The sequence below is a fragment of the Chlorocebus sabaeus genome, chromosome 19 (assembly GCF_047675955.1).
Source record: "Chlorocebus sabaeus isolate Y175 chromosome 19, mChlSab1.0.hap1, whole genome shotgun sequence".
Classification (NCBI taxonomy): domain Eukaryota; kingdom Metazoa; phylum Chordata; class Mammalia; order Primates; family Cercopithecidae; genus Chlorocebus; species Chlorocebus sabaeus.
Window position 1 is genome coordinate 29,418,104 of NC_132922.1, and position 141,241 is coordinate 29,559,344.

At 49.9% G+C, this 141,241-nt stretch overlaps 3 protein-coding genes across 7 annotated transcripts; all 3 read left to right on the top strand.

Annotated features, from left to right (window-relative positions):
- Positions 1-31,523: 31,523 nt before the first annotated feature.
- On the top strand, positions 31,524-35,466 carry LOC103222936 (leucine-rich repeat-containing protein 14-like). Its single transcript, XM_037994796.2, is given in 3 exon segments — positions 31,524-32,241; positions 34,924-35,429; positions 35,432-35,466. Coding segments are annotated over 3 exon segments (1,149 nt in total). The 5' UTR covers positions 31,524-31,633.
- Positions 35,467-44,322: 8,856 nt separating this feature from the next.
- TOP3B (DNA topoisomerase III beta) lies at positions 44,323-70,378 on the top strand. Of its 4 annotated transcripts, XM_007974907.3 has the most exons (19): positions 44,356-44,409; positions 50,517-50,691; positions 50,880-51,047; positions 52,218-52,349; positions 53,995-54,101; positions 55,078-55,152; positions 56,580-56,776; positions 58,194-58,350; positions 59,251-59,364; positions 61,892-61,982; positions 63,180-63,334; positions 63,467-63,572; positions 64,604-64,750; positions 64,897-65,070; positions 67,040-67,168; positions 67,735-67,884; positions 68,183-68,283; positions 68,723-68,924; positions 69,810-70,378. In XM_007974907.3, the coding sequence occupies exons 3-19, from the start codon at positions 50,978-50,980 to the stop codon at positions 70,289-70,291; spliced, it is 2,589 nt and encodes an 862-aa protein (XP_007973098.2). In that variant the 5' UTR covers positions 44,356-44,409; positions 50,517-50,691; positions 50,880-50,977; the 3' UTR covers positions 70,292-70,378. The 4 variants fall into 4 exon arrangements, 3 of the variants coding, with proteins under 3 accessions (XP_007973097.2, XP_007973098.2, XP_072863069.1); XR_493635.3 differs by lacking the exon at positions 50,517-50,691 and having other exon boundaries at positions 44,323-44,409; positions 68,723-69,447; positions 69,810-69,918; XM_007974906.3 differs by lacking the exon at positions 50,517-50,691 and having other exon boundaries at positions 44,323-44,409.
- A 4,082-nt stretch (positions 70,379-74,460) lies between these two features.
- Positions 74,461-107,316, top strand: PPM1F (protein phosphatase, Mg2+/Mn2+ dependent 1F). Of its 2 annotated transcripts, XM_007974910.3 has the most exons (8): positions 74,461-74,548; positions 81,179-81,444; positions 87,700-87,851; positions 92,753-92,955; positions 93,395-93,583; positions 95,879-96,022; positions 100,782-100,875; positions 103,230-107,316. In XM_007974910.3, exons 2-8 carry the CDS (start codon positions 81,239-81,241, stop codon positions 103,607-103,609), a joined length of 1,368 nt encoding a protein of 455 aa, XP_007973101.2. In that variant the 5' UTR covers positions 74,461-74,548; positions 81,179-81,238; the 3' UTR covers positions 103,610-107,316. The 2 variants fall into 2 exon arrangements, with proteins under 2 accessions (XP_007973101.2, XP_072863070.1); XM_073006969.1 differs by lacking the exons at positions 74,461-74,548; positions 87,700-87,851 and having other exon boundaries at positions 81,349-81,444.
- Positions 107,317-141,241: the final 33,925 nt, after the last annotated feature.

Below are 141,241 nucleotides of genomic sequence, written 5' to 3' on the forward strand. Positions count from 1 at the left end.
ACTTGATGGAGCAACCACCCCTGAGGCTCAGATGAGCCCCCTGCTCGGTGTCAAGCAGCTTCACATCCACTCTGTGCCTGGTGAGGTGCAGACTGCACCAGTTTCAGCCAGCTGGGCCGACTCTGGGAGCCCCACCCTTCTTCCCACTGCCTCTCTGGCCAACAGCTCCACTGCCCAGGTAAGGGCTGGGGCGGGCCTCTGCGGACACAGGATGTCTTGACCACTCTGTCCAGTCACAGCTGCAACCACATCTATGACTTATTGCCCCTCCCTCCTCTGTACAGGCTGGTGTGCAGTGGGGAACTAACAGGTGAATGCTAATTTCTGGAGGGGAGAAAGGAAGCTTTGTTCACTCATTCATTCGTTTCTTCCCTCATCCAGTAGCTCCTGCATGTGTCATGCATGTATTTGTGAAAGAGAAATACGCCTCCCAGACCCGTCCCAGAGCACCAGTCCTTGGGAATCAGGGCAGGAGAAAGTCGTACCTGTGCACCAGCACTACTGCAGCCCCCGAGCCAGCCCTACCACTGACACTGTCAGAGCTTTTTGATCCTTTTAAGATCGAAGATAGGTGTTTCTACTTGCACTTACAGTTATATTTAGAGAGAAAATAAGCCCAGCCCTCAACAGTAGAGACACTCTGGTCCCAACTTTGTTTCACAGGCTTCACGGCCCCAGGACCCTGGCACCACTCACAGGGAAGGATTGTATCCAGTGGTGACTGTGTGTGCTGGGGAATGGTTGGACCTTCCAGACCCTGCTGGAGATGGTCTCAGACCCCCGGAGCATATAGAGTTAGATGTAAGTCACACACTCTAAACTCTGCCTTCTCCTGGCCCTGGGCAGCTGTTCCCGTCTCTGTCCCCTCAGCCTTGTCCTCAGTGCACCGACACCTGGGCTCAAGGATCATCTGCAGGGCACAGCAGTTTGGTGGGGTTGAAGAACACCGTGTATTCGGTCCTCTCCGGCTACACTCAACTATTTATAGATAATTCTAGACCAAGAGAAGGTTGGTGAACTCTGTGACAGACCTCAAGGTCTACAAGGGTCTCAGGGGAGACAGGAGGCATTCAGTGCTCCTGCCTGGTTGGTAGACTTTTTTTTTTTTTTTTTTTTTTTTTTTTAGAGACAAGGTTTCACTCTGTTGCCCAGGCTGGAGTGCAGTGGTGCAATCACAGCTCACTGCAGCCTCCAATTCCTGGGCTCAAACAATTCTCCTGTCCCAGCCTCCCAAGTAGCTGGGACTACAGGCATGTGCCACCATGCCCAGCTAATTCTTTCTTTATTTTTTGTGGAGACAGGGTCTTGCCATGTTGCCAAGACTGGTCTCAAATTCCTCGTTCAAGGGATCCTCCTGTCTCAGCTTCCTAAAATGCTGGGGTTACAGGTGTGAGCTACTCACTGCACGCCCGGCCTAATAGAGATTTTAGACTCTGTTTCAGTGATCCACTGCTTCATGGCAAACTACCCATAATGTAGTCGTTTAAAACAAGACTTGATTCGTTCCCCAGTTCTGTGGGTTGCCTGGTTGGTTCTTCCAGTTCCACCTGCAATCATGCATGTGGTTATGGTCATTGATGGCTGGACCAGCTGCGCTGGGAGGTCTGTCCAAGACTGCAGCTCATTCTCCTGCACATGGCTCTGATCTTAGCAAGCCCCCGCCCTCGGTGGTTCAGTGGTCCCTCTGGTCACCCATTCTCCCTATCTCCTTTCCTCCTCCTTCATGTCAGGGTCCCCCAGTCCCCATCTCCCTCATTTCTCATCTGAAGGCATGCTTACCTAGTGCCTTTCCACCCCTCTGCTCTCACATGGTGCTAAGCCAGGCTGGCACCAGGCTCCTTGTCACCACAGGACCTTTGCCCATGGTCCCAATGCCAGGATGAATCCCAATCCCTCAGAACTAACCTCCTTCCTCCAGGTGCTCTTTTTTTTTTTGGAGACGGAGTCTTGCTCTGTCACCCAGACTGGAGTACAGTGGCACAATCTCAGCTCACGGCAAGCTCTGCCTCCCGGGTTCACGCCATTCTCCTGCTTCAGCCTCCCGAGTAGCTGGGACTACAGGCGCCCGCCACCACGCCCGGCTAATTTTTTTTTGTATTTTTAGTAGAGACGGGGTTTCACTGTGTTAGCCAGGATGGTCTTCATCTCCTGACCTCGTGATCCACCCACCTCGGCCTCCCAAAGTGCTGGGATTACAGGTGTGAGCCACCGTGCCCAGCCTTTTTTTTTTTCTTTTTCTTTTTCTTTTTCTTTTTTTTTTTTTTTTAGCAGAGTCTCTGCCGCCCAGGTAGGAGTGCAGTAGTGTAATCATAGCTCACTGCAGCCTTGAACCCCCTGGCCTCAAGCAATCCTCCTGCCTCGGCCTCCCAAAGTGTTGGGATTACAGACGTAAGCCATCACGCCTGGCCTAATGCTTGTTTTTGCCAGGGCGTTTATCACGGGTTTTAACTGCACCTGTGCTTGTTTCTTCTGTCCACAATCTCTATGAGATTGTTTCTGTTAAATTCATCACTGAAAGTTCAACCTTTAGCTAATCTTTTTGGTTTGTTTGTTTTTTTGAGACAGTCTCACTCTGTAACCCAGGCTGGAGTGAAGTGGCACCATTTCAGCTCACTACAACCTCTGCCTTCCAGGTTCAAGTGATTCTTGTGCCTCAGCCTCCCAAGTAGTTGGGATTACAGGCACATGCCACCATGCCCAGCTTTTTGTATTTTTAGTAGAGACAGGATTTCACCATATTGACTAGACTGGTCTCGAACTCCTGGCCTCAAGCGATCCTCCCACCTCAACCTCCCACGGTGCTGGGATTACAGGTGTGAGCCACCATTCCCAGCCCAACCTTTAACTTACCTAGTGTCCCCTGTATACCACTAACCCTCAACAACAAGAATTTGAACTTCCCGGGTCCACTTATACACAGATTTTCTTATGCCTCTTTCACCCCGAGACTGTAAAATCAACCCCCTCCTCTTCCTCCTCCTCCAGTTGGATAATCCATCCGTTTCTACCTAATGAATAGTAAATAGATTTTATCTTCCTTAAGATTATCTTAATAACATTTTCTTTTCCCTAGCTTACTTTATTATAAGAATACAGTACAGGCAGGGCACAGTGGCTCACACCTGTAATTCCAGCACTTTGGGAGGCCGAGACAGGCTGATCACTTGAGGTCAGGAGTTCGAGACTAGCCTGGCCAACATGGTGAAACCCCATCTCTACTAAAAATACAAAAATTAGCTGGACGTGGTGGCGCACGCCTGTAATCCTAGCTACTTGGGAGGCTGAGGCAGGAGAATCACTTAAACCTGGGAGGTTGCAGTGAGCAGAGATGGTGCCACTGCACTCCAGCCTGGGCCACAGAGTGAGACTCCATCTCAAAGTAAAAACAAAATGCATACAGTACATAATATGTTTAACATTCAAAATATGTGTTAATTGTTGGTATCATCAGTGAGGCTTCAAATCAACAGCAGGCTATTAGTAGTTAAGTTTTGGGGGAGTCAAAAGTTATATACAGCCAGGCAGATTGTCCACCGAACAGGGGACTGGCTCCCCTAAACCCCGTATTACTCAAGAGTTTACTATTCACTATAGTATAACGGCATGAATGAATGAATGAGTGAATGGTGCCTCTCGTGTGGAGTGAAATGCTCACCCAGCACCTGGGCACACATACAGGTTGGGGTAGTCAATATTGCCCAAGAGCTGTAGCAGTGGCTACACTAGCATTGCTCCCCACTCTTCAGCTTCTTACTCTGCGGGGCCAGCTGGAAATTCTTACACGAGTCAGTTGGGTTCATGAGCCTCAGCTAATATGCGTATTACCTGTGTTGAGGCCCCAGCCCACTGACGGGACGAGGCACATGAGGCCATGGTGGAGATTAAGAATATGGATGTGGCTGACCGTGGTAGTGCATGCCTGTAACCCCAGAGCTTTGGGAGGCTGACTCAGCAGGATCACTTGAGACCAGAGTTCGAGACACTGTCCCTTAAAAAATAAAAAAAGAAAATTGTGGATGACAACACTATCCTGTTATGAACTAGATGTTGGTGTCCTCCTGAAATTCATAAGCTGAAATCCTAACCGCCAGTGTGATGGTGCTTAGACATGGGGTCTTTAGGAGGTGGTTACGTCATGAGGGCAGAACCCCATGAATGGGATTAGTGCCTTTATAAAAGAGGCCGTGCTGGGTGCAGTGGCTCATACCTGTAATCCCAGCACTTTGGGAGGCCAAGGCGGGTGCATGACTTCAGGCCAAGAGTTCAAGACCAGCCTGGCCAACATGTTGAAATCCCATCTCTACTAAAAATACAAAAATTTAGCTGGGCGTGGTGGTGGGCACCTGTAATCCCAGCTACTTGGGAGGCTGAGGCAGGAGACTTGCTTGAACATGGGAGGTGGAGGTTGCAGTGAGCCGAGATCACACCACTGCACTCCAGTCCGGGCGGCAGTGTGAGACTCCATCTAAAAAAAAAAAAAAAAAAAAAAAAAAAAATTAAGATGAAGTCATTAAGATAGGCCCTAATTCATTATGACTGGGGGAAATTTGGACATAGAGATACACACTCACAGAGGGAAATGTTTGACTGGGAAAAGTCACAGGTAGAAACAAGGAACACCTGAGGCTACCAGGAGCTAGGAGAGAGACCTGGACCAGATCCTTTCTTTCCTAATGCCTGCAGAGAGCACCTGGCCCTGCTGAAACCTTCATCTCAGACTTCTGGACAGCAAAACTGTGAAACAATACATTTGTATTGTTTCAAGTGAACCACTTAGCGGTACTTTTTTTTTGGCAGCCCTGGGAAACTAATACAATGGCCTTCTGTGGCTGACTTCACTTAGCATAATGTTTTCAACACTCATCCATGTTGCAGATGTATCCAAACCTCATTCCCTTCTAGGTATGTAAGTACCATATCTTGTTTATCCATTCATCTGTTGATGGGAACTTGGATTGTTTCCACTGTTTGGCTCTGGGGAGTACAGTGGTGAACATCAGCATACAAGTATCTATCTGTCTGAGTCCCTATTTCAAATTCTTTGTCATATACATAGGAGCAAAATTGCTGGGTTATATGGTAATTCTGTTTAACCTTTTGAGAAACCACCAAACTGTTTACCACAGGGTCTGCACCATTTAACAATCCCACCAGCAATGTACAAGTGTTATCCTTTCTCTACATCCTCATCAGTACTTCTTATTTCCATTTTGTTTTGACTATAGTCTGGTAGGTGTGAATTGCTATCTCCCGTGGTTTTAATTTACATTTTCCTAGTGACTAATGATGTTGAGCATCTTTTCATGTGTTCATTTACCATTTGTATCTTTTCTTCGGAGAAATGTCTATTCAGATCCTTTGCCCATATTATAATTGGGTGTTTCTCTTTTTGTTGTTGAGTCATAGGAATTCTTTTATATATTCTGGATGTTAAGCCCTTATCAGGTTTATGATTTGCAAACATTTTCCTATTCTGTGGGTTGTCTTTTCACATTCTAGATATTGTCTGCTAATGCATAAAAGTTTTAAATGTTGATGAAATCCAACTTATTTATCTTTTCTTGTGTTGCAGTGCCTTGGGTATCAGTTTAAAAAAACATTGCCAGACCAGGCACAGTGGTTCATGCCTGTAATCCTAGCACTTTGGGAGGCCGAGACTAGAGGATTGCTTGATCCCAGGAGTTCAAGACCAGCTCAGGTAACATACCGAGACATGTCTCTATTTTTTTTAATAAAATTAAAAAATTTTTTTAAAAATTGCCAAATTCAAAGTCATGAAGATTTGTCTGTATGTTTTCTTCTAAAAGTTTTGTACTTTTCACCTTTATATTTAGGTCTTCAATCCATTTTTAGTTAATTTTTATATATGATAGAAAGAGTCCAACTTCATTTTTTTATGTGTATATCCTGTTTTCCCAACAGTTTCTTTGTTGAAGAGACTGTTCTTTCCCCCATTGAATGGGCTTGGCACCCTTCTTGAAAATCAAATGACCATAGATGCGAGAGTTTATTTCTGGGCTCTCCATTCTATTCCATTAGTCTATGTGTTTACCTTAACCAGTACTGTACTTTTATGATTACTACAGCTTCATAGTAAGTTTTTTAATTTTGGGGGGACAGGGTCTTGCTCTGTCACCCAGGCTGGAGTACAGTGGCATGACTATGACTCACTGCAGCCTCCTCCTCCTGAGCTCAAGTGATCCTCCTGCCTCAGCCTCCCAATTGTTTTTTGTTTTGGTGGTGGGGGCGGGGGTTGGTAGAGACGGTCTCGTTTTATTGCCTAGGCGGTCTCAAGTGCTTGGACTCAAGCAGTCCTCCCACTTCGACTTCCCAAAGTGCTGGGATTACAGGCATGGGCCACTGTACCCAGTCTGCAGTAAGTTTTGAAATTGGGAAATTGGATTCCCCCAACTTTTGTTCTTTTTCAAGATTGTTCCAGCCATTTAGGATCCCTCGAAATTACATATGAATTGTAGGATGAGTTTTTCCATCTTTTGCCTAACACTATGGAGATATTTTTTTTTTTAATAAGATGAAGTCTCGCTCTGTTGCCCAGGCTGGAATGCCATGGCCCAATCTTGGCTCACTGTAGTCTCTGCCTCCAGGGTTCAAGCAATTCTCCTGCTTCAGCCTCCCAAGTAGTTGGGATTACAGGTGCACGCCACCACTGCCGGCTAATTTTTGCATTTTTGGTAGAGACTAGGTTTTGCCATGTTAGCCAGACCGGTCTCAAACTCCTGACCTAAGGTGATCGCCTCCCTCAGCCTCCCAAAATACTGGGATTATCGGTATGAGCCACCATGCCCAGCCACACTATGGGGATTTTAATAAGGATTGCATTGAATCTGTAAGTCACTTTGGGTAGTGTATTCATGTCCTAGTGATGCCATAGAGAAGTACCCAACTGGGTGGCTTAAAACCAAAATTTGTTCTCAAAGTCCTAGAGGCTAGAAGTGTGAAATTCAGTGTTAATAGAACCATACATCCTCTGAAATCTCTAGCAAAGGATCTTTCCTTGCCTATTACACCCTTTGGGTCTCTGCAGACATTCCTTAGCTTGTGGCAATGTAACTCCAACCTTTGCCTCCATCTTCACATGCTTCTCATCCCTCTGTCTTTGGGTCCAAATTTTTGTCCTCTTTTTTAGGGCTGAATAATATTCCATTGTATATATGTACCACATGTTCTTTATCCATTCGTCTGTCAATGAACACTTAGATTGTTTCCATTTCTTGGCTATTGTAAACAATACCGTGGTAAATTGCACTGCAGTGAACATGGGAGTGAAGATACCTCTTCTTCACAGTGATTTTATTCCTGTGGACATGTACCCAAAAATAGGATTGCTGGATCATATGGTAGTTCTACTTTTAATTTTTTGAGGAACCCTCATACTGCTTTTTCGTAAAAGCTGTACTAATTTATATTCCCAGTAATAATGTACAAGGGTTCCCTTTTCTGCATGTTCTCACCAACGCTTGTTTTCTTTTGACTTTTTTATAATAGCCATCCTAACAGGTATGAGGTGATACTTCATTGTGGCTTTAATTTGCATTTCTCTGATGATTAGTGATGTTGAGCATATTTTCATGTATCTGTGAACTATTTATATGTCTTCTTTTGAAAAATGTGTATTTAGGTCCTTTATACCTTTTTTTTTTTTTTTTTTTTTTTTTTTTTTGAGATGGAGTTTTGCTCTTATTGCCCCGGCTGCAGTGCAATGGCATGATCTCGGCTCACTGCAACCGCCGCCTCCCAGGTTCAAGCAATTCTCCTGCCTTAGCCTCCCGAGTAGTTGGAACTACAGGCACCCGCCACCATGCCCAGCTAATTTTCGTAGTTTTAGTAGGGACGGGGTTTCACCATGTTGACCAGGCTGGTCTCGAACTCCTGACCTCGTGATCCACCTGCCTCAGCCTCCCAAAGTGCTGGGATTACAGGTGTGAGCCACTGCTCCCAGCCTATCCATTTTTTAATTGTTTTGTTTTTGCTGTTGAGTTGTATGAATTCTTATATATTTTGGGGGTTTTGTTTGTTTTGTTTTGTTTTTTTGAGGCACAGTCAAACTCTGTTACCCAGGCTGCAGTGCAGTGGCACAATCTCAGTTCACTGCAACCTCTGTATCCTGAGTTCAAGCTATTCTCCTACCTCAGCCTCATGAGTAGCTGGGATTACAGGCACGCACCATCATGCCCGGCTAATTTTTTCTCTTTTTAGTAGAGAGGGGTTTCGCCATGTTAGCCAGGCTGATCTTGAACCCCTGGCCTCAGTGATCCACCCGCCTCGGCCTCCCAAGTGCTGGGATTTACAGATATGAACCACCGCATCCAGCCTGTAATTTTTTCTTGATAGCCCAACATGATGTACGGGATAAAAATAACGGCAATAAATAGGCTTTTAGTAATATGGTAAGGTGTGAGGGGAGGAAAGCAGTCAATATTTCCATGACTAGGTCTTGATCTTTTAGGGAGCTTGTGCCTCTGGACTGTGAACTTCGCAGGTGCTTCTCAGTTATTCCCCTCCCCCGTTAGGTGGGAAAGGATGGCTACAGCTGACTGGAGCTGAGGTTTTCTCTTCTTCCAGGTCATTAGGCTCTAATAAAACCCTAACAGGTTAGGTTCTGGTTAAATACAGTAAGTCCTCACTTAACATCAATAGGTTCTTGGAAACTATTGACTATGACTTTAAGCAAAACCAACTTTTTTTCCTCATCACCATTATAAGGAAATGACATTGAACACATGGCCATTATTCAAGGACATATGTATGTCATTTTGCTTAAAGTTGCAGTTTCCAAGAACCTAGTGATGACATTGAGGACTTACTGTAGTCTCTCCTGAATGAAGATCTTGTGAAGAACAGAATTGGCCAGGTGCAGTGGCTCATGCCTGTAATCCTAACACTTGGGGAGGCTGAGGCAGGAGGACTGCTTGAGATCAGGAATTCAAGACCAGCCCAGGAAACATGGCAAACCCCTGTCTCTACAAAATAATAATAATAATTCTGTTAAATGAAACCATTTAACAGAATTATCTGGAATGTTTCAAAATCATTCTTCCCCTCTCTACCAGAGCCTGAGATTTCTCTCTGATACTTACTGTGAGAACTGGTAGAGCTCCAGGAAATAAAAGAAAAGTGACGCCCACCCAATAGCTGGGTCCCCCTGGAGTTATCTCTCAGATATATCTACACCAAGCCTCCAGTAATTCATCAACTACAATTCAGGTTTCTCTGCCCAGCACTGATTCCCGTGGAGGTTCCTGCTCATGGATTTCTGCTCTGGTAAATTGTGATTCTCTGTATCTGCCCATCTGTATCTTCAGTTTGGGGAGAAGCAGTTTGTCCTGTGGCCTCACTTCTCTTGCGAATCTAAGAAGAGCTGATTTTTCAGTTTGTTCAGCTTACTACTTGTTAGAATGGAGTGATGACTTCCAAGCTTCTTACATTTCACACCAGAAACCAGAAGCCTCGCTTTTTCTTTGTAATCTGCAAAAGGTATCTCTATGATTTCTTCAAGTATTTCTTCTTCTCTCTTTCATTTTCCTGTCCTTCTGGGATCACAATTATCTGAATGTTTGCACTTCTTTTCCTCCATTGCTCTTAGTTTTGCTTTTATATTTTTTATGTCTATTCAAAAGTGACCAACTGTCCTGATTTGCCCGGGCCTCTCCTGGTTTTAGCATTGACAGTCCCATGTCTTCAAAACCCCGCAGTCTCAGGCAGACTGGGGACAGTTTGTCACCCTGGTTTCCAACTTGTTTATTCAACATCTTCTTCAAATGCCCTCATTTGTTCCTTGCTGTATCCATTTTCCCCACAGCAGTATTTTTTATTGATTCAGCTATTCTGTATGCATATTTCTGCTTAATTCTCTTATTTTCTAATTTTATTTTAAAGCACCCTTTACCCTTGTTAATATGCTTATGTACGCTAATTTTAAGTTGTGTGTTCCTCTTTTCTAATGTATTTGCTTCTGGTGGCATCTTTAATCCTGTATGCTCTTTTGCATTTGAAATGGCTAAGCTTATTTCCTCTACAGCAGGCTCTTATATAGGGCAAAGAAATGGATAAAGACCAGACATCAAACCCTGTCATCTCCAGCTGGCTGAGGGGATGTAGAGTGGATGAGCCTTTGGGTAGAAAGCACCAGAAAAAACAGTCATTGCCCACCCTGCTAAACACACAGGACCGGTCTTCAACTTCTGCCTCAGGAGAAGCAGTCTTGTGTCAGACTATCAGACCGTAACTGCTCAGTTCTGTGCTTCGGAGGTAAAAGGATGGGAAAGCAACTCCCTTGAGACCATTCTCCACTTTTTCTCAGCTCAGCACAAGCCAGGCCTTAAACTGCATCCCTGGTTTTATAGCTGAGTACATCCGATTCAGAACGCTGAGTTCTGGGGGCACTTTTTGTCTCAAGGCAGTGAAACTCTAGCAGTGCACCCACCTATTCTGTCCTCCAGTAGGCAACCTTATGACAAGGTTGAACTTGACCTGAGCCCTGTGCTCTCAGGACGCAGTGATGGTTAGGAAGTACCCCCATCCTTTTGTTTTCTAGACCACTCCCTGACCCCCTCAAAAAATCCTTTTGTGTTTCTGGAAAGAGTTTACCTCAAAGAACTACTCTTCCCCATATGACTTATATAAGACTCATTGTCTACTTTCTCACAACTTCCGGAGTCAAAGATGACTCCTTTGTTTACCCGTGGCAAAGCCAAACAGTCCCTTTTACCTGAACCTGCTCACAAGGTTAGACCCAGATGCTCCAACCTCCCATTCTTTGATTGATTAGCAGATTAGAAGGGTCTATCCCACTGAAACTAACCGCAGAGAAAACATTTGATGTTCAGATAACCCCCCACGTTCAGACTTCCCCCACTTGCAAAACAACCCCATCTGCAACTTGTTTACCCCTCGCTATAAAAGTCTAAGGTAGAACCACCGTGCCGAGACACTTCAGCCATTGGATCTGAGGTGCTGTCTCTACTGCAATAATCTGAATACTATCTTCTCCTTAATTGTCTAATGTATTGTGTCTGACACTAGTCTACTTCCTGCTCCAGGCCAAAACCTCCATCCCACACATCCTAGTAGCAAACAGCCCCCTCACCCCACAGACATGTTTTTCTCCATTTTCCTTTTCTAATCCTATCAGAGTTAATTTTGGAGGCTAGAATTTTGATTAGTATCATTGAAAACAAAAAATCTCATCATAAGACTTGCTATGCCTATCACTTTGAATAAATCCCTTCAGCTTAGAAAAGAACAATCATCATTAAAAATAAAGGTAACACCTCCCTCCCAAACTGTCTCAAGAAGAAAAAGTTCCAAGAGAAAAATCACTACGTTAGAAGAGAACATTGATAAAGCACATTCTGATTTTTGCCTCCTCCACAGTTTCCTTATAAAGCTGTTATGAAGCTTTTGTTATGATGAGCAGGTAGAGAGACAATACACCAGGCACACAAATATGTGATGTGACAGGTATTAACAAGTCATGTAAAAGAAAATGAAGAAGAAGAGATGGTATCTGCAGTCAGGTTAGGACTGAATCTAGCCGGGTGCGGTGGCTCACGCCTGTAATCCCAGCACTTTGGGAGACTGAGGTGGAAGGATCATGAAGTCAGAAGTTCGAGAACAGCCTGACCAACATGGTGAAGCTCCGTCTCTACTAAAACTACAAAAATTAGCCAGGTATGGTGGCACATGCCTGTAATCCCAGCTACTCAGGAGGCAGAAGCAGGAGAATAACTTGAACCCAGTAGGCAAAGGTTGCAGTGAGCCGAGTTTGCACCACTGCACTCCAGCCTGGGTGACAGAGCAAGACTCCGTCTCAAAAAAAAAAAGAATCTATACATATTAAAATGACAAAATCAATAAATTCAAAAATTATAAAGATACATCCAATCACAATGTGTTCCTCATTTTGATCCTGATCTAACAGACAATTTATGAGATGATTCAAAGTTTGAGCATGGATATTTTATGATACTAGAGAAGTACTAAAAAAATTTTTTTTTTTGAGACAGTCTCTCTCTCTGTCAGCCAGGCTGGAGTGCAGTGGCATGATCTCAGCTCACTGCAACCTCTGCTTCACAGGTTCAAGCAATTCTCCTGCCTCAGCCTCCCGAGTAGCTGGGATTACAGGGATGTGGCCCGCCCGGCTAATTTTTGTATTTTTATTAGAGATGAGGTTTCACCATGTTGGCCAGGCTGGTCTTGGACTCCTGACCTCAGGTAATCCACCCACCTCAGCCTCCCAAAGTGCTGGGATTACAGGCCTGAGCCACCGTGCCCAGCCAGAAGTATTAAAATTTTTTACATGTGATAAAATGATATATTTTATACTCCATCTGCTGAAATATTTGCAAATGGAGCTATATGGAGGAAGGAGGGTGTGGGTGTGGATACAAAGGAATCAGCAAAGAATAATTATTCAAGCTGAATTATGAGTACATGGGATCTGTTGTACTATTTTTTTTCCTACTTTTGTGTCTCCATTAAAAGAAACTTTAAAAAAGAATGCCTTCAAGAAATAAGTTAGAGAATTTAAATTAATGCCAGGAAAGTTTACCAAGTACAGCTTTCTGATTCTATAGTATTCACTCTAGCAAAATATAAAATTCTAGTGATCGTACGCTTTCAAAAATGTGAAACATTGGCTGGGCATGGTGGCTCATGCCTGTAATCCCAGCACTTTGGGAGGCCAAGGCGGGCAGATCACCTGAGGTCAGGAGTTCCAGACCAGCCTGGCTAACATGGTGAAACCCCCAACTCTACTAAAAATATAAAAATTAGCCAGGTGTGGTGGCCCTCGCCTGTAATCCCAGCTGTAATCTCAGGAGGCTGAGGCAGGAGAATCGCTTGAACCTGGGAGGTAGATGTTGCAGTGAGCCGAGATTGTACCACTACACTCCAACCTGGGCAACAAAGAAAGACTCTGTCTCAAAAACAAACAAAAAAAAGTGAAAGATTAAAAGATGCAAAATACTAATAATCATAATGAATAGGATATATTGAGATCTTACTATGCGCCAGGCATTAGGGTAGGACTAGCTGTGAAATATCTAACTCCTCTTAACGAGTTCATGATCAAGAGACTCCTGTTCCCATTTTATAAATTAGGAAATTAAGGGTCAAATAAATTAGGTAACTTACTCAAATAACTTGTTCGGGAGTAAAGTTACAAGCCCAAGCAGCTTGACCCCCATGAAAAAACCCCAGTCATAACCACTGTGTTTCTCTCATGTCCATGGGAAATCAGTGCTTTAGACATTGCTGCCAATACCTGGAGTAAGATGATGGAAAGTTTCTCTCAGGAAGCAAAATTGTATCTCCCATTCCCTCTCCTTTTCTCCAGTGCGACAGGTGGGATATACATCCTCAAAACAATTGCTGAATGAGGCTAAATTAGCAATTACAGCTACAAGCCAGATTTTTATCCAGATACCTCCAAGATCCTTTCTAAGGGGACTCCCGAAAGAGCCACAACCAACCACTTAAAGTAGGGCATTTCTTCATGCCACGTCATGTATAAAATGGAGATGTCACTTTACCTGGTATTCTATGGAAAGCTGGCCTCATTACTCTGTATGAAGTAGCTGTAATTTGCTAAGTGCATGTTGTCTATATTTTAAGATACATTTATTAATCTAATGCATACATTGCAACTACACGATCAGGAAGGATAATTTGAATGACAGCTCCTTAACATGACTTACAAGGCCATAGAAGATCTGGCCTGCTTCTCTCCAGACTTCTCTCCATTCCTTCATTAATAAATTAGTTCAAACAGGGCTAACTTCAGTTCTCCAAGCCTGCCATGCTCCAGCTTATCTCAGGGCCTTCTCACACATTCACTTGCCTGGAATGTTTATCCTCTCTTCTTGGGACTCATTCCTCCTCAGTTCCAGTGTTTCATTTTGATGCCTCTTCCTCTGGAAATCCTTTCGTGAACCTAAAGGCCCTAAACTATGGTGACAATCCACCTTACAATGTTATTTTGCACTTTGTAACACAATGAGAGACCAACTTATTTATACTCTCCTAAAATAAAGAGTTTTCAATCTGTGATGAATCTTTCTGTTTTGGTCTAGCTGGTTTGCCAAGAGGGTACCGTATGCCACTAGGACAAGATAAAGCAAAGTAGAAGAGTTTGCATCAATGCACATAATGTTAAAAGCATACGTGTCAACTGAGCACTTACTGGGCACAAGACTGTGCTCTGTGGTGTATGTATTTTGTCACAATAACTCTAAAACAAGTACAATTTCTTTCTGCATTTTAGATGTAAAAATAGGAGGTTTACAGAACTTGAGTAACTTACCAAAGTTACACATAGCCAGGATTTAAGCACAGATCTGTGTGACTTTATTTTTAGAGAGGGAGTCTTGCTCTGTTGCTTAGGCTGAAGTGCAATGGTGCGATCTCGGCTCACTGCAACCTCTGCCTCCCAGGTTCAAGAGATTCTCCTGCCTCAGCCCCTCAAGTAGCTGGGATTACAGGTACACACCACCACACCAGACTAATTTTTGTATTTTTTGTAGAGACGGAGTTTCGCCTTGTTGGCTAGGCTGGTCTCTAACTCCTGACCTCAGGTGATCCGCTGGCCTCAGCCTCCCAAAGTGCTGGGATTACAGGCTTGAGCCACCCAGTCTGTGACTTTAGATCGCAGCTTGTGTTGCTATATAACTCCTAAGCTGTAAGAAAACCTCCAGAGGAATGGCTGAGGCTGGGCGCAGTGATTCACGCCTGTAATACCAGCACTCTGGGAGGCCAAGACGGGTGGATGGCCTGACTGAGGAGTTCGCGGCCAACCTGGGCAACACGGTGAAACCCCATCTCCACAAAAAATACAAAAATTATCAAGGCATGGTGTCTCGCGCCTGTAGTTCCAGCTACTTGGGGGGCTAAGGTGGAAGAATTGCTTGAACCCGGGAGGCAGAGATTGCAGTGAGCCAAGATTGTGCCACTGTACTCCAGCCTGGGCAACAGAGTAAGATCCTGTCCCCCCAAAAAAAAATAAAACAGAGGAAAGGCTGAGACCAAGGCCACGGTGGAGATACCTATTCCCATAGATCCTTTAGGGCTTTCTTTAATCCCTTCCTTTAATTAAGACTCCAGTTGGTAAAGAGCTTTATACAAATTCACTGCGTCCAGTCCTAGGAGGAGGAAGGGGCACATCTCACCCTGCCACAACTTCATCATGTCTCTCCCTGGCTCCCCAAGCTTCCTGGGGCTTTCAGGGCCAACCGAGCCTAGGCTGCAGAGGTGGTTTATGAATATCTAGTACAGGGCTCCATGCCTGGGCCCTTAAGGGCCTCACCACACCCAATCTCTAGAAAATAAGCAACAACACCCAGCTCGCCGCCGGCAAAGCCCGGTCAGGAACGGACTTCCGGTTCAGCCGGATACACCGGGCCACGGCATGCAAACAGCCGCCAGCCATTTTGGGCTCATCCCTGCGAGCTCCCGGAGGGCGCCCCTGTGACCTTGCGTTCCCAGCTGTGACTGGAAGCTGATCCCACCGGCTCTGAAGTGAGGCTGTCCACAGAGGCTCCGAGAACTTCCTTGCCGATGTAATGTTCATTTAATTGTTTCAGGGCCCTTCTCCTATCCTTCCCTGGAATCCTAGGTCAGTTCAAACGATCACCCCAACGGGGACGCTCCCTTACCGTTGTGTTAGACCATGGTTTCTCCCTTCGAAGGATTCTTTATTCTTAATGATAACCTGTTGCCTCCTTAAATTATCTTTGGGGTTAACATCACGAGATAGGGTTACTTTATTGATTTGTAACAGAAAGGGAATCTCTGAGGCCAGAGGGTTGCGGGAAGATTGCCGAGTTAGACAATAGGAGTAGGCATCCTGAGGGCTTAGTAACAGGAGGGAAGTCTGTCTCCTGAACGCCCCCTGAAGGTAGATTCTGTTACTGCCCTCAGTTTACGAATGAGGAAGCTGAAACTTAGCTTAAAATGTCCACCGTCATGTAGCCAGTAAGTGTAGAGCCAAAATTCCAGTACAACTGTTCATCACTAAAGCCTCATCTATTTAACCAGAACCAAACTGCAGAATGTAAAATATCCCGGCAGGGCGCAGTGGCTCGCGTCTGTAATCCCAGCACTTTGGGAGGCCGAGGCGGGTGGATCACCTGAGGTCAGGAGTTCAAGACCAGCCTGGCCAAGATGGTGAAACCCCGTCTCTACTAAAAATACAAAAATTAGGCCGGGCGTGGTGGCTCACGTCTGTAATCCCAGCACTTTGGGAGGCCGAGGCGGGTGGATCACCTGAGGTCAGGAGTTCGAGAACAGCCTGGCCAACATGGTAAAATCCCGTCTGTACTTAAAATGCAAAAAAAGAAAAAGAAATTAGCTTGGCATGGTGGCAGGGGCTTGTAATCACAGCTACTGGGGAGGCTGAGGCAGGAGAATCACTTGAACTCGGGAGGTGGAGGTTGCAGTGAGCAGAGATTGCACCACTGCACTCCAGCCTGAGAAACAAGAGCAAGACTCTTATCTAAAAAATAAAAATAAAAACATCCAGGGTGATCTGCTGCCCTTCTTAAGGAAGGAGTAATGTTTTACATTTTAAAAATATAATATACTTTATTGGCTTTTTAATTTAAAATAAGGAATATTGGCCGGGTGCAGTGGCTCATCCCCATAATCCCAGCACTTCAAGGGGCTGAAGCAGGCGGATCACTTGAGCCCAGGAGTTGGAGACCAGCCTGGGTAACATGGCGGAACCCTGTCTCTACCAAAAAAAAAAAAATTAGGCATGGCCTGTAGTCACAGCTACTTACTTGAAAGGCTGAGATGGCGGGGGGGGGGGGGGGGGGGGGGGAAAGGTTCTCACTAGATGGAACTTTTTTTTGAGACAGAGTTTCACTCTTATCACCCAGGCTGGGGTGCAGTGGCGTAATCTGGCTCACTGCAACCTCCACCTCCTGGGTTCAAGAAGTTCTGCCTCAGCCTCCTGAGTAGCTGGGATTACAGGCGCGCATCACCACACCCGGCTAATTTTTGTATTTTTAGTAGAGACGGGGTTTCACCATGTTGGTCAGGCTGGTCTCAAACTCCTGACCTCGTGATCCACCCGCCTTGGCCTCCCAAAGTGCTGGGATTACAGGCGTGAGCCACTTCTTTTAGTTCTCCAGTAAGACCCAACTCTGTCTTGCTGCCGAGTATCCATGTCTGCTCTTTTGTCTGCTTCAAAAATTTGTTCCCCCTCCCCTTCAGGCTTATTTCCACACATCCTTCAGGTCTCAGCTTTTGTACTGCTTCCCCTGAAAAGCATTCCTGGACTTCCCAAGTCTGAATTAGATGCTCCCACCACCCCATATGTTCTAAACTGCTTTATCATTAAGGTAAGTTTGTTACAGTATAGAGATTTTTTTTTCTTTTGACACTGTGTGGAGCCATTTTCATTCAAGGGCATTTTCCTTTGGCTGGAAAAACTATTAAAATTTTGCTATTTTATTTTTTAATTACTGAGTAATTACTGAGTAATGAGGCAGCAGAGAGCTCTCTTTATCCTGCACCTAACAGGATACTAATATGTGATAAAAGGATAAGGAAATGAATGAGTTCCACATCCTACTCCACAGCTGACCTTCCTGTAGCTCATGCTTTCTTTTACTGAATGATTAATGTGGAGCCAAAAGTCAAATCAAGTTACTCTATAAGTCAGCTTAAGCCTACCAAATTGTATTTAAGAGGGGATTTCTGAGAGCACAAACTGACTCTCAGAAACAGGTAAAGAAAATCCAATCGTAAGAGAACTGTTACCTGTTGAGGGAAACGAGTTTGTATTGACTTCCATATAACTTGGATTTACAACCTCCAGATTACATTCACTTATTCAGTAAACATGTATTGAGTTCCTAGTATGTGTCAGGCTCTGTTCTAGAAGCTGGGGATATGGCAGTGAACAAACTTTCGAGAGCTTGACACTCTAGCGGAAGAAAACAGGCCATCAAGAAGGAAATAAGCTAAGTTCAGATAGTGATGAATGCTACGGAAAATAAAGCAGATCCAGGGAAGAAGTGCTGTGGTTAGGGAAATGATTTCCAGTGAGCAATGTGGGAGCAATAATGAGTTCTCGATGCCAGGGCAATAAGGGGATGGAATATTCCACCTTAAGGAAAGGCTTATCTCTATGTATACATACATAATTGACAATATGGTTTAAAGATTAGACTTTTGGTTACTTTGATTTATTTTAATAATTTCTAAGAGCCGAAATACTTATTTATATACTGATTAAATTTAATTTTTGGATTGCAAATGCTAAGAGCCATTCTCCAGAATGTGGTACCCATTCCGAAGTATTGCCACTCGTGAACTCACAACCAGAACATTGTTCCGCAACTAGGATGGTCCCATTTCCTCAGTTACTGTCTTACCACATCAACCTGACTTACAATTTCACCAACTTGTGATTTATAAATTTTCGACCGTGTTTCTGTTTTCTTGCCTTAATCCTTTATTGACTTATGGAATCATAGATTTGAAGCCATTCCCACTTTCACCTGTGCAACATACAATATTGTAATATACGGATTGAACAAAATGGTTGGGAAATCTCTACATGGGACCCCAGGCTATGCACAAGTAAATATTAATAATTTAAGAATAATGCTGTCATTTAATGACTAACTATAGGGCAGGCAACCGGATGCACATTTAATCTTTATTTTTATTTTTTTGTAGAGACAGGGTTTTGATATGTTCTTCAGGCTGGTCTCAAAACCCCTGGCCCCAAGCCATCTCCCTGCCTTGGCTTCCCAGAGCACTAAGAGTATAGGCATCAGCCACTGTGCATAACCTCACATTTAGTCTTTAGAACTGCCCTTTGAGTTGAGCATTTTGCAGAGGGGAGAGACCAGTGTGTGGTGTTAAGAGATTAGCTCCTTTTGGGAGGCCAAGGCGGGCGGATCACTTGAGATCAGGAGTTCAAAACCAGCCTGGCCAACATGGTGAAACCCCGTCTCTACTAAAAATACAAAACAATTAGCTGAGCATGGTGGCGTGCACCTGTAATCCTAGCTACTTGGGAGGCTGAGACAGGAGAACTGCTTGAACCTGGGAGGCGGAGGTTGCAGTGAGCTGAGATCAGGCCACTGCACTCCAGCCTGGGTGACAGAGCAAGACTGTCTCAAAAAAAAAACAGAAAAAAAAAAAAAAAAAACTTAGCTCCAGTTCTTTCCTGTGTTACTTACACAAAGTGTTTCTCAGTGGTAAAATGGGAATAAGGTGCTACGGACATTTTAAATTTTGTGTTGTGTGATGATTAAATAAAGTAGTGGTTGTAAACTGATATTAAACACTTGTTTAATGTTAACTGTTAGGAGTTACTATTGTAATCTTAAAATGTACCGTCCTGGGTAGTGATTCGATGGTCATTTAATTCCATTTTCTTTTTATTTTCCCATGTTGGTATCATTTAATCTGGCTGGAAGGTTTCAGACTTGAAGTAGGACTGCTTAGACTTTACCACAAAAGGAGTCTCAAGTACATTTCCCATAGTCTCCCTCCCCCAGCCCCTAGATAAATATAAACAAACCAGTTAAAAGGAATACCTGAGCACTGATAAGAATGTTTACAGCACTTTGTGAAGAGGAGAGTGAAAAACAGCCCCAATGACATCTTGCTGTTTTTACTTTAAGACTTGCTTGTAGCATGTAAATCTGTTGTGGTGGTGGTGGTGGTGGTACAAGGTCTCACTCTGGTTACCCAGGCTGGAGTGCAGTGGCGCAATCTCACTGCAGCCTTTACCTCCCAGGCTCAGGTGATCCACCTCAGGCTCCCAAATAGCTGGGACAACAGGTGCATGCCACTATGCCCGGCTACGTTTTTATATTTTTAGTAGAGATGGAGTTTCGCCACATTGCCCAGGCTGGTCTCAAACTCCTGGGCTCAGGCAATACACCTGCCTCAGCCTCCCAAAATGCTGTGATTACAGGCATGAGCCACTGCACCCAGCTGTATATCTTAATATAATCAAGCACACTGCACAGTAAATCTTTTTATGCTTTAAAAAAAATTAAAGCCGAACGCGGCGGCTCACATCTGTAATCCCAGCACTTTGGAAGGCCGAGGCGGGCGAATCACAAGGTAAAGAGATTGAGGCCATCCTGGCAATATGGTGAAACCCCGTCTCTACTTAAAAAAAAATACAAAAATTAGCTGGATGTGGTGGCACACGCCTATAGTTCCAGTTATTCAGGAGGCTGAGGCAGGAGAATCACTCGAACCCGGGAGGCAGAGATTGCAGTGAGCCGAGGTCGCACTACTGCACTCCAGCCTAGCGACAGAGCGAGACCCCGTCTCAAAATAAATAAATAAGTACATAATAGCCTGTCCAAATTATCTCATTCTACTTGAAGTACATTTATTACCATTTAACATAATTATTGATATTCCATCATATTGAATGTATTATGGTTCATTTAATAATCCCCTTACAATTATTTTCATTTCACTAAACTATAAACAAATTAGAAATGAATTATTTTGTTAAGACATCTTTTTCCAAATTTCAGATAATCAAGGATAATACAGTTAATAATCTTTGCTTTTTTAAATATAATATGTAATAATCTTTTTTTATATATATATATTTTTTTTTCTTTGAGACGGAGTCTTGCTCTGTTGCCCAGGCTGGAGTGCAGTGGCGCAATCTTGGCTCACTGCAAGCTCAGCCTCCCGGGTTCACGCCATTCTCCTGCCTCAGCCTCCGGAGTAGCTGGGACTACAGGCACCCGCCACCGTGCCTGGCTAATTTTTTGTATTTTTAGTAGAGACAGGATTTCACCGTGTTAGCCAGGATGGTCTCGATCTGCTGACCTCGTGATCCGCCCATCTTGGCCTCCCAAAGTACTAGAATTACAGGGGTGAGCCACTGCGCCTGGCCATTTGTTGTTTTTTTTGTTTTTTGGTTTTTGGTTTTTTTTGAGATGGAGTCTCACTCTGCCACCCAGGCTGGAGTGCAGTGGCGCGATCTCAGCTCACTACAACCTCCACCTCCCAGATTCACCTCCCAGCGATTCTCCTGCCTCAGCCTCCCGAATAGCTGGGACTATGGGCGCCTGCCACCATGCCCAGCTAATTTTTTGGATTTTTAGTAGAGATGGGGGTATCACCATGTTAGCCAGGGTAGTCTCGATCTCCTGACCTTGTGATCCGCCCTCCTCGGCCTCCCAAAGTGCTGGGATTACAGGCATGAGCCACCGTGCCTGGCCATATTTTTTTCTTTTGGGAAATTGTTTTGTGAAGTGTTTCTTTTTTCCCTCTTTTGTCTTATTAACTTGGTAAATTTTATTGTATATATGGTGACTTGATTTGCTCATATTGGACTCTCTTTGCATTATTAATATTTCTCATTTACTCATACTCCATTATTATTTTCATGTACTGCTGGATGCTGTTAAAAGATACATTTGGGCACGTTAAAATTTAAATGACTTTATTTGAGCATTCATTGATTAATGAATCAGGCAGCACCAGACCACAACGAGTTCAGTGCTCCACTGTGGATGGGTAGGAAAGGGGGCAACGGAGGAAATTTGATGAAATATTCACAGAAACAAGACAAAGAAAACATATTTGATTGGTTAAAGTGGGAAGTCCCTAGTGAGAGGTTAGTTGGCAGTTTCTGATTGGTTAAGCTTAAATTTCATTTTACTGTTTACACTGAGTTGGATTTTGGTTGGCTTAAGTAGGAACTCAAGGTGCTGGAGCCATCTCAGCCTCATGACTTCCCAATTAACTGTCTTTAACAGTACCATTGCATTGATATTCGTAAGTGAGATTGGTCAGTAGTTTAATTTTTAGAGGCATCAGTGTCAATTTATGTTTTAGAATTTGGTAATGAAATAGCCCTGTAAATTTTAGTCTGTCTCATACAACTCAAACTTGAATCTAGTATGACCTGGGATGAGTAAGCTGGCTGAATGATGGATTCTATCCTATCCTTGGTGGATAGGATAGGATAGTTTTCCCCTGAAGTGGATCATAACCCTTCCAGGTTGTCTCTAGTCTTTCATTGTTTTGAGCTACTTTAGAAGACTGGTGATAGCATTGTGACATAATTCTTGTCTCTAAACATGTACATTTTGTCCTATTCAATTGGCTTCTCTCCCTACTGGAAGCCAATTTTACCTCCATTTGCAGATTCATTTCAATATTCTAGATCTTATTTTGGATTCTCCCTAGAAATGGTTTTAACACCTTCTCAGTTTCCTCATTAACCAATTAAATAACATCTTTAAAATGTGTCTATTTATTGGTTTTGCCCAGGCTCTGGAGTGGAATGGTGCACTCTGAAGTAGAGTAGTACAATCTTGGCCCACTGCAACCCTCACCTCCCAGGCTCAAGCAATCCTCGCACCTCAGCCTCCCAAGTAGCTGGAACTACAGACACATGCCACCAAGCCCGGCTAATTTTTGTATTTTTTTATAGAGACAGGGTTTTTCCATGTTGCCCAGGCTGGTCTCAAACTCCTGACCTCAGATGATCCACCCACTTCGGCTTCCCAAAGTGCTGGGATTACAGCTATGAGCCAGTACACCCAGCCCCCTCAGGAAGAAATTTACAACAAAGAATGGTGGTCAGAGTTCAATCCTCAACTCTCTTATCAAGGGTCCATGAGCCAGCAGTTGCATTTGGTGAGGGTCCAGGCTTCTGAAAGACAACTCAGAGATATATGTTAAGATGTTATTTTTCATTTTTATAGGAAAATCGAACATCTTTGGATCTAATTTCCTTGGCAATTATTTTAGGCTACTATTCTCTTTTTTTTTAAATAAGACCCTGCAAAACATGATATATTTTATCAAGTTACTTATTTATTTATTTTTACATATTTGCTTTTTGAGACGGAGTTTTGCTTTGTCACCCAGGCTGGAGAGCAGTGGCACAATCTTGGCTCACTGCATCCTCCACCTCCTGGGTTCCAGCGATTGCCATGCCTCTGCCTCCCGAGTAGCTGGGACTACAGGCATGCACCACTTAGTAGAGACAGGATTTCACCATGTTGGCCAGGCTGGTCTCAAACTCCTGGCCTCAAGTGATCTGTCTGGCTCAGCCTCCCAAAGTGCTGGGTTTTCAGGCATGAGTCACCATACCCAACCCCAAGTTACTTATTTATTTTTTAGCACTAGCTAGATATCTAGAATTTCCCTTGGAGGAACTCAGGAGTTTTAAAATTTTTTCTTTGGGAGCTTCCAGGCCCCTAAGAGGGGGTCCGTGTCTTGTGTCATTTCTCCCACACCCAAGCTCCTGGAAACCTCTATTCTTACTGTCTTTATGAATTTGACTACTCTAGATATCTTATATAACTGTGCGGGAGGGAAAGCTTTTCCTCTGCCAGCTCAGGTCCAGTGGTGTGTGGGAGCTGCAAATGAGCAAATTAACAGATTAACGGGAAAAAGTAACCAAACAATAGGCAGATTAACAGGAGAAAAGACAAGATTTCTTTACATGTGTGTGGGGCAGCATTTAAATGAGAAGCTCCCTGAAGAACTAGAGATAGGGATTTGTACACCAACTTTATAGGGGAAAGGGTGAGGGGAGAAAGGGTTTCCATGGGAAAGATAAATGGCCTTTTAGGAGAATAAATGGAAAGTATGACACTTGATGATAATGTGTTCTTAATACATTTCTCATCCCATTACAAGTGGCCCTGTCTGGGAGTGAAGCTCTCCTAAAGAGAGGCATTATGACAACTTCATTCTTAGAAGACTCTGCCTTTAGCCAGATAAGGGAAGCTCTGAAATGGCTTCTTTCTGCATCTGCTGTGTCTCAAAATGTCTCCCATTTAAAATTATCTTCAATCTGGAAATACAAGTGGGATCCTACAGTATTTGTCCTTTTGTGACTGGCTTATTTCACTCAGCCTAATGTTCTCAAGGTCCATATGTGTTATAGCTTGTGTCAGAATTTTCCTCCTTTTTAAGGCTGAATTGTATTTATATATCACGTTTTGTTTATCCATTCATCTGCTGATGGACATTTGTGTTGCTTCCACATTTTGGCTGTTGTGAGTAATGCTGCTGTGAACATGGGTGTACAAATACATCTTCAAGACCTTGCTTTTAGTCCTTTTGGGTATATTCCTAGAATTGAAATTGCTGGGTCTAATTTTAGTTTTTTGGGGAACCACCGTACTGTTTTCCCAGGAGTTCCACCATTCTACATTCCCAGCGTTGTACAAGGGTTGCAATGTTGCTGTATCTTCACCAACACATTTTTTTCTGTTTTGTTTTTTTGATAGTAGCCATCCTAATGGATGTGAGGTAATATCTCATTGTACTTTTGATTTGTGTCTCCTAATTAGTAATATTGAATGTCTTTTTATATGTTTATTGGCCAAAAAATTATCTTCTCACTGTAACACTGTACTCTACCTTTTAGCACTATTCATTCACCAACCAAGGAGTCCCACTCATTGTTCATTATGGATGTGTCAGAGATTGAAATCTCAGAAAAATCAGTATGGGTCTTACCTTCATAAGTTTCAGTTTTATTGGCAGGAGTTTTTTTTCTTTTCTAGGTGGTGCATCTTACAAATCTATCCTTCTCAAAGCCATTTGACATTTGGCAAGAGAAGACAAAGACAGGGAACCATCCTGGAGGGTTTTTTGCTGCTGGTTGTGTGGCAGAGCTCTAAGGATAGGGAGCAGAGAGTAGACAGGGTCTCCTGCTGCCAAGGCCTTGACTTTGTTAGACAGCTTTCTTCAGTTAGGTAAGCTACAATGAAATCCTCTCCCAGAAAGCTCCTCTTTTTGCCTAAGCTATCTGTGGTCAGGCTCTGTGGATAATGAAAATCAGATCTTTCAATAATTCTATGAGCTCTTGGAAGAGCTTGCTCTGTGTGTTTTCATGGATTGATTTCTGTTCTCAGATCAACATAATATTGTTTTATGTAAACATATGGTAATATTAGTGTTAATGTTAAATAATGATATCGGAATACATGATTAAATATAGAGGTTTTTTGCACACAAAGCTTGAGTATAGCCACCCAGGAAACACTCACTCCAGATGAACAGGGTCAGCGTTCCAAAGCAGTGAAGTTAAGGTTTCACTTATATAGACAGAAATTTTAGCAGGATTACAGAGTTTTCCATACAAAACCAGTGCATTCCTTACAGTGATTTGGCTGATGATAGAATACTATATTCCAAGAAATATATTTGTTACTCCCTGAGAAGAGGTAGTGATCTGAAGGGACCTTATATCTGGTGCCATTTGGTCTTCCTAATTTTCTATAGTACAAGAATAAGGAAGAAAGTTGATCTATAATCAGAGAAGTAGAAGTTGCAGCTGCATATTACATGACTCAGGCCACATAGCCACATTTCTCTCAAGGCTCAGAATAATTTCAAGTTCCAATAACTTTTAAGTTGGAGTTTGTTTTTTTTTTTCTTTGAGACAGGGTCTCACTCTCTCGCCCAGACCGGAATGCAGTGACCTGATCTTGGCTCACTGCAACCTCCGCCTCCCGGGTTCAAGTGATTCTCCTGCCTCAGCCTCTCGAGTAGCTGGGATTACAGACGTGCACCACCACACCTGGCTAATTTTTTTTTTGTATATTTAGTAGAGATGGGGTTTCATCATGTTGGCCAGACTGGTCTCAAACTCCTGACCTCGGGTGATCCACCCACCTCAGCCTCCCAAAGTGGTGGGATTACAGGCGTGAGCCACCATGCCCAGCCAGTTTGAATTAATTTCACATTAGTATCTCTCCAATAGTCTTCTCTTAGTTTTTCTTTTGTTGTTTCTTCTAAAGTTCTAATCATACATTATTTAAAAGGTCCTAATTATCATATTTATGTATTTCCAATATTTGCTCTCTTCATCCATTTACATGTCTTTCCATTTATTATTTTTACTCCATTACATTAATTTTTTAATTCTTTTTTGTTTGTTTGTTTTGAGACGGAGTCTCACTTTGTCGCCCAGGCTGGAGTGCAGTGGCACAATCTCAGCTCACTGCAAGCTCTCCCTCCCAGGTTCACACCATTCTCCTGCCCCAGCCTCCCAAGTGGCTGGGACTATAGGCGCCCGACACCACGCCTGGCTAATTTTTTGTATTTTTAGTAGATGCGGGGTTTCAGGTTTCATCGTGTTAGCCAGGAGGGTCTCGATCTCCTGACCTTGTGATCTGCCCGCCTCGGCCTCCCAAAGTGCTGGGATTATAGGCATGAGCCACCGTGCCCAGCCAACTTTTTAATTCTTAATACTGTTTTCACATTTATTGTTATCCCTAGATGACAGAAAAAAAGTGAGTAAATGGTTTATTTCATATGTCTAAATTACTTCTGCTATTATACATTTACTTCTCAGTTCTTGCTGGAAATACCAGGCACTCTTGTGCAGTCATATCAGCAGAAATACTCCTATTAATTATATTAGCTGTTTCCTATTTTATCCTTTTTAGCTTTCAATGGTTAAAAGATAATTTTCAGAAAAGTAGAATTGTGACTTTATACAGATATAAAAATGAACATGTATTAAAGAATTTATTGGCCGGGCGCGGTGGCTCAAGCCTGTAATTCCAGCACTTTGGGAGGCCGAGACGGGCGGATCATGAGGTCAGGAGATGGAGACCATCCTGGCTAACATGGTGAAACCCCGTCTCTACTAAAAAATACAAAAAAAAACTAGCCGGGCGAGGTGGGGCTCGCCTGTAGTTCCAGCTACTCAGGTGGCTGAGGCAGGAGAATGGCGTAAACCCAGGAGGTGGAGCTTGCAGTGAGCTGAGATCCGGCCACTGCACTCCAGCCTGGGCGACAGAACGAGACTCCGTCTAAAAAAAAAAAAAAAAAAAAAAAAAAAGAATTTATTTTGCTCATATAATATGAAGTACCAGGCAGCTGTTAAAGAAGAGTTAAGCCAGCACACATCTCTATGACATGAAGGGATGTTGAGATGAATTTCAGATGGAGACAAAATTTTCCACAGGTAGAAGTTAGGGGAAAATCCTTACCAGGCCGGACAGAATTTCTATGTCTATCAGTTACCTATAACTTATAAAGTTAAAAAATAGCTCAAAGATAATGAACAGGGCTCAAATCTGATAACCCAGAAGGGTACGTTACAGAGGATCCATTGCTTTCCATTGTAGAGGAGAAAAAATCATAGCTTTTCCTCACCCATCTCAAGGGTCTTTGCTGATACCCCTATTTTTAAAAGGCAGATTAACAAGAGGACACCGTAACAAATTTATCAAAGTTTTACGTGAACAGGAACCTTCAGAAATGAAGACTCAAAGACCCAAGGAGAACTTTAGTTTTTAATTTAATTTTTTTTTTTAAGAGACTGGAGTCTTACTATATTGCCCAGACTGCCCTTGAATTCCTGGGCTCAAACAGTCCTTCTGCCTCAGCCTCCGAAGTAGCTGGGACTACAGGTGCATGCCACTGCACCTGACTATCTGTATATATCTGTGCTTAGGTTTGATGAAGGATGGACAGTCATGTACAAGTATGATTGGACAAAAAGCCTGTGGTCTAATGGTAATAAGCTGGGGAGAACTTAACAAGGCCTGTTCATTCAGATTCTTCTTGGCCCCTCTGTGTAGCATTTCTTTCCTCCTGGTATAGGACAGGACACCTGTCACACGGGGGTCCAACGACCTAGTTTCAGGAGAGGAAGGTCAGAGAATTCCTTTATGACTAGCTCTTACACAGAAAGGCAGAGAAAAGTCAGAGAGAGACCTTCTAAGTGCCATATTTCAGGGTGGCATTCTGAGCCACAAAACCACTTTTTTCCTACACTATGTACATAATTATTTGCCTCTTTTTATTGCCATAGACAGCCCCATTGTTATGTGTCTTATTGCACTGGCTACAACTTTCCCAGACAATGTTGATAGTGTGCATGCTTGTTTCTAATTCAAACATCAACAAAATTTCCCATGATACAGCTCCTCTCTCTCTCTGTCTCTTTCACACACACACACATTATATATATGTATATATGTATATTTGTATATAGAGAGAAAACCATTTTTTGATTAGTCATGGAGAAATATGATAAGACAAAAGGAGTATGAGAGTATGAGCCAAGTTTAATAAAGTGACGAAACAGTGTTCAGATCCCTCTTGGCAAGCCTTCGTCTTTGGAAATAAGGACATGCCTTTCCTTCTGGTATAAGGGGAGCACCTCTCACAGGAGGGTCTTATACCTACTACAAGGGAGGGTCAGAAAATCCTGCCTGCCCATGCCGTTTCTCAAATTCCTTCAGCTTAAAATATTCAGTATGCCAAGTTGCTGTACTTTGGGAAGGCACATCCTGAACTCCATCAAAGTCCTGCTAGAAGCAGATACCGAGATGCAAAAACATCCAAGGATTTTACTAGGGGAGCTCCCTATAAGGGGCATTGAGGAGTGAGCGGGGAAGGCGTGGAGACCCCACAGACCTGCATCGCTGTGTTTGGTGAAGCAGAGCTGGAGGGAAGGTTGGGTGGAAACTTGTACACTCAGGAAGATTTGGCAAAGCCATAAGGGAGTCCTCAAGCCAAAGGTGGTTGTCACAGGAGTGGTGTCTCCCAGGAACTAGTCTGTCACATTGTCTCCCAGGAACTGATCTGTCCTCAGTCATTGTTGGTGAACAGCATGTGGTGGTATGACTTGGGCCTTAAGGCTGCCAGGGATTCCTAAGGGCAGCAGGTGAGGCCCTTGCTCAGGTGCATTTCCTGAGTTGGAGGTGCAGGGCACACTCTCATGGTGGCCACACCATCTTCTTGTTTCTGACTTTTAAAGCAATGTTGGCTGGGCGCGGTGGCTCACGCCTATAATCCCAGCACTTTGGGAGGCCGAGGCAGGCAGATCACGAGGTCAGGAGATCAAGACCATCCTGGCTAATGCAGTGAAACCCCGTCTCTACTAAAAATACAAAAAAGTAGCTGGGCTTGGTGGCAGGCGCCTGTAGTCCTAGCTACTTGGGAGACTGAGGCAGGAGAATGGCATGAACCCAGAAGGCGGAGCTTGCAGTGAGCCAAGATTGTGCCACTGCACTCCAGCCTAGGTGACAGAGCAAGACTCTGTCTCAAAAAAAAAAAAAAAGCAATGTTTATAAAACACCACTACTAAGTATCAGGTTCAGAAGCTTCCCTTCTGTTTCTTCTTTGATTTTCCCAAATGCATTGACATTAATAATTAATAAACCTAACATTAACCATTCTTGCTCAATCGTACTTGATCACTATTTGTGAGAGATATTTATAGATTTAATGTGTCAGGCCTTTGATTTGATTTGCTAGTATTTAAGCCTTTGCTAGGTAGCTTCCAATGTATGATTGGCCAATAATTGTCCTTTCTTATACTGTCCTTTGTCCTCGCCCAGTTTATTACCAAGGCCATAGTGGCCTCATGCAAATGGATTTCATAGCTTATGAGACTGTAAATGAATGTCTCTTGTCTCTGACTAGCATAGATTCTAGAACTCTGCCGTCCAAAAGTGTAGCATCTAGCTACGTGAAGCTATTTAGATTGTAATTAATTAGAATTTAATTTAGTTTAAAATTCAGTCCTTTAGTCACGCTAGCCACCTTTCAAGTACTCGGTAACCACATGTGGCTTGGGGCTCCCGCATCAGACAGTGCAGGTCTAGAACTTCCCCTCCTTACACAAAGCCCTGCTCTGTGGTGGACTGTGGAAAGTGATGGGATGGGTCTACACTCGCATTTCACGAGAGTCTACACTCCCGCATTTCACGGAAAAAAGGAGGCATTTGGGCAGTTGAAAGAATCCATAACTCACCTGAACCTGATGCTCTGTGAGAGCATAGAAAAAAAAAATCCTCCATTCCATATTACCCTCAACTCTATCAGTGGGATTGTGGTAAGCGTCTATTGTGCAAACTTGCTCTTGAAATGCACTTAAAGTATATGCTGCTTGTCTGGTGTATGTCAGGAACTATGTTTATCACTCAGACTATAGCAGTAATGAAAGCAGACACAGCCCCTTTTTTCATGGAGCTTATAATTTAGCAGAGAGGAGACAGATAATATGCGAGTGTGTGCATTTATGTGTGTGCACGTGCATGTGTGTGTGTGTGTAAGAGAGACAGAAACAGAAAAGGGGTGATAGAAGAAGCGCTGTAAATCAGGTTAGGAAAGATAAAGCTGTAATTAAGGGATGGGAGTGCTATTCTACTTGGGTGGTCGGGGAAGACCTCTCAGGGTGAAATTTTAACAGAAACCTGAATGAAGTAAGGGGGCCAGCCATGAGGATATTTGGGAGAAGACACTTCTAGGCAGAGGAAACAGGAAGCGCAAAGGCCCTGAAACAGGGCGTTGCTGGTGTTTGAGGAGAGAAATGCAGTCCAGTGTAGGTTGCTGGTGCAGAGTGAATAGTGAGGGGAGTGACAGGGGGTGGACCCTGAGATACTCGGATGCTAGACTCTGAGGCGCAGCTGCAGGGTAGATTGTATTCACAGTGAAAATGAAGCCACTAGGGTTTTGAGCAAACGAGTGTCATGATCTGAGTTTGACACAAGGACAGAAGCAGAGAGACAAGTTAGAAGGCCACTGCAGTAATGGGGGCAAGAGATAATGGCTTGGTAAAACTGGAAGTGATGAGAACTGCTCAGAATCTACATACGCTTTGGGAGAATTAATGTGGAGTTTGGGGACAGTGTCCTTAGTTATGTGTTCATGATCTTAATGGTGAAGGCAGAAGAGGAAAGTGTGGGTCAATTGGTCAATTCAAAGCTTCTACAGCCTGGCAAGGAATAGATCTAAACCCCTGAGGTTCTGGATCCCGTGTCCCCAGGGCCTGAGGGCTTCAGGGTCTCAGGCTTACAAGACCTGAATGTTGGGGTTTTGGTCCTGAATGGAGGGAGGAGCCAGCATTTGGTTCTGTGACAGATGCGAAAGGCTTGCATCTCCCACGTTGGCCTGGGAGCGATGCTGAGCCATTAGTCTTCTGAGGATTTCTACCTTCTTCTGCTCCAGATCCATGGAGGTGAACCACCCAGCACCTCTCAGGCTCTTGGAACTTGCAGCCCACAGCCTGCTGAGCAATGAGGCTTCAGTTCTACTGGTGTTGGAACAGCTCACAGTGAACCTTTTCCCGCCACTACTCACTGCTGCATTTGCCAAGGGGCACAGAAAGGCTCTGAAGGCCTTGGTGCAGGCCTGGCCCTTCCCCTTTCTCCGTCTGGGCTCTCTGATAGTGCAGTGGCCCAACCAAGATAGCCTGCAAGCTGTGGTGGATGGGCTGGAGGCCTTTTCTGCCCACAGGGCTTGTCCCAGGTAAGGGGGATGCTGGGAGCAAGACCTCAGCTCAGAGCCAGAGGGAGGGTGAGCTGAGATCCAGGGGAGGGGAGCGTTAAATCGCCTCGGGGGACAAGTGGGGAAACTATGTTTGTGAGTTAAGTGGTTGATGGTACAGCTACAAGGCTTTAAGGAGAGGGCTTTTTACCTTCTAGGGGTGGTGGTATGAGCTGTCTGAGAAATAGGGGCTGGCAAGGAGCCTGGGTGAGGGAGGAAAAGTCCATTAGAGAGGAGAAGTGAGGCAGGCTGGTACTGGGGTCTGGGGAGTGGCCCAGGACCGCTGCCGCTCATCTTACCCGGGCTCCCCAGCATCTCATCACGCCCGTCTCCCCACAGGAAGTCAGAACTGAGGATGCTGGATTTCACCCTGGACTCTGAGCAAGTCCACAGTAAAGGGGCTTCTGAAGCCTTGGCTAAGTTCCCATTTTGGTTACCATCAACAGTCAAGGCAGAGATGCCCCAGGCCGCGGCCAGGCCCAAGCCAACAGAGAATATGAAAAAAGGACCAAAGCAGCCATGGGAAGCAGTGGAAATACACATTGATCTTTTCCTGCGAGGCCCCTTCAAGTTAGATAAGTTCCTCTCCAGCCTCCTGACGAAAGTGGAACAGAGCCACGGGGCCCTGCATCTCTGCTGTAGGAAGTTGCACATTGAGGAGATGCCCTTCCACAGTCTGCTGGGGATCCTGAAGACGCTCAAGCTGGATTTCATCCAGGAGCTGGAGGTGTTTGACTGGTTTGACTGGTTCTGGGCATTGTCAGATCCAAACCTATCTGCAACACAGCTGGGAAGGATCTTCAACCTGCGCAGCCTCAAACTCATCTACTACAACTGGGCCTTCTCCTCACGGGGCGAGCGGCCCTCCAGCTACTTCCTCTCGCAGCTCACCAGGCTGGGCCACCTCCAGAAGCTGCACCTGTCTTACTCCTACCTCTCGGGCAACCTACATTATGTACTCAGGTGAATGGGTGGACAGGGGCATCCAAAGAGTTACCTGAATACTCCTAAGTGAGGTCAGGACAGGGGAACAAGACAGGAAGTGGGGCCCATTCTTAGATGCTTATGGAATTGTGGGCACAGCCTGGGAACCCAGGGTTCAGATGCAGTTGATGGCTGGGATCTGCTTTGGAAACATATTTGATGGGGAAAGATGCATGTTGCTATAAAAATAAAATCCACTTTGGGAGGCTGAAGTGGGAAGCTTGCTTGAGGCCAGAGTTGGAAACCAGCCTGGGCAACAAAGTGAGACCACATTTCTACAAATAAATACACAAAAATTAAGGCCAAGCACGGTGGCTCATGCCTGTAATCCCAGCACTTTGGGAGACAGAGGCAGGTGGATCACTTGAGGTTAAGAGTTTGAGACCAGGCCGGGCGCGGTGGCTCACGCCTGTAATCCCAGCACTTTGGGAGACCGAGGTGGGCGGATCACAAGGTCAGGAGATCGAGACCATGGTGAAACCCCGTCTCTACTAAAAATAGAAAAAATTAGCCGGGCGCAGTGGCGGGCGCCTGTAGTCCCAGCTACTCGGGAGGCTGAGGCAGGAGAATGGTGTGAACCCGGGAGGCGGAGCTTGCAGTGAGCCGAGATTGCGCCACTGCACTCCAGCCTGGGCGACAGAGCGAGACTCCGTCTCAAAAAAAAAAAAAAAAAAAAGAGTTTGAGACCAGCCTGGCCAGCATGGAGAAACCCCATCTCTACTAAAAATACAAAAATCAGCCAGACATGATGGCATGTGCCTGTAATCCCAGCTGCTCGGGAGGCTGAGGCAGGAGAATCTCTTGAACCCAGGAGGTGGAGGTTATAGTGAGCCAAGATCGCGCCACTGTACTCCAGCTTGGGCAACAGAGCAAGACTCCATCTCAAAAACAAAACAAAAACAAAAACAAAAATTAGCTGGGCATGGTAGTGCACCTTTCGTCCCAGCTACTCAGGAGGCCAAGGCAGGAGGATTGCTTGAGCCCAGGAGTTTGAGGCTATAATGAGCCATGATTGCACCACTGCACTCCAGCTTGGGCAACAGAGCGAGACCCTGTCTCAAAAAAAATTACGACAAATTTAATTTAAATATCTAATTGGTTTTTTTTTCTCTTTAGAGACGGGGTCATTTTGTCACCCAGGCTAGAGTGCAGTGGCACAATTACGTCTCACGCAGCCTCAGACTCCTGTGCTCAAGCTACCCTCCCGTCTCAGCCTCCTAAGTGGCTAAGACTACAGATGCGCACCACTACACCTTGCAAATTTTTTAAAAACTTTTTTGTAGAGACAAGGTCTTGCTTTGCTGCCCAGGCTGGTCTTGAGCTCCTGGCCTCAAGCCATCCTCCCACCTCCCAAAGCACTGAGATTACAGGCATAAGCCTCCATGCCTGGCCTTCTAATTGGCTTAGGTTTGTGATTCACAAATTGGGACAGCCTCCCATTCTATAAAATAGAATAAGAGCTCTGATGAGCTGAGCGGAAGAGACTGGCTTTATAAGCAGAAAAGTGATGAAAAAAGCCAAAACAAAAAGCAGATTGGTCAGTTGATAGTTACTTTCCTTATAGGGTTAAAACAGAGGGCACTTCCTTATCATCCTGGGCCCCTTCTGATTGGTTGGTGTGAATCTCCTGTTTTTTGGAAAACTGACCAGTTTCAAAGTTCAGTTTGATTACCTGGCACTTAGCACAAGTGACTGCATTCTGGTTTGCTCTGGTCTTTTGAGGTCTAGTGCAGGAGCTTAGTCCAAAACAATGGGCTTCCATGTATTTCATTTAATTTTTTAATTTTTTTTTTTTGAGACAGAGTCTCCGTCACCCAGGCTGGAGTGCAGTGGCATGATCTCGGCTCACTGTAATCTTCACCTCCCTGGTTCAAGTGATTCTCCTGCCTCAGCCTCCCAAGTAGCTAGGATTACAGGCATGGGCCACCACACCTGGCTAATTTTTGCATTTTTAGTAGAGACGGGGTTTCACCATGTTGGCCAGACTGGTCTTGAACTCCAGACCTCAGGTGATCCACCCACTTCGGCTCCCCAAAGTGCTGGGATTACAGGTGTGAGCCATTGCGCCTGTCCTAATAATATATTTATTTACTCAGCAAACCTTTTCAGGCACTGCTGAATGTTACACTGGTTCCCAAGAAAAGATCCTGAGACAGCACAGGTTAGCCCTCTCCTTCTGAGCTCATACCACCCCAGACAGGTGGGTACAGAGCTCTGAAGGACAATCAGTATCCACTCTGTGCACGTCTCCTAGAAATTTTCAGATAGGGCATTCAGGACCCCCAGCCCTGGCTTAAACGGAAGCCTGAGCAGCAGCTTCCCCAAACCCAAACCTGAGGAATAATGGGCTCAGCCTATGGTTGCTTCTCATCAGATAAGCTCTTTCAAGTGGCTCCTCTCAGCAGTCATATTGGGTATGGATAATGTGAGTTTCCCTTTCACCAAAGAGAAACTTAGAGTTGGAGGGGTTCGTGGAGGACCTGGTAGGTCTGTTGAGAGAGAGCCAGGCCTTGGGACGCCAAAGGACATGCTTCTGACCCTGCTGGTAAATGGCTTCCCTGATGAGGGGGTGGCCATAGGACTGGCCTCCTCATGGACAAGTAGGTGTTCTGGGCGGGGGGCCTGGGCCCTACCCTCACACAGCCACCCTTCTCTCCTCAGCTGTCTGTGGGTTCCACTGCATTCCCTGGAGATCTGCTACTGCAGGCTTCTCGACACTGACATCACCTACTTGTCCCAGAGCCCTCATACCACTTGCCTGAAGAAGCTGGATCTGAGTGGCAACAACCTGTCCTACATGATCCCTAGGCCCTTGGGGACCCTGCTGAGGGAGGTCTCAGGGACGCTGCAGCAGTTAGACCTGAACCACTGCCGGCTGAAGGATGCCCACCTCAGTGCCCTCCTGCCCACCCTGTGCCGCTGCTCCCACCTCAGTTCCCTGAGCCTCTCCGACAACCCCATCTCCAGTGCCTGCCTCCTGAGCCTGCTGGAGCACACAACGGGGCTGACGGAGCTGAAGCAGGTACTCTATCCCATCCCAGTCGACTGCTGCATGTACCTGCATGGCCTCTCCTGGGGTCCCGTGAACAAGGACAAGCTGTGCCAGTTGCAGGCTGAGATACAGAAGCAGCTGCAGGCCATGCAGCGGGCTGACATGCAGTGGAGCCCCCCACTGCCCTTGCTTATGCAGCTGGTGCAGTTTGAATGAAGAGCAGGAGCCAGGCTCAGGGAACAGAAGTCAGAGAGGGCAGCTGGAATCAGAGCTGGGGCCGCATGTTGTTTGCAAGGAACATAAAATAAACTTCCATGGGAACTGTCTGGTGCTTTCTTCTTTCCCCTTGCTCCCCTTTCCCAGTGCAAAGCCTGGCCTATTTCACCTGTTCATTATCCAGCCACACGTTATCCAGGTGGCTCTACCGCCAGGTCACCAGAGACCCCAGAGGTCCAGCCCTCCCTGGCAAACACTCCCTCTTCTGGCCACTCATTCAGTTTCTCTTTGTCTTACGCTTCTGGATAGAATGAAGTGGGTCCTTAGCTGACTTCCCCACCTTTGGACATGAGCTGTAAGCTGGAGTCTGAACAGCTCTGGGGGCTGTTGGGAGACTGGAAGGAAGCACATGCCTGGCACCAAACCCAGAACATGCGGCCATCAGTCAGCTGATCACCATCGAGCACGTGCTGGGGCCAGGTGCTGCTGTCCTCAGACCAGGCATACATGGAGAGCATGGGTCACAACCATTTAGGAAGTCCCTACAACAGGGCAAAGTCAGAAGAATCAGGAGTGGCTGCTAAAGCAGGTCAGGGAAGGTACCTCAGAGAGGAGACCTTTGAGTCCAGTCCTGAATCTGTGGCAGAGATCTGGAGTCAGGCACCCTGGGAGGGGCCCAGCAACAACAGCGGCTGAGAACTGGGCCTGAGTCTGGCAGGAGAGGACGGGTCAGAGGTTCACAGGCCTAGGCCGCCAGCACCATGTAGGTGGAATACAGTCAAGGCTGATGTAGATGGAGACAGAAGACAGACACGGGAACTTATGAGTGAACAAGATATGTATAGGGGCTGCATAGAAAGGCCTGGACCAAACTGACACACAGGCCCAAAGAAAGCCAAAGAATTACTGCTGGGTGGGAGAGGTTTACAGAACAGCCTTCAGTCCATTCTGCTAGCCCGCTTGTCACTTTCTGTTTATTTCCTGTCCTTGCTGAAGCTCTGCTGTAGGCATCCTGGTTCCACCTATGTAACCCCTGGAACCAGAGATGGGTAAGAAAGCCTTACTTAGTGGAAGGGTCCTCAGTGCCTCGCTTGCTGAGTCCTCCTTCCATCCAGGCGAGGGAGCTTGCCTGCTCTCATGAGCCATCTCGCAGCAACCTCAGTGCCTCCCAAACTACCCAGACTCCAGGTTGTGATAGTACCCAGCAGATTCCTCATAGGATTCCTACAGAACAGCACGGTCCTTGTGCACCCACCTTCCTCTGTGTACCGCATCACGCTCAGAGGGCCAGCCCAGAAGCCATACAGTCATCTCCAGCAGTGTGGCCTGAGAATGGAGCATGGTGATTTTTCACATTGTCTATTTAGGTAACAAGTACTTGCTAAGTGCCTCCCAGGTGACAGGTACTTTTGCAAGGGCAGAGGATGCAGCAGAAATAACTCAAAGTCCCTACCCTAGTGGAGCATGGGCTCCATGCAGATAAGCAAGCTGGCAGGTAAATGGCACGTTTTCTGGTTGGGAAAGGGTGAGACAAAGGGAGTGGGGCCCACTGCTGAGGGGTGGAAAGGGAACTGTTTGCGATAAAGTACACACAAGGTCTGTTTTAGAGCAGAGACCTGAGTGGAGGCAAAACCTCCAGGCAGAGGAACAGAAAAGCACAGAGGAAGATCGAGATACAGAGAAATGCACTGGGGGCTCAATGCACTGTGCCGTTACTTACTCTGCTGAAAAAAATCAGATGCTTCCCCAAACCCTAACTGGCTAATAGCCTCTGATCCACACAATGCACCTTTCTACAATGCAGCCATGCAGGCATGAAACTGCAGCTGTTCCACATGTCACTATCAGAGTGTAAGATCAGATTGGATGAATGAAATCCCATTGCTTCCTGTAGGTACCTTCTGGTGACATGTCTTTCCAGCAGTGTCAGGGCACAGATGCTGCCATGACCTCAGACTTGCTTCCCTCCTTACTCTGCCCGCTCACTTTCTCCTTGCCTGACTCAGTATTGCTCTTTAGTCAGACATTGGAGGATGCTTGCTCCTGGAAGTATCTGTACCAAATTTCCCTAAGATCATAAGACCTTCCTCCTCCTGCACCCACTTGAGAGCTTGCTTGAAGGTTTCCTGCAGTCCAGGCTGAGGGATAAAACTCAGCCTCTGAGTCAGGGTTAGGAGAGCTGACTGTGATTTGCATCCACTATTTTGTGCCTCAGTTTCTTCGTCTATGAATTTAAGAATTTTGAATCACAAAGTTAATCATAGTCCTTACCTCACGCCATTACGTGTATGTTGAATAAGTTACTTGTTCAGAAAGGTTACATGCTGATAATAGTGCCTGGCATCTAGTAAATCCTCTTGGAAAAGAAGGGACTCTTCCGAGGTCCCATAGCAAAGTAGAGTGGTCAGAGGAACCTGGCTGAGAGGCTTGGTGGGAGGGTTCAGGGAAATGATCCCTGGAAAATCTTTAGAAGAGTGGTGGTCATGTGGGTCTTTTTCAGTAAGTCCTTCCCCATCTTGGTGTTGAGTGGACAGTCCTCTCCAGGGGATCCCTAGGAAGAAGCAGTAGATGCACAGTGCACCAGCAAGCCCCGCGCAGGCCTCAGTCAAGAGAGGAAATGCAGGAAAGAGAAGAGGAAGAGTGGAAAAAGAAGGGAGGGAGGGAGGGAGAAAGCCAAACATGTCAGTAGGATTAGAGGAAAAGAATGGGTTGTCCGCTATTGCCCTGTAGAAGCAGGACTGTTGTGTGTAGGGATCTCTGAGCCAGGGCCAGATGAACTGCTTTCCCAGATATCCCCTGCTTACAACTCATCCTCCTGCCTCGGCCTGCACCACAGCCACTTTCACACACAAAGGTAGCATGTGCCAGCTCCCTAGAAACAACCAAGGAAGCAGGTGGCACCTGCACCCCCAGAAACTACTCACACCATCACTATAGAGACACTGTGCACCCTGCAGCATTAGGGGTGTTGCTCATACTATTTGGCAAAGTCAGCTTGGAGCACATAGAAAGTTATCTGAGTAATGGATATGTGTATGGGTCTTTCAGTTAACCCCTGACTCTCGGTCATTGCAAACATGAAACCAACATGATTATCAAAATAGTGGTGGCCACTACTTTGTTGACTGTCATACACTGTGCCGTGTGTTTTATATGCATTTTCCGAGATAATTATCACAGATAACTAAAAAATAAGGCCCAAGAGAGCAGAATTTTTTTTCTGTTTCATTCACCCTGGTATCCACAATGCCTGGCAATCAGTAGGTACCCAAAAAATATTGGATGAGTATGAGAATAAAGGAAGATATGAGTGGATAGATGTTTTCCAGCATGGTTATTGTGGCGAGCTCTGAGATGTTCTCTCTCTCATTTCCATTTATCTCATGGGCCTTTCTTGGGCTCTTGTGGCTTTGTACTAGCTGGTAACATTTTTATCTCCCCATTCTCTCCTCATCCTCCTTGACTTTTTTTTTTTTTTTTTTTAAGGCAAGGTCTCACTCTGTCATCCAGGCTAGAGTGCAGTGGTGCAATCATAGCTCACTGCAGCCTCAACCTCCTGGGAACAAGCCACCTTCTCACTTCAGCCTCCTGAGTAGCATGTGCTGCCATGCCCAGCTAATTTTTTTTATTTTTATTTTTTGTAGACAGGGTCTCACTATGTTAGGCTGGTCTCAAACTCCTGACCTCAAGTGATCCCCTCACCTTGGCCTCCAAAAGTGCTGGGATTACAGGCATGAGCCATCGTGCCTGGCCCAATATTCTTGTTTGTTTATTCTTCCACATGAAAGGCACATTCATTTAGTCATATCCCAAAATTACCACTACAAGTACTTCTTCTGAAAATTAAGAAAATATTATAAAGAATTGAAATTAACACCACTCATCATTCCAACAGTAATCTGACTTGCCTTTTATTTCACTGGGCAAAATAAAATTTATTATGGATATTGGCTTTGTGTTTATCACTATGATATCCTTCAATATTTTAGGAGAGGCAGGGAGGTAGCTTCTGTGTAAATAATTCGCTTTTGCCACCATTTATTTATGTAGGTTTTTTGCTGATGTTCACAGAATATGCTGGCACCTTCTGGTGGTTCTTCAGTTGTTTCTTTTGTGAAGAAAGGAGTATAAAGACATGTTGATGTCAGGCGTGGTGGCTCACACCTGTAATCCCAGCACTTTGGAAAGCTGAGGTGGGCAGATCACGAGGTCAGGAGTTCAAGACCAGACTGGCCAAGATGGTGAAACCCCATGTCTACTAAAAATAAAAATAAATAACCAGGCGTGGTGGCGCACACCTGTAGTCCCAGCTACTCAGGAGGCTGAGGCAGGAGAATTGTTTGAACCCGGCAGGCAGAGGTTGCAGTGAGCCGAGATCGTGCCATTGCATTCCAGCCTGAGTGACAGAGCGAGACTCCGTCTCAAAGGGAAAAAAAAAAGACATGTTGAGTTCAGGTCATAGGAGAGGTTGCCAAGAGCTCTTTCTCCACATACCCTGCAAATCACTTAGGCTTCTGTGACTTTTTAAGCTCCACCCACCTCTGGGGACAGCACAGTGACAGAAGTCCCTCTCCCAGACAGGGGAGAAGGATGGCCTCAGCACACAGCCAGTCAATGTCCTGTTCCTCAGATTTCATTGCCCTTTTACTCAAACTTCAAAAAGTAATCTTGGCCAGGCGCGGTGGCTCATGCCTGTAATGCCAGCACTTTGGGAGGCCAAGGCAGGTGGATGACAAGGTCAAGAAATTGAGACAATCCTGGCCAACACGGTGAAACCCGTCTCTACTAAAAATACACACACACAAAAAGAAATAGCTGGGCATGGTGGTATGCACCTGTAGTCCCAACTACTCGGGAGGCTGAGGCAGGAGGATCAGGGAAGTTGGGGGTGGAGGTTGCAGTGAGCCAAGATCCCGTCCCTGCACTCCAGCCTGGCAACAGAGCAAGACTCCTCTCAAAAAAAAAAAAAAAAAAGTAATCTTTAAGGCTGTGCACGGTAGCTCATGCCTATAAATCCCAGCACTTTGGGCAACAGAGTGAGACCCTGTCAAAAAAAGTTTTTTAAAGTAACTTCTGGAACTAGGTTGCTCTGCCACTTCCATCTTTGTGTCCTGCTTCTTTCTTTCTTTCTTTTTTTTTTTTTTTTTTGAGATGGAGTTTTGCTCTTGTTGCCCAGGCTGGAGTGCAATGGCACGATCTCGGCTCACTGCAACCTCCGCCTGCTGGGTTCAAGCGATTCTCCTGCCTCAGCCTCCCGAGTAGCTGGGACTACTACAGATGTGCGCCACCATGCCCAGCTAATTTTTGTAGTTTTAGTAAAGACGGGGTTTCTCCATGTTGGTCAGGCCGGTCTCGAACTCCCAGCCTCAGGTGATCTGCCCGCCTCAGCCTCCCAAAGTGCTGGGATTAGAGGTGTGAGCCACCGCGCCTGGCCTATATGTCCTGCTTCTTTATGTGTAAAATAAGGATAATAATAATATCTAATTGCTAGTGTTGTAATGAGGATTAAATGTGCCTAGAACAGAGTAAGTAAGCACTTCAGGATGTTAACTATTAACAGTATTACCAAAATCATGGACCAGCCTATGCCGAACCAGAGAGAAGAGAGGCCCAGGAGCCCTCAGTTATCCCATCCACCATAACCAGGCACCTGCCCAGTAAGTGAGGAGGGTGAGGAAGAAGAGAAAAGTCGAGACCTTGGTGGAAACGCCCCAGGGCTCTGCTTCCTGAAGTTCCATGGCGGGGTCAGGGCGCCTGAGTTTCTCTTATGGCCTCTCCACACTCCTTAAAGAAGGCCTCTGCATGCAAGTCTGCCACTGCCCTTTAGGGGAGTCACAGTTTCTCCCCAGCCATGGGGAAAGAAGAAAGGCCCCTCCCGCTGAGTCCATCCTAGGCCACCACCTCCCTGGTCAGAGTGGAGCTGGGGTTGAGGGGAGTCCCACTAGGGAGACACCTTCAAGTCAAAGGGTTCCTCGAATCTGGGTCATTTGTCAACCTAAGAGTCCATGAGAAAGACGGACCCAAAGCTCTGGTGGGTTAGGCTTCTGTGACTTAGGCTTCTGTGACTTTTTAAACTCCACCCACCTCTGGGGACAGCACAGTGACAGAAGTCCCTCTCCCAGACAGGGGAGAAGGATGGCCTCAGCACACAGCCAGTCAATGTCCTGTTCCTCAGATTTCATTGCCCTTTTATTCAAACTTCATGGGGCTATGGGGCTCTCCGGGAAGAAAGCACAAGGCACCTGCAGTTTCTCTGCTCTGACCAAGAACGCTTCCTGACACCCAGGCCTTCAGAGCTGACCACTCAGCGCCTCCTGCTGGCCCAGGCCTCAGGTCCTTCCTCCGGCTCCACAGAATGAACCCTGGAACCGGACTGATGGAATGAGCTGAGGGCCTCTGGGCTTCTCTTTCAGCCAACTGGTAGCACCCAACAGAGCCAATCTTAGCCCTGGCTGGTATGTGGAGAACACACTGCAGGGCGGCAAGTTGGAGACCTGGAAGAAGAGGAGGAGCTCAGATCAGGGTGGTGGCAGGAGGCAGGGAGACTTGAGGGGATCTCCGACTTACAGACAGTCTTCAATTTAGGACAGTTTCCACCTACAGGATTTTTCAACTGCAAAAACAATATGTGTTCTGCACACTTCTTGACTCATGATGGGGCTACATCTGGGTAAGCCCATGGTAAGTTGAAAATACCAGAAGTCAAAAACATACTTTCAATTCACAATATTTTCAACTTGAGATGGGTTTATGCGGATGTAGTTCCATCCGAAGTTGAGGAGCATCTGTATTGTAAAGACAGCGATGGCAGGATTCGCAGGTGGTCCAGGATGCTCCCAGGTTCTGCGCCTGAGCAACCAGGAAGATGGACATGCCATTTTGGAGACGGAGAACCTACCAAGGTGTGGGTTTGGAATCAAGAGTTCTGCTTTGAAAGTTAAGTCTCGGCCAGGCGCGGTGGCTCATGCTTGTAATCCCAGCACTTTGGGAGGCCGAGGCGGGCGGATCACAAGGTCAGGAGATCGAGACCATCCTGGCGAACACGGTGAAACCCCATTTCTACTAAAAATACAAAAAATTAGCCGGGCGTGGTGGCGGGCGTCTGTAGTCCCAGTTACTCGGGAGGCTGAGGCAGGAGAACGGTGTGAACCCGGGAGGCAGAGGTTGTAGTGAGCCGAGATCATGCCACTGCACTCCAGCCTGGGCGACAGAGCCAGACTTTGTCTCAAAAAAAAAAAAAAAAAAAAAAAAAAAAAAAGTTAAGTCTCACCGTGACTCATAATTTATGACATTTCCAAACCTTAATTTTGCCTATAGAACTTTTCTTTTTCCAGAGCCTTTATCTGGGCTACTTATTATTTATCAAAATAAATAAATACATAACTTAATTTTAGAATTCATCTTCCAGATATATTTTACACAGAGCATTCCCATAAAGGCAGGTTGGGGCCCGGGACGATGGCTCACCCCTGTAATCCCAGCACTTTGGGAGGCCAAGGCAGGAGGATCATTTGAGGCCAGGAGTTTGAGACCAATCTGGGCAACATAGTGAGACCCTCCCCCTAGACCCCATCTCTACCAAAAAAAACCCTAATTAATTGGCTGGGGGGAGGCTGAGGTGGGAGCATTGCCTGACCCCAGGAGGTTGAGGCTGCAGCGAGCTGTGATCTCACTACTGCGCTCCAGCCTGGGCAACAGAGTGAGACCCTGTCTTAAAAAAAAAAAAAAAAAGGCAGGTTGGGAAAATCTACAGGGAGCAAGGGAAATGTGTGGAAATGTGTGTGTGTTATTTAAAATAAGATCATGAAAATTATTTTAAATCTTCCATAATCCTAATGCTCTAACAAATAAATTACTTGGCTGAGCGTGAAGGGTCACACCTGTAATCCCAGCATTTTGGGAGGCCGAGGCAGGCGGACCGTCTAAGGTCAGGAGTTCAAGACTAGCCTGGCTAACATGGTGAAACCCCGTCTCTACTAAAAATATAAAAATCTTTGGGAGGCCAAGGTGGGCAGATCACGAGGTCAGGAGATCAAGACCATCCTGGCTAACACGGTGAAGCCCCGTCTATACTAAAAAAAAATACAAAAAATTAGCTACACACCTGTAGTCCCAGCTACTCAGGAGGCTTAGGCGAGATCATCCCTTGAACCCATAAGGCAGAGGTTGCAGTGAGGCCACTGCACTCCAGCCTGGGCAACAGAGCGAGACTCCGCCTCAAAAAAAAAATATATATATATATATATACACACACACACACACATACACATACACACACACACACACATATATACACACACATATCAATTAGCAGGGCGTGGTGACGTGTGCCTGTAATCCCAGCTACTGAGGAGGCTGAGGCAGGCGAATTGCTTGAACCCCGGAGGCGGAGGTTGCAGTGAGCCGAGATCACACCACTGCACTCCAGCCTGGGCAACAAGAGTAAAACTCTGTCTCAAAATAAATAAATAAATAAATAAATAAATAAATAAATAACTTAATTTTAGAATTCGTCTTCCAGGTATGTTTTACACAGATCATTCATTCATTCCACAGATTTTTTTACAGCATCGAAAGAAGCTTGCTATACACACATCGGTACATTTTTATTATTTTAATTATTAACAGCATAGATGTTTTCATGCCAGTTTTCATAATCATTGTAATGATAATTGTCGTGATTGTCTCTCCGTCGGGGGGAAGAATCTGGGTGCAGGGCTTGGGGACCCCTGCGGTCCGCGGTGTGGAAGTGCCGCTTCCTGGGGTGCTCCCGGAATCCGTGAGCCACGGAACCTAAGAACGCCGACCCGCCGAAGCCGGAGGGCAGACGCTGGCACACCGGACGCGGGGACGCCAGAAGCGGCTGGACCCGGAAGTAGGGGTTGCCGGTGGCCGCCCCGGGAGCAAGGACCGGAGCAGGATGCGAGGTGTAGCTGCAGGTGAGCGGCAGGCTGTGGGCCCCTCGCTGGGCGGCTCAAAAAGGCGGGAAGCGCAGGCCTTTTTCTGGCTTGTTTCCTCAACGTTGGCCGGCGGAGGACCCGCGAGCTCGGGAGAGGGCCCGGGCCGGGCTCTGCATTCTTGTTGCCTCTTCCTTGGCGGGGGTGATCCTCTCCCGCGGGGCTTGCTGTAGGGGTTCAGGAAGGTGGAGATGGGCCCGCCCTGTGCCTGCAGGGAGCAGGCGCTGTGGTTAATACTTTTGTTTTCCGAACCCTCCCACAGCAATTTGAGGTGAGGTCTGCTGTCCCAGTCTCACAGGTAGGGAAACTGAGGCTCAGGGAGGCTTTGCAGCCGCCGGGGCCCAGATTGGTGCGGTACACGTCCAGGCAGCTTCCACTCGCCGCCCCCTAGGCCCTGGCTGGGTTTTGAGGACACCCAGGTTCTCTGACCTGTTGTCTGAAAATGAAGTGGGGTACTTTTGTGAACGAATTAGCTGGAATCCAGGGGAAATAATTTCTCGCAGAAGTGAAAGGTAAGATGTTCCTCGTCTTGCCTTTTTATCTTCTCAACTTTGGAAACAGGACCTGAGAGGCCAGCCTAACTTGGTCTTGATGGCTAGCCAGTCCTGGGATTCCTTTGCCAAGGTCACCTGACACTAGTGTGAATTGTTCTGAACCTCCATTTACTCACGGTTTTAAAAAATTACAACACCTGCCTTATGGGGTTGTTGGCAAGATTGAATAGTGTTTGTAACTATGGTGTGCCTAGTACAAAGGAGGAGCTTAAGAAATGGTTGTTGCCGGGCGCGGTGGCTCAAGCTTGTAATCCCAGCACTTTGGGAGGCCGAGACGGGCGGATCACGAGGTCAGGAGATCGAGACCATCCTGGCTAACACGGTGAAACCCCGTCTCTACTAAAATATACAAAAAATTAGCCAGGCGCGATGGTGGGCGCCTGTAGTCCCAGCTACTCGGGAGGCTGAGGCAGGAGAATGGCGTAAACCCGGGAGGCGGAGCTTGCAGTGAGCTGAGATCCCGCCACTGCACTCCAGCCTGGGCGACAGAGCGAGACTCCGTCTCTAAAATAAATAAATAAATAAATGGTTGTTTTCCTCTTTTCCTGATTCTAAAAGTATTTGTAAAGTTACTGAGGTGGTAAATCCTAGGAATTTTAATGCTATTCAGACCACTGCTAGGCCTACTCCCAAGCCACATCTGCTTGTTTCTTTTTTTGTGTTTGTTTTGTTTCAGACCGAGTCTCACTCCGTCGCCCAGGCTGGAGTGCAGTGGCGCCATCTCGGCTCACTGCAACCTCCGCCCCCTGGGTTCAAGTGATTCTCCTGCCTCAGCCACCTGGGTAGCTGGGATTATAGGCACGCGCCACCACCCCCAGCTAATTTTTGCATTTTTAGTAGAGACCAGGCTTCACCATGTTGGCCAGGCTGGTCTTGAACTGCTGACCTCAGGTGATCCACCTGCCTCAGCCTCCCAAAGTATTTGCTCACCGTCTGTTTACCATGAGAATGAAGAAAGCAAAACCCCTGTTCTCGTGCTGCTTACTTACATTTTAGAAGCTGTAAGACGAGCCAAATAAGTAGATGGAGGCTGTACCAGGTGTAGTGGTGAGTGCTACAGGGAAGCATAGCTGGGCTGCTGTTCCATCAGAATGCTCACAGAGGCAGGGCAGGATCAGGCTTGGGGCACGGGTTCTAGAACAACCAAGTCCAGCCACTGGAGATCTGGTCTCTCTGACCCCACAGTCCCTGCCTAGGATGCTGGCAGGACTGCCTGGTCCCTGGTGTGTCCTGGTTATGTCATACATAATTGCTGGCTACTCTGTGGCATAGACATGAGAAAATCTGAGGAAACATTTTAAGACAAAACTTCCTACTTTGGAAGAGATGGGAAACTCACACCCTCACAGAGCAATCCGCCTCTGCTGCGAGTTTTCCCTTTTGGCCTCTGGCTTCCCAGGGTGAGGGAAGGGGAGTACCTAGGTCTCTTTTAAACCTCACTTCTGGGCCTCTGATTTTGGTATAATCAAAACTTCCCCAGAACGGAGAGCAGAGGCCAGTCACAACCACCTTGGTTGTTCATTCATTCACTCAGCAGGCATTTAATGCATGCTGGGTGCCAGAAATATGGCAATGAACCTGACAATTGTGGGAGAGACAGACGGCTGATGCCAGATGCAGTCTTCAGGAGGGGGAGGGGCAGGGGTCAGAGCAAGTAGACTAAGGGGGAAAAGTGGCCTAGGCCGAAGCCTGCTGGCACATGGGGAGAAAAGGTGGGTGCGCAGCAGAGCTGTGGAACATGCAGCTGGAGCTGTCATGGGCTGGAGAGCGCATCTGCAGACAGTGCCATCATTCCACAAGGCCTCGGCTCTTTCACTCTGGAATGGTTGTGTATTTAGGGGAAGCATCCACTTACTTATTTTGAGGAAAAAAGCAAATTGTCATTTTATTTGGGGCAGCTTTCTGGTCAAGCTTACTGATTTCACTGTGGTCCTGTGATCTTTTAAGTGGGGAACAAGGTTGACAGCCCAAGGCCCACCTCAGACTTCTTCCCCCGCACAGCATGACGAGCAGCAGAAGCCCCTTTAGTGAAGGAGGTTCCTTTGGCATCCTTTCTGAACAATGCCCTTTCCAACCCTCCTTTATTCTTCTGGTTTTATTTTATTTTAAAGTACCCTGTCTTAGTTCTTGTTCCTCAGTCACTTGTGTCCAGGTGCTAAATGTAAAAGGTACAAAAGAGAATGTGGTGAGGATGCCTCCCCAGCCCTGACCTCCAGGCCCTAACACCCGCTCCAGGTGACTGCTTGGACTGTTTGTTTTATGTTCTATCCAGACATATTGCCTCTTCATAATCAAATGCACACGTGTGCACACATATGTGTGATCACAGATGACAGTGCTCTTTACACATCGTTACGTGCCCAGCTTTCTTAGCATGGTTTATCTCAGTGATCTGATCCACGTTAGTATGTACCAAGCAGATGCTTTCCTTTCTAATGCTGCCAGATGCTCCACTGTAGAGAATGCCATGCTTTTTTTTTTTTTTTTTTTTTTTTTGAGACAGTCTCACTCAGTCACCCAGGCTGGAGTGCAGTGGTGCAATCTTGGCTCACTGCAAGCTCCACCTCCCGGGTTCACGCCATTCTCCTGCCTCAGCCTCCCGAGTAGCTGGGACTACAGGCGCCCGTCACCGAGCCCAGCTAAGTTTTTGTATTTTTAGTAGAGATAGGGTTTCACCTTGTTAGTCAGGGTGGTCTCCATCTCCTGACCTCGTGATCCTCCTGCCTTGGCCTCGCAAAGTGCTGGCATTACAGGCGTGAGCCACCACACCCGGCCAGAGAATGCCATGCTTTTATTTAACCACCTCCCTGTTGACAGACATCAGCTTGTTTCTAATCTTTTATCATGATTGATAATGCTGCAGAGAACTCCTCAGTGATGTGGTTCATCACAGGCACCACCATGCCCAGCCTGAGTCCACTCCAGCGCTGCCCTGTCCTGCTTCCTGGGGACTCAGAGTCCACATGGACAGTTTTGCCAGGGCCCACCACTGACTCCTGTGACTCTCACCGGGTGACTTCACTCTCCACCTGTCTCACAGCCCTTGCCCTCCCTGGGTCAGCATGCCAACCTTGGGCCCCTCTGTAATTCCTGTTTCTTTCCGGTGGCTTTCGGGACCCTACCCCTCCTGACTCACCCTGCTAGCTCCTCATCTCCCGACCCCCAGCCTAGGCTTCTTCCACATTGCTGCCACCTCCTCCAGGCCACCCAGGCTGTCCAATGGGCAGGTCACATTTAACACACCTGAAGTCTCACTTCAGACTGCCAGTCCCTTCCTGTCATGCCTAAGCCAAAGCCATGGATTGTCCCTTTTGCTTTTTTGTAAAGACGAGGTCTCACTGTGTTAACCAGGCTCTTCTCAAACTCCTGGCCTCAAGTGGTCCTCTTGCCTTGGCCTCCCAAAGCACTAGGATTACAGATGTGAGCCCATGCCCAGCCCCTGCCTCAGATCATTCTTGACTCACCTTCCCCTCCCTCTCCCATGTCCCTCCCATCCTAGGTCTGCCTAGACTCTGACTTCCCTCGCAGCCTCCACCACTGCTACCCAGGGCCCAGTCATCCTCTTCTATGTGGCAGCCAGAGACGTCCCTTTAACACTTGAAGTCAGATTATCCCACACCTATGCAAACCCTCTGCTGCCTCCCAGCACCCTAGAGCAGACCCACATTCTACACCCCTGCTCCCTCCCTCAGCCCCACGAGCCGCTGTGCCTAACCATCTCCTCCCCAAGGACCTCACCTTCCCTGCTCCTGCCTGGACTCTTCTCCTAGGTGTCACCCAGCCCTGCCCTGTCCCTCCCCTGCTCCCATACTACAGCATGCGTTCTGGGAGGGCAGGACCTGATGTTGCTTTGTGCTGTGTTCCCTGCATCCTGGACTAGGCCAAGCATGTAGTAGGTGCTCAATAAATAACTGGACTAACGTTCATTCCGAGGAGTGGAATTGCTGGGATGCGCACTTGTACTTTGAGAGGGATCGCTGAATTGCTACACATAGAGGTTGTTCCCATTTAACTTCCCCACACCCTCGTCTGCTGTGTGTGCAACGACTTTGAGTCTCTCCCTATATGATAAGCACAAGCTCATTATAGTTCTGAGTTTCTTCCGTGAGTGTTGTTGGACATGATGTGATACCACAAAGGTATTTACGTGGTTGTTGTTTTTTTTTTTTTTCTTTTTTTTTTTTTTTTTTTTTGGAGATGGAGTCTCACTCTACTGCACAGGCTGGAGTGCAATGGCATGTTCTCGGCTCACTGCAACCTCCGCTTCCTGAGTTCAAGCAATTCTCATGCCTCAGCCTCTCAAGTAGCTGGGATTACAGGCACCCACCACCACACCTGGCTAATTTTTGTATTTTTATTAGAGACGGGGTTTTGCCATGTTGGCCAGGCTGGTTTGAAATTCCTGACTTCAAGTGATCCGCCCGCCTCGGCCTCCCAAAGTGCCGGGATTACAGGCGTGAGCCACCGTGCCCATCTAGGTGGTTGTTTTCTTCATGCTGAGATTATTTTATTTTGCTTTTATTTTTTTTGAGACAGGGTCTTGCTGTCGCCTAGGCTGCAGTGAAGTGGCTGTTCTATCTGCAGGTGTAGTCATGGCACACAACAGCCTTGAACTCCTGGCCTCAAGCAAGCGATCCTCTTGCCTCAGCCTCCTGAGTGGCTGACACTATAGGCGTGTGCTACCACACCCGGCTCATGAGATTTATTTTAAAAGCACATATTTTTCCTAATATTTTTCTGGTTTCATTGTTTCTGCTCAAACCTTTGCTAGATCTGGAATCGGTTTTAGTGGGAGTTGGGAAGCAGGAGTCTAACTTTATTTTTTTTCCCAGCAGGTTTCCCAGTTGTCTCAATACAAGTCTTTTTTTCTTTTTTTAATACAATGCTATGTTTATAAACATCAGTGCTACATTGATAATGATTGAAAAAACAAAAAGAGTTCATGTGGTTTTCTTTTACTTGGCTAGCAGGTATTGAATGTCATGTGTCAGGCACAGAAAGCTGTTGCAAAGACCAACAGTGATTCAGAACAAAGCCCATCATGTCCTATTTCGGGGGTGAGGTAGTCGCTGATGATGGCATAATGTGAGTGGGTTGGAATGGTGACCTAGCCCAAGAGCCGTGAGCACAGGAGGGCTGACTTATCCTGCCGGTGGTGTTGGGAGACTTGAGCTGGGCCTGTGGGCCGTCCAGCTGCACCCTCCAGGCCTGGTGGAGCTTTCTCTCAGGCAGGGGAGCGCAGGCACAGAGGCTTCAAGTGAGTGTTTGCTTAGATGATGATATTTGATTTAATCTGGCCAGAGCATGGCCTGCAAAGCAAAAGGTGGAGTGGAATAGGTGGGAGAGAGATGTGACAGAGCCCTGATGTCTGCTTGGTGCTGGACCGACTAGCCAGAGGGTCTCAGGCCCATCATGGATCAGAAGGACCTGGGGAGCCCAGCCTGGACATCTGCATTTTGTAAAGTGTCCCGGGGCATCCAAGTGCTTAGCTGAGGGGGTGGTGCTGCTCTCGGCCATGATGGTTCCTCTCTCCAGGTGAGTCCACCTGTAGGTGGAAGAGCCAGTCCAGAGAGGAGGGCCAGGCATCCACCTGGCCTGACCCATCACTGGAGATCCCCAGGTCCCGGCATCTTCCTAGCGTGGATTTAGGAATCAAATGGACCTAAGGAGCCAGATTCCCAGGATCATCTCAGCCACTTCAGTTGACCTGGTAGTTTTGTTTTTGTTTTTGTTTGTGTTTTTTTAATCTCAGATGTCTTCAAGTGTCCCTAATTCCCTAATTTTTCTTCTTCTTGCCTCAGGTTGGTCTTGTTTTTTCTTTGTTAAAGTGAGTTTCCTTGTAGTGGTATACGTTCTTTTGACAGCATTGCTATCCTGAGTGTCTTTTCTTCTCTTTAGGGGTCAGCATTGATAATAGTGCTATGCTGCAGAAGAGTGGAGTCTAAACTTTTTCACTGCCAGTGCCCCGAAACTGGAGCGTAAAGGGCTGAGACAAGATGAAGACTGTGCTCATGGTTGCCGAAAAGCCGTCCTTGGCACAGTCAATTGCCAAAATCCTCTCTAGAGGTAGGAGAGACCAGCCCTGCGCATGCTTTCTTGCTTTGGTCTGTAAGCATGGCCGTTTATGTGTTACAGGACATTTCTTTTTCCTAATGTGACTCCACCCTGGCTGGGGTAGATTGGTTCGGTCAGCAGGTGGTAATGAAGCATCTCAGTATGTCACAGTGGGGTGCATTTGCTTCCATTCCTGGCAGTGTGCCAAAGCTGGGGTTCCCAGAAGGCACAAGGCACAGCTTACAATGAAGTGGAAGGACAGTCATTGTCCACATGCCAGGCCTGGCAGGGCTGTTAGGTACAGGTAGCAGAAACCAGTCCTGGAAGGAAGGAGACACAGCCAGGACCACACCCCAGTTGAGGTCTGATGAGGCTGTGCCCCAGGCATTGTCACCCCTGGATACTCCCACTGTCCTGTGGACCTCACGTCACTCCAGAGTAGCCAATGGACTGAGCTGTGGCCACAGACACTACTGAGACACCAGGGAGCTGGAGAGGGAATGTCTGCCACTCACCCCCAACTCTGGCCACTGGGGTGGTTGGTAGGGTACTGTTTCCCCCCATCTTTGAATTCCCTCCAAATAGGAAGAGTTTTGGATGCTGGGTACCCAGAAATGACAGGCACCTACCTGACCTCCCCTGGGTCCAGCAGTTGAAGGGGGAAGAGACCCTCGTTCAGCTGAGAAGGCATGGTCCGCAGAGGACAGGAGGCCCCAAAAGTGGTGCCCGGTGCCCAGAACCTGAGAAAGTACGGCTGAGTGTGGTCAGTGGAGAGGGTGAGAATTCAATAATTAGAAGGTCTCTGGTAACCTAGAGTAGATCTAGAGTCCCATTTTAGTAAATGATGAATAACGTTTCAATGAAGTAAGGCAAAAATGGAATTGAAGAGTGAAAACATAAATACAAAGAAAGAGCCCACCCCTGCCCGCCTGCCCCTGGCTCCTGGCAGCCTAGGGCTCTGCATCGAGAGTGCTCTGTGCTAGGTTGTTGGCAGATGCTGTTTTCCCTGAGTGCCGTCCCATCTCTTAGTGCCCGATTACCCTCAGCGGTCTGCGGAATGCTGTCACTCACCACTCTGAGGAAGGACTCTGGCCCTCTGGGAGGTGGCGTCCAGGCCAGGGTCTCCACAGTGTCTTCAGCTCAGCTGAAGCAGCCAGTCACTTTGTGCTTCCTCATCCCCAGGGAGCCTGTCCTCACATAAAGGGCTGAATGGGGCCTGTTCAGTCCACGAGTACACTGGGACCTTTGCTGGCCAGCCAGTGCGCTTCAAGATGACGTCTGTCTGTGGTCATGTGATGACCCTGGATTTCCTGGGTAAGCCCCTCTACCCTCCATCCTACAGAAGGGAGTTCTGCGTGGCACTGGCCAGGGTCCAGTTGAAGCCAGGAGATTCCTCTAGGCAGGGAAGTTTGTCCCAACTCCATGAGTCATCAGGCCAGCAGATCATGGAGTGGTGATGAGAGGGTTCCTGGGTGTGGTGCCCAGAACCCAGGCTCTGGAGCTCAGCCCTGGGTCCCCATCATAGCAGCACCCCCTAGTTACTGCATTCCCTGTGCACCGTCCTATGTAGACAAAGTGGCGGCACCTATCTTAGGAAGGGCTTGACCTGTGCAGGCATTTGAGAGAAGCCTGCTGCTGTTGCTGAGTTGACCATCGTCTGTCGGTCATTTGGTGGCTGTCGTTGTCATTCCTATATTGTTACTGTTATCAGTTACCTTGGAAGTGCTGGTGTTAGTGACCTGCTGGGTGTAGGTGTAGGGCCGTGTGGTTGGCAAGAGTCTGATCCAGGCTCTTCCCCCTGCTCTGCCGGCTCACTGGCTGGAGACGAGGGCACTGACAGCCTCTGTGAGTTTACACTTCTCATAGTGAAATGGGTCTCACAGCAATGCCATCTGCTTCCCAAGACTGTAAGGATTCAGTGTGACAGTGAGGGCAGAGCACTCGGCACTCGGCAGAGCACACAGCAAAGCCTCGGCCCTTGTCCTTGCTGCTCATTGATGACAGTGATGACAATGATGGTGACTGAGTTGTGTGGCTGAGCATTTGGACCCCAAGTTTTATCTCCAGCTGGCAGGTGGGGAGCTGGGATTTGAATTTGGCTCTGTCTGACCCCATTCTCCCAGGATGCAAGAAATGGGGCCTAGGAGGATCGCTTGAGCCCAGGAGTTCAAGACCAGTCTGGACAACATAGTGAGACCCCTGTCTCTACCAAAAAAAAAAAAATCTTTTTAAATCAGCCGGCATGGTGGTGCACACCTGTAGTCTTGGGAGGCTGAGGTGGGAAGATGGATTGAGGCTGGGAGGTCGAGACTGCAGTTAGCCATGATTGTATCACTGTACTTCATCCTGGATGACAGAGCGAGACCCCTGTCTCAGAAAAAAAAAGAAATGGGGCCTAAAAGAAAGCCAGACAGCTGAGCACACAAGAACTGGGCCTCTGTAGATGAGTAGGTGAATGTGCTGGGCATGAGGCTCAAAAAATGGGTCCTTTAACAGGAATGGCTGCGCACATGTGTGCCCCCACAGAGTGCTGGGTGGAAGGATGGAGTTCCAGAAACTCAGATTGGAAGTGTCAATGAAGACACCAGTGGTGGGGTCCAGTGCTCAGGCAAAGAGAGCCCCAGGAATGACGCTCCCAGCCACAGGGAAAGTCCCGGAAGTGAGGCCAGAGCGGCAGCCCCCGGAGAGCTTGCTTGGCTCCTGTGGTTGGCCAGAGTGTGGTGTCAGCTCAGCAGCCAAGCAGAAAGGAGGCTGGAGGGAAGGGGGTTACCAAAGGCCTGAACCCACATCCTGGCTCTGCCTCTGATCATCATGATGACCCTGGGCAAATTGTTCTCCAAGCTTTCCCCTCCTCATTTGTGGGATGAAACCAACATCGTCCTGGGGTTATAATGGTCTCAGAGACCAAGCCCCTGTGAACTGTGAGGTGTGACTCAATGTCACTGTGACTGGTTTGTAGGAAAATACAACAAATGGGACAAAGTGGACCCCGCAGAACTGTTCAGCCAAGCTCCCACGGAGAAGAAAGAAGCTAACCCCAAGCTGAACATGGTGAAGTTCCTGCAGGTGCGTGGGGCTGGCCTGGGCATGAGCACACCCGGGCTCCCCACCCTTCACAGCTGTCCTTGCCCACCCTTGCTTGAGTCCTAATCCCCCTTGGACAGGGGGGCCTTTGCTAGCTCTTTCTGTGAGTGCCCCCTGCTGGCCCATGAGGCACCTGCAGGCACCCCCAACACACAAGGCAGTTGCCATTGCCAACCCTCAGTCCTGGAGAGCAGGCCTTCTGCTTTTAAAATAGCTTGTTTGGGCCGGGCGCAGTGGCTCACGCCTGTAATTCCAGCACTTTGGGAGGCCGAGGCGGGCGGATCATGAGGTCAGGAGATCGAGACCATCCTGGCTAACACGGTGAAACCCTGTCTCCACTAAAAATACAAAAAATTAGCCAGGTGTGGTGGCGGGCGCCTGTAGTCCCAGCTACTCGGGAGGCTGAGGCAGGAGAATGGCATGACCCAGGGAGGCGGAGCTTGCAGTGAACCGAGATCGCGCCACTGCACTCCAGCCTAAGCGACAGAGCGAGACTCCGTCTCAAAAAAAAAAAAAAAAAAAAAAATAGCTTGTTTGGCTGGGAGTTTTTTCCCCTTAATTTTAAAACAAATGCATACAGATTATGGAAAATTAGAAAGTACAGATAAGTAGAAAGACAAAAAAATTATTCATAATCATATTACCCAAGACAACTGCTGTTATCATTTAGGGTTATTTCATTGGAACCCTTTTTCTGGGCAGTTTTGGGGCTTAAGATCATGTTGCACTTACACTTTTTTTTTTTTTTTTTTGGTCCAAAAAACATCAATTATAAACTCAATTGTTTTCTGTTGGCTGAGCCAGCCTCACCACAGCCAGCTCCTTACCCAACCCAGGTACCAGTCCTCCTAGCTGAGGTTCAGGGCCTGGGACCAAGCCCTGTCCTGGATGGGAGCACGGGGCAGGTGGCACGGGCTGGGTCTGCAGCAGGTGCATGTGAACGTGTGCTGTGTGGCAGGTGGAGGGCAGAGGCTGCGACTACATCGTGCTGTGGCTGGACTGTGACAAGGAGGGGGAGAACATCTGCTTTGAGGTGAGTATGAGGCTCAGTTTGGTCCTCGCTTTTGGCGTTTCTGACGCCAGCCCCAGACTGACACCAGCAGTCACACCACTCCTGGGGCCAAAGGAGGGAGTAAACTGTACTGGTTTAAAAACACCTCTCCCCTCCCTTTATTTTGAAATTCCATAGATATTTTTAACTGCATAGGCTGTATTAAAGGTGGTCAGTTGTGCCTCTGCTTGCTGGGGCGACACAGTATGAGTGAACATAGGAGGGGCGAAATTGGGTGGATGCAGGTTTCAGAATGGGACTGTCATGGGGCAGCTTGGTGTTCAGCATCCTGTGCCCAGCGTGACTTCTCAGGGACCTTGGGTTGATGCTGGCTGATTCCCGACCTCAGCACTGAGCTCCTTTTGCAGGCCTCGCTCTGCTCATCTCCTGCCCTACCCAGGATGCCTCCCGCCTCCAGCCAACCCCGGGAGCCCTGCAGAGAAGCAGGTGGCAGCTCCCTGTGCACACCCTGTGCCCCATGCTTGCCCTGGCCATGGTGCCCTCACAGTGGCCATGCCTGCTGGTCTCACTTGGTGCCCTTCAGGCTGTTGTTCCCTATGGATCGCCCCTGTGCTCCTGTACCCCCAGCTCTCGCCTGTGGCTCAAGAGCTGGTCAGTGAGACAGAGCTCAGGCACCTGGCGTTGCAGTACAGCACCCTCAGCAAATGCGATCACACTCTGTCTCTTCCCAGATTCCCTCCTCCCCTGCAGGGCGGCTCCTCCCTGGGGGCCTTTGCATCTGGGAGTGGAGAATGGGGGCAGCTCATGGGGCTTTCTCCCTTCAGAAATGAAGCCACTTATTCCCAGTAAGGAAGCTGCGTGGCCAGGCTCCGGCGGCGACCCTAGTCCCACTGCACGGCCTTCCTAGTGAGTCTCGGCTCCAGGACCCCTGCTGTGCTTTAGCCCGAGCTGCCCCCACCACACGCTGGGACCACCCGTGGCCTTCCTGCTCTTGCCCATTTCCTTTCCCCTTCATTCTTTTCTCCTTCCCTGTCTTTTCTTCAGCCTCTTAAAATTTCCACCCACCCCTCCAAGCCCTCCCTCCTAGAAGGCAAGGAATCGGGTCATGTGGGATGGGTCTGGGGACTAAGAGGTCCCTCATGTACTTGGCAGTAACGTTTCCTGATTTGGTGGGGATGAAAGCAGAGGATTAGAAGAGAGAGGGCGGGAGTAAGAAGGGAGTGTTTGAATATGTTTCTAGATGGGAGTAAAGGAAGCCATGTGGCGGGGTGGTATGGAGTGCCTAGGGCTTCTGGAAAGTCAGGGGGATAGAGGAGGGTCTGGCAGGGGCAGGAGACGGGGCTGAGCACACGTGTTCTTTCCTGGAAGGAACCAGGCTTCACAGTGGTGTGGGGAGCTGTGGCAGGGATCTGGGAGGTGGGTCACAGCTGGCCACTCCCCACCCCCAGGTTCTTGATGCTGTTCTGCCCGTCATGAACAAGGCCTATGGTGGTGAGAAGACCGTGTTCCGGGCCAGGTTTAGCTCCATCACAGACACAGACATCTGTAATGCCATGGCCTGCCTGGGCGAGCCTGACCACAACGAGGCGCTCTCAGTGGATGCTCGCCAGGAACTGGACCTGCGAATCGGCTGTGCATTCACCAGGTGCTGGCCACACCCGCGAAGTCCTGGGCACACCCTCACTCTCCCTCAGCCAGAGACTTGCCTCTACTGGTCCCCCTCGGGGGCCCCTAGGCCTCCCAGAGCCAGGATGAGCAACAGGGGATTTCACCAACCCTGAAGAAGGCCGGGCACAGTGGCTCACACCTGTAATCCCTGCACTTTGAGAGGCCAGGATGGGAGGATTGCTTGAAGTTGGCAGTTTGAGACCAGCCTGGGCAGCATAACAAGACCCCATCTCTACAAAAAAAGAAAATTATTTTTTTGAGACAGAGTCTTGCTCTGTTGCCTAGGCTGGAATGTAGTGGCACAATCTCAGCTCACTGCAACCTCTGCCTCCCAGGCTCAAGAGATCCTCCTACCTGAGCCTTCCACTACAGGTGCTACAGGTGTGCAGCACTATGCCTGGCTAATTTTTGTGTATTTTGTAGAGACAGGGTTTCACTGTATTGCCCAGGCTGGTCTCAAACTCCTGAGCTCAAGCAATCCGCCCACCTTGGCCTCCCAAAGTGCTGGAATTACAGATGGGAGCCACTGCGCCCAGGCTAAACAAAAATTTATTTTTTTGTTTGTTTGTTTTTTTGAGACAGAGTCTCACTCTGTCACCCAGGCTGGAGTGCAGTGGCACAATCTCGGCTCACTGCGACCTCTGCCTCCTGAGTTCAAGTGATTCTCATGCCTCAGCCTCCCGACTAGCTGGGATTACAGGCATGCGCCACCACTCCTGGCTAATTTTTATACTTTCAGTAGAGATGGGGTTTCACCATGTTGGCCAGGCTGGTCTCAAACTCCTGACCTCAGGTGATTCACTTGCCTCAGCCTCCCAAAGTGCTGGGATTACAGGTATAAGCCACTGTGCCTGTCCAAACATTTTGTTTTAATTAGCTGGGTGTGGTGGCGTGAGCCTGTAGTCCCAGTTACTTGGGAGGCTGAGGTGGGAGGATCACTTGAGCCCAGGAGTTCAAGGCTGCAATGATCTGTGAATCCCCATTAATGCATTCCTGCTAGGCAACACAGCAAGACCCTGTCTCTACAAAAACTAAAAAGACCTAAAGAAAACTGTTTATTTAGCTGACAGAGATCACCTATTCCCTGCTCGATAAAGTGTGTTTGTCCGTGCTTTGGGGGTCCTGAGGAGAGTGTGCGGTAGATAGAATAGAATAGAAGGCTCCCTGACCCGAGACAGTAGAAACCTCTGTCTACTCTCTCACTGGCTCTGTCACACATGAATCCTCCCTAAGGCTATGCCCACTCTGCCCCCACTGGCTTCTAAGCGGGGACACCACCTGGTGCCACCTCCCTCACACACCACCCCTGGCCTTGGGCTGGACTCACATGGGTGGCCATAATAGTGTCTTGAGTGAATCAGTGACCAAAGTATCTTTCTCTCTACTCACTCCAGGTTTCAGACTAAATATTTCCAGGGGAAATACGGTGATTTAGACAGCTCTCTCATCTCCTTTGGGCCGTGTCAGACTCCAACCCTGGGATTCTGCGTGGAGAGACATGATAAAATCCAGTCCTTCAAACCAGAGACCTACTGGGTGCTGCAGGCCAAGGTTCCTTGCCTTTCTCTATGCATGCTGGGGCTTTCTGGGTTTGGGGCACGGATTCTGAGAGTCTTCCATCATCATCAGCCGGCAGGCCCCAGGCTGAGGGCAGAAGTGTGGACAGCTATACCTGGAAGTGGTCTGGTGCCCAGGGCTGAGGGACCCCAGCCTTCATGGGGACAGTGGGAAGAGACTGGGCCTGTATGTGCTGAATCTGGATAAGTGGGAACGAGTTCAGCTCTGGCAGTGCAGGGTGAGGTCACCCCACATGAATCAGTGGCTGCAGTGGTCAGGTCCAAGCACTGGACTGAGGCCATTGACTTTCAAACTTTTTAAAATTCCTGGAACCCTTTCTTCAAATAAAAACCTCAACAGAAGCTCACTGTAAGACTTAATACAGCTAGGCACAGTCACTGATATCTGTAATCCCAACAGCCTGGGAGGTTGAGGCAGAAGGATTGCTTGAGGCCAGGAGTCCAAGGCTACAGTAAGCTACTATTGTGCCACTGCACTCCAGCCTAGCAACACAGTGAGACCCTGTCTTGGAGCTGCTCTGGCTGACACGGGGCTTGGGACCCCGGTGGTGGCCATACCTACCACTGGCCAGGCACTGGGGATAGACAGGGGTGGTGTGAGAAGTAGGGGCTCATATGCTTCTTAAGGACACATCAGCTTCAGCTTCGGGCTACCTTCCTGAGACTGACTGCCTGGTTTCAGGGCACGGGGTTGAGAGGGCCAGATGTCAGCTTGCGTATCTGCCCGCCTGAACAGGTGCAGCTGTGAGCCATTAGAGCCAGGGCTGTTTTGCTCCCAGACAAGGAACAGGTTCATCTGTCCTGGTTCTTCCTGGCATTGGGCTCACCTGGAGACTTTTTCTTGTGCATTCACCCTTTATGCTTTTTCCCGCAGGTTAACACTGACAAAGACAGATCTCTCCTTTTGGACTGGGACCGAGTAAGAGTGTTTGACCGGGAGATCGCACAGATGTTTTTAAACATGACAAAGCTGGAGAAGGAAGCCCAGGTGCGCCTGTTCCACCCACACCTACCACAGTTGCCTTGGGTGAGGGTGGCCCTTGGATGCCTCCCGCTGGACGAACAGCCTGTGATCCTAGGCCATGTCTTCCTCCCCCTTTCTAAAACACAGACATCTTTTTGGAAAGCCGAAAGGTTACTCCCCATATACTCCTAAGATATTTCTGCCCAATGCAATAGCCACAGTGTACTGCATGCCCACTCCATACCAAGCACTGTCCATGCCTGTGACCTTGTCAGACCCCTTCCACTCTCCCCCTTCCGCGTGACCCACTAAGCATTACCTCTGTGTGGCAGGACTCCATCTCACACAGAGATTCAAGTTAACAACTGTTGAGGGACCTACGAGCAAATTGATGAACTTGTCCAAGGTCACAGCTAGCAGGGGATATAGGCTTGGGATTCCAATTTCAATCAGCTTGCGTGCTTTTATGGGATTATGTTTCTTACTCAGGGTTTCCATGAATTGAAAGGATATGCTGCTTGGCTGTTAGAAAAAGGGCGAGGTGACCAGGCTGCACGGGTGGGGCCACATCTGTGGCTATTGAAGTAAACATGCTACAGGTGTGACAGCTACCAGATCCATCGAAACACAGCCTGGCCTCCTTAGCCACCTTCTCATTGTCCTTCTCTGGCGTTCCTTGAGTGCCCTGTTGCCCGCCATGCCATTGTCTTAGGCATCTGAGACTTCTAAAGCTGCTCCAGGCTGTCAGCATTGATCACATTCCTGCAGAGACACTGTTACCACCTCCAGGCCTCACGCCAGGGAGCCCAGCTTCACTGCTGCACGTAACAACTGGCCTCTGTGTTACCACCCACATCTGTCGGTCTGGAATGCAGAAGGCATTGCCATGACCAGCCTACTTGGGATCGACAAGGGCAAAGGCCTGGGGTTGAGTTGTTTGGATTGTTTTTGCCACAGGCAAAACAAAGAGTTGTCTCTTCCAACAAGTGTTCAGCAGAGGTAGAGAGTGGTAGGACCCCAACCAAGCACAGCTCACGGATACACTCCACTAACCTGTATGGTGTTTACACAAATTCCCGAATAGTTACCAGCACTTAAAAATTATGAGATTTCATACTAAAATTCTGCCTTCCAGCTTCTCTTGAAAAAGCAGAAGAGGTAGCAGTACTAGCAGGTGCAGGCAGCAGCCTTCCCCACAGCAAGAAGTGGCACTTCCCCTGGGACGGGCCCCACTTGCCATCCCTGTAGCTTGGCTGATGCCGGCTTCTGTAGGATTTCCATCTGCAGCCCTTCTGACTCCTCAATCTTCCAGGTTTTCTCTTTCACTAGAAAATTCTCCAGAAAAGAATATTCAATCACTTGTGGCCAGGAGTTTGAGACCAGACTGGACGACACAGGGAGACTCTGTCTCTAAAAAAATAATTTAAAAAGTAGCCGGACATGGTGGCACATGCCTGTAATCTAGCACTTTGAGAAGCTGAGGCGAGAGGATTACTTGAGGCCAGGAGTTTATTTAAGACTAGCCTGGCCGGGCACGGTGGCTCAAGCCTGTAATCCCAGCACTTTGGGAGGCCGAGACGAGCGGATCACCAGGTCAGGAGATCGAGACCATCCTGGCTAACCCAGTGAAACCCCGTCTCTACTAAAAAAATACAAAAAACTAGCCGGGCGAGATGGCGGGCGCCTGTAATCCCAGCTACTCGGGAGGCTGAGGCAGGAGAATGGCGTAAACCCGGGAGGCGGAGCTTGCAGTGAGCTGAGATCCGGCCACTGCACTCCAGCCTGGGCGACAGAGCGAGACTCTGTCTCAAAAAAAAAAAAAAAGACTAGGCTAGACAACATAGCAAGACCCTGTCTGTACAAGAAATTGAAAAAACAAAAATTGGTCAGACATGATGGTGTGTGCCTGTGGTTTCAGCTACTCAGGAGGCTGAGGCAGGAGGATTGCTTGACCTAGGAGTTCAAGGCTACAGTAAGCGCTGATGGTGCCACTGCACTCCAGCCTGGGTGACAGAGCAGGACCCTGTCTCTTAAAAAAAAAAAAAAAAAAAAAAAAGGTTTGTTTGTTTTGGGATGGAGTTTTGGTCTGTCACCCAGGCTGGAGTACAATAGTGTGGTCTCAGCTCACTGCAACCTTCACCTCCTGGGTTCAAGCAATTCTCCTGCCTCAGCCTCACGAGTAGCTTGGATTACAGGCACATTCCACCATGCCCAGTTAATTTTTGTATTTTTAGTAGAGACGGAGTTTCACCATCTTAGTCAGGCTGGTCTCAAACTCCTGACCTCAGGTGATTCACCCGCCTCAGCCTCCCAAAGTGCTGGGATTACAGGCATGAGCACCCAGCCAAAATTTTTTTTTTTTTAATAATTTTCATTCTTTTTCCCTTCCTGGTCCTGAATAAATAATCAAGTCTTTAGACTGTTAGGAAGGATGAGTTGGAGAAACAGGGAGACCAAATGAATGAAACCAGACCCTTCGTCTACACGTCTTGATTCCCTCTATGGTGGTGTCTTCATCCTCCTCCAAATCATTGACTGTCCTGTCTTCCAGGTGGAGGCCACAAGCAGGAAAGAAAAGGCCAAGCAGAGGCCCCTGGCCCTGAACACCGTGGAGATGCTGCGTGTGGCCAGCTCTTCTCTGGGTATGTAGGAACATTTCTCTCAAGTCGCCAGAAGGCATCTTGAGGCAGGTTCATGGAGGCAGGTTCAGCCTGGAGCAGCGAGCACCCAGGGATGCAGCGTGGTGCCCGAGGCTTCGAGGGGATCTGAACCTCATGAGGATTTCACTTCTCCTTAGGTTGTAAAGGTGGTAAAGTTGGTCACCACCTGAGGGGACATCCCGAGTCCCTGAGCAGCTATCCCTGGTGAGCGGAGAGGCTCCAGCCAGATGTCACCTTCAAGGAACTGGTGTGAACATTGCCCCTCAGCCTCATCTCCTCAGCCTTTTCTCCTTAGTAGCAAGGAGGGTGTCTGGAAAGCCGGTGGTCTCTGGCAGCTGTCAGCCCCTAGGCATTGGTGCCTCCCCCCGCAGGGAACTATTGGCAGTGTCCTCTCAGAGTGGTGGCTCCAGCGTCCTCAGAGGGCAGCAATGCTGGGAGTGGTTGCTAGCTAAGCGCCAGCGTCTGCCGGTCAGGGAGTAGCAGGATGAGCCCCTCTCAATGGCCCCAAAGTGCTGTGAGGACAAAAATGCCCAAGGGCTCAAAATGGGGCTGCATGGAGCTCTGTCATCAGCCAGCCCTGAGGCATGGTTATGGCCAGTGCATAGGGAGTGGTGCTCTGAAGGCAATGTCTCATCCCCATGGCCATGAGCCCCGTGAGGATGCACTGTGGGGTAGAGTGAGCAGCGTTTCCCATCAGGCCCATCCTGGGTGTAGGATTCAGCCTCAGACAAGGCTGTGTGGCACAGGTGTCCACCCGGCCAGCAGTTCTGCACTCCAGCCATGCCTGCTCAGAGCCACCCTCGCCCTCCAGGAGGGGCCGGCCACAATGGGGGAGCCCAAATGGCAAAAACGGGCAGCCCAGGGGAGTTTATCAAAGCAAAAGTATAGTCACCAGTGCACACTCCTCATAGGAGAGGTGGCCTCACAAGTCTTCAGGCCTGGGGCTGTGAGTGATGTCTCACATGCTGGGGGCCAGCCTCACTGCTGGAGCCTTCTCCCCAGGTGGTGCTCGCGCTGCTGGGCACTGCCTGTTCCCTGTGGCACTGCCCTGGCTGACGGACTCTGGAGGCCTGTGGGATGTCACAGCCACTGTGTCCATAGGCCATAGTGCATAGGCCAGGGCAGGCACCTGGCCGTCCCCACGTACCTGGCCCTCTGAGAGCCTCCTGTCTCTCACAGGCATGGGGCCGCAGCACGCCATGCAGACAGCCGAGCGGCTCTACACACAAGGCTACATCAGCTACCCACGGACAGAGACCACCCACTACCCTGAGAACTTTGACCTGAAGGGCTCTCTGCGGCAGCAAGCCAACCACCCCTACTGGGCCGACACGGTGAGTGGAGCCAGGCCGGCCCCGGCATGTGTCTGTGTCACTGAGGCCTTGGGACCAGGTCTGGTACTTCAGCCAAACCTAGGCAGGCAGCCGAGCCCTGCCACAGACTCTGCTCTGCCTTGTCTCCCTCAGGTGAAGCGGTTGTTAGCAGAAGGTATCAACCGCCCGCGGAAAGGCCACGACGCTGGCGACCATCCCCCCATCACCCCCATGAAGTCTGCCACAGAGGCCGAATTAGGTACCGCTCTCACCCATACGCGGCGTGCTTCCAGGGAGGGAAAGGCGACCTGCGACAGTGAAGGTTGCAGGCCCTGTTGGCAATGTGGGGGCACCTTTAGCCTCTGCCTGCCCTGGCTGTGGGGATGGGGGGCCACCTGGAAGATGAACTCCATTAATGTGGGGCCAGGACAGGAGTGAAGAGGTGGCAGCAGGTGCTGTTGCAGGGAGGCGAGGGGGCAGACACCACGGGGGACATGAATGAAACCAAGGCAGAGAGTGGTGGCGTGGGGGAGGGTGTGGTGCACCTCCTACCTCCCAGCTGGCCTAAGGTGGTACCCGTGGTCCGAGTGCCAGGAGAAGGCAAATGAGGAAGGAAAAGCAGTGCAGGTAGAGACGGGCCACTTGCGGACAGTCTGAGTTTGAAGCGATGGTGTCATGTCACGAGACAGTGGAAGGACAGGCCAATGCCTGAAGAGCAGTTCCGCCAGAAGCCGGGGCAGGAGGTCAGGCAGGGTGGTGGGAGCTGCAGCCAGAAAGGAACCACTGAGGTATGGAGGCTTGTGTTCCCTTCCTCTGCGTTTTCTTTCTTTTTTTTTTTTCTTTTTTTGAGACAGAGTCTTGCTCTGTCACCCAGGCTGGAGTGCAGTGGCCCGATCTCGGCTCACTGCAACTTCTGCCTCCCAGGTTCAAGCAGTTCGCCCTGCCTCAGCCCCCTGAGTAGCTGGGATTACAGGCTCCCACCACCACACCCAGCTAATTTCTTTGTATTTTTAGTAGAGATGGGGTTTCATCATGTTGGCCAGACTGATCTCAAACTCCTGACCTCAAGTGATCCATCCACCTTAGCCTCCCAGAGTGCTGGGATTACAGGCATGAGCCACCGCGCCCGGCCTTCCTGCACATTTTCTTTCCTCCTTCCCCGGGATTTGCAGCGTGTCCCACACAGCGGCTCTGTAAGCAGGACCTCACTGCTCGAGCAAGAGTACTGGGGGCTCCTCACGGCCAGAGCCCCCAGCTGGCTCCCAACTGACTAGCCCTGGCCTATTGCAGGGGGTGACGCATGGCGGCTCTATGAGTACATCACCAGACACTTCATTGCCACGGTCAGCCATGACTGCAAGTACCTGCAGAGCACCATCTCCTTCAGGATCGGGCCCGAGCTCTTCACCTGCTCCGGGAAGACCGTCCTCTCCCCAGGTCACACCGTGGGCCCAGCTTTCCTCCCCGCCTTCACGGGCAGACAAAACAAACATTCTACATCGTGTCTGGGGATGGGAAGCCCAGGGTCTGAGGCCCGGGCCACCCAGGCTGGGGACCCTGAGTGGCGGCGCATGTCTCTCCAGGCTTCACGGAGATCATGCCCTGGCAGAGCGTGCCCTTGGAGGAGAACCTGCCCACTTGCCAGCGGGGCGACACCTTCCCTGTGGGTGAGGTCAAGATGCTGGAGAAGCAGACGAGCCCGCCCGACTACCTGACAGAGGCTGAGCTCATCACGCTCATGGAGAAGCATGGCATCGGTGGGTGTGCCTGTCCAGGCCCCAGAGCCGGCTCCGTCTGCAGTACTCAGGCTTCGAGTCTTCTTACAAAGCTGCCCCGCCACCCCTGTGTGCCCAGCCCAGCACCCGTCCACAGGCTGGTGTCTGGAAACTGGTGACCCAGTGTGTGGCCAGCCAGGCAGGTCCACAGCTGGCATCCCCTCCCGAGGCCTGCATTCAGGACCTGGCCTTCCCTGTGAAGGCCCAGATGTGCCCTCGTGCACTGTGGGATGTGCACACGCCGACTAACGCCCACAAGGCTGAAGACTGGCCCAGATGCCAAGTGACTCATAGAAATCATATTGGCAGTCTCCTGAGTCCACACAGCCAACCTGGTCTGTCCTGAAATCAGGTGACAGGGAAATGAGATCCAACAGGAGCTGCTTCCCTGGGAGAGAACAGAAATGCCTGTCCCAGGGACAGGGCTCCCCAAAGGGTGACCAGGAAGTTTCCATGCAAAAACGGGCAGCCCAGGGGAGTTTATCAAAGCAAAAGTGTAGTCACTAGTGCACACTCCTCATAGGAGAGGTGGCCTCACAAGTCCCCAGGCCTGGGGCTGTGAGTGATGTCTCACATGCTGGGGGCCAGCCTCACTGCCGGAGCCTTCTCCCCAGGTGGTGCTCGCACTGCTGGGCACTGCCTGTTCCCTGTGGCACTGCCCTGGCTGACAGACTCTGGAGGCCTGTGGGATGTCACAGCCACTGTGTCCAGGCTCTGCTCCAGCAGGTGGACTCTCAGGGAGTGTCTCTCCCCAGGCTGGGGTCCTGGTGACCATGGCGACCTTGGCAGGAGAGCAGAGCTCTGGACTTGCTCCTCTCTGGTCCAGGACACTTGCCAGGGTCCTGAAATAGCCCTCAGCCCACTGTGGAGTGTGGGCTCTGCTCCCCTGCGTCCTCTGCCCTCTCCCATTGATGGGACACTGGCTCCTGGCAGCCCTGTGCTAGCCAGTGAGCCAGACCCAATCAGCAATACAATTTTGTGACAGTGAAGAGGGCTCTGGTGTTAACCTTCGCAACAGGAGAGTGGTGAGGGTGGCCCTGTGACTGAGCCCCCAGGAGTGTGTAAAAAGGGCCTGACCAGAGCCACTGCAGAGGAGCCCACACCACGCGTCATGGCGCCTGGCAGACTTGGGGTGGTAGCGGCACACACCACCCACAGCCTGCCACACCGGGTGCAGAACTGGCCTCGTGCCAAGAGCCATGGGCCCTCAGCAGGCTCCCTAGCCCCTGAAGGCCAGTTTCTTCCCATGTGAGATTCTCTCTGAGCTACTTTGGGAAGGTGTGTGTCACCTGCCCATGCTGGTGAGCTTGTAGGGAGCCTGAGCCTCCTTTCAGCCCCTCTGACTGGCACCTGCCATAGTCAGAACGCCTCAGCCTCTGCTGCGCCCCTATGCCAGGAAAGTTCTCTGGGTGAGAGAGTGGAATCCTGGGGACTGGGAGCCTGCCCTGGGGATCGTGACAGGCATTGCAGAGAGGGAGGAGGTGGGAAACAGGAAGTGGGAAGAACTGTCCAGGTTTAGGGGAGGGCAGCTCTGCAGTGAGCTTGTAAGCACCTCCGTGTTCTGGTGGAATGGGGCTCTGGCTCCGGGAGCAGGTGGGTGCCACAGGATCCAGGCAGGAGAAGCCATAGAAGTCACATTTACCAGGCACAGAATAAGCGCTGTGACCTCGGAGAGTTCCTTAACCTCTGAGCCTCTCGTCTCTGCCGCAAAGCAGGAGTAGGCACCCCGTGCAGGGAGGGCTGCCTTTGTGTTCTCAAGGCAGAACATGAAATGCATGCAGTTGGTGCCCAGCACAGTGCAGGGGGTGCTCAGGGCACAGCCCTCCCTCCTGTGGCCCAGAAGCAGTGAGAAGGCCTGAGCACCAGCAGCCCCGTGACAGGTGCTATAGCACGTGGTTCAATGGGGCATGTCCAAGGCAGGCCAGGAACCCTGGGGCCCTGTACATTGCAGGCACAGATGCCAGCATCCCTGTGCATATCAACAACATCTGCCAGCGCAACTACGTCACCGTGGAGAGCGGACGCCGGCTCAAGCCCACCAACCTCGGCATCGTCCTGGTGCACGGCTACTACAAGATTGGTGAGTTCCTCAGTCCTGCCTCCAGGGCCCACAGAAGCTCCCTGACTTCTCCCTGGGCGTCGGCTCTGCTGCCCGCTCCAGACAGGCCCCTGCCCTGCAGTGATCCCCCAGCCCCACACACACTCCCTCAATACCCACTGAAGGGGCGCTGCCCCAGGACCCCCAGGACCTGCCCAGGGCAGGAGCTCAGTGTGTTTGAAGGCTGAACAGACGTGTGAGGGAACCAAAAGGGGAGGCAAAGGTGCCTCAGCCCTGTTCCCTGGAGGTTCCCCAGGGGCCGAGGGGAGAGGGAAGAACACAGAACTGGCCCGAGGGCGGCCTGGAGCTCATTTGTGATGTGGTTCTAGCCACAGGACGTCCCTGGCCACTCTGCCTGAGATTTCCAGGTGGAAAATCAGGAAAGGTCTGGGGTCATAAGAGCCAGCCTGGTACCATCTGAGGCCGTGGACTGGTGGGCAGGGGCCAGAGCGGGAGAGGTGAACAGGGCAGTAGCCCTGCCTGGGAGGGGGTGGCATGGCCCTGGGTGTGAGTGCTCAGGGCAACATCTGCCCCCTGCCCACTTGCAGATGCAGAGCTGGTGCTCCCCACCATCCGCAGTGCAGTGGAGAAGCAGCTGAACCTGATCGCCCAGGGCAAGGCCGACTACCGCCAGGTCCTGGGCCACACCCTGGACGTGTTCAAGAGGAAGTTCCACTACTTTGTCGACTCCATTGCCGGTAGAGTCTGCCTCCGGCCTGCCCCTCACCAGCGGGGTGTCTCTGTCAGCGCTACCAATACCTGGGGACCTAGGTCCCCACATGGGACCAGCTCCCAGATCTGGGCTCCATAGGCGAGGGCAGTGACACCTCCTGGCTGGGTTGAAAGAGCAGGTGCAGGAACACCACACACGGTCAGGAGCATGCGCCCCTGACACACGGGGCAGTAGAAACCACTACCTATAGGGACCCTTTCATACTCGGAGCCTTCTGCTGGAGGCTGGGAGGGAGATGACTCCTGCACTCTGCTTGCCCGCAGGCATGGATGAGTTAATGGAGGTGTCTTTCTCGCCGCTGGCGGCCACAGGCAAGCCCCTCTCACGCTGTGGGAAGTGCCACCGCTTCATGAAGTACATCCAGGTAGGTGCAGGGAACACTAACTCAGGCAAGCTTCCTCACCCCTGTAGGCCTCAGCTTTATCGCTGGTCATGCAGGAATCATGTTCTTTGTCCTGGTTGTCACAGAAGAATGATTGAGCATAAAGCAGCATTGCCAAAAAATACCCAGTGTCCCCATGTCCCCTACAACACACAGCCATTAGGCCACGCAAACACACGTGGTGTGTTTTTCCCGAACACCATGCCACTTGCCATCATGGGCATTAACGTACGCACAGAGATTTTAGAACTGCCTTTATCTGCACGCATGGAGCAAGGGCCGGAGACTCATGCTCCTCGCCTGGCAGTGTGTCACGGGTTCTGCATGACAGGTTACATATTTTGTATTATGAGAGGAGTGGGGGTGGAGGCCAGGTGGTGGCCCCAGTGACCCTCACGCCCCCTGCCTGGCATTGCCGCAGGCCAAGCCAAGCCGCCTGCACTGCTCGCACTGCGATGAGACCTACACACTGCCCCAGAATGGCACCATCAAGCTCTACAAGGAGCTCCGCTGCCCTCTGGATGACTTCGAGCTGGTCCTGTGGTCATCAGGCTCTCGGGGCAAGAGCTACCCACTGTGCCCCTACTGCTACAACCACCCACCCTTCCGAGACATGAAGAAAGGTGAGTGTGGCCGCTCCCTCCTGCCCATGGGTAACAGCAGTCTCTGTTCAGTGCCAACCCCTGCCTTGCACCAGGACGGACTCTGAGGGGACCCCTCACCCTGGCCTTTCCTGCACTCATTGGCACTGAGACGAGAGACCCTGGATGTAGCTGGGGCACTGGTCAGGCCTCAGGCAGTGCTGCCACACCCTCTCTGTGTCAGAATTGAGCAGGCAACCCTAGTCCACCCTCAGGACCTGGGCACAGGTGTGCAGTGCTCCCTCTGGAGCTGAGTGAGCAAAAGGATGGAACAGTCGGGGGACCCACCCGGTGAGCAGACACCCCCAGTCAGCATCCACCACTGTCCTCCATCCTCATCCTCGTCCTCATTACTGGAGGAGGGAGTGCATGTGTCCAGGCAGGCAGGACAGAGAAGCGCCAAGCCGGACCAGGAACCAGCAGGAGTGAAGTGTCTGCCCACGTTCACCATGTGCTCTGCAGAGAGCCCCCTCAGGCCTCAGTCTGCACCCATGCTTCTGGGAAAGTGAGACCCCATGCCCGCTCTCCTGCTGCCTCCAGAGCAGCTGACAGGGTAGTCCCATGTGGGCCAGTGACACGAGGGTCATGTGGCATTACCAGTAACGAGCTGTGGCAGCAAAGCAAAGCGGGGATGGAGTCGACAGAAACCCACTGGGATGGCGCCAGCAAGGGGCCTTAAAAGTTGAGAAGGTTTCAGATAAGCAAAAAACAGGGGTACTGGCAGCCAGGAGCCAAAGCATGAACGAGGCCAAGAAGAGTTCCTTCTGCTGGGACAAAGGATCCAGGAGCTTGAGGCATTGGGAGCAGGCCGCAGAGGGCAGGTGGGCACAGTGGGCATGCCTTTACGGGGCTCCCCTCTCCCACCAGGCATGGGCTGCAACGAGTGTACGCACCCCTCCTGCCAGCACTCGCTGAGCATGCTGGGCATCGGCCAGTGCGTGGAATGCGAGAGCGGCGTGCTGGTCCTGGACCCCACCTCGGGCCCCAAGTGGAAGGTGGCCTGCAACAAGTGCAGCGTGGTAGCGCACTGCTTCGAGAACGCCCACCGCGTGCGGGTGTCCGCCGACACCTGCAGTGTCTGTGAGGCCGCCTTGCTTGACGTGGACTTCAACAAGGCCAAGTCCCCACTCCCGGGCGACGAGACGCAGCACATGGGCTGTGTCTTCTGTGACCCCGTCTTCCAGGAGCTGGTGGAGCTGAAGCATGCGGCCTCCTGCCACCCCATGCACCGCGGCGGGCCAGGGAGAAGGCAGGGTCGAGGGCGGGGCCGGGCCAGGAGGCCCCCTGGGAAGCCCAACCCCAGACGGCCCAAGGACAAGATGTCAGCCCTGGCCGCCTACTTCGTATGATGGCCCTGTCCTCCCTCACCCAGGCTACAGTGCCATGCAGACACTTCATGGCACTTCAAACTATTAAAATGCATTTTATCTTCTCCAGAGCTGGGGCCCCTTTGCTGGTGCAGTGACGTCAGAGGGTTACCGTGTCTCTGGGCACCTGTGGGGCCCTCTTTCCCTCTCCGAAACCCAATACGTCTCCCTTCAGCCTGCACACATGTGCCCCGAGTGCTCCCTGCTATCTCTACACCCTAGCAGTACGGGCAGGGATGCCCCAACCCTGGAACCCTGGGGAGTAGACCCAGTTTGCACTCACACCCCGTCTCAATCCGTGCTGCTGATGGTAGCTGTGTGCACAAGCAGTGGCCCTGATGTCTTAAGGAAGGCGGCCTTGACAGCCATGGCTCCGGCAGGAGAGGAGTCTAGTGGAGCAGGCGGGGCTGGGAGACCCCCTCCCTGGATCTGGCTCATGAATCCCCTTGGTCTTCGCTTCAGCCCCCTGCTCGGGGCCACCCTCTTGATCCCACACTTCTCCATCCCCTGCTCTCGTCTCTGAGAAGCCCTATACATGGTGCCCATGTGCGTCTGGCAGCTTCTTGGGGCCTACTGCAATTCCTATTCTCACAACAAGCCCTTATTGTCTTAGAGGCAGCTGGGTGCCCCATGGAACCCATTCACATACCAGGTTTAGAAAATACCCTGTAGGCCAGACTGCCCTGTGGTGCCAGGTGCTGGTGGCAGCTGTGCTCTGACCTCAGTGCCTTCTTGTGCTCCCCTCCCCAACCACCCGAGGAGAGACACCTGTGCGGGGTCCACTGTGTGTTGGAAACTCCCTCCACACTCCATCTGTGCCTCATTGAGTGGTGACAGGAGCTCAGCAAAACAGCGTTCCAGACTGTTCAGTGGGACCTTTCTTTGAGGGGCAGGTCAGGAATGTTTCGGACTCAGACCGCCCCCCAACTCAGTAGTAGATTCCCAGGCCACACCAGGACGTCTATGAGAGCTCCTGTAAAGAAACCCAGAGCCCGCCCAGCATGCCCCACCTGGACCCCCTTCTTGGAGGCCCTCACAGGTTAACACGGGGGTTCCCTGGAATGCAGTTTGGAGAGCTACTCGAAGCTGAATGAAAATATGCAGAGACATGGGGAACCACATAATGGGTCCTGGGAGGTGTCTGACAGGTACAGGCTTCAGGAAGAAGGGGGTGCTCTCGGAGCTTCTGCCCCCTCCCACCCACTCTGGTCCGATTCTGGGGCCCTAGCAAGGCCACACCTGTTACGTCCCAGTGCAGGGCTGTGACTCTGCTCTTCCACCCACAAGGCCCAGTGGACCTGGAGCCTTCTCTGCAGAAGGTTTTAGGACCTCCAGGACCCTTAGGTTACAGGGCTAATGCAGGCTTACAGGAGCGGAGACAGTTCTTAGGCCTTAAACCCAGACCACCCAGTCCTTCCTTACTATGCTTCTGCACTGCGATTTCAGCCAGAGGCAGGGCTAATCACAAAGTGTTCCTTTATTTTCCTCTGCAGTTGTCCCTTGTACATGACCCTCCAAGGCCCTTGGCGTCCGCAGCTTGATTTTGCACTCCGAGTCCATTCACCTTCTCCCATCCGGTAGCATCCAACCCCGCTGCTACTGCTGCCAACATGGCCTTGAGAGCAATAAGGACAAGAAAGGGACAAGGCCCCTTTTAGGCCAGAACTGCCTTCAGATCAGCCACGCTCCATGGGACTGTACCTCTGCCCTGGAGGCTGGAGAGGTCAGTGGCTGCAGACTGGCTCAAGGAGCCCCTGGCCCTGCCCACCTAGCCAGGGGTGCAGCCTTGCCAGAGAAGCAGAGAAGCATCTGTGGCTGGGTGGGTGATATTGAAAGATTCCTTTCACCAGGGTGGAAGCCAGGAGCTGAGGCGTGATGGAATGCGGACAGTGAGGCATTGACAGCACCACAAGGCAGGAGTCATCTCCAGACACGTCCTTGGCCCATAGGGACAAGCTCCTGGTGGTGCCTCACTTTGCTGTCCTCTCTAAGTCGCAGATCTCAAATGGAATCAGTGCTCAAGAGTCTAATATGCCTCCTCTGAGGATGCCTGCGGGAATATCAGCTTTTACTGCACTTTACCGTGTGGGAGGGCCTGCCCTACGCACCACCTCACCTGTGCTGCGCTTCTCAAACTTCACCCCACAGCCATTCTGTTGTAGGTGATCTCAGGGGCAGTTTTGAAAAACAGTGGCCCAGGGTCTCACAACAGCCCTCTGAGATAGGTTGGTTGCTATTGTCCCCATTTTTTCTGATCAAGAAACTGAGGCTCAGGTGAGCTAAGGAATGTGCCCAGGGCCACCGTTTATAAGAAGTAGCCTCAAGCCTTGCTCATGGTTACTCCCCTGACAGGGATCTAGGGAGGAGTGAGCAGGAGAGTGGGATGAGGCAGGACTCTTCGTCCCAGCCCTGTTGTCTCTGCCCAGACACCTCTTGCCTTGCAGACCCAACCCCACCCCAGATGGTTTCCTTTCCCATCACCCAGCTGCTAGTTCTCCAGGTTCCTGGTCTCACTCCAGGTTCCTCCTGTTAGAGAAGCATCCCAGAGACATTCATTCCTGGCAAGGACACAGGCCTGTGGACCTGAAGGCCAGGTGGGCAGGGCCACAGAAGATCTGGGCGTCCCATCCTCCATTTAAAAAATTATACTTTACAACTGCATTGGTATAAAGATGAATATATTAATATATATTAAAACTTTTTTTTTTACTTAAAGGTTTCTTTCTTTTGCCTTTAAAATATTTTGGCCAGGTGTGATGGTTCACACCAATAATCCCAGCACTTGGGGAGGCTGAGGCAGGAGAATCACTTGAACCCAAGAGTTCAAGACCAGCCTGGGCAACATAGTGAGACCCCATCTCTACAAAAATTTTTTAATCAGCTGGGCGTGGTGGTGCTTGCCTGTGGTCCCAGACACTAGGAAGGCTGAGGCAGGAGGGGAGGCTTGCTTGAGCCCGGGAGTTTGAGGCTGCAGTGAGCTATGATCATGCCACTGCACTCCAGTGTGGGCATCAGAGAAGGAGCTTATCTCTAAAAAGAGAAAAAAAGAGTATTTCCATGAGCCTCTGTGTTGGCAGAAGAATGACCCTTCAGAGATGTTCCTGTGCTATGCCTGTGCCTGTGTTAGATTACATGGCAGACCAGGCACAGTGGCTCACACCTGTAATCCCAGCACTTTGGGAGGTCGAGGCAGGCAGATCATTTGAGGTCAGGAGTTTGAGACCAGCCTGACCAACATGGTGAAACCCTGTCTCTACTAAAAATACAAAAAATTTAGCCAGGTGTGGTGACGCACGCCTGTAGTCCCAGCTACTCAGGAGGCTGAGGCAGGAGAATTGCTTGAACCTAGGAGGCGGAGGTTGCAGTGAGCTGAGGTCATGCCACTGCAGTACAGCCTGGGTGACAGAGTGAGACTCTGTCTCCAAAAAAAATTACGGGGAAAAGGGGAATTAAGGTTGCTGATCAACTGATTTAAAGTAGAGAGATGATCCTGGATTATCTGGGTGGGCCCAGTGGCATCTGGAGGGTCTTTAGAAGTAGCAAAAGGAAACAGACGAGGGAACCAGAGGTGGCAGTGTGAGAAAGGCTCAACTGGCCATTGCTGGCTTCCAGGCTGGAGGAAGGGGCCCGAGCCAAGGTATGCGGGGAGCCCCTGGGAACTGGAAAAGGCAGGGGAACAGTTTCTCTCCTAGAATCCTCAGAAAGGAACGCATTCTGCCGACTCATAGATCTTCACCCACTGGGACTAAGTGGACTTCTGACCTCCAGAATGGAAAGATAAAAGCCTCAACGTTTGTGGAAACAACTCACAATAGGCCGGGGACTGTGCCCCCTTCCCTGACAGATGAGCCTGCCTGGGCAGTCTGGGTTTGCATCCCTGCTCTGTCACGTACCAGCTGTTGACGGCACAAGTTGCTTCATTTCTGGGCGCTGTGACCTAGGGATTGCTTTCCCCATCCAGCCGCCCACCCAAAGCTGCAGAAGAGAAGCAAGAGGCCGGTAACTGGGGCGGCTCTGGAGCCCAAGTGGAGCCGCAGTTCGCCTACCGCTAAAGGGCCGCGGTCACGGTCCGCGTAGCCGCCAGGGGGCAGCAGAGGTCCGGTCCCGCCAGCTTGGAGTCCCGATTGCGCCTGCGCGGCGCCCGCAGCGGCCGGGGACGGGAAGTGGGCGGGGCCGACCGGCAGCAGCTTGCTGGACGCCGAGCGGCGAGGAGACTGCTGAGGCCCGCGGAGACCTGGGGTGAGGCGGCCGGGAGGACGGGATTAGAGGGCTGACGGGGCTGGGACGAGGGTCAGGCGAGCGCCCAAGGCGCACAGGGGTGAAATGGGACCGAGGAACCGGAGGGATGGAATCAGAGGGCTGGGGAGGCAAGGAGGCCGAGACCAGGCTCACATGGGGGCACCCAAACGGTGCGGGGGTGCAATGCGGGGGTCCGAGAAGCAAGAGGGGACGCTGCGGACCTGAGGAACCCGAGGCTGGGAGTTGGGGGGGCTGGCGAGCCGAGAGGGCAGAACTGGGGGGCCCGCGGGGGTGTGACCGAGCCGAGGGCCTGGTAGGGACGGAGGGCTATGAGGCAGAATGGGGTGCTGAGGGGGGATGCGCCCCATTTTCCGAGATTTGGCCTCTCCCTACCCCCCAGGAGCCTCTGGACAGGCACGTTGCCCCATATCCCCCCCAGTCCCTCCACCTTCAGGGGCCCAGTCTCTGCCTGAGGGCCCCCTGCCCCGCGGCCTCCCGAGCGTCTGTGAAGCGAGCGTCAGCTGCACGAGTGCTTGGGCTGCAGCGGCTTCAGCCACAGGTCTGTGAGCCAGAGCCTCAGGCGCGGAGGCCGGCCACACTGCCTCTGGGTTCGGTCAGGCAAGCCCCTGAACCTGTCTGTGCAACAGGAAGAACTGGCTCCGACTGCAGGGATTTCAGCACAGGGCTTGACACACGGTGAGGTCCACTGCATGGTGGCGGGCTCCTTCGAAGCCTTCCACGCTGCGGGACAGAGTCACACATGTCGTGGTGGCATTCCCCGGGACAAGTTCCCTGGGCCCAGATGAGCTCTCACCACGGGGGATAGAAAGTGGGGCCGACCAGCACTCTGAGGCCATCTCCAGTCTCTTCTGTTGTCAAATTTCGCTCTTTTCCTCCTGCACGCGAGGTGGAAGTACCAAAGGCATCTGGCATCCAGAGACCTTGATTGAGTTCGCTGTGCCCTTTCCACCTGTGTGAGACCTTAAATGGGTGCTTGCCCTTCTAGAACCTATTTCTTCATCTGCAGTGTAGCCTGACAGTATGTACTTCTCAGCGTAGTTGTGAGAGGTAAACAAAATGAATGCCTTTCTGAAAGCCGTGAACCTCTACACAAGTTCATTTGTGGAATTCCTTTGAGATACCCCCTGAAGGCTGGGCGCGGTGGCTTATACCTTTAATCCCAGCACTTTGGGAGGCGGAGGCAGGCGTATCACCTGAGGTCAAGTGTTCCAGACCAGTGTGGCAAAACCCCATCTCTACTAAAAATACAAAAATTAGCCACGCGTGGTGGCAGGTGCCTGTAATCCTAGCTACTCAGGAGGCTGAGGCAGGAGAATTGCTTGAACCCGGGAGGCAGAGGTTGTGGTGAGCCAGGATCCCACCATTGCACTCCAGCCTGGGCAATAAGAGCGAAACTCCCTCTCAAAAAAAAAAAAAAAAAAAAAAAAGGATACCACCTGAAGCCAACCGAGTCTTTTAAGACCCGGCACTGCTGCCCACTGCACCCTTCAGAGTGATGTATCTTCCTCAGCCCATGCCACCCACCAGTCACTCTTCCCTCTGCCATCACACTTACCACCTGCTGTACACCAAGGGCCATTGTGGGCTCTCTGACCGCAGGGAGCTTACAGTCTATCGAGAAAGTCAGGCCTGTAAAAAGAAGTGGTCATTGCACAACAGCGTGACTGTGCTTAATGCCATGGAACTGTACACTTACAAGTGGTTAAAAGGATACATGGTATGTATATTTTACAACAAAAAAATCTATATATGTAGGAAAACATCTAGAAGGATTTATATCTAACTGGTATCAGTAGTTATGAATAAAGGAGTAAGAATCTGCTTTGGTAGAAAGAGAAAGTTGGCCAGGCATGGTGGGTCATACCTGTAATCACAGCATTTTCGGAGGCTGAGGTGGGCAGATCACCTGAGGTCAGGAGTTCGAGACTAGCCTGGCCAACATGGTGAAACCCCATCCCTACTAAAAATACAAAAATAAATTAGCCGGGCGTGGTTGCGGGTGCCTGTAATCCCAGCTACTAGGGAGGCTGAGGCAGGAGAATCGCTTCAACCTGGGAGGCGGAGCTTGCAGTGAGTGGGGATTGCACCACTGCACTCCAGGCTGGGCGGCAGAGCAAGACTGTCTCAAAAAAAAAAAAAAAAAAAAAAAAACAGTTAACAGTGAATATGATAGTTTTGTTACACCATAGTGATGCAGTTTCCTTTTCTAAGGATTACTGGTTGTTTTTTTTTCATTACCCCGGTTCTGCAGTTAAGCAAGACTTAAGTATTTTTTCTGTGTTCCTTAAAAAACTGGTTGTTAAACCCTGCATTCGTTAAGCTTAGGAGTCAAAACTAATGCACTAGAGGAAAATAAATATTTTAAATTTCATAAAAAGAAAACTTTTTACAAATCAGATGTCAGCAAAAGTGCCATAGAGACATGAGAGAGCATGCTGGATCCAAAGGTGGGGAGATTTCAGCAAAGCCTGGAAGGATCCGAGAGATCTCAGGAGGCAAAATGGAAGGAGGACACCACAAAACAAGGAGGGGAGGGGCTGCCCTAGGGTCAGGGGGACACAGAAATGGAAGGAGGAGCCATGAGAGAGCCAAAGCCCAGAGTTGGTGGCCAATGAGGGACAGGTCAGGGAAAGAAGGAGTCAGAATGACTTTCCGGGTGTCTTCACAGTTACGGCCCAGGTTCTATGGCATGGACCCCACCCTGGGACTTTGGGCAAGTTCCTTAGCTCTTCTGCTACAGCCTGCCCTGTGAAGTGGGGATAACCACAAGAGGTTGTTGGGAGGCTAAAAACCATCCCAGGAAGAGTGCTCGGAGCAGGGGCGGATGGCAGCTGGCAGCACCGTCAGCCCCACCCCTGCAGCTGTCCCCCGATGAGTTTGCTTTGCCATTTCCCACCTGTGTGAGACCTTCAATAGGTTCTTGGATGGTGAGCACCCATTTGGTGTGCAGAGGGGCCCTGATCCAGCAGGAACCAGCTGCCAGTTGCATTTGGCCAGACTGGTCCAGGCAGGCAGCGCTGGGAGGCAGGAGCCCAATGTCCCTCCCATGCCCACCCCAGGCTCTTGGTGACTTGCACAGGCTCATGCACACATCCCTCTCACTCTGAGTCTTTCACTGGTGTGCCCTGGTCAGGAAAGCCTGGCACCAGGCCCTGCCACCTCTGGTGCTCTCCCAGCCCTGCCTCCTCCCTGCGGCTTGCCACCGGCCTCCACGCCATTCCTGATGCTGTCTCCTCCAGTTGATCCCTCAAAGAACCACGGCACTGTCCCCTACCCCTCCAGGCACTCCCAGGGCTGCCTCTGGTTTCCCTTGGGTGAGGAATTTCTCCTTCCTGCCGGATGTCCCATGGTGTACCTCAGATTCAGGAGCTTATGGGGAAAAGGAAGGAAATGATCCCTGTCCCTTTCGACTTCTGGGCTCCAGGGAGGGAAAGCTGTGTCCTGGTTTCTCTCCTCACCCCTTGCCTTAGGTTGGTGATGCAGAAACAAGGGCGCTTGGTCCCCAGCAAGCAAGATGGCCCTGGGCACCCTGCCTTTATAACAAGGGCAGGCAATTGGCACAGGCCCTGAGAGTAAGCCAGCCCATCCCCTCTATAGATGCAGACAGAGCTTCGCACAAGGCATCATCACATCCCCTGAGACCTCACTTAGCACTCAAGGCACAGGGAGAGCAGCAGGTGGCCACAGTGAATCAGGGTCTGCAGTACAGACAGAAGGGGCCACCCTCCCTGAGGGAACAGGCTGATTGTGGGGAGGAGCTTCCGGCACAGGAAAGAGTACCCCAAGGTCAGGAGGCAAGAAGGAGGCATCTGCATCCCAAAATGTCCAGCAGACGTCACCAGCAAGTGGGGTGAAAGTGAAGGGTCTTGAATTCTGCCCTTGACCATGGGGCTTTACACTGTGGGCAGGGGTTTCTCCAGGGGGGCCCTCTGTGTGCTGTAGCAGGAAGCATGCTGTCCTCTCACTTGGATCCTAATCATAAATTCACATGAGCACATTTTGTGGTGAGATGACAGAGCGTCCAGATCACTTGGAATTGCAAGGGAGTGGGCGGAGGCCCCAGGCACTGGCGGTTACTGGGGGCAGCTCTGCATTGTTCACATTTCTCTCCCAGAAGCTCCAGGGGGCCAGGGCAGTACCAGGCAGAAGAGGGGCCCTTGGCCGCTTTCACTGCTTGAGGGCAGCCAAGCTTGCTGGGAAATTCATGCCATCTTCAAATGCCTTGCAGCTCTGCTGGGGCATGGCTGGCAGGCCTTGCCGCCTCCTCATTGACCCACTAGGGCTCCCAGACTCTGCTCATTTCTCCAGCTCACAAAGTCTTCCCTTTGTGGTTTGAATGTCAGTGTCCCTCCTCCTCTCAGAGTGATTTTTCCTTATTTGTTTTGTGTTCTTTTTTTTTTCTTTTTTGGTAGAGATGGGGGGTGGGGGGTGGCAGTCTCACTATGTTGCCTAGGCTGGTCTTGAACTCCTGGCCTCAAGCACTCCTGCCTCACCCAAAGTGCTGAGATACAGACCTGAGCCACAGCGCCTCGCCAGTTTTTTTATGTTCTTTATCTTTTTACCTGCTTGCCTTTTGTAACCTGGGCTGCATTAAATTTACTCCTTGTGAATAAATGTGAACCCTAACAATGAATTTAGTCTATCCCCAGAACCTTCAGCAGCAAGCATCCCTATTTCTACATTATTTGTATGTGTCTACTTAAATTACCTTTCAATTCCTGCCTCTAAAAGAAGAGAGGGGTTTTGTGTTTTGTTAATTTACCACCCTTCACCCCTTGCATTCCAAATCCTTCATTGATCAGACTTGATGCTGGGATCTTTCGCTCTGCCCGCCCCATTTTCTTTTGTGTTTTTTATCTTTAGGCTTCCGGAAGGCTTGTTTCAAGTTAGCAATTCCTGATAAGGACAGCCCTTTTGTGGGCTGTGAGCTCCCTGCATCTCTTACTTCCCACTCTCTGCATCCTGCGCCTCAGGCCCCTGTCGCAGCCGTCCTTTTAGCAAAGTTTGTAGGCAGAGTCTGTGGCTATTCTAAGACTGATGATTCTAGAAGATTCTCCTTGCCTTCTTCATTCAGTTTTCAGAACATGGAAGCCCTCATTGAAGTGATGGGCTGTGAAACCGTTCCCCAAATTCTCCACCCTAGAATTTGGGGTGTTCCTCAGTCTCATGTCCATTTGTCACCATAGAAGAATGCAGTTTTTCTCCCCAGCTTAGTAACTGTGTAGGATTTCTTTTTTACTTTTTTCTGTATTCAGTCTCATCCACTACTGCGTAGGACTCGCTGAAGAAAGTTTTTTCCCAGCCTGCCTGTTAGACAAAGCCCAAGGTGGAGTCCCCACCGTGGGAGGGTTTGGAGGGGTCAGGCACCCGAGGGGAAGGGGGCAGGAGAGAGAAGGGTCCATGCTGAGCGGGTGCTGGCAGGGAGGCCCAGGTGTGGGGCCTGGAGGTGAATCCCCGGGATGATGCAAAGAACATGGAGGGGGGGTGCTCGAGAACTGTTTGGGTATAGGCCAGGCAGGCAGGCTGGGGAGGCAACTGTGGAGATTCTGAGTTGGGAGAGAAGAAGAGCCAGAGCCAACCTGCAAGGAGGCTCTGAGGCACCATATGCCTCTTTCCGGTGAGAGAGAAGCAGGTGAGGGAGTGAAGGCACAGGCTTTGGGATCCCTCTTCGGCCCTGTCTTCCTTCCTGACACCTCAAGCAAGGGACTACCCCTCTCCAAACCTTGAGGTTCTCATCTGTGAAATGGGGGCTTGTCCTGGCTCTTGGGGTGTTAGCGGCAACTCACAGGACTGGTCAGCTCTGGGCATTCCTAAGGACTTAGAGCGGAAGAGCCCACATGCCCCACAGTGGGGTCAGCGCCTGGAACTGTCCACAGTGCCCCTGTTCCAGCCAGGGCTTAGCAGGCCTGAGCCATTCTAGGCTCACAATTCCCTCCTCCTATTAGAGAGCATTGAATAGGCTCGATGGTGTCCCAGAGCACCTCCTGTCTGTCCCGGGTTAACCCTCTGCTTCTCTCCTGGCCACCCCTTGGGTGGCCCCAGCAGCCTCTGGGGATCCCTTCCTGCTCCCACTCTGGCCTGTCTCCAAAATAGCCTGGGCCAGCCTCCTGCATCTTGGCTCTTGTCTTTCCTCCCCTGAACGCTGCTAGAGCCCCAGCAGGTGTCCCTCCTACCATCTGGTCACCACATCCAGGCTCACAGACCTGGTGGCTTCACTCCCTCACCTCAGAGCCCTGCTGGCTGCTCAGGACCCGCGATCAGGTTGAACCCCCTCACCTGCCTCAGTGCCTGGCCTCAGCATCCCTGTGCTGCTCGTCTCTGGCCATGCTGGCCACCCTCTGCCAGGAGCAGTCTTCCTCCTCTTGTCACTTCTCCTTGACAACGTCCACCCAGCTGCTGCTCCTGGCACCATCTCCTGAGACCGGATCTCTGGATGCCCACAAGTCCCCATCTGGATTCATGTCAGGACAGCGGCCAGGGTTGTCCCACCACTTACTAGTGGCCCTGAACCGTGAGGCCATGTACCCGCTACATGGTGCTTGCAGTTGGGCACCTTCATTGCTGGTGCCGTGGCCCCTTGATTCTGCTGACTCTGACATTTCTCCCCAGGGTGAAGCCTGGAGACCCTCTTGCCCTGGCCCAGCTGCAGGCCCCCGGGATGCTCTGGGCATGTCCTCTGGAGCCCCACAGAAGAGCAGCCAGATGGCCAGTGGAGCTGAGGAGACCCCAGGCTTCCTGGACATGCTCCTTCAAGACTTCCCAGCCCCACTGAACCCAGAGGACCCTCTGCCATGGAAGGCCCCGGGAATGGTGCTCAGCCAGGAGGAGGTGGAGGGCGAGCTGGCTGAGCTGGCCATGGGCTTTCTGGGCAGCAGGTAAGCCTGTGCAACCCCAAAGGGGACAGGGAGCGAGGGCGCGGCGCCAGGGCCTACCAGGGATGTGGTTGCTGTTCCCCTACACGTCCAGCCCCACATGGGGATCTGCAGCCCCAGATCCCTATGGCAGCACCGTGTGGACTTCCTGTGGCTGCTGTGGCAAAGCACCACACACTGGGCACTCAAAGCAGCCGAAGCTCATTCTTTCACAGGGCCAGAGGCCAGAGTCCAAGATCAAGGTGGTGGCTGTGCCATGCTCTCTCAAAGGCTGTAGGGAAGAGTCTGCTCCAGGCCTTTCTGTTAGTGCCTGGCCTTGACTTCCTGGAGGTCCTTGGCTTATAGACTCATTCCTCCTAGCTGACCTTCTTGCAAGCAGCATCTCCCTGTGTGCCTTCACACCTCCCCACTCCACCTGCTGTGTGTCTGTGGCTCCTCCTCTTGTAAGGACATGGGCATTTTGGACCAGGGGCTGCCCTCTTACAGTGTGACCTCATCTGTATTTCTTTTCGTGGAGAATGGGGTCTCGCTATATTGCCCAGGCTGGTCTCGAACTTCTGGGCTCCATGAATTCTCATGTTTTTGCCTCCCTAAATGCTGGGATTACAGGCATGAGAGTGCTGTGCCCAGCCAATATGACCTCATATGGACATAACTAATTACATTTGCAAAGACTTTAACTCCAAATAAGATCATATTCTGAGCCACAAGGGCTGGGACTTCAACATACCTTTTTGGGGAACAATTTAATGCATAACAGGTGATAAGCAGTAAGTCCTGTTTCTGATGCATGTGATGGACGAGGAGGCAGAGGTGGGTAGATTAAGAGGCTGGTCTGAGGCCTTACAGTCAAGGAGTGGCAGGCCCACATGGCACCCTGGCCACCATAATCTGAGAGGTAGTTGGCGCTGTACCCCTTCCACAGGTGAGGAAGCCGAGGCACAGAGAGGTAGCACAACCAGCTTAGTAGATTTCGGGGAAGATAGAGAGTTATGTGTCCACCAGCAGACAGTGTAGCTGTCTCCTAGGCTGACCTCAGAGGTCCCTTCCTTGGAAGACCCTTGCCCTCCCCTTCCATTTATTCATTCATTCTGGAAGTATTTGTCCCAGGAAAGATAGTAAAGGACAAGGTCTCTTCTCGAACCCTCTCTGCTCAGATAGGGTCTTGGAGTCAGGCTGTCTGTCTGGCACAGGGGACAGCTCATGGAGGTGAGCAGGCTGATGGGCTACATGCTGTTTCTGTGAACCTAGTCCCTTGCTGAGGGGATGTGCCCATGGTCCCCAATCCCAGCATCACCCAGATCACCTGAAATATCACCTGAAGCCATGACAGGCCCTCAGCTATAGCTCCCTCTGACAGAGCCTCTGTCCTCGGTGCTGCCTCGGTATCCCCCAAGTGTGCACTTCCTTTGCCCCTTGCAGCAAATCAACTCTGTTCCTGACACTGACCAAGGGCCTATTTTCCTTGACCCCAGGCCCCAGCAGTCAGTGACTTGTGCTCTCACTGTGCGGCATAGGTGCAAACGTTGCTACGTGTCAGCCACATGCAAGGGCCATGCCACCCAGCATTCCCCACAGCCGCCTAGAGCTCAGGAGGAAAGGCCCAGTGACCACGCTCCACGAGGTCGTGGCATGCATGAAGGGTGTTATTGGCTTGTTTTGAGGAAATATTTTAGAGATGTGGCACAAAGTGAATCGGCCCCCAGTGGTGGAGCAGAGTGGGCCCAGCGGGGGTGCCGCGCATGGGAGGTGAGGGAAGGCCCCACGTTCTGCCTTCTTGAGAGGAGCAGGTGGCACTCTACAGGGAGCAGGGGAGTCCAGACCAGGGAGTTCTGCAGCCACTGGGTCTTCGTGGAGGTGGCATGGGGCCATCGCTGCCCTGAGGCGAAAAGCCAGGCCCGGGACAGAAGAGTTGATGCACCTTGGCCCAAGCATGAGGTGACCAGGCAGAGCCAAGTGGTGCCAGCCCCAAACTGGGAATCAGGTGGAAAAGCCGTCCTGGGGAACGACAGAGCCCAGGGGTTTGCTGGGCCTGCGTGGGGCACAGATGCTGAAGACGGACAGGCCACAGCACCGGGGTGACACATCAGCCTTCAGTTCCTGGGCAGGGGGAGAAGGGCGTGGAGCAGGGTCCCAGGGAAGGATCCAAGGTGGGAGGGCCTAGAGGGCTGAGGAGTGAGTAGGCAGTGCAGGTGACCCGCCCAGGAGGGCCCTGAACCAAAGCTGGGGTCAGTGCTGGGGACACAGGGGAGGGCAGTGGGTTTTGGTTTTGATGCGGGAGCAGCCGGACTTGTTGAGCAGCTGCTGTGTGAGCCACCTAGTGATGGGTGTGACCAGGAGGGGCGAAGAGCTCCTGAGCCTCCTCAGCCCCCGGGAACCCACCTTACATGGTGGACTAAAATGGAGTATTTGAAGGTGTTATTTGTTCCAGCAGTCGTATTGGATTTATTTTTTAAGTTAGTTTTGTTCTTTTCTAGCACGTTCTTTCACACGCAGGTGTGGATGTGCATATGTATAGTCAGCACTTGGGGTCTGAGTCTCACATGTTGTCTACACTAAGTCCGGCTGTCCACACACACGCACTCACATGTGCTCATACATAGTCACGAGTTCCACCTCCCAGCTCTGCTTCTTGTGTCCCAGCCTGAGGATGGGCTCTTGGGCATGAAGGACTTTGAGCATCTTGGTCCCTGAGCTCTTTCACAGATTGCAAAAGGCATCCTTCTGGAGGCTATCCAGGAGTCACAACACCCGGTCTGCAGGGGGCTGTTTATGCCTTGTCTCCCCTCTTGTTTGTAGCCTCCTGTCACATACTTGAGTCCCTGAGCAGTGCATACCATACACTAATGATTTGAGTGTGGTTTTCATCTCTGCCACTAGATTATAAACCCCTTGTAACAACCCCTGCCCCAAAGTCGGTGAGACAAGTGTTTCTCAGGCACCTGGGCCTTGCACACAACTTGGCTTGTCCCTGGAGCATCTTCTTGCCTTGTGCAGGAGCCTGCTCTGCCGGGACCAGAATCAGGGTGGATCTGTATGGTGCAGTGACTCACGGCTGAGGGCCTCTAGGGCGTGTCCCAGGCCAGACCCTGGGATGAGGCAGGAGCTGTGTCCAGGAAGGGGACGATGGTGGCCTTTGGCCAGGCATTGTCTGGGTCCCCACAGCCGGAAGCTGCCTCCCTGCCCCCAGCAGCAGTGTCGGGTGGGCAGGAAGCTGAGGCCTGGCCTCACTGGGACCAAGGGGAACAGGCGTCCCTCCTCTCTGCTGTGCAATAGGAAAACCCAGCAGTTGGCAGGAAACCCCCAAATGGCAGAGGAACTCATTTCTCATGTCTTGGCTGGTTGTTTTTCAAAGGCAGTTCCAGAGGCTTCTCCCATGAGTCACCCTTTCATTTTAAAAAAATCAGGAATCCACTGAGCATGGTGGCTTACGCCTGTAATCCCAGCTACTCGGGAGGCTGAGGCAGGAGAATCACTTTCTGAACCCGAGAGGCAGAGGTTGTGGTGAGCCAAGATCATGCCATTGCACTCCAGCCTGGGCAACAAGAGCGAAACTCTGTCTCAAAAAAAAAAATCAGGAATCCATCCCGGTTGATTCCTCAGACCATCAGTAGATGCCTGGGGTGCGCAGCCCCCATGGAATAAGACCTGCCAGCCTGTGCCATTGGAAGGTCCTTGCCTTCCAGTGAAAGCTGGGAGTGTCAGCCCAGTGCAGAATTACCTCGTCACCCCAGGCATGCCCCCCGGCCCCCACTCTCAGGGACAGGCACACAGGGGTGAATGTGTGTCATCCAGCTTCCAGGGCCCCCACTGGGTGGGAAGGCAGATTCCAGGGGTCAAAATGCATGCTAGAGGCCATAGGGCCACTGAGGGAGTGACCCCTTCTGCCCAGAAGAGCCAGGGATGGCTCAGAATTTTAGACACTTATCACCACAGCCCTCCTCAGCCACAGCTGGCTTCAGTGTCCCTACCTCCAAATTTCTTCCCCTGATCTCCCCATGGCTGTCTTTTGCCCTGCCTACCTGCTAACCCAAGGTTAACATTTCCTCCTGTCAGTTTGCTTTCAGCTTGCTGCGACCTCCCTTTCTACCCACTACACCTCCTCGACTGCTCAGCTCTGTTCTGTGACATTGAAAGCAGTGACCCAGTCTTACTTCTTAAAACGTTTCCTTCGTGGCACCCAGGCGGCCACCCTTGGGGTCATCCCCACTTTGCTAGCCATGCTCTGGCCCTGTTGGACTCAGCCCCCTATCCTCGTTCATTCTGAAGCTCCATCTCCTGCCTAGACCATGTTCTTGCAGGCCCTCAGGCCTCTTGACCGCTGTGGAAACAGAGCCCATTGCCCATCCCCTGCCTGATCCTGTTCCATCCCCATCAGGGTAATTAACTGCACCACGAGCCTCCTAGTTGCTCAGAACAGAAACTTCAACACTGTCCCTGCCCCTCCATCTATACTGCCCGACTCTGTCCGCTCCTGTTTGTCTCCACAGCCCTGTCCAGCCCAGGTCTTGGACTCTCTCCTCTAGACAGTCATCCCCTCCCTGCCAGCCCACCCTCCACACCAGGGTCAGAGAGGCATAAAAGCCTCATCGGCCAGGCGCAGTGGCTCATGCCATTATCCTAGGACTTTGGGAGGCTGAGATGGGAGGATCACTTGAGGGCAGGAGTTCAAGACCAGCCTGGACAACATAGCGAAACCCCACCTGTACAAAATTTTACAAATTAGCTGGACATGGTGATGTCTGTAGCCCTAACTACTCTGGAGTCTGAGGTGAGAGGATCTCTTGAGCCCAGGGGTTTGAGGCTGCAGCGAGCCATGATTGCACAACTGCGCTCCAGCCTGGGAGACAGAGCAAGACCCTGTCTCTAAAAATAAATAAATAAAACCCAGACCAATGGCAGTGCTTCCATGTTAGCATAAAGCTTGGCCTGCCCTGTTCCCACAGCCCCTCACCCTGACAGCCCCTCACCCCAGCAGCCCCTATGGCCCCGTCCACTCAGGGACCTCATGGACCACGCACAGCCACTTCCTGTGCTGAGAGCCCCTCACCCTGGCAGCCCCTATGGCCCCGTCCGCTCAGGGACCTCATGGACCACGCACAGCCACTTCCTGTGCTGATAGCCCCTCACCCTGGCAGCCCCTATGGCCCCGTCTGCTCAGGGACGTCATGGACCACGCACAGCCACTTGCTCTGCTGAGTGTACCCGTGGGTCCCACAGCCCAGGATCAGTTTCCTGGAGCTGCTGTACAGATGACCACAGACCCAACAGCTTAAACAACAGAAGTATGCCTCATGGTACTGGAGGCTGTTGTCTGAGATCAGGATGTTGACAGAACTGGCTCCTTCTGGTGGTTTGTGGGCAACCCTTGGCATTACCTGGCTTGTAGGCTCATCCCCCAGGTCTCTGCCTCATGTTCCCATGGCATTCTCCCTGTATGTGTGTCTGTGTCCAAATTCCTCCCTCAACTCAGAGCGTCTCGTTCTGTCGCCCAGGCTGGAGTGCAGTGGCACAATCTTGGCTCACTGCAACCTCCACCTCCTGGGTTCAAGCGATTCTTCTGCCTCAGCCTCCTGAGTAGCTGGAACTACAGGCACGCACCACCACACCCAGCTAATTTTTGTGTTTTTAGTAAAGATGAGGTTTTACCATGTTGGCCAGGCTGGTCTCGAACTCCTGACCTCATGATCTACCCACCTTGGTCTCCCAAAGTACTGGGATTACAGACGAGAGCCACTGCACCCAGCCCAAATTGCCCTTTTTTATAGAGACATCAGTCATTGGAGTAGGGGCCCAGCCTGCTGCAGCATGACCTCAACTAATTCCATCTGTAATGACCCTGTTTCCAAATTAGCTCCATTCTGAGGTACTGGGGGTTAGGGCCTCTGTATGAATTTGGTGGGGGACATAGTTCAACCCAGAACACTCCCTACCCTCCAGGGTCCCCAGCTGGCATGGGTGATTCCTCTGCCCTCCTGTGGCCAGGAGCTGTCATCAGCATGGATGTCAGGCAGTTTGCTTGACCATCAACAGCCCCCTCCCCGCCAGCCCCAGGCCCAAGTTTGGTCCAGCTCCCCACCAGATGGTTGCGTGTCTGCCTCTGCCGTCGTGTGACCTTCTTGTCCCAGCTCCCCAAGGACAGGGGCTGCCCTGCTGGCCGTCCTGACCCCTCAGCATGTGGCCTGACAGTTGGGGAAGGGGTGCTAGGTGTAGTCTCCTGCTGGGTGCTGCCCCTCACTTCCCCCTCCTCATCCCTAGGAAGGCCCCGCCACTACTTGCCGCTGCTCTGACTCATGAAGCAGTTTCACAGCTTCTACAGACAGACCTTTCCGAATTCAGGAAGTTGCCCAGGGAGGAGGAAGAAGAGGAGGAGGAGGATGACGAAGAGGAGGGAAAGGCCCCTGTGACCTGTGAGTTCTTTTTCTTCTGAGGCGGCCCCAGGGCTGCTTAGCAGGCAACAGACAAAGGGTGAAGACATTGTGGGGAGCCCATTGATTGGGGTCCCTAAGGGTGCTGGGGCCCTTGCTCACAACAGCAGCAGAATCAAGGAGCGGAGAAGGCTTGGGGCCTCAGCGAGGTGGAGGGTGGTGGTCACAGCCCTCCACAGGACACGTGGTTCCCAGTCAACCCACGAGGCAGGGGTGGGTGGTGCAGACACCCTCCTGTGTCCTGTCTAACTGAAGTTCCAGAACAGCCCAGGAAATTAAAGATGCTTGTCCCATTTCACAGAGGATCTCACAGGCGATCTCTGGTCACGCAGCCAGGTTCAAGTGCCCTCAGTGTTGTAACTCGGTTAACATGCACCCAGGCAGGTGAAGTCAGGGTCAGCCAGGTGGCATGCCAGCAGGTGTCGGGGGACAGCAGCATGGTCCCCTCAACACTCAGGCCCCCTGCCTGAGCTGCCCCAAGTCAGGATTCTGTTGGATGGAGAAGCTCTACGGTGTCCGTGAGCCCCATGGTTAGATGCTGGTGGAAACTTGTCTGTCAGCCTGCTCCTGGGACAGCCATAAGCACGGTGTGGCCAGGGGAACCCAGAAATGGAGAGGGCCGCAGAGCCATTTCACAGAGGATCTAATCATTAAAAAGCATGGCTTTTATTTCATGTGACTTTCTTTCATTCTAGTAATTTCTTTTTATTATATTTCGCCAAAGTGTTGGTTGATGTTGGACCAGAAATACAGGGAGTGAGAATCGCAGGCTGCAGCAGGGGTGCCACAAGGGGGTAGCAACGCCCCATCCAGCTGAAAACTTGTCCCTGGACAGGCCAGCAGGCAGCAGAGTCGCAGTGGATTTTCCCTTCCTTGCCATTTCCTGTCTGCCATTTCCTTTCCATTCCTTTGCCATTTCCTTTCCTTTCCCTGTTGTTCTAAATTCTGCATTACTAGTGCATGCGTGCATCCAGGGAAAAGCAAGGAACAAGGTGGGAGAAGAGAGAGAAGGCAAATACCCGAGGCGGCCAGCATCAGTCGGTGCCGGCGCTCTCCTCCTCGCTGTCGTCGCCTGCCTCCGCCCTGGCTCCCTGCCCGCATTCCCTGGGAGCGCAGCCTTGCCTTAGCCTGAGAGACAGCTGTCCACAGTAACAGGCGGCCATTGTTCTTGGCCAAGCCAGCGGGCTTCCGGCCGGTGGCAGCTGCTGCTCCTCGGCTTTGCGGCCCCACCAAGGGGGCACCGCCACCGCCCAGCCCCGCCCCGCCTGACCGGCCTCTGTCTGTCCACGCGGGAGACAGCGCCACCTGCCGGTGGGAAGGAGTGTTGCCGCGCCGGCACCAGCCCGGTCCTAAGCCCGGGGCTCCTGCAGGCCTGGGAAGGAGGGAGAGCGCAGCCAGAAGGAAGTCTCGCCTGCCACTGCTTCCCTGTCAGAGCGCCTTGCATGCAGGCCTGCCTAGCGGCCTTGATCATGCGCTCCCTGTCACGGAAGTAGAATGTAGTGAAGTGTTTGGACTCCAAGCCATTCTAACAAAATTGCGTCAGAGTGGGGATTGTATTATAAGAAAGAGCGGGATCTCTTTCTTTCTCTCAGTTCCCCATGTCCTTGGCATGTAGCCTGTGACACTCAGCTTCTGCCCTGTTTTCTATTACTTGGCTTGGAACTCCTGCCTTCGGCTGACTGGCCCTGACTCACCGTACTTGCCACATGCACCTGGGCTGGCAGGACTTCCAGGAGAGTTTGTGCATTGAAGTGATATGAGTCCCTGAAGCCAGAGCCCCCCTGGTCTCCTTTGGGCCTGTTACTGGTTGATCTTTTCTTAGGAAGTCAGGCTTAGGTAGGATTTGGGTATTTTTCCTTTTCAAATGAATATTGTAGCTTGTATTATTTGTTGCTACATAACAAATTGCCCAAAATGTAGTGGCTTAAAACAGCAGACATTTATTCTCCCAGTTTCTGCGGGTCTGGAATCTGGGAGCAGCTTAGCTGGTTCTGGTCTAGGGTCTCTCACTGGGTTGTGGTCACACGGATGCTGGCTGGGCTGGAGGGCCTGCTTCCAAGGTGGTTCCAACACACGGCCATTGGCAGGAGGCCTTGGTCCCATCCCATGTAGACTCACCATGACGCCGCTTGAGCGTCCTCACAGCTCAGATTGAGTGATGAGAGGGAGGGAGGAAGAGAGAGCACGCAAGGCGGGAGGTGCAGGGCCTCTTTGTTTCATAGCAGCTGAAGCACACGCAGTCACTGCCACTCTCTTCATCAGAAACAGCCAAGTCCTACACTCAGCAGTGAGAAGTGAGCTCCACCTCGTGAAAGGAGAAGTCAAAGAATCTGTGGACGTGCTTTAAAGCCACTGCCATACGAGACTAACACTTGTAATGAAAAATTGGGGAAGTATTAAGAAAGTATACTTCAGGAAAAAGTTGTCCATGGAACTGCCACCTGCAGACCCACTCTGACGCCTTGATTGTGTGCTGTTCCTGCCTTTTTTTTCTGGCCCTGGTGGTTTTCATGGACTTGTGGTTAAACTGCATATGTAATTTTCCTCCTTTTTTCACTTAGTATCATGACATAAGCATTTTACATGCTTTTAAACTCTATAAAAATCCATTTTTTAGTTTTCTGTTTTAAGAGACCAGGTCTCCCTCTATCATCCAGACTGGGATGCAGTGGTGTAATCAGGGATCGCCGTAACCTCGACCTCCTGGGCTCAAGGGATCCTCCAGCCCTAGCCTCCAGAATAGCTGGGATTATTACCCATATACCACGTGCATATACCACCGCACGCATGCAGCTAATTTATTTATTTATTTTATTTTATTTGGTTTGGTGGTATTTGTTTGAAACAGAGTCTGACTCTGTTGTCCAGGCTGAAGTGTAGTGGCACAATCTTGACTCACTGCAACCTCTGCCTCCTGGGTTCAAGTGATTCTCCTACTTCAGCCTCCCGAGTAGCTGGGACCACAGGCACATGCCAACACACCCACCTAATTTTTGTATTTTTAGTAGAGACGGGATTTCTCTTTGTTGATCAGGCTGGTCTCGAATTCTGGACCTCAAGTGATCTGCCTGCCTTGACCTCCCAAAGTGCTGGGACTACAGGCATGAGCCACTGCACCCTGCCTGTTTGTTTTTAAGAGACAAGGTCTCTTTATGTTATCCAGGCTGGTCTTGAACTCCTGACCTCAAGCAGTCCTCCCACCTCAGCCTCTCAAAGTGCTGGGGTTACAGGCATGAGCCACTATGCCTGGGCTAGTTTTTCTTAAACTTTTTGTTTTGAGATAATCATAGCTGCACATGGAGTTGTAAGAAATAATACAAAGAGATTCCATGTACACTTTACCCAGTTTCCCCCAGTGGTAACATTTTGCAAAACTATAATAAAATATCACCACCAGAATCCTAACATGGTCAAAATACAGAGCAGTTCCATCACCAGGATCCCTCCTGTCACACTTTTAAAGCCATCCTTATGCCTCCACCCCCACAGACCCCATCCCTAACCACTGACAACTACTAATCTTCTTGGCTTCTACCATTTTATTTCAAGAACACATATAAATGGAAGCATATGATGTGTAACTTTGGGGGACTGGTTTAATTCTCTGGAGATGAGCCCAGGTTGTTTGATGCGTCAGGAGTTCATTCTTTGCCATTGTTGAGTGGTGTTCGAAGGTATGGGTCAACCACGGTTTGTTTAACCATTTCCACACTGAAGGACATCTAGGCCGACTCCAGATTTTGGCTGTTCCAGATAAAGCTGCTATGAATATTTGTGTTCAAGCTTTTATGTGAACAGTCTTCATTGTTCTGGGATAAGTCCGCAGGAGTGCCACAGTGGGGTCATATGGATATTTCATTGTGAAAACCATATTTAATAGCAGCTTAATTCTTCATCAAAAGACTCGCTCATTATTATTATTATTATTTTTAAACGGAGTCTTGCTGTCGCCCAGGCTAGAGTGCAATGACATGATCTCGGCTTACTACAACCTCTGCCACCCAGGTTCAGGCGATTCTCCTGCCTCAGCCTCCTGAGTAGCTGAGATTATAGGCGACCGCCACCATGCCCGGCTAATTTGTGTATTTTTAGTATAGATGGGGTTTCACCATGTTGGCTAGGCTGGTCTCGAACTCCTGACCTCAGGTGATCTGCCCGCCTCAGCCTTCCAAAGTGCTGGGATTGCAGGTGTGAGCCACCACGCCTGGCTGAGACTAGATATATAGTATTTCTAACTAATGGGCAATTATAAGTGATTCTGTACTTTGCCTTTAAATTATTTTTGTGTTTCTGATAATTTCATTGTGGGTTTTTTTTTTTTTTTTTTTTTTTTTTGAGACGGAGTCTCGCTTTGTCGCCCAGGCTGGAGTGCAGTGGCGCAATCTCGGCTCACCACAAGCTCCACCTCCAGGGTTCACGCCATTCTCCTGCCTCAGCCTCCTGAGTAGCTGGGACTACAGGTGCCCGCCACCACGCCTGGCTAATTTTTTGTATTTTTAGTAGAGACAGGGTTTCACCGTGTTAGCCAGGATGGTCTCCATCTCCTGACCTCGTGATCCGCCCGCCCGCCTCGGCTTCCCAAAGTGCAGGGATTACAGGCATGAGCCACCGCACCCGGCCTCTGATGATTTCTTTAGGGTGGGTTCCCATGAGTAGAGTTGCTCCATGGTGGGATGGGAGACTTCAAGGGACAATCTACCAAACTAGGCGTTTCTAATTCTGATAACAGGCTGCCATGTGCACATTATTGAGTTGATGTGCTCACCATGCCCTGGGAGGTGATGGGGGCTGTGCGGGCCCAGGTGGGAGCTGTCGGGGAGCCAGCGAGGCCTCAGCTGGTTTGGTTGGCACTTCCCTGACAATCCCTCCATTGTGCCCATCAGTGCTGGATGCCCAAAGCCTGGCACGGAGTTTCTTTAACCGGCTCTGGGAAGTTGCCGGCCAGTGGCAGAAGCAGGTCCCATTGGCTGCCTGGGCCTCACAGCGGCAGTGGCTGGTCTCCATCCACGCTATCCGGAACACTCGCCGCAAGATGGAGGACCGGCACGTGTCCCTCCCTTCCTTCAACCAGCTCTTCGGCTTGTCTGTGAGTGCTCCTGTCCAGACCCTGGGGAGAGCTTCGGAGGACTGGGGCAAGGGTGGGGGCTCCCCAGGTACCGAGAAGAGCTGTCCACCAAGGCCGAGACAGGAGAGACACCTGTCAGCCCCTGAGCTTGCCCAGCAAGAGACTAAGAAGGACAACAGTGTGAGTCTGTTATGAGGGAGGCCTGGGTGCCATGTTCCCCTGACTCCAGCACCAGGAGTCACCTGGGGCAGCCCCTCATTTTATGCTTGTAGCAACTCAGAACAGATGGTGAAACCGAGGCTCCTGCGAGCTGTCCTTTTCCAAACCTCCCAGCTCATACACACATAAACGAAGGCCATACTGATTCTCCCAGACTCTACCCCATCAGTGCCTGGCGCCACGCCCCCCTGGGAGCAGCCTGGGTCCTGCGGGTCTGTGACTCCCACCGCATTCCCACCAGGACCCTGTGGACCGTGCCTACTTTGCTGTGTTTGATGGTCACGGGGGCGTGGATGCTGCGAGGTACGCTGCTGTCCACGTGCACACCAACGCTGCCCGCCAACCAGAGCTGCCCACAGACCCTGCAGGAGCCCTCAGAGAAGCCTTCCAGCGTACTGACCAGATGTTTCTCAGGAAAGCCAAGCGAGAGGTGAGGACTGGCAGCTGGGCCTCAGGTGCAGTTTGGAGGCCAGTGAGAGTCCTGGCCTCTGCAGCGGGAAAAACACCAAAGGGGCTAGTGGTGCCAGAAGGTCCTCACTAAACACTACCGGTGGTCCTGCCGTTTCTTCTTGCAGTATGGGGCTAAAGGGGCTTGGTTCTCACTTGAACAGAAGCAGCACAAAGCCTGCCCCAATCCAGCATGCTGGGCCTCCAGGCCACATAGACCTGCCTGGTGTAGAGGGTCTGCTGGCCTCAGGGAAGACAGCCTGTGGTCAAGTGTTCCTGGGATTTTGTTTTAATGAGATATGGCAAGGTGACAGACACAGACTGGTACCTTAACAAAGAGTTTACTACTCACAGTTCCCGAGAGGAGGGGCCACGCCTCACAGGGCCGTGCATGGGAAGCACTGAGGTAGTCGGGACGCAGAAGGAAGAGAGGGAAGCTGGGTCAGAGCCTTCTCTGCATCCTCCCCAGGTGTTTGCTGTCTTGAGGAATCAGCTGGCCCGGGAAGGGGCAGCCCCTCCAGGACCAGCAAGGCCCCAAGATGTCAAAGCATCGTAAAAGGGGGAATATGTAAAACGTGATTAATCTACTGCCTGCCTCCCCTTTCTCCTCTAGGCAGGGTCTCAGCAGACTACCGATGTCCTCTGGGAACGCTCCTTCCTCGGGAGTTACAGCCACGTGTAGGGATGAGGCATTTGTTTCTGAAAGAAGAAAGAACACAAATGCATCAGGCCCTTCCTCTGTGAACTTACACACTCTGAACCTCACCAGCAGAATTTCACTAGGTCCTCCTTGTAGCCCTGTGAGGTGAATACTAACATTGTACCCGTTGTAGACATCGGGAAACTGAGGCTCAGATTGCCCTAATGAGAAGACACCAGGGGAAAGGTGCACTTTTGTCACATGCACTGAGCACAGACCTTCGTGGAAATTAGCAGAGCCGGGCTTTGCATCTCAATAGAAAACCGTGCAGTCTCTGCAGCTGCAAGGACCCCAGTGAAAAGCAATCAGGCCTCCACTCCTGGCCCCTCACCTCACTCCACCCCCCAGGAAGTGACAAAGGCCTCTGAGCTCAAGGCTGCCTCTCTGAGTAGAAAAGGGATTCTCTGAAGCAGGCATAACCGCTTTATTGAGGCTGAGCACAGTGGCTCATGCCTGTAATCCCAGCACTTTGGGAGGCAGAGGCTGGTGGATCACTTCAGGTTAGGAGTTTGAGACCAGCCTGGCCAATGTGGTGAAACCTCATCTCTACTAAAAATACAAAAATCGGGTGTTGGCTCACACCTGTAATACCAGAACTTTGGGAAACTGAGGTCGGTGGATCACTTGAGATCAGGAGTTTGAGACCAGCCTGGCGAAAATGGTGAAACTCTGCCACTGCTAAAAATAATTTTAAAAATTAGCCAGGTGTGGTGGCACGTGCCAGTAGTCCCAGTTACTCGGGAGGCTGAGGCATGAGAATCACTTGAGCCCAGGAGATGGAGGTTGCAGTGAGCCAAGACTGTGCCACTGCACTCCAGCCTAGGCGGCAGAGCAAGACTTTGTCTCTAAATAAATAAATAGCTGGGCACAGTGACTCACGCCTGTAATCCTAGCACTTTGGGAGGCCAAAGCAGGCAGATTGCCTGAACTCAGGGGTTCAAGACCAGTCCGGCAAATGTGCAAAACCCCATCTCTACTAAAAACACAAAAAATTAGCCGGGCATCGGGGTGTATGCCTGTAATCTCAGCTAGTCGGGAGGCTGAGGCAGGAGAATCACTTGAACCTGGGAGGCGAAGGTTGCAGTGAGCCGAGATTGCGCCATTGCACTCCAGCCTGGTTGACAGAGCGAGACTCTGTCTCAAAAAAATAAATAAACGTCTTTATTGAGATACAATTGACACTTAGTAAGTGGTGCATATTTAAAGTCCACAATTTGGCAAGTTTTGGCTTATACGCATGTACACCTGTGGATTCCTCACCACAGTAACGGGAGTATTTATCACCCCCGGCAGCTTCATCCTGCCCCATGTCATCCTCTGCCCTTCCCTGCGCACTCCCCAGACAGCCCCTCATCTCCTTTCTGACACTGCAGACAGTTTGCATTTTCCAGAGGTGGATGTGAACGGGGAGCTGCAGGATGCGCTCTCCTGTCCCTCAGTGTGAAGTTCAGTACGAGCCATTGCGTGGCTCAGCGGTTCTGCCCATTTCTGGCTAAGGTTCAGCCTGCACCGCATGTGCCTGCAGTGCAGACCTGTCCCCACGTCCTGTCAACTCTCATGGGCCCTCTCTCCCTGCAGCGGCTGCAGAGCGGCACCACAGGTGTGTGTGCGCTCATTGCAGGAGCGACCCTGCACGTCGCCTGGCTCGGGGACTCCCAGGTCATTTTGGTACAGCAGGGACAGGTGGTGAAGTTGATGGAGCCACACAGACCAGAACGGCAGGTAAGGGGATCCCTCTGCCCAGGCCCAGGATATTCCCGGCCACCATCATGCTGGACCCACAGGGGAACCCCAGCCTGGGAACCTCAGGAAGTACTAATCCTGGCACCTTTCAAGAGGGAGGGCTCCCCACCTGACTTGAGTCCCAAGGGGTCCCACGTGAGCCCTTCCTGAGAGCTCTGTGGGTCACAGCTATATGGAGCCCAGAGCTCCAGGGGAGAGCAGAGCCCTCTGCACTGACAGGCATCCCAGTGCAGTCAGCGCAGCCCAGTGCAAACCAGAACCTGTCCTACACATGGACAAGGAGGCCACAGGCTGTGGATGAGGGGTCCTCGGGGAAGTGACGCTGCCCCGGGACTGGAGGGAACCTGGCTTGGGGCTGTACTGAGTAGAGGCTACCTGGGACCCTGGCACTCAGGTCATTACCTGGACATGAAGATGACAGTCTCACTCAGACCTCTTCTCACAAGACTGTCTCGTCCATGTGTCTCCTGAGGTCAGATTGCGAGCATTTAGATACCATGGAATGACTGTTTATCCCTCAAACCCCACTTTTCCCACATGCTGCTCTCCACTAGTTATGTTGGATTAACCATGCACATGGTGGATAATTCTACATCAGCACATAGGAGCACTCATCCTTTCTTGGGGCTGTGGACATTGCATGCATCATGCAGTCCCTTGTGGGTGAGCATGAAGATCTTTTCAGTCTTTCGGTATTGAAAACAATGCATCTGTACCTACTTTGTGCAGCATTAATTGCTCAGAGTCAAGTGTATCTGTATCTGTAGGACACATCCCCAGAAGTGGGATGGCTGGGTTGGAACTGATGCATGTACAGTCTGGGTAGATTTCTCAAGCTGCCCACCTCAGGCCATGCCAGCCTGGGCTGGCACTACATGCCCAAGGCTACATGTGGGGACTGTCCATTTCCTCACAGTCCCACCAGCCTGCAGGATTCTTCCTGTCAGGTAAGAAGGCTGTCTTGGGGCAATTGTTAAGTTTGCTTTTCTGTTACAGAGTGAGTTTGAGCATCTTTTCAAAAGCTGAAGATCATTTACACAGCCTTTCCTGCAAACACTGTTTTTTCCTTTGCCTGTTTTTCTTACCAGTTTATAGGTTCCTTGTATATGTTAAGGAGATTGGTTCATTATCTGTGATTTGCAGATATTTTTCCATGCATCTTTTCTCTTTTATTTTTGTGTATGGGCTTTTGCTACATGGAAGTTTTGTTTTTCTGTAGTTGAGTTGAGTAGTCTTTCTTTTTGTGGCTTCTGGGTTTGGAAAGCACGGCAGAGATCACCAGGACTCGATGATTGTAACAGTCAGGGGCAGCCGCGTTCCTTGGCCCTTCACCGCGGCTTATGGTCTGGGCTGGGCCCCTGTACGTCCTCTCCCCATTGTACAGAGGAGAAAACTGAGGCTCAGTCACTTGCCCAGAGCACACTGCCAAAGTCACAGATAGTCTCTGCCACTCTTCTGCCTCCGCCATCGGGGAATTTGGCACCTGCTGCCTAGTGGGCTCTCCTCCCCAGGACGTGCAGTCAGATAAAATGTGGCCAAGTCAGGATTCTTGCTGGGCCCACTCCCACCTGCTGCTTGCACACCTGCAGGCTCAGCATTCAGCACCCCCTTAAAGCCCAGTGGGGACTTTGTTCAAACACTGCCTGAGCCCTGCAGTATGGCGCCATGGCAGAGCATGGACAGACGGCCTTGCCTGGTCCCAGCTCCACCACTTCCAAGTCCATCACATGGGGGTCCCTGGAGGTTTGGGCTAAGGATTGTGTGGGCCAGTGCATGTGGAGTGCAGAGATCAGAGCCTGCACAAGAGAAGCACACACAAGGGTCTGTGTTCTTGGCTGCAGCCTACTTGGGCCAAGGAGTTCAGATCCAGTGCCCTGCCACCATGCTCTGTAGGCTTGGCCCCTCCTGCTGTGATGCTGATCACAGCCCTCCACCCTAGAGAATTAATCACAGATCCAGGCCAAGGTTCTGCCACAAAAACAAGCATCATGTCGGTTACAAGGGCAAGAAACTGGCCTCAACCTGGTGAGCTTCAGCGGGGGTCCAGCAGCGGCCCAGAGCAGCTTCGAGGAGTACATGGGGAGTTCATGGTGCTCTGCCTTGTTCTGCAGCTGTCTGAACAGTCTCCTGCCTCTGCACTCAGTTCAGCCTCCAAGCACTGAGTACCCACTCTGCACAGGATACTTTGTAGAGGCAGTGAGATAACACAGGACCCACTTCCTGCCTCTGAGTCTAATGGGGGAGCAGGAGGAGGGCAAGGACCTGGGTAGGATGTAGCAGAGATGAATGGAATGGAGTCGCATCTCAGGCAGATGCAACTCCTGCAGGCCAGGGGAGAGGCCAGGAGGAAAGGGCAGGTTATGCTAGAATCGGGGCCAGGTGTGGTGGTGTGCCTCAAGTGATCCTCCCACCTCTCAAGCCTTAGGAGACAGGAGGATGGCTTGAGCCCTAGAGGTGGAGGCTGCAGTGAGCTATGTTCATGACACTGCACTCCAGCCTTGGCAACAGAGCGAGACCCTGTCTCCAAAACCAAACAACCAACCAACCAAAATCAGTGAGTAGGAGACTCATGGGGAAGTCCGGGAGAAGACCCCTTAGCTGGGGATGTGTTAGTCCTGGACCAGGCTGAGCTTGGCTAGTGTGTAATGGAGGCAGGAGCCACTGGAGGGGAGGAGGACCCAGGTGCAGGGCCAGGGTTAGAGGGGTGAGCCCAGGGAACCTGCGCAGCCAGGGTTGGCGCAGCCTGTCCAGCACAGGAGATGGGGCATGGTGGGAGAGGGGATCACAGGCTTCAGGTAGGAAGGTTCTCAGCTGAGAAAGCCTGCATGGCCCCCTGCTGGGGAGAGCCCACCTCCAGAGGGCATGGGGAGCAGATTGCAGTTCATCCTCCATCACCCGCCCACATGCCTGCCTCTAGGACATTGAGGGGCTGGAGTGGGCTGGGGTGTGTGGGAGACAGAAGCAGAGAAAGGCTCCTGATTCTCCCTGGAGCCTCCCACACTCACAGCCCCTCCCCAGGGAATGCCTCTGAGGCAAGGGGAGGAGGCGCTGCTTCCTCTGCAGCTCCTTGCTGTCTGCAGGCATCGTCACGCGTGTGTGGGCACATATATGTGTGAACATTCGTGCGTACTGTGTGTTCGTCCACCTGCCTCTCCCCACGCCCTTTCTCCTCCCCTCTTCTTCGCTCTCTCCTGCTCTTCCCTCCTTCCTGGTCCTCCTTGCCTTTCCCTTGCCCTGCTCAGACCCCAGAGGTGGCAGATCTTAGACCCAGAGAGAGCCCTGAGGTCCCTGTTTCTGCCTCCTTCATGGCTTGATTCCCCAGCTCAGCTGGGACAGGAGCACCCAGCCCACCAGGCTGGTCCAGTTGCCACACAGGCTCATGGCTGCGGCATCCAGGAAGGCCAGGACTCCTGCAAACCCACATCATTCCCACCACGATGCCCTCTGCAGGGGAGCCACACGAGGAGGCCTCGTCTTTGGTGCAGGTGTCTGGAGAGGGCTCCCTCTCCCAGGCCTCCCGCAGTGCATGTCCATCTGCTCTGGGGAGGGGATTGGCTGATACCCCAATCTGTCTAGGGGACACCATCACCTGGGGCATCAGAGTTCTCATGCCCAGCTGGTGCTGTGCCTGGGGACTAGGAGGGCTGGTGCTGCATGGGGTCAGGAGGTTTACCTGATAAGGGAAACTGGTAAAGGATGCCCTCTTTCCCCAGTAGACTTGGGAGGTACCTCACTCCCAGGGTGCCTCCATCACTCTGTCAGGGATGCTGCTGTGCAGGCTTCAGGCAGCAAACTGTCATCGGGGCAGCCTCTCCCTCGGGCAGAGGCTGATAGGACCAAAGAGGTTTCTAGAGGACTTGTGGCTGGACCAAGCCTCTGTCCTGTCCCTGGAGGAACCCAGGCCTGGAGTGTTGTGGTCCCCAGGTGAGTGGAGACTGTGCCTGGGCTGAGCTTGGGTAGAGGAGGATAAGAACTAGGTGGGGCACAGTGGCTCACACCTGAATCCCAACACTTTGGGAGGCCGAGGAGGGCGGATCTTGAGGTCAGGAGTTCGAGACCAGTCTGGCCAACTTGGCAAAACCCCATCTCTAATAAAAACACAAAAAAATTAGCCAGGCATGGTGGCAGGCCCTTGTAGTCCCAGCTACTTGGAAGGCTGAGGCAGGAGAATCACTTGAACCCAGGAGGCAGAGGTTGCAGCGAGCCAAGATCATGCCACTGCACTCCAGGCTGGGCGACAGAGCGAGACTCTGTCTCAAAAAAAAAAAAAAAGAACTGGGTGGGCACAGGCTGCCGTCAGGGCCTGGCTCAGGCTTCCCTGCTGTGTGACCACTCATGTCACATGTTCTGTGTTGGCCCAGCAGCTTTCAGGGCAGGGACAGTGTCCCCGAGCTAGAGACAGGGAAGCAGAGGGATCTGCTGTCTGTGTCAGGCTCGCAAGCCTGGTGAGTGCCTCCCTGACCCAGAATGCTGCATAGGGGTGCAGGCACTGCTAGGTGGCCTCAGGTGGTCCGTTCATTTTACCATTTGTGCAACTAAAGGACTGTGGGTTGTGTACAATTTCTAACTGTTTTTAATGACCCTAGTTTGGGTGCATCTCTGAGCCTCCTGGCTTTGTTCAAGTGCTGTGGCTTTGAATGCCATCTTAGAAGCAGCTCTGCCTCTGCTCAGGTAGCAGCAGGGAGCTCCACACCCCATCCCCCGGCCCTGGCCCCCGACTCTGGCTGTGTTTCTGCAGGATGAGAAGGCACGCATTGAAGCATTGGGTGGCTTTGTGTCTCACATGGACTGCTGGAGAGTCAACGGGACCCTGGCCGTCTCCAGAGCCATTGGTGAGAGCCAAAGAGGCCGACCCAAGTGAGAGAAGGTCTCTCGGAAGCCCAGGCCTCTGGAGTGTGGCCCGCAGCTCACCAGGGGTTCAGGGAGGCAGTGCGGTGGGCCGAGGGGATTTGTCATGCACTGGGGTGATATCCTCCTCGTGTGAAGGGAACAGGGCAGATTCAGAGACTGCAGCACGAGTGATTGAGTGTAAGTTACACTGTATGTTATTATCTCACCTAAAACAGCTCCTACAAATCTCTTAGAAACCTATGGCTCGCTACCCTGTGGGCTGGAAGTAAAGCTTCCAGTATTCCAGAGATGAGGTTTATCCTCCTGCATTCATGCTGACGATCCTTTTTTCTCTTTTGGGAAAAATGTGGGTTCGCTGGCCAGGGTGGCTCGTGCCTGTAATTCTAGCACTTTGGGAGGCCGAGGTGGGTGGATTACCTGAGGTCAGGAGTTCGAGACTAGCCTGTCTAATATGATGAAACCCCATCTGTACTAAAAAATACATATATACAAAAAATTAGCCAGGCGTGGTAGTGAGCCCCTGTAATCCCAGCTACTCGGGAGGCTGAGGCAGGAGAATCGCTTGAACCCAGGAGGTGGAGGTTGCAGTGAGCTGAGATCACGCCACTGCACTCCAGCCTGGGTAACAAGGAAAACTCTGTCTCAAAAAACAATAATAATAATAAAAATTTTAAAAAGTAATGGATTTGGCTGGGCGTGGTAGCTCACACCTGTAATCTCTACAAATTCTCTACAAAAAATACAAAATTAGCTGGGTGTGGTGGCACGCGCCTGTAATCCCAGTTACTTGGGAGGCTGAGGCAGGAGAAGCACTTGAACCTGGAGGCAGAGGTTACAGTGAGCCAAGATCGTGCCACTGTACTCCAGCCTGGGCAACAGAGCCAGACTATGTCTCAAAAGAAAAAAAAAAACTAGCCAGGCGTAGTGGCTCATGCCTGTAATCCCAGCACTTTAGGGAGCCGAGGCAGGCAGATCACCTGACATCAGGAGTTCGAGACCAGCCTGACCGACATGGTGAAACCCTATCTCTACTAAAAATACAAAAAAAAAAAAAATGAGGCCGGGCGCGGTGGCTCAAGCCTGTAATCCCAGCACTTTGGGAGGCCGAGACGGGCGGATCACGAGGTCAGGAGATCGAGACCATCCTGGCTAACACGGTGAAACCCCGTCTCTACTAAAAAGTACAAAAAACTAGCCAGGCGAGGTGGCGGGCGCCTGTAGTCCCAGCTACTCCGGAGGCTGAGGCAGGAGAATGGCGTAAACCCGGGAGGAGGAGCTTGCGGTGAGCAGAGATCTGGCCACTGCACTCCAGCCTGGGTGACAGAGCCAGACTCCGTCTCAAAAAAAAAAAGAAAAAAAAAAAAAAAAAAAAAAAATGAGCCAGGCATGGTGGTGCATGCCTGTAATCGCAGCTACTCGGGAGACTGAGGCAGGAGAATCACTTGAACCCGGGAGGCAGAGGTTGCAGTGAGCCAAGATTGTGCCACTGCACTCCAGCCTGGGCGACAAGAGCGAAACTCCATCTCAAACAAAAAAAAATGGCCAGGCGCAGTGGCTCAAGCCTGTAATCCCAGCACTTTGGGAGGCCAAGATGGGTGGATCACGAGGTCGGGAGATCGAGACCATCCTGGCTAACACGGTGAAACCCCGTCTCTACTAAAAAATACAAAAAACTATCCGGGCGAGGTGGTGGGCGCCTGTAGTCCCAGCTACTCAGGAGGCTGAGGCAGAGGAATGGCGTGAACCCGGGAGGCGGAGCTTGCAGTGAGCTGAGATCCGGCCACTCCACTCCAGCCTGGGCGACAGAGCGAGACTCCTTCTCAAAAAAAAAAAAAAAAAAAAGTAGTGGGTCCAGTCTGCATCTCATTGTCTCAGCATGCAGTCACTGCCAGGTCTCAGGCTGCGCGCCCCGTGACCACACCTGCTCCTTCCTGGTACTTAAAAAAATCTCTCCCTCCCCAGCTGATTGCCAGGGATTTGGCACCTATCCCTCTGACCCCTCTGAAACATTCTGTCCCTTTTGGCAGATGTGGCACCTTCTTGACAGCCCCTCTTCAGGCTGTGTCTTTCATTGTGTCTCTGGACACTCCAGGAAGCGAGGCCAGGATGGGGCAGCTAGGGCAGAGAAAGGGGAGCTCACAGGCCAAGGTCAGGGGGTTCCATTCCCAGGCAAGCGGGAAGCACTGGGCAGTTTGCATAAAGGAGCGATAGACCCCATGAGAGCAGGTTAGTCTCTGTCCCCGCAGGACGTGAGGCAGACTCTGGGCCTGGGTGGGTAGGGAGGAAGCTGCGGACACTGTGGTCCTCTGACCCGGGCTCTTCTCTGCCTGTCTAGGGGATGTCTTCCAGAAGCCCTACGTGTCTGGGGAGGCCGATGCAGCTTCCCGGGCGCTGACAGGCTCCGAGGACTACCTGCTGCTCGCCTGCGATGGCTTCTTTGATGTCGTACCCCACCAGGAAGTTGTTGGCCTCGTCCAGAGCCACCTGATGAGGCAGCAGGGCAGCGGGCTCCATGTTGCTGAGGAGCTGGTGTCTGCAGCCCGGGAGCGGGGCTCCCACGACAACATCACGGTCATGGTGGTCTTCCTCAGGGACCCCCAAGAGCTGCTGGAGGGTGGGAACCAGGGAGCAGGGGACCCCCAGACAGGTGGGAGGAGCCAGGACTTGCCGTCCAGCCTTCCAGAACCTGAGACCCAGGCTCCACCAAGAAGCTAGGTGGTCCAGGCCGCTGTCCTCCCCTTCCTCCCGCCCTTGTCCTTCTCTCCCTCAGAGGCTTCAGGACCCAACAGGTGGCAGGAAGTGGACAGGGCGCCCGCCCCACAGTGCTTTCCCCAGCACTCCAGAGCCACTCGGGATGCCCCCCACAGCCCGTCCTGGTGGCTGTGGAACTGCACTGGGTGGCAGGCAGATGGTGGAAGGCAGCCTAGGAGACCACACCAAAGAGAAGATGGACCGGCTCTTGCTCCCAGCTCCCATGGGGCCCGGGGTGGGACCAGAAGTCATAGGTGCCCAACGGCAGCCAAACCAAAGACACCGGTGTGCGTGGAGCAGCATGGTCATGCATGTGGGACCCTGGGGCAGCCCCAGGAGCCAAACTCTTGAAGCTCCCCCTGGGTCAGGCCCAGCAGCGGGGTGACCAGCCCCAGTTTCCCATTGCTCCTCTCTGCGGCCGGGGCTGGGTGGGTTCATATTTACAGATATGCCCAGCCAGTCCTGATCGGCCACACCGGTGTCCCAAGAGGAGAGCGCAGCAGGGCCAGGGTCTGTTCTGTAGCAGCCACCCCCCTGCCCCTGCTCCAGGGCAGCCGTGATGTGCTTGGGCCCACCAGGGCCTTCCGGGCTGCTCTCTTGCCTGAGCTCAGAACCGGCGATGCACATGTGTCTTTTGTTGGTGTGTTTGTTTGTTTTTTTTTTTTTTCCAGGGAGGTCTAATTCAGAAGCAGTATTCAAGGTTTTCTCTTTATCAGTGCCAAGATGACCTGTTGTGTCATATAATTTAAGCAGAGCTTAGCATTTATTTTATTCTTTAGAAAACTTAAGTATTTACTTTTTTAAAGCTATTTTTCAAGGAACTTTTTTTGCAGTATTATTGAATTTATTTTCTAAATCAGGATTGAAACAGGAATTTTTCCAGGTGGTGTTAATAAGCCATTCAAGTGCCTTACACAGCTTTGAAGAAACTAGGACTGCAGTGGGCTTGGATAGGCCCATTGAGGTTTTTAGAAAAGCAGGATTTGTTTTGTTAGGGAGGCATGATTTTGGTGAGATATTTCTGGAAGAGTTTTCCGCCTCTTTGTGATGCTGAGCACCCCCAAGGTTCCCCCCCACCCCAGGTGACTGGCAGGAGCTGCGACTGCCGTGTGGTGGTGCCTGGGCCCGACAGCGGGGCTCTGGGCATCCCAGGTGACTTTGGCCCATCTGCCTGCATTCCCACGCCCTCGGGCCTGGCTGGATCCCAGGCAGAGGGACCTTGCTGCTGTGTGATTGGAACATTCCCAAATGTCTTGTGAATTTGTAATCGAATTGGTCTCATTGGGAAAGACGCTTAATTAAGAGACTCAGGCAAGCGCAGAGGCAGCCCGTGGGTCTCTGGCTTAGTCTGGAGGCAGCGGGGATGCTGCTGGGAGTCCATGGCACAGGCCACAGCCCCTCACCTTGCCACGGTGGCTGGTAGCATGCCTGTCTTGCTCTGCCCCATGCCCTGAGCAGGCATGAGAGCTCCATGTCCCCTAGCGCACCCTGAGACAGGGCTGACAAGCGACGGTCCTGGGTGCCTCAGGGAGCTCACTGAGGGTGTGTGAAGTTGAAAGTGGCAAGGCTGTCAGGTAGAGGGAAGAGGTCAGGTGGCTAGGGGAGGACTCAGAGGCCTCCTGCAGGGCCAAGCACTACAGAAAGGGCTGAGCTGGAGGTTGGCAGGGCTGCTCCAGGCAGGTCAGAGCAGGGCAGGGGGAGGAGAGGAGAAAGGGAGGAAGCTGGGCTGTGTGGTCTCCATAGAGGCATTCAGAGTCTACCTGCAGACAGCGGGAGCCCCAGGAAGGTCTGCACAACTGTACCCCAAGCACCTCGGCCTCCTCTCAGCTTGCTGAGGAGGCACACTAGAGCCGCCTTCCTGACGGGAGCACTCTGTCCCGTAAGGAGCGGGGAGCCAGGCTTGCTGGGGCCCCACCTGCACACCCAGCCTTACCCTGCATTCTCACAGCACAGATCAGGTTGAGACCATGCAGTTGATGCATTGCTTAAGGTCTCTTACAAAAAAAATACCTTACACATAGTCACTGTCATTCAGACATTCAGAGAATGGTTGGCCACCAACAATGACCAAATATTGCTTGGCTTAACTTGAAGGCCTGCTGTCTCCTTCTAGGGGTCAGCATCCAGAGTCCTGGTGCCCTCTCAGCACAGGCCCCCCCAGACACAGGGACGCAGCTCCACCCTCACCACCAGCCCACCCTGCCTGTGGGCATAACCTTGACGAAGGGAGAGAATGATTGGCATCTGCTTTTCTCTTTTCTTTGCTAATAATTATGTTCCTGGCTGCCAAGAGTAGAGTTTCACCCTGTGGAAGTTCGGCTCATATCACCTGGTGGTCTGATTCATACCTTAGCCTGAGGCTCCACCAGAAGATCTTGCAGCCTCAGTGTATGGGAAACCCTTTCCCCAGGCTTGTCCCAGTGCCACCGCTCCCCACCCCTGAGCCAGGACCCCAGAGGATGGCCATGCCCCATGCCTGGCAGAGGTCTGGTGCCAGCACTGGGAGCTGCTCTGCCCTTGCCTTGGGGCCGAGGGAGCCCTCATCCACCCCTGCACAGCAGCTGGGCACAGAGGAGCGCTCTTCCATCTTGACCAGGACTGCACCGAGAAGCACCAGGTGTCTTCAGCCTCCAGCCTCCTGGGCGACCTTCTCTTCCAGCCACAGTCCCATGAGGGCCCCAAGCCAGGGACATTTGTCTGTAAATTGTAATCCTTTCTCCAACCCAGCTCTCCACTTGCTCCTTGTGTGAGCTGAGCAGGCAGTGCACCTCTGAGTGTCCCTTTTGTAAGGCCCCGGGGTTGCACTGAGTCTGCAGAGGCCCCGACCTCCTGGAACACTGTGGGTGCAGGTGAGCCAGCATGTCCTAGGGAGATATTGCCAGCACATGGGGCCCTCCCGCCGCCAGCACCAGCGGGGTGGAGTGGTTAAGTGTTATTAGTGTCTATTATTAAAATTAAGTGGGCTGAAAAAGAATGGAGCTCCAGATACCAGCACTGTATATGAAATACAAAAGCTGGGGAAGTGGGGCCTGCCTTACAGGTGTGGCTGACTGAGCCGAGGCCTGCAGGGGTGGGGGCGGTCCCTCAGAATCCCAGAGGCAGCCCCAACCTCAGAACCCAGGATAGGAAATGGGTGTGTTTAGTGGGGAAAGGGACAGGGTGTGGGTGGCAGGGCCAGCATGCAGCCCCCTCCCTCTCCCCTCCTCTCTCGTGGTGAGCCCAGCATGGGCACCGGGCCACCTCAGCCATGTTCCCGGGGCTGGGAGGACAGCTCTGGCCCTTCCTAGGCCTAGCCTCACCCCAAGCTAAATGTAAGCCCGTTGGACTCTGTTAAAGGAAGCAGTATTTTGGGTTCGATTCTGCCTCTGTAGCTCAAAGGGGGCGGCCCCGAGAGTCCTGTGCGTTCTGCCAAAAGCTATGCCAAGTCCATAGCTTTGCCAAATGCACGGAGCTTTGCCATTCCAGTGTGGTGCAGGCCTTGCCAAGGGTTTATCTGCATGCGTCTCGGTGGGCTTCTCCTGCATGGGAGTTGTGTTCCTGTGCAAGGGGGAGCCTTGCTCCAGGACAGGATGACTGTCTTCCCTGTTCTTAGGGACAAGTCCCAAGATGCCAGAAAGGCAGTCTCCCAAGGGCCCACCATGCAGAAGTGTCAATAAACCACGAGTTCTGAACTCTGTCGCCCGAGTCCTGCCTTCTTCCTGACTTCTGAGCATCTTGTCCCCTTTGATGTCCAGGATGTGTTTGGAAGCTGCTTTAATATTGGGGACCATCTGCAAGTCTTGTGAAGCAAGCAGACAAATTCTGGAGAGAGCCCTGGTGGCCTGCACCCCCCGGTCTGGCCGGCAGCCTTATTTTCCTCCCTGAGGGGCTCTGAGCCCACCCCACCATCAGCAGGAAGGTGACAGACAGGAAAGGGATTAAGCCCCTGAACATCACACTGGGGAGCCACAGGAGCATTGAGGACCCTCATTTTATCCAGGAGCCTGATGTGCCCCAGGCGGTTCCATCCTAAGGATGGAGACCCTCTGACATGACGCTCTTGAGACCCACCATTTATACCCTCCTGGCACCTCCTGAGGCCAGGTGCAGTGGTGCACACCTGTAATCCCAGCACTTTGGGAGGCTGAGGTAGGAGGATCTCTTGAGCTCAGGAGTTTGAGACCAGCCTGGGCAACATAGGCAGTTCCCCATCTCTACAAATAATCAAAAAATTCTCTTGATTGAGAAAGGAACCAAAGATTAAAAGGCAGTGAAGAATTGGGGACTCTGAGAAGGGAGACTTTCCAAGGCTTGGACCCCTTAGAAGCTTTGCAGCCTAGGGGCACTTGACCCTTGTGTGATAAGCCGAATCCTCTTTGTCTTAGGTGGTGACTTGGTGGCTGGCTCATGGGCACAAGCCTGTAGTCCCAGCTACTTAGGAGACTGAGGCAGGAGGATTGCTTAAGTTTGAGGAGCTTGAGGCTGCAGTGAGCTAGGATTGCACCACTGCACCCCATCCTGGGTGACAGAGCGAGACCCTGTCTCAAAGAACAAAGCACTGAGCCTTTCTTCTGCCCCACCCCGCTCCCGCCACCCCACTCCCCAATCCTCGAAGCCTGCGTGGCACTTGTCCCACATGGGAGCTCGGCTGCTGCCCAGAAGCAAGTTCACTGCTGGTGCTTCCCAAGGGTCAGGATTACAGGGGGTTCTTTTTTCCTCCCTGCTTTAGGTTTTCTTCTAAATCCTAATTTTTTTAGTACAGTAAACATGCTTTAAAAATGCTTTTATGTAATCTGTCATGGGAATTTTAAGGAAAAAAATAAAATAAAAATGTCTTAACAAAAGACCTGGAGAGATCCACCAGCAGTTGGGGTGGGCAGTGCTAAGCCCTGAGGTTCTGGTAGAGAACAGGAATGGCCTTGGTGGCTGCACTAGGTGGAGGAGTGAGCCTGAGGGGGTGGGGGGCAGCGCTTCAGTGGTGGGCAAGCCTCACTGTTCCTGGTGAAAGGGACTGGCCCCTGATGGCTGCTTGGACAGATACCGGGAACCCACCTCAGGACCACCACATCTGATGGAGTTTAGGGAACCCCCAACAAGGCCTGCCCACGTGCCTCCCTTTGCTCTAGACCTGTGGCCCCCAACCACAACCTCCAGTCCAGACCTCTGTAGCCTCACCCACCCAAGGGCGGCCGGCAGCAGAGTGCAGGGCCTTGGCCCGAGCACTGCTGCTGGTCGCTTAGCAGACTGGAGCACTGGTTCCCCCTGAACCCACAGGATGGCACGCCCGGGCCCAGTCCCATGTGGCTGCAGCTCCTAGCACATGTGAAACTGCTCTTGGAGACGACTTCAGAGCCTTCTCAGTGCCCTCAAGGGGTCAGTATTGAAACAGCCAGTCGTGGGACTCTGTCGTCCAGTCCTTCAGCGCATGTTGGCCAAGTGTTTGCCACGCTGCTGCAGGTGCTGGGACAAGGGATGACGAAGCAGCCCATGAGCCAGCCACCATGTCACCACCTAAGGCAAAGAGGATTCGGCTTATCACACAGGGGTCAAGTGCCCCAGGCCGCAAAGCTGCTAAGGGGTCCACGGCTTGGAAAGTCTCCCTTCTCAGAGTCCCCAGTTCTTCACTGCCTTTTGATCTTTGGTTCCTTTCTCAGTCAAGAGAAAGCAAGGCAGCAGGGGCCGGGAGACTCACCCTTGTGCTCCTGGCTGAGCTCAGGCTTCAAGGGCACACAGAAAACATCAGAAATGCCTCCCCCCAGACACTGCCCAGCCACGGCCCAAAGTGCTGCCTGAACTTCTCCTTAAAATGTAGGGGAGGCCCTCGTGCTTGTGGGCGCGTGGGAGCGGCTGACACAGGGCTGCCTGAACCCAATGCCTTCCCCACTCCCGCTTTGCCTGCATACCTCCTCTCTCCTGTCTGTAGCCTTATCTGTGCATTTTCTCCTAGTCCTTCCCAAGCCACCTGGGAGAGCTCTCAGTCCCCTCCCCCTGCTCCCCGCAATGCCTGCTGTCCAGGGCTGCAGCCTCCAACTCTCCAGGACCAGCGCCAGAAAGGCAGTTTTTTTTGTTTTTTGTTTTTTGTTTTTTGTTTTTTTTTGAGAGGAGTCTCGCTCTGCTGCCAGCCTGGAGTGCAGTGGCGCGATCTTGGCTCACTACAACCTCCACCTCCCAGGTTCAAGCAATTTCCCTGCTTCAGCCTCCTGAGTCGCTGGGACTACAGGTTTGTACCACCACACCCAGCTAATTTTTGTATAGAGATGGGGTTTCACCATGTTGGCCAGGATGGTCTTGATTTCTTGACCTTGTGATCCACCTGCCTCGGCCTCCCAAAGTGCTGGGATTATAGGCGTGAACCACCACGCCCAGCCAAAAGAAAGCTTTATGTGTCCATTGTGTCACAGAGAGGGCATCCTTAGGGAAGCAGGGGAACTAGCCCCAGATGCAAGAGCTGGGACCAGGCCCTGGGCCCCCCACCGCACCTATTCAATCATCCATGTCCTCCTCTCCCCACCCCTGTTCCTCTGAAACTCCCAGCAGGATCTCCTTCCTAAATACCTCCTGTCTTGACTGTTCCCTAGTGAACTGGCTTATGTGTCTGAAACTCGTCTTCACAGCCAGATGGTGGCTGGGTGCTCTCCCTCTGCCCCTTACTTTCACAGAGCTTGGATCCCGGAGAGCACCCTCTCTCAGGATCGCAGGGTGGAGGTGAGGGAGGCCCAAGGGACTGAGGGTGCACAGGCAGGCAGAGGGGCTGGAGCTGCCTGGCATCTACAGGGGGTTCACCCTTCACCCATGGGAGCAGGCCACAGTGTGGCAGGTGGGGGTGGGGCTGGAGGTGAAAGGGGTGTGAGCCAACCCCTCAGTCAGGAGGGGGAAAACCCTGGAGCTAAGTCCAGCACAGACAGGTAAGGCCATGGAGTCTGCCTGGGGGAAGGGGTGGGGAGCCGGGACGTTGGGTCTGGGCCTCAAACCCACCAAGTGGGGGCTTCAGCTGGTGGAAGGGAGCCCAAAACCAAGGTCTCCCGGGCAAGAGGTGATGTGAGGCTGAGCCGGGGAAACAGGCAAGAATCCTGGCTGGAAGGGCTGATGCCCGGCCTGCCCCAGAGTTCCCTCAGAAGGTCCCAGGATCCCAGCTGCCTTCTGGTCCTGCAGATCCCTCCTGTTCTCACCTGGCTGGTCTTGGGTGGAGCCAGGCTCTGAACCAGTTGAGGACAGGACCTCAGCTGGTGTGCTCCATACGCAAAACTGTCTTGAATCTGCTTCCTGGGACTTGGACTTCGGCATTCTGGACATCTGGACCTCCCACAGCCAAGCAGTGGGCACAAGCCCTTAAGAGCCAGTCCTGAGGATTTGTCCTACCCCCATAGAGGGTCCTGGCCAGGTGTGTTAGCTCCAGGAGCAGCGCAGGGGGCCATGGTGGCACCAGAGCCCCATCACAGGTAGGCCTCTCCTTGGACCACTGTCCTAGGCAGTCACTCTGGCCATAGTCAGGGGACCTCTTCCTCAGTCACTGCCCAGCCCCAGGAGGCTCAAAAGGCCCGCCTCTGGGATCCACTTCCTCCCTCTTCCCAGACCTTATCTACAAAAGGAATGGCAGCTCACTTCTACTCAGATTTTAAAATTTTTTTTAAGAGATAGGGTCTCTGTCACCAGGCTGGAATGCAAGTGGTGTGAACACGGCTCCCTGTACCTTCAACGTCCTGGGCTCAGGTGATCCTCCCACCTCAGCCTCCCAAACAGCTGGGACAATAGGTGTGCACCACCACGCCCAGCTGAGTTTTTCTTTCTCTTTTTTCTTCAGAGATGAGGTCTTGCTATGTTGCCCAGACTGGCCTAGTCATGATGATTTGAAAAGAGTCTCACTCTGTCCCCCAGGCTGGAGTGCAGTGGCGCCATCTCGGTTCACTGCAACCTCTGCCTCCCGGGTTCAAGCGATTCTTCTGCCTCAGCCACCAGAGTAGCTGGGATTATAGGCACATACCACCATGCCCAGCTAATTTTTGTATTTTTAGTAGAAATGGGGTTTCACCATGTTGGCCAGACTGGTCTCGAATTCCTGACCTCAAGTGATCCTCCCGCCTCAGCATCCCACAGTGCTGGAATTATGGGCGTGAGCCACTGTACCCATCCATTGTCAGCTTTTGGATGGCCTCTGTCCACACTCACTTTTATGAAAGCCACATGCACTCCAGCACAGTGTGGCATTCCTTCAAACTATTATCTAAACAATTACCATTACATGCATATTTCCAGGTAAAATGTTAAATGGATATAGAAACTTTAAAGGATATAAAGAGTGATTAAAATGTATTCTGTATTTCTTAAATTATAAAAGTAACAACATGACAAAACTTGGAAAACAGAGAAAAAGAAAAACAAGATTTAGTTTCAAGCATGGAACAGAATAGTTGAGATGTTTTAAAATGCAGTTTAAGGCCAGGCACGATGACTTACACCTGTAATCCCAGCACTTTGGAAGACTGAGGTAGGCAGATCATTTGAGGTCAGGAGTTCGAGACCAGCCTGGCCAACATGCTGAAATCAGTCTCTACTAAAAATACAAAAATTAACCAGGCATGGTGGTGGATGCCTGTAGTCCCAGCTACTCAGGAGGCTGAGGCATGAGAATAGCTTGAACCCAGGAGGAGGAGGCTGAAATCTCAGTGAGCTGAGATTGTGCCATTGCACTCCAGCCTGGGGGACAAAGCAAGACTCCGTCTCAAAAAAAAAAAAAAAAAAAATGCAGTTAAAAAATAAAACCTCTTGCAATAAAAGGCACCCTTTTTTGTCCAGGAATAACACAGAGAAGTTACTAGTTACTGAAGATGAAAAAGCACTAAGTGTAAAAGCTATAAATTTTGGAGTCAGAACTACATGTACTTTTTGTTTTGTTTTGTTTTGTTTTGTTTTTTGAGACTGAGTCTTGCTCTGTCACCTGGGCTGGAGTGCAATGGCGCAATCTTGGCTCACTGCAACATCTGCCTCCTGGGTTCAAGCAGTTCTCCTGCCTCAGCCTCCCGAGTAGCTGGGATTATAGGCGCCCACCAACCCAGCTAATTTTTGTATTTTTAGCAGAGACGGGGTTTCATCATGTTGGCCAGGCTGGTCTTGAGCTCCTGACCTTGTGATCCACCTGCTTCGGTCTCCCAAACTGTTGAGATTACAGTCGTCAGCCACTGCGCCCAGCCACATGTACATATTTTATTGACAAAAACAGGCTAGAATTTGGTGCATTTAGCATCCTCCCTGGACAATAATTCTCCTCTGTTGACATCATGTCCAGGAGGGTTTGGCCCCCACCAGGAAACATTGCCCTGCTCCACAGGGCTTCAGGCTGACCAGCGGTGACACAGGCAGGTCGCGGAGCCCTCACCTGCTATCTCAATGCCTGAATGCCTGATCCCGACAATGCAGCAGACTTTTCCAAACAGCTTGTCATGATCTGTTTTCTTTCAGTAAGTGAAAGATTTTCACACTAAGGAAAGTTTGTAGGCAGACATTTAGAAGAAAATAGTGAAAGTTTCTTATACCATATGTGACTATAAGGACACAGATATCCAGCCCTGACAATCCTGTATGAACAGTTCATCAGGTGCTGTTTTATTTCAGTAAACAAAAGGCAAAAATCTTCTTCCTTTTTTTTTTTTTTTTTTTTTATTGAGACTGAGTCTCGCTCTATCACCCAGGCTGGAATGCAGTGGTGCGGTCTCAGCTCACTGCAACCTCTGCCTCCCAGGTTCAAGCGATTCTCTCGCCTCAGCCTCCCGAGTAGCTGGGACTACAGGTGTGGACCACCATGCCTGGCTAATATTTTGTACTTTAGTAGAGACGGGTTTTCACCATGTTGCTTAAGCTGGTCTCAAACTCCTGAGCTCAGGCAATCTGCCCACCTTGGCTTCCCAAAGTGCTGGGATTACAGGCGTGAGCCACCACGCCTGGCTTTCTTCCATTTTTAAGACACCGAGTCTTTGACATCAACACCTTGAGAATTGATGTTACAGATCAGCTCCAAAGCCTAACAGTGAAACAGACCCACCAGCCGACATGAATACAACTTTGACCATAATAAGATCCTTTTAGACTTCGCCCTCGGCTGCCCCCACCACTCGCTCTCTAACCAGTATCCTAACTGTTAGAATCATCCTCATAGATTTACCACTGTGTGTATACCCCTACACACTGCTCTGTAGTTTTGCTTGTCTTTTAACTTTCTGAAAACGACATTTTACTATCTGCTTTCTTATACTTCATGTTTGTGTCACTTAGCATATGTTTCTTGAATTCATCCATGCTGTGTGGGTTTCTGGCTCTTTGCAGAAACAGAGCTGCCATAAACATTTTTGTCAGGTCTCCTGGTTTCCATGCACAGGAGTTTCTCTAGGGTATACACCAAAAAGTGAAAATGCTAGGCAAAGTAGGCTATACGATTTATAAATTAAAATTAAATTAATCGCATTAAAATTAAATTAATTAAATTTTACATTTTTATGCTAATTTTTCCTTTTTTTGTTGTTTTTTTGTTTGTTTGTTTTTTCAAGATGGAGTCTCACTCTGTCTCCCAGGCTGAAGTGCAATGGCATGTTCTCAGTTCACTGCAACCTCTGCCTCCTGGATTCAAGAGACTCTCTTGCCTCAGCCTCCCAAGTAGCTGGGATTACAGGAGCCTGCCACCATGCCCCACTAATTTTTGTGTTTTTAGTAGAGATGGCATTTTACCATGCTGGCCAGACTGGTCTCAAACTCCTGACCTCAAGTGATCCATCTTCCTCAGCCTCCCAAAGTGCTGGGATTATAGGCATGAGCCACTGCACCTGGTCTTTTGTTTGTTTGTTTTACAAGCGGGATCTCACTCTCTTGCCCGGAGTCCAATTGGCTCACTGGAGCCTCGACCTCCTAGGTTCAATCTATCCTCCCACCTAAGCCGCCCAAGTAACCAGGACTACAGGTGCATACCGCTATGCATGGCTAATTTTTTTACTTTTTTGTCGAGATGAGGTTTCACTGTGTTGCCCAGGCTAGTCTTGAACTCCTGGCCTCAAGTGATCCACCTGCCTCAGCCTCCCAAAGTGTTGGGATTACAGGCATGAGAACCACTGCACCTGGCCTAAACATTTTTGTTTAATTTGCTTATTTTTTTTGAGACAAAGTCTTATTCTGTCACCTAGGCTGGAGTGCAGTGGCACGATCTCAGCTCACTGCAACCTCCACCTCCCAGGTTCAAGCAGTTCTCCTGCCTCAGCCTCCTGAGTAGCTGGGATGACAAGGCACCCGCCACCACGCCCCAGTAATTTTTTGTATTTTCAGTAGAGACAGGGTTTCACTATGTTGGTCAGGCTGGTCTTGAACTCCTGACCTCATGATTTGCCCGCCTTGGCCTCCCAGAGTGCTGGGATTACAGGCGTGAGCCACTGCGACTGGCCACCGGGCCAATTTTAACAATTTTAAATTTAAATGTTTAGGTCTGGGCGCGGTGGCTTATATATATATTTAAGCTCACTGGGTGCGGTGGCTCACATCTGTAATCCTAGCACTTTGGAAGGCCAAGGAAGGCAGATTGCCTGAGCTCAGGAGTTCGAAACCAGCCTGGGCAACACGGTGAAACCCCATCTCTACTAAAATACAAAAAATTAGCCAGGTGTGGTGATGTGCACCTGTAGTCCCAGCTACACAGGAGGCTGAGGCAGGAGAGTTGCTTGAACCCAGGAGGCAGCGGTTGCAGTGAGCTGAGATGGCACCACTGCACTCCAGCCTGGGCAACAGAGCAAGTCTGTCTCCAAAAAAAAAAAAAAAAAAAAAAAAACTCCCTGATAAAATATCAGGGATTTCTGGACAGCAACAGCAGCATCGCATTAAACCAGGTGCAGGCCCCATAGGACCACACAGGTGTCAGGTGGCTGGCAGCCACAAGGCCAGTCTGCACTGAGTCCTGAGTCTTCTTTCCCACTTGTCTAGGTCGTGCGTTGGCTTGTACCCAATGTCAGTGCTCACAGTATTTCTGTTGTTTCTCATCCTCACCACCACTTGGGACCATCCAACTTTTAAATTTTTGTCAATGTAATGAATGTAAAATAGCATCATGTTGTGGTTTCAATAGGTACTTTCTTGGTTACCCAAGAGGGTGAGCAGTTGGTGAGTGTGTTGGCTGTGGGTGGCTTCTTTTTCTTTTTAAGTAATGATGAGTTCTTATTTGTTACTCAGGCTGGCCTCAAACTCCTGAGCTCAAGCAATCCTCTCACCTTGGACTCCAAAGTGCTGGAATTACAGGCATGAGCCACCACACCCAGCTGACCTTTTTTTTTTTTTTTTTCTTGAGACAGAGTCTTGCTCTGTTGCCCAGGCTGGAGTGCAGTGGCGAGATCTTGGCTCACTGCAACCTCCGCCTCCTGAGTTAAAGTGATTCTCCTGCCTTGGCCTCCCAAGTAGCTGGGACTATAGGTGCCCACCACCTCGCCTGGCTAGTTTTTGTATTTTTAATAGAGATGGGTTTTCACCATGTAGGCTGGTCTTGAACTCCTGATCTCAAGTGACCTTCCTGTCTTAGCCTCCCAAAGTGCTGGGATTACAGGCGTGAGCCACCACGCCTGGCCCTGACTTTTATTTTTTAAGATCAGAGGACAGAGTTGTCTCTAGGTCTGTTCCTGCCCCTAAAAAACCACGTGGGTATGGGTGGGTCACCCTCCTCCTGGGGCCTCATTTTATATCATCAATAGAGATACGCCGTTTTCTTTCTTTCTCTCTCTCTCTCTCTCTCTCTCTCATTTTCTCTCTTTCTTCATCTTTTTTTGAGAGAGTCTCAAACTTAATCTTAAATTGTCTGTCACCCAGACTGGAGTGCAGTGGCTCGACCATGGTTTACTGCGGCCTCGTGATCCTGGGCTTAGGTGATCCTCCCACCTCAACCTCCCAGGTAGGTGAGACTACAGGCACACACCATCACACCCCGCTAATTTTTTTTTGTTTTTTTTTTTAAAATAGAGACGGGGTTTTGCCATGTTGCCCAGGCTGGTCTCGAATTCCTGGTGAAATCGCTTTACAAATTTATGACTGAGATAGTGAGATAGATCTAACTTAACCGACTCCATCTTGCTTCTAACCTCCAAGCTGTCCTTGATCATTCTGGCTGAACTAACTTTGGGAGAAACTTAGTTTATAGTTTATAATTTAAACAAAGATGATAAAGACAGTAGCAGCCCTTTCCCAAAGCAGACCTCCTTCTCGCCTGGTGACTAGATTACCTTTGTAGGACTCACATTAGCCATAGATTAGAAATTATGGTTTAGGAGTCATGCAGCTGGAGGTTACAAGATTCTAACCCCTCCCTAAACTGCTCCTAAAATCAGTGCTTGAGATATTTTGCAGATTGTGCACTTGATGAATCAGCTAGTACCACCCAGATCAATAAACTGGCTCATCTGATCTTGTGGCCCCTACCCAGGAACTGACTCAGCGCAAGAAGACAGCTTCAACTCCCTATGATTTCATCTCTGACCAGTCAGCAGTCCGGGCTCACTGGCTTCCCCCCACCCACCAAGTTATCCTTAAAAACTCTGCTCCCCGAACGCTCAGGGAGACTGATTTGAATTATAATAAAACTCTGGTCTCCCACACAGCCAGCCCTGCATGAATTACCCGTTCTCTATTGCAATTCCCCTGTCTTGATGAATCGGCTCTGTCTAGGCAGTGGGCAAGGTTAACCCCTTGGACGGTAACCCAAGGCGATCCTCCTGCCTTGGCCTTGTTTTTTTATTTCTTTATGTACCTGTCTACCATTGGATTATAATCCCTTCAGGTCAGGGCCCATGTTCTCATCATCTTCGGTATCCTTAGCACAGGGCCGGGTCCCGGAGTAGATGTCCACATGACTCTGTTGTGTCTATTGAATGAAGGATGTAATTCACTAAGTTGATCTGTCAGCATCAATAAAAGCAGGATGGGGAGGAAGCTCCCATGTGCAAGGCAGGGCAGGCAGAGGGGCAGAAGGGAAAGACCTGGCTCAAAGCTCAGCTCTGCCAACTTTGGCAACCTTGGGCAAGGGACCTTCCCCTCATCTGCAGGTGGGGATGCTGACATCGAATAGATGCAGACATGGTGGCTGTTCTTTCCACTTGTCGATGAAAAGAGTTGAACTCTGCAAAATATTTGAAAAGATTTATTCTGAGCCAAATATGAGTGACCTTGGCCCACGACACAGCCCTCAGGAGGTTTTGAGAACATGTGCCCAAGGTGGTCGGAGCGCAGCTTGGTTTTATACATTTTAGAGAGGCATGAGGCATCAATCAAATACATTTAAGAAATACGTTGGTTTGGTCCAGAAAGGTGGGACAACTCAAAGATGCAGGGGGGGGCTCTTCCGAGCAATAGGTGAATTAAAAAAATTTCTGATTGATAATTGGTTGAGTTTGTCTAAAAACCTGGGATTCATAGAAAGGGAATGTTCAGGCCGAGCGTGGTGGTTCACGCCTGAAATCCCAGCACTTTGGCAGGCCAAGGCGGACAGATCACGAAGTCAGGAGATTGAGACCATCCTGGCTAACACGGTGAAATCCTGTCTCTACTAAAAATAAAAAAATTAGCCGGGCGCAGTGGCGGGCACCTGTAGTCCCAGCTACTCGGGCGGCTGAGGCGGGAGAATGGCGTGAACCTGGGAGGCGGAGCTTGCAGTGAGCTGAGATTGCGTCACTGCACTCCAGCCTGGGGGACAGAGCGAGACTCCGTCTCAAAAGAAGAAAAAAAAAAAGGGAATGTTCGGGTTAAGATAAAGATTGTGGAGACCAAAGTTCTTTTGAAGTCTTATAGTGGCTGCCGTTAGAGACAATAGATGACAAATGTTTCCTATTCAGATCTTAATCTCTCTTTTTTTTTTTTTTTTTTTTTTTTTTTGAGACAAAGTCTTGCTCTTGCTCTTTTCCCTCCGGGCTGGAGTGCAATGGCACAATCTCAGCTCACTGCAACCTCTGCCTCTCCAGTTCAAGCGATTCTCCTGCCTCAGCCTCCTGAGTATCTGGGATTACAGGTGCGTACCACCATGCCTGGCTAATTTTTTTGTGTTTTAAATAGAGACGGGGTTTCACCATGTTGGCCAGGCTGATCTCGAACTCCTGACCTCAGGTGATCCGCGTGCCTCAGCCTCCCAAAGTGCTGGGATTACAGGTGTGAGCCACCAGGCCTGGCCTCAGATCTTAGTTCTTAGTTAATCTCTTTAGGATTGGGAGGGTCTGGAAGAAAAAGATCTAGGTATATTAATAGAGATTTTTTTTTTTTTGGAGACGGAATTTTGCTCTTGTTGCCCAGCCTGGAGTGCAATGGCGTGATCTCGGTTCACTGCAACTTCCACCTCCTGGGTTCAAGTGATTCTTCTGCCTCAGCATCCTGAGTAGCTGGGATTATAGGCATGTGCCACCATGCCTGGCTAATTTTTGTATTTTTAGTAGAGTTGGGGTTTTACCACATTGGTCAGGCAGGTCTGGAACTCCCGACCTCAGGTGATCCACTTGCCTTGGCCTCGCAAAGTGCTAGGATTACAGGTGTGAGCCACCATGCCAGACCAAGATTCTTTACAGATGCAAATTTTCTACCTCAAAGAACAGCTTTGCAGGGTCATTTCAAAATATGGCAAAGATACATGTTTTGGGGTAAAATATTTTTATTTGCTTCCTTGTCTCATAATCCTATGCAGAGTCAGGCTGGAAATAAGTCATGATACACAGGGTTAAATAAAACCCCTCTGATGAGAATTGGTGGTTTGTAGGGCTTGACTCCTCAGACCCCTTAGATAGGAGGTTGGGCAAGATAAAAAAAATCAGAGTTTAGTCCTCACACTCAACCTCTGAGGTTCTTGGGTGCATTGCACAGGCCCAACCTTGAAGGTCACACCTCCCTGAGCCCCAGGTCTTTTCTTTGTCAACAAGGCAAGGTGACCCCCAGCAACTCCCTACCAATGGGCCACAGAGCTGCCAGGTGGGAGGGTCACAGGAAGAGAAGGTAAATCCCATCAAGCTAGAGCTCTGGCTGAGATGGTCCACATATTTTTCCCCACTGTTTTTCTTTTCTTTTTTTTTTTTTTTTTTTAACTAAGATACAATTTATAGGACATTGTATTTCAGGGTTGAGCATCTGAGACCTGTGTGTGATAAGCTCAGGGACACGAACATGACAAATGATTAGAAATTGCCATGTTCCTTCCCCTTCTCCCTAACTCACCAATGCCCTAACATAGGCATTGCTGAGATACTTCATACTTCAACTGTGCTGCTGAGTGACCCTCGTAAAGCAAGAGCCAGGGGTTGCCAGCCCCAGTGACCTTTGGTGGGTGAGGACCACATCTCCAGCTGCCTCCTGGACAATGTCCCTTGAAAATCACATAGATAAGGCCAGGTGTGGTGGCTTATCGCCTACAATCTCAGCACTTTGGGAGGCCAAGGCAGGAGGATCACTTGAGCCCAGGAGGCTGAGGCTGCAGTAGACTGTGATTACAAGACCGTGACTCAAAACAAAACAAAAAAACATGTATTTGAGGGCCGGTTGCAGAGGCTCATGCCTATAATCCCAGGTGGTGATTATGTAATCGCAGGTGGATCACCTGAGGTTAGGAGTTTGAGACCAGCCTGGCCAACACGGTGAAACCCCGTCTCTACCAAAAAATGCAAAAATTAGCTGGGCGTGGTGGCGTATGCCACCCAGTCCTAGCCGCTGGGGAGGCTGAGGTGGGAGAAATACTTGAACTTGGGAGGCGGAGGTTGCAGTGAGCCAAAATCATACCACTGCATTTCAGCCTGGGCGACAGAGCGAGGCCCTGTCTCAAAATAAATAAATACATAAATACATAAATAAATAAAGTGATATTTGTGCTTTGTTTTTAAAGACAGGATCTCTCTCTGTTTCCCAGGCTTGAGTGCAGTGACCCACTCATAGCTCAGTGCAGCCTCCAAATCCTAGGCACAAGCAATGGGGGCATTCTTGGGCGCACAGGGAAGAACTCTGGCTGGCTCTTGGAGGTGGCATGGAAAGGGTGGCTGAGGACGTTCATGCTGTGCTTTATGTGCCTTGCATTACTGAATTTGTAAAAATGAGCATGAAATGTTTTTGTAGTTAAAAAAAAATCGTAAAGTAGAAAGAAAAGAAACCTTTTCGGAAACCAGATGGAGACAGTGAGCTGAGGAAGAGGCTGAGGGCTACTTGCCACAGACAGGCCAGGTGAGCAGCAGGCAGGGCAGAATAGATGGGGACAGAGTGGAGGGCTGGGTTACTAAGTATTTAAGACACTCCTCGCCTGGCGTGGTCCCTCAAACCTGTAATCCCAGCACTTTGGAAGGCCGAGGAGGGTGGATCACCTAAGGTCAGGAGCTGAAGACCAGCCTGGCCAACATGGCAAAACCCTGTCTCTACTAAAAAATGCAAAAGTTAGCCCAGCATGGTGGTGGCCACCTGTAGTCCCAGCTACTAGGAGGCTGAGGCAGGGAGATTGCTTGAACCCAGGAGGTGGAGGTTGCAGTGAGCTGAGATCACGCCACTGCACTTCAGGCTGGGTGAGAGAGGGAGACACTGTCTCAAAAAAAAAAAAAAAAGACCCTCTTCCTCCACATTTGTCTCCTCTCTTCCTCCCCCATCCCTTTCCTTGGAGATGGCAACGTGGCTGGAAGCTGAGGAGGCAGCTGGTGTGGATAAAAAATCAAGCAAATATATTGAGGATAATGGGAGCCAGGTTTCGCACTGCTGGAGATGAGAATTACTAATATGGAAAGAGGGAAGGCTGAAAAGAGCCCTGAGGCATTGGAGATGTCAGTGTGGACTCTTCACACATGAGTATATAAAGATGTGGGAGCCAGCCTGAAGGGGCTCTCATTGGCCAAGTCTAGGACAATTGGAGCATCCAAATAAAAATGACCAGATGGCCAGGTGCAGTGGCTCACACCTGTGCTCCCAGGACTCTGGGAGGCCAAGACAGGAGGATCGTTTGGGCCAGGAGTTCAAGACCAGCCTGGGTAACATAGGGAGATCCTGTCTCTACAAGAAATATATATTTTTTTAATTAGACAGGTGTGGTGGCATATGCTTGTAGTCCCAGTTACTCAGGAGACTGAGGCACCAAAATCACCTGAGCCCAGGAGATAGAGGTTGCAATAGAGCAAGACTCTGTCTGAAAACACAAAAGAGAGAGAGAGAGAGAGAGAGAGACTACAAACTACTGCATAATATAGGCGTCCATGAGTCGGTGCTGATTGAAGCTAAGGGAAGGCTTTTCCTTACAGGACAGTGCCAATCCATGAATGGAGAGGGGTGATGTAAATAGAGAAACCACCACTTGGTACGTATCATTCTGATAGGCTGATTCAAGCAGGAGGATTACAGACCTAGGGAGGCTCAGGCTGGTGGGTACAGAGTGGATGAGGTACAGAATATTGCAAAATATGGCTGGGCGCAGTGGCTCACGCCTATAATCTCAGCACTTTGGGAGGCCAAGGTGGGCGAATCGCTTGGGGTTAGAAGTTCAAGACCAGCCTGGCCAACATGGTAAAATCCCGTCTCTATTAAAAACACAAAAATTGGCCGGGCGCGGTGGCTCAAGCCTGTAATCCCAGCACTTTGGGAGGCCGAGACGGGCGGATCACGAGGTCAGAAGATCGAGACCATCCTGGCTAACACGGTGAAACCCCATCTCTACTAAAAAATACAAAAAACTAGCCAGGCGAGGTGGCGGGCGCCTGTAGTCCCAACTACTCGGGAGGCTGAGGCAGGAGAATGGCGTAAACCCAGGAGGCGGAGCTTGCAGTGAGCTGAGATCCGGCCACTGCACTCCAGCCTGGGCGACAGAGCAAGACTCCGTCTCCAAAAAAAATAAAATAAAATAAAAACACAAAAATTAGCTGGGTGTGGTGGTGGGCGCCTATAATCTCAGCTACTTGGGAGGCTGAGGCAGGAGAATCACTTGAACCCGGGAGGCGGAGGTTGTGGTGAGCTGAGATCGCACCACTGCATTCCAGCCTGGCAACAGAGCGAGACACCATCTAAAAAAAAAAAAAAAAAATCTCCTCTCACACACAGGTCTCCTGCCACACTCCCATCAGGAGGAGAGTCTAGTTTCCCTCCTTGAATCTGAGCAGACGGCAGGGACTTGGCCATAACCAATACAACATGGCGAAAATGACACTGTGTGACTTCCAAGGCCAGGTCAGAAGACTTTGCAGCTTTGGCCTTTGTCTCTTGGAGCTCTTCTCTCTTGACAGGTTCCCTCTCAGAGCCGTGCCACCATGCTGTGCATATCCCAAGTCACAAGGAGAGGCCACATGATGGTGGCTCCAGCAAATAATCCCTGCTGAGCCTTTCCTTCCACCACCCCACCCAGGAGCCATCAGGGAAATGGATGCCCCATCCACCAGCCATGGGAGCCACTTCTGGCAGTTGAAATCACTTCAGTGGAGGGCCAGGCATCATGGAGCAGAGAGAAGCTGGACCTGCTGTGTCTTGGCTGAAGTCCTAGCCTACAGAGCTCACAGGCACAATAAAATGGTTTTGGTAATGTTGCTAAATTTGGGAGTAGTTAATTAGGCAAAAATAGGCAACTGGAGTATTGGTATAGTCTCCAATATCTCTCCACAAAATACTTATCCAATGCAAAGGAGACAAGAAGAGCTGCATGGTGGAGAGACCTGGTGAACGCCGACTTCGCCGTGTAACCAGGGTCACCGTGATGCCCAAGTCATTATCGTGTGCCTCCTGATGCGAATCACTGGGGAAATGTGGCATTGTTTCTGCAGGATTATAACCAGCAATGCAGGGCCGGGATGAGTCACGAGGATACACCGAACAGACCCAGACTGAGACAGGGCCAACTCATCCTGGAGACTTTCACAGGCACACAAAAAATGCTTTAGTTGTTTTTGGTTTTGGATTTTTTTTTTTTTTTTTTTTTTTGAGATGGAGTCTCGCTCTGTCACCCAGGCTGGAGTGCAGTGGCGCGATCTCAGCTCACTGCAATCTCCACCTCCGGGGTTCAAGTGATTCTTATACCTCAGCCTCCCGAGTAGCTGGGATTACAGGCGCCCGCCACCATGCCTGGCTAATTTTTGTATTTTTAGTAGAGATGGGGTTTCACCATACTGGCCAGGCTGGTTTCAAACTCCTGACCTCAAGTGATCCGCCCACCTCGGCCTCCCAAAGTGCTGGCGTAAGCCACCGTGCCGGGCTGCTTTGATTTTAATTTATTTTGAAATCAGAAAAAAAAAGCATAACAATAATGAATCCAATCTTGATTATATTTCTCTTCATACCAATGCAATATGAAATGTATTGAAATTGTTTCTTTTTTTTCGTGTGTGTGTAAGAAGGGACTGAAAAGTGCAAAAAAGCATAGAGCCTAGAGCCATCATGCATCCCTGGGTTGGGGACATCCTGCAGAATAAAATATGGCAGGGAAGGTGGAGTCAGCACACTTCCCTGTGTCTCTCCCATCGAATGCAGCCAGAAAACCTGGACAGCTGCAAGGGCATCCTGCTAAGAACTTGAAATGGCAAATGATATGGGCACAGTGAGGAAGAATACTGAATTCTAAGCATTACTGACCTGATAGTGAGTTCCCTCCCACTTTTTTTCCTTCAGTCCAGACTTAATGCAGCCTGAAACCCGAAGTATGTATCGTTGTGGACCGAGAGAGCTTCAGGAGAAGCCCACTAGCTCTGGCTAGAGGGATGAGGAAGGAGCCTCCTAACATGCAGAGCTAATAGGGAAATATCCCATTTGTCTTTTTTCCTTTTTCTTCCGCAGTATTTCTTGTACCATCCTGTAGGCAACTTTGTGTTGGTGGCAGCCACAGCGATAGCAGTGGCATTGGGGGAGTTTGGGAGCCTAAACTTCTGAAAGAAGGAAACCTCATCTTTGATCAGAAGAGATTATTTCCAAGAGGATGGGGCTTTTTTTCTCTGTCCTCCACTGCTTGGCTCCCAGTATGGATCTAGTCATGGGGAGTATGTGGCGAAATTGAGGAAATAAAGCCATACCTTTCTGGACAGAAGACTGGAAAAGGGAACCCCAACAAACTGGAAAGGACCAGGAGGATTAAAAGTTGTTTATGAACTCCTAGACTCACCCCAAAGATGTGTATGTATGGACCTGACTCTAAACCAGGCCGGGCACGGTGGCTCACACCTGTAATCCCAGCACTTTGGGAGGCTGAGATAAGCAGATTGCTCGAGCTCAGGAGTTCGAGACCAGCCTGGGCAACATGGTGAAACCCCATCTCTACAAAAAATAAAAAACTTAGCTGAGCATGGTGCATGTGCCTGTAGTTCCAGCTACTCGGGAGGCGAAGATGGGAGGATCACTTGAGCCCAGGAGGCAGAGGTTGCAGTGATCTGAGATTGCACCACTGCCCTCCAGCCTGGGCGACAGAGTGAGACCCCGTTGCAAATAAAATAAACAGCATACCATAGGCTTTGAGAACTGAATTAAGGGACTGACCATGCCTAAGTGCCATACTGGCCGCTGGGTGGTGCACCTAGGGGATAGAGCTGAATAGCTCTACAAAGGCTTTGAAAACACAGCTGACATTGAAACCATAACCCACAGAGGAGTGGTCAAATCTTGCAGCATGAAACCAACCCAGTCAATTGCCTGCTTAAACAAAAATTTCCACATTCTTATAGGATTTAAACAGAACCCAGAATCCCATGATATAATATTTTAAGTGTCCGGGATAAAATCTGCTATAGACTGTTTGTGTCTCCTCAAAATTCATACGTTGAAACCTAATCTACAACGTGAGGGTATCTGGAGGTGGAGACTTTGGGAAGTGATTAGATCATGAAGATGGATCCCTCATGAATGGGATTAGTGCCTTTATAAAAGACACCCTGGCCAGGCACAGTGGTTCATGCCTGTAATCCCTGCACTTTGGGAGGCTGAGGTGGGTGGATCACCTGAGGTCAGGAGTTCAAGACCAGCCTAGCCAACATAGTGTAACCCCGAATCTACTAAAAATACAAAACCTTAGCTCGGCATGGTGGTGTGCACCTGTAGTCCCAGCTACTCAGGAGGCTGAGGCAGGAAAATTGCTTGAACCCGGGAGGCAGAGGTTGCAGTGAGCCAAGATTGTACCACTGCGCTCCAGCCTGGGCGACAGAGCAAGACTCTGTCTAAATGAAATAAATAAATAGACACCCCAGAGAGAGCTACCTCACAATTTCTGTTATGTGAGGACACAGCAAGAAGAAGGCCATCTACAAACCAGGAAACAGGCATGCATCAGACACTAAAGCTTCCAGCACCTTGATCTTGGACTTACAACCTCCAAACTGTGAGAAATAACTTTCTGTTGTTTATAAGCCACCTGGCCTATGATATTTTTGTCATAGCAACCCAAACAGAACAAGACATAATCCAGTACATGTCTAACAATGAGAGCGTATTCTCTTTTTTTTTTTTTTGTGGGAGATGGAGTTTCGCTCTTGTTGCCCAGGCTGGAATGCAGTGGTGCAATCTCGGCTCACTGCAACTTCCGCCTCCCAGGTTCAAGCGATTCTCCTGCCTCAGTCTCCCGAGTAGCTGAGATTATAGGCATGCGCCACCACGCCCAGCTAATTTTGTATTTTTTAGTAGAGACAGGGTTTCACCATGTTGTCCAGGCTGGTCTCAAACTCCTGACCTCAGGTGATCCACCTGCCTCGGCCTCCCAAAGTTCTGGGATTACAGGCGTGAGCCACCATGCCCAGCCAAGAACATAATCTTTAGTTTACAAAAGGCCAGGAAACTCTCAACTTGCATGGGAAAAGAAAATCAACAGACATCAGTGCTGACATGACACAGACAATAGAATTATCTGACAAAGGCTTTAAAGCGGCAACTATTTTTTTAAATGCTCCAATAAATAAGGGCAAACATTACTGAAACAATTGGAAAGATGTTTCAGCAAAGAAATAGAAGATATAATGAAGAACCAAGTGAAAACTAGAACTGAAAAATACAATAACTGAAAAAAAGAACCTCACTGAATGATCTCAGTAATAGAATGGAGATGACAGGGAAAGAGCCAGTGAACTTCAGGATAGACAAAAATAAATTATACAATCAGAACAACGAGAGAAAAATGAACTGAAAAAAAAAAAAAACCACAGTGTCAGGGACATGTTCAAAGCTGAAAAGTCTAGTATTTGTGTTATTTAAATTACAGAAGGAGAAGAGAAAGCATGCAGTGCAGAAAAAAGAATTTAAAAAATACTGGTTGAAAAATTCCTGAATTTTGCCAGCCACGGTGACTCACACCTGTAATTGCAGCACTTTGGGAGGCCGAGGCCGACGGATCACCTGAGGTCGGGAGTTTGCGACCAGCCTGGCCAACAGAGTGAAACCCACTCTCTACTAACAATACAAAAATTAGCCAGGCAGGGTGGCACGCACCTGTAATCCAGCTACTCAGAAGGCTGAGGCAGGAGAATCACTTATCACTTGAATCTGGGAGGCAGAGGTTGCAGTGAGCCGAGGCTGCACCACTGCACTCCAGCCTGGGTGACAGAGCGAGACTCCATCTCAAAAAACAAACAAACCAAAAAAAAAAAAAAAAAAAAAAACCTTCCTGAATTTGGTAAAAGATATAAGCCTAGAAATTAAAAAAGCTCAGTGAACCAAAAATAGAATAATTTCTTTATTTTTATTTATTTTATTTTTTTTGACACAGAGTCTCGCTGTCTCCCAGGCTGGAGTGCAATGGCGAGATCTCGGCTCACTGCAAGCTCCGCCTCCCGGGTTCACGCCATTCTCCTGCCTCAGCCTCCCGAGTAGCTGGGACTACAGGCGCCACCACCTTGCCCGGCTAGTTTTTTGTATTTTTTAGTAGAGATGGGGTTTCACCGTGTTAGGATGGTCTCGATCTCCTGACCTCGTGATCCGCCCGTCTCGGCCTTCCAAAGTGCTGGGATTACAGGCTTGAGTCACCGCGCCCAGCCTAAATAGAATAATTTCAAATAAACTTATGACCAGACACATAATAATCAAACTTGAAAACTAAAGACAAAAAAATCTTGAAAACAGCTGTTAAAAAAAATGAATTACTTAAATGAGAACAATTCAAGTGACAGCAGATTTCTTATCGGAAGTGCAACAATAGTTACTAAATGCTGAAAGAAAGAAAAAATTATTAACCCAGAATTCTGTATGCAGTGAAAATACTCTTAAGGAATGAAAGTGAAATTAAGAATTTTTGCAGTTGGGCACGGTGGCTCACACCTGTAATCCCAGCACTTTGGGAGGCCAAGGGGGGGCAGATCACCTGAGGTTGGGAGTTCAAGACCAGCCTGACCAACATAGAGAAACCCCGTCTCTACTAAAAATACAAAATTAGCCGGGCATGGTGGCACATGCCTGTAATCCCAGCTACTTAGGAACCTGAGGCAGAAGAATCACTTGAATCCTGGAGGCGGAGGTTGCAGTGAGCCGAGATCATGCCATTGCACTCCAGCCTGGACAAAAAGAATGAAACTTCATGTCAAAAAAAGAAAAAACAGGAATGTTTGCAGCTGAGCGTGGTGGCTCACACCTGTAATCCCAGCACTTTGGGAGGCCGAGACAGGTGGACCACTTGAGGACAGGAGTTCAAGACCGGCTTGGCCAACATGGTAAAACACTGTCTCTACTAAAAATACAAATATTAGCCGGGCGTGGTGGCAAGTGCCTATAATCCCAGCTACTCGGGAGGCTGAGGCAGGAGACTCGCTTAAAACCTGGGAGGCGGAGGTTGCAGTGAGTCAAGACCGCACCACTCCACTCCAGCCTGGGCAACAGAGTGAGACTTCGTCAAAAAAAAAAAAAAAAAAAGCCTTAACAAATATTAATAGAAATTATACACAGTATGTTTCCTGATTAGTCTTGATATCAGTAAGAGAAACAGAACAAAAAACCTTCCAAACTATTAGAAATTAAACAATATATTGCCTAGACTGGAGTGCAATGATGTGATCCTGGCTTACTGCAGCCTCAACTTCCCAGGCTCAAGTGATCCTCTCACTTCAGCCTCCCAAGTAGCTGGTACTACAGGTGTGCACCACCATGCCTAGCTTATACTTATTATTAAATAATCCATGAGTAGTCAAAGAGGGAATCTCAAATGAAATATCAAACTGAATAAAAAAGTACAGCATATCAAAATGTATGGGAGCTAAAGAGTGCTTAAAAAATTATAGCACTAAATCTTACATTAGAAAAAAAGAAAAGTCTCAAATCAATAATCTAAGTTCCTACTTCAAGAAATGACAAAAGAAGAGCAAAATAAGCCCAAAGCAAGCAGGATGTATGAAATAAAAATAAATCCAAAAGTCAATGAAACTGAAAACAGAAAAACAACAGAGAAAAATCAATGAAACCAGAAACTGGTTCTTTGAGGAAATCAATGAATGGTACCTCTAGTGAGATGAACCAAAAAAAAAGAGAGAGAAGACACAAAATTACCAATTTCCAATATGAGGAATGAAAGAGAAGATATCATCACAAACCTTAAAGATATTAAAAGGATAATAAGGGAATACCACAAACAACTCTACACACACAAATAATTCAACAAATTAAATCAAATGGTTCGATTCCCCAAGGCCCACAAAGTACCAAACTCACCCAAGATGAAACAGATAAGCTGAGTAGTTCTAGAGCTATTAAAGAAATTAAATTAATAGTTTAAACCTTCCTGAAAAAGAAATCTCCAGGCCCCAGTGGTTTCACTGGAGAATTCTATCAAACTAGGAACTATTTTTTCTTTAAATGTTTGATAGAGGCCAGGTGCGCTGGCTCACGTCTGTAATCCTAGTGCTTTGGGAGGCCAAGGTGGGCGGATCACCTGAGGTCAGGAGTTCAAGACCAGCCTGGCCAATATGGTGAAACCCCATCTCTACTAAAATACAAAAATTAGCCGGGCATGGTGGCACATGCCTGTAATCCCAGCTACTCAAGAGGCTGAGGCAGGAGAATCGCTTGAATACAGGAGATGGAGGTTGCAATGAGCCAAGATTGCACCACTGCCCTCCAGCCTGGGTGACAGAGTGAGACTCAGTCTCAAAAAAAAAAAAAAAAAAAAAGCAAATCAAACAAACAAACAAAAAACCAAGGAAAAAATAGCTCCAATTCTACACAATCACTTTCAGAAAACAAATAGGCAAGAACACTCCTCAACTCATTTAATGAGACCAGTTACTGTAATGCCAAATCCAGTCAAAAACAGTACAAGAAAACCACAAACCTATATCCCTCATGAAGATAGATACAAAACCCCCCAGCAAAATATTAGAAAATCAAATCCAGCAATATATAAAAAGAATAATATACTACTACTAAGTGGAGTTTGTCCTAGCAATGCAAGGTTTATTTGTTATTCAAAAATTAATGTAATTTACCATATTAAAATCCTAAAGAAAAAAATACACATGATCATATCCATTGATACAGAAAAAAAATTTGACAAAATTCAACATCCATTCATGAGAAAAACTCTCTGCAAGCTATGGATTTAAGGGAACTTTCTCAACATTAAAATTTATAGTGAAAGACGAAATACTTTCCCCTAAGTTTGAGAACAAGCAAGGTAGATACACTCTTATGGCTCCTATTCAACATTGTAAGGCAGGGTGTGGTGGCTCACACCTATAATTCAGGTGCTTTGAGAGACTGAGGCAGGAGGATTGCTTGAGCCCATGAATTTGAAACCAGCCTGGGCAACATAGCAAGACCCTGTCTCTACAAAAAATTTAAAAATATTAGCTGGACATGGTGGTGCATTCCTATAGTCCCAGCTACTCTGAGAGGCTGAGGTTGAGGTTTAAGCCCAGGAGTTTGAGGCTGCAGTGAGCTATAATCAGGCCACTGCATTCCAGCCTGGACAACAGAGTGAGACCCTGTCTCTAAAAACAAACAAACAAACACACACCCAACATTGTAATGGAAGTCCTAGTTAGTGCAATAAGGCAAGAAAAAGAAAGAAATACAGATAGGACAGGAAGAAATAAATTTCTCTCTATCTGCAGATGACATGATTGCTAAAAACTCCAAAACTCTGTGAGCTAGCCAGATGCCATGGCATGTGAGGTGGAGCCAGGAGGATCACTTGAGCCCAGGAGATCAACACTGCAGGCACTGCAGTGCCTGTGAATTTTAGAGCTGGGATTTTCCTGTTGTACAGACTAGAGTAATATAGGGAGACCCCATCTCTAAAAAACAAACAAAAAACTAACCAATGAGTTTACCCAGGTTGCAGAATACAAGGCTGATATAGGAAAATTCACAGTGTTTCTATATACTGAAAATTGGAAACAAAAGATGTTTTAAATACCATTTACAATAACATGAAACATATAATATAAATCTAACAAAATATAGACAGGCCTGGCCAACATGGTGAAACCCTATGTCTACTAAAAATACAAAAAATAGCCAGGCATGGTGGCACGTGCCTGTAGTCCCAGCTACTTGGGAGGCTGAGTCAGGAGAATCCCTTGAACCTGGGAGGTAGAGGTTGCAGTCAGCTGAGATTGCGCCACTGCACTCCAGCCTGGGCAACGGAGCAAGACTCTGTCAAGGAAGGAAAGAAAGAAAAGAAAGAAAAGAAAAGAAAAGAGAAAAGAAAAGAGAGAGAAAGAAGAAGGAAAGAGAAAGAAAGAAACCAACCCTGTCTCTACAAAAATTAGCCGTGGATGGTGGTTCGTGCCTGTAGTCCCAGCTACTTAAAGGGCTGAGGTGGGAGGATCACTTGAGCCTGGGAGGTCAAAGCTGTAGGGAGCTGAGATCGCACCACTGCACTCCAGCCTGGGCTATAGAGTTAGATGCTGTCTCAAAAACAACAACAACAACAACAACACCACTACAAAATCTTGGTGAAATAAACTAATAAATTAAAGAAGACCTAAATAGATGGATAGACATATTGTTTTCATGGATTGGAATACTCAAATATGTCAATTATCCCCAGATTGACCTACAACTTTAACACAATTCCAATTAGAATCCCAGCAGAATTTTTTGAAGATATAGACCAGCTGGTTCTCAATTTTTTAAAATTAATTAATTTGCTTATTTTGAGACAGAGTATCACTCTGCCACCCAGGCTGGAGTGCAGTAGATGATCATGGCTCACTGCAATTCTCCCATCTCAGCCTCCCGAGGAGCTGGGACTACAGGCGTGCACCACCACGCCTGGCTAATTTTTTTTGTATTTTGTATTTTGTTGGCCAGGCTGGTCTCAAATTCCTGAGCTCAAGCAATCGGCCCACCTTGGCCTCCCAAAGTGCTGGGATTACAGGTGTTAGCCACCTTGCCCAGCCATAGACGAGCTGATTCTAAAATTCATATGGGAAGGCAAAGGAATGAAGAGTCAAAATGATTTAGAAAAAGAAGAATAAAGGTTGAGAACTGATACTACCTGATTTTAATTCTTACCATACAGCTGCTATAATCAAGACAATGTGGTGCTACCACAAGGTAGACACAGATCAATGGAACTGAAAAGAGTCCAAAAATAGACTCCCACTACTATAGCTAATTGATTTGTTTGTGTTAAAATATATACTGTAGGCCAGGCACAGTGGCTCACACCTGTAATCCCAGTACTTTGGGAGGCCAAGATGGGAGGATCACATGAGGCCAGGAGTTCAAGACCAGCCTGGCCGACATGATGAAACCCCATCTCTACTAAAAATACAAAGCTTAGCCAGTCGTGGTGGTGCACATCTGTAATCCCAGCTACTTGGTACAGCGAGACTGTCTCAAAACAACAACAACAAAAAACTATGAAATAGAATAAAAAATGAAATATACACTACAACATACTTTCCCATTGTAAGCAGTTTTCAGTATTTTTTGTGGCAAAATATACATAACGTAAAACTTACCACTTACCATTTGTTTCTTTTTCTTTGAGACGGAGTCTCACTTTATCCCCCAGGCTGGAGTGCAGTGACATAATCTCAGCTCACTGCAACCTCCACCTCCCGGGTTCAACTGATTCTCCTGCCTCAGTCTCCCAAGTAGCTAGGATTACAGATGTGCTCCACCATGCCTAGCTAATTTTTGTATTTTTTAGTAGAGATGTGGTTTCACCATGTTGGCCAGGCTGGTCTTGAACTCCTGACCTCAGGTGATCTGCCCACCTCGGCCTCCCAAAGTGTTGGGATTACAGGCATTAGCCACCGCGCCTGGCCCACTTAACCATTCCTAAGTGTAGAATTCAGTGATATTAAATACATTCACAATGTTGTGCAAACTGTCTATGTTCAAAACTTTTTTCATCATCCCAAACAGAAAGTTTACCCATTAGACAGTAACTCCCTTCTATCCCCTGCCCTCAACACCTATAACCTCTAATTGACTGTCTCTAGAATTTTCTTTCCTATTCTAGATACCTCATATAAGTGGAATCGTAAACTGTTCTTTTGTGACTAGCTTATTTATATGGGGTTTTTTTGTTTGTTTGTTTGTTTTGAGACAGTTTTGCTCTTGTTGCCCAGGCTGGAGTGCAGTGGCATGATCTCGGCTCACTGCAACCTCCACCTCCCGGGTTCAAGCGATTCTTCTGCCTCAGCCTCACAAGTAGCTGGCATTACAGGCATGTGTCACCACGCCTGGCTAATTTTTATTTTTAGTAGAGACTGGGTTTCTCCATGTTGGTCAGGCTGGTCTTGAACTCTTGACCTCAGGTGATCCACCCGCCTTGACCCCACAAAGTGCTGGGATAACAGGCGTGAGCCACCGCACCTGGCCCGTGACTGGCTTATTTCACTTAGCATAATATTATAACAATTCGGCCGGGCGCAGTGGCTCACGCCTGTAATCCCAGCACTTTGGAAGGCCGGGGCGGGCAGATCACAAAGCCAGAAGATCGAGGCCATCCTGGCTAACATGGTGAAACCCTGTCTCTACTAAAAATACAAAAAATTAGCCGGGCGTGGTGGCCGGCACCTGTGGTCCCAGCTACTCGGGAGGCTGAGGCAGGAGAATGGCCTGAACCCAGGAGGCGGAGCTTGCAGTGAACGGAGATCAAGCCACTGCACTCCAGCCTGGGCGACAGTGCAAGACTCCGTCTCAAAAAAAAAAAAAAAATTATAACAATTCATTCCTTTTCTAGATGAATAATATTCCACTGTATCTGTATGCACATTTTGTTTATCCATTCATTTGTTGATCAGCATTTGAGTTGTTTGCATCTTTTGGCTATTATGTATTTTTTTTTTTTTTTTTTTTTAGACGGAGTCTTGCTCTGTCACCCGGGCTGGAGTGCAGTAGCTGGATCTCAGCTCACTGCAAGCTCCGCCTCCCGGGTTTACGCCATTCTCCTGCCTCAGCCTCCCGTGTAGCTAGGACTACAGGCGCCCGCCACCTCGCCCAGCTAGTTTTTTGTATTTTTTAGTAGAGACGGGGTTTCACCGTATTACCCAGGATGGTCTCGATCTCCTGACCTCATGATCCGCCCGTCTCGGCCTCCCAAAGTGCTGGGATTACAGGCTTGAGCCACCGCGCTCGGCCTCTTTTGGCTATTATGAATACTGTGCTATGAACGTTGAGTCCTTTTTTTTTTTTTTTTTTTTTTTTTTTTGAGATGGAGTCTCGCTCTGTCGCCCAGGCTGGAGTGCAGTGGCCGGATCTCAGCTCACTGCAAGCTCCGCCTCCCGGGTTTACGCCATTCTCCGGCCTCAGCCTCCCGAGTAGCTGGGACTACAGGCGCCCGCCACCTCGCCCGGCTAGTTTTTTGTACTTTTTTTAGTAGAGACGGGGTTTCACCATGTTAGCCAGGATGGTCTCGATCTCCTGACCTCGTGATCCGCCAGTCTCGGCCTCCCAAAGTGCTGGGATTACAGGCTTGAGCCACCGCGCCCGGCCCGTTGAGTCCTTTTTATCAAATATTTGGGGTATACAAATAGGAGTGAAATTGCTGAGCCATATGGTCATTCTATGTTTAACTTTTTAAGGAACCATTAAAACTGTTTTCCATAGTGGCTGCATAATTTTGTATTCCCACCAGCAATGTATCAAGGTTCCAATATATCTCCGTATAATTTTATGTGTTTATTTGCCATTCATATGTCTTCTTTGGAGAAATACCTACTCAAGTCTTTTGTCCATTTTTTTGCTTTTTTTTTTTTTTTTTTTTTTTTGATACAGAATCTCGCTCTGTTGCCCAGGCTGGAGTGCAGTAGCAGGATCTCAGCTCACTGTAGTCTCTGCCTACTGGGTTCAAGCGATTCTTGTGCCTCAGCCTCCTGAGTAGCTGGGACTACAGGTGTGTGCCACCACGCCAGGCAAATTTTTTGTCCATTTTTAAATTGGGTTGTTTTGTTGTCGTTCAGTTGTAGGAATTATCTCTATATATTCTGTACATTAACCCCTTTTCAGATATATGATTTGCAAACATTTTCTCCCATTCTGTGGGTTGCCTTCTCTTAATAGTATCCTTTGGTACACAAAGGATTCTAATTTTGCTCAAGTCCAATCTATTTATTTGTTTATTTTTGTTGCTTATGCTTTTGGTGTGTCATGAAGCCTCTCTTCTATGCTTTCTCCTAAAAGTTTTATAGTTCTAACTCATATTCAGGTTTTTAATTCATTTTGAACTAATATTTGTACATGCTGTGAGGTAGGAGTCCAATCTTATTCTTTTGACTATGGCTATCCAGTTTTCCCAGTGACATTTGTTATAGAGACTGTCCTTTCCATTGAATGGTCTTGTTATATTTGTCAAAAATCATTTAATCATATATGAGAGAGTTTATTTCCAGGCTCTCTATTCAATTTCATTTGTCTATGTCTGCCTTAATGCCAGTACCCATGGTTTTGATTACTGTTGTTTTGCAGTAAGTTTATTGTTGTTTGTTTGTTTGCTTTCCGAGATGGAGTCTCACTCTGTCATCAGGCTGGAGTGCAGTGGTGCAATCTCGGCTCACTGCAATCTCCGCCTCCCGGGTTGAAGCGATTCTCCTGCCTTAGCCTCCCGAGTAGCTGGGATTACAGGTGCAGGCAACCACACCCAGCTAATTTTTGTATTTTTAGTAGAGATGGTCTCCAACTCCTGACTTCGCGATCCGCCCACCTCGGCCTCCCAAAGTGTACGGATTACAGGCGTGGGCCCCTGTGCCCGGCCTTTTTTTTTTTTTTTCTTTGAGATGGAGTTTCGCTCTTGTTGCCCAGGCTGGAGTGCAATGGCGCAATCTCGGCTCTCTGCAACCTCCCCCTCCTGGGTTCAAGTGATTCTCCCGCCTTAGTATCCCGAGTAGCTGGGATTACAGGCATGCGCCACCACGCCCGGCTAATTTTTTTGTAATTTTAGGAGAGATCGGGTTTTTCCATGTTAGTCGGGCTGGTCTGGAACTCCCGACCTCAGGTGATCCGTCCGCCTCGGCCTTCCAAAGTGCTGGGATTACAGGTGTGAGCCACCGCACCTGGCCTTATAGTAAATTTTAAAATCAGAGCCAGTGCAGTGACTCATGCCTGTAATCTCAGTACTTTGGGAAGCCGAGGTGGGAGGCTCAGTTGAGGCCAGGAGTTCAAGACTAGCCTGGGAAACATAGCAAAACCCCGTATAGAAAAAGTTTTTTAGACTGGGCGCAGTGGCTAGTGCCTGTAATCCCAAAACTTTGGGAGGCTGAGCAGGTAGATTACCTGAGGTCACGAGTTTGAGACTAGGCTGACCAACATGGAGAAACCTCGTCTCTACTAAAAATACAAAATTAGCCCGATGTGGTTGGTGGTGCATGCCTGTAATCCCAGCGACTCCAGAGGCTGAGGCAGGAGAGTGGCTTGAACCTGGGAGGCAGAGGTTGCAGGAAGCCAAGATTGTGCCATTGCACTCCAGCCTGGGCAACAAGAGCGAAACTCCGTCTCAAAAAAAAGAAAAAGAAAGTGTTTTTTAAAAAAAATTAGCTGGGGCCGGGCGCGGTAGCTCACTGCTGTAATCCCAGTACTTTGAGAGGCCAAGGTGGGCGGGTCACCTGAGGTCAGGAGTTTGAGGCCAGCCTGACAAACATGGTAAAACCCCATCTCTACTAAAAATACAAAAATTAGCCAGGCATAGTGGCAGATGCCTGTAATCCCAGCTACTCGGGAGACTGAGGCAGGAGAATCACTTGAACCTGGGAGGCAGAAGTTGCAGTGAGCTGAGATTGCACCACTGCACTCCAGGCTGGGCAACAAGACCAAAACTCCGTCTCAAAAAAAAAGGGGGGATGGCCGGGCGCGGTGGCTCAAGCCTGTAATCCCAGCACTTTGGGAGGCCGAAACGGGCGGATCACGAGGTCAGGAGATCGAGACCATCCTGGCTAACACGGTGAAACCCCGTCTCTACTAAAAAAAAAAAAAAAAAAAAAATACAAAAAACTAGCCGGGCGTGGTGGCGGGCGCCTGTAGTCCCAGCTACTCGGGAGGCTGAGGCAGGAGAATGGCGTGAACCCGGGAGGCGGAGCTTGCAGTGAGCTGAGATCCGGCCACTGCACTCCAGCCTGGGAGACAGAGCCAGACTCCGTCTCAAAAAAAAAAAAAAAAAAAAGAAAAAAAAAAAAAAAAAAGGGGGGGTGGGGCGCGGTGGATCATGCCTGTAATCAGAGCATTTTGGGAGACCAAGGCAGGCGGATCACGAGATCAAGAGATCGAGACTGGCCGGGCGCGGTGGCTCACCCCTGTAATCCCAGCACTTTGGGAGGCCGAGGCGGGCGGATCACAAGGTCAGGAGACCGAGACCACGGTGAAACCCCGTCTCTACTAAAAATACAAAAAAAAAATTAGCCGGGCGCGGTTGTGGGCGCCTGTAGTCCCAGCTACTCGGGAGGCTGAGCCAGGAGAATGGCGGGAACCCGGGAGGCGGAGCTTGCAGTGAGCCGAGATCGTGCCACTGCACTCCAGCCTGGGCGACAGAGCGAGACTCCGTCTCAAAAAAAAGAAAAAAAAAAAAAAAAGAGATCGAGACCACCCCGGCAAACATGGTGAAACCCTGTCTCTACTAAAAATACAAAAAAATTAGCTGGGCGTGGTGGCGTGTGCCTGTAGTCCTAGCTACTCGGGAGGCTGAGACAGGAGAATTGCTTGAACCCAAGATGCAAAGGTTGCAGTGAACCAAGATCACGCCACTGCACTCCAGCCTGGCGACAGGCAGAGACTCCGTCTCAAAAAAACAAACAAACAAAAAAAGCTATTTATTATTCTTTAGATGTTGATAAAATTTACCAGGGAGGCTATCTGGTCCAAGAGTTTTCTTTGTTGGGATGTTTTGGTTGATGATTCAGTCGCTTGACATGCTATAGACTTGCTGAGATTTTCTATTTCTTCTTGTGTTGGTTTAGATAATATGTGTGTTTCAAGGTTCATTTCTTCTACGTTATCTAATTTGTTGGCATACAACTTCATAGTATTCTTTCATAATCCTTTTTATCTCTTTAAGGATGGTAGCAATTTCTGGTTGATTTGTGTCTTCTCTCTTTTTTTTATTTTTCTTTTCTTTTTTCGAGGCAGAGTCTCGCTCTGTCGCCCAGGCTGGAGTGCAGTGGCACGATCTTGACTCACTGCAACCTCTGCCTCCCAGATTCAAGCAATTCTCCTGCCTCAGCCTCCCGAGTAGCTGTGATTAAAGACACGTACCACCACACCCGGCTAATTTTTGTATTTCTAGTAGAGACGGGGTTTCACCATGTTGGCCAGGCTGGTCTTGAACTCCTGACCTCAGGTGATCTGCCCGCCTTGGCCTCCCAGATTGCTGGGATTACAGGCGTGAGCTGCTGCACCCAACGAGGGCCAACTTTTCATACACAAGGGTTCCGGTGCTTTCTTAAGGCCAGCTGCAGGACTTGAGTGTACTCAGATTTGGGTATATGCAGGGATCCTGGAACCAATCCCCCAAGTATACCAAGGGAAGACCGTATACTGAAACTTAAGGGATGTGGCAGTCCTCAGGAGATGTATAGCTGTAAATGCCTACATTAAAAAAAAAAAAAAGGATCTGAAATGAGTAACCTAACTAGATGTCTTAATGAGCTAGAAAACCCAAAGCTTGTAGAAGTAAGTAAATAATAACTAGAGCCTGGGCGTGGTGGCTCATGCCTGTAGTCCCAGCACTTTGGGAGGCCAAGGCGGGAGGGTCACCTGAGGTCAGGAGTTTGAGACCAGTCTGACCAACACGGTGAAACCCTGTCTCTACTAAAGGTGCAAAAATTAGCTGGGCGTGGTGGCGGGCGCCTGTAATCCCAGCTACTCTGGAGGCTGAGGCAGGAGAATTGCTTGAACCTGGGAGGCAGAGGTTGCCATGAGTGGAGACTGCACCACCAGCCTGGGCGACAGAGTGAGACCCTGCCTCAAGAATAATAATAATAGTAATAGTAACTAAAGTGCAGGTAAATGAAACAGGGAATAGAAAAACTAGAGAAAAACAATGAAACCTAAAGTTGGTTCTTTGGGGGAAAAAAGAGCTGAGATCTTGAAAAAAATAAATAAATGAAAAGAAAAGTTGACCCTCTATATATGAAGGTTTTGTATCCCCTTCAATACTGCATTTTTGATCCATGTTTGAAAAATATCCGCACATGGGTGGACTTGTGCAGTTCAAACTTGTGTTGTTCAAGGGTCAACTGTATTGTATTTTCATTTTCATTTCTCTCAAGGTATTTTCTAATTTCCCTTGTGATTTCTTCATTGACCTGTTGCTTTTTTTAAAAGTTGGTTGTTAAAGTTCCACATATTTGTGAGTTTTTTGGTGTTGCATGTTATTTATTTCTAGTTTCATGCCATTGTGGTTAGAAAATATGTTCTGAATGATTTCAATTTTTTTTTTCTTTTTTGACGGAGTCTCGCTCTGTCGGCCAGGCTGGAGTGCAGTGGCACAATCTCAGCTCACTGCAACCTACACCTCTTGGGTTCAAACGATTCTCCTGCCTCAGCCTCCCAAGTAGCTAGGACTACAGGCGCATGCCACCAAGCCCGGCTAATTTTTGTATTTTTAGTAGAGATGGGGTTTCACCATATTAGCTAGGCTGGTCTCGAACTCCTGATCTTGTGATCTGCCTACCTCGGCCTCCCAAAGTGCTGGGATTACAGGCGTGAGCCACTGTGCCTGGCAGTTATTTTTTATTTATTGTTTTATCTATTTATTTGTTTTGAGACAGAGTCTAGCTCTGTCTCCCAGGTTGTAGTGCAGTGGCACAATCTTGGCTCACTGCAACCTCCACTTCCTGGGTTCAAGCGATTCTCTTGCATCAGCCTCCTGATTAGCTGGGATTATTACAGGCGCATGCCACCACACCTGGCTAATTTTTGTATTTTTTTAGTAGAGACAGGGTTTTGCCATGTTGGCCAGGCTGGTCTTGAACTTCTGACCTCAAGTGATCCGCCTGCCTCAGCCTCCCAAAGTGCTGAGATTACAGGTGTGAGCCACCATGCCAGGCCTAGCATCTTTTTATTTTAGCACAAAGAACTACCATTGGCATTTCTTGTAGGGCAGGTCTACTGGTAATAAATTTGCTCAACTTTTGTTTATCTTGAAATATTTTAATTTCTCCCTCATTCCTCAAGAAAAATTCTGCTGGGGCCGGGTGCAGTGGCTCACGCCTGTAATCCCAGCACTTTGGGAGGCCGAGGTGGGCAGATTGTGAGGTCAGGAGATCCAGACCATCCTGGCTAACACGGTGAAACCCCATCTTTACCAAAAATACAAAAAATTAGCCGGGCCTGGTGGCGGGAGCCTATAGTCCCAGCTACTTGGGAGGCTGAGGCAGGAGAATGGTGGGAACCCAGGAGGTGGAGCTTGCAGTGAGCTGAGATGCTGAGATCGTGCCACTGCATTCCACCCTGGGCGACAGAGTGAGACTCCATCTCAAAAATAATAATAATAATAATAATAATAATAATAATAATAATAATTCTGCTGGAAATCGAATTCTTGGTTGACATTTTTTTTTTTCAGGACTTTATGCCATTCCCTGCCTTCTGGCCTCCATGCCTTCTAACAAGAGACTAGCTGTTCATTTTATTGAAGATCACTTGTACATGATGAGTTGCTTCTCTCTTGCTGCTTTCATAGTTCTCTCTTTGGCCTTCAGTTTCCACAATTTGAACATAATATTTTAGTGTGGATTTTTCTTGAGATAGCCTGCTTGAAAATCTTTGAGCTTCTTGGGTGTGTATATTCATGTCTGTCATCAGATTTTGGAAGTTTTTAGCCATTATTTCCCCAAAGCATTTTTTCTGCCCCTTTTTCTCTCTCTCTCTTCTCCTCCTGGGATGCTTATAAAGCATATGTTTACCCACTTAATGATGTCCCACAGTTCCCTAAGCCTATTTAGTCTTTTTAATTCTTTTTTCTTTCTGTTCTTCTGATTAGATAATTTCAAATGTCTTCACATCACTGTTTCTTTCTTCTGCCTGCTCAAATCTGCTGTTAAATCTCTCTAGTGAGTTTTTCACTTCAGTTTTTACACTTTTCATTTCACAATTTCGTTTTGGTCACTTTTGCTAATTTCTATCTCTTTATTGATATTCTCATTTTGTTCAGACAACAGTTTTTTTTTTTTTTTACTTTGGTTCTTTTCCATATCCTCCTTTAGCTCACTGAACATACTAAAGACAGTTGGTTTAATGTATTTCACTAATAATTTTGATGTCTGGGCTTTCTCAGGGATGGTTTCC

Bases quoted from the DNA above. Each gene is read 5' to 3' on its own strand.
- TOP3B (XM_007974906.3), top strand. From the start codon at position 50,978: ATGAAGACTGTGCTCATGGTTGCCGAAAAGCCGTCCTTGGCACAGTCA. The intron at 51,048-52,217 runs GTAGGAGAGACC...CCTCATCCCCAG, and splicing joins TGCCAAAATCCTCTCTAGAG to GGAGCCTGTCCTCACATAAA. The intron at 67,885-68,182 runs GTAGAGTCTGCC...GCTTGCCCGCAG, and splicing joins CTTTGTCGACTCCATTGCCG to GCATGGATGAGTTAATGGAG.
- PPM1F (XM_007974910.3), top strand. From the start codon at position 81,239: ATGTCCTCTGGAGCCCCACAGAAGAGCAGCCAGATGGCCAGTGGAGCT. The intron at 87,852-92,752 runs GTGAGTTCTTTT...TGTGCCCATCAG, and splicing joins GGGAAAGGCCCCTGTGACCT to TGCTGGATGCCCAAAGCCTG. The intron at 100,876-103,229 runs GTGAGAGCCAAA...CTGCCTGTCTAG, and splicing joins GGCCGTCTCCAGAGCCATTG to GGGATGTCTTCCAGAAGCCC.